General features: G+C 44.6%; 8 protein-coding genes and 5 non-coding genes across 20 annotated transcripts; 8 read left to right on the forward strand and 5 right to left on the reverse strand.

Annotated features, from left to right (window-relative positions):
• Positions 1 to 3,164: 3,164 nt before the first annotated feature.
• Positions 3,165 to 19,578, reverse strand: LOC111860438 (galactose-3-O-sulfotransferase 2-like). Its single transcript, XM_023844168.2, has 4 exons — positions 19,226 to 19,578; positions 6,298 to 6,408; positions 5,450 to 6,086; positions 3,165 to 5,236 (listed from the first exon to the last, which is right to left on the reverse strand). Exons 1-4 carry the CDS (start codon positions 19,297 to 19,299, stop codon positions 4,253 to 4,255), a joined length of 1,806 nt encoding a protein of 601 aa, XP_023699936.2. The 5' UTR covers positions 19,300 to 19,578; the 3' UTR covers positions 3,165 to 4,252.
• Positions 19,579 to 52,432: 32,854 nt separating this feature from the next.
• LOC111861080 (single-pass membrane and coiled-coil domain-containing protein 1) lies at positions 52,433 to 53,769 on the forward strand. Of its 2 annotated transcripts, none has more exons than XM_023845399.2 (3): positions 52,433 to 52,576; positions 52,998 to 53,147; positions 53,252 to 53,769. In XM_023845399.2, exons 1-3 carry the CDS (start codon positions 52,527 to 52,529, stop codon positions 53,664 to 53,666), a joined length of 615 nt encoding a protein of 204 aa, XP_023701167.2. In that variant the 5' UTR covers positions 52,433 to 52,526; the 3' UTR covers positions 53,667 to 53,769. The 2 variants fall into 2 exon arrangements, with proteins under 2 accessions (XP_023701167.2, XP_072557516.1); XM_072701415.1 differs by having other exon boundaries at positions 52,998 to 53,123.
• A 61-nt stretch (positions 53,770 to 53,830) lies between these two features.
• trnai-aau (transfer RNA isoleucine (anticodon AAU)) lies at positions 53,831 to 53,904 on the forward strand. The gene has a single exon. It is a non-coding gene; the product is annotated as a tRNA-Ile (tRNA).
• Positions 53,905 to 54,059: 155 nt separating this feature from the next.
• On the reverse strand, positions 54,060 to 54,131 carry trnap-ugg (transfer RNA proline (anticodon UGG)). Its single transcript has one exon. It is a non-coding gene; the product is annotated as a tRNA-Pro (tRNA).
• Positions 54,132 to 54,337: 206 nt separating this feature from the next.
• Positions 54,338 to 54,409, forward strand: trnaw-cca (transfer RNA tryptophan (anticodon CCA)). The gene has a single exon. It is a non-coding gene; the product is annotated as a tRNA-Trp (tRNA).
• Positions 54,410 to 54,800: 391 nt separating this feature from the next.
• On the reverse strand, positions 54,801 to 54,872 carry trnap-agg (transfer RNA proline (anticodon AGG)). The gene has a single exon. It is a non-coding gene; the product is annotated as a tRNA-Pro (tRNA).
• A 304-nt stretch (positions 54,873 to 55,176) lies between these two features.
• On the forward strand, positions 55,177 to 55,248 carry trnag-ucc (transfer RNA glycine (anticodon UCC)). The gene has a single exon. It is a non-coding gene; the product is annotated as a tRNA-Gly (tRNA).
• A 206-nt stretch (positions 55,249 to 55,454) lies between these two features.
• efhd1 (EF-hand domain family, member D1) lies at positions 55,455 to 61,453 on the forward strand. The gene is made up of 4 exons (XM_023844071.2): positions 55,455 to 55,880; positions 59,348 to 59,495; positions 60,180 to 60,314; positions 60,695 to 61,453. Exons 1-4 carry the CDS (start codon positions 55,585 to 55,587, stop codon positions 60,827 to 60,829), a joined length of 714 nt encoding a protein of 237 aa, XP_023699839.1. The 5' UTR covers positions 55,455 to 55,584; the 3' UTR covers positions 60,830 to 61,453.
• Positions 61,454 to 61,954: 501 nt separating this feature from the next.
• On the forward strand, positions 61,955 to 81,670 carry gigyf2 (GRB10 interacting GYF protein 2). Of its 7 annotated transcripts, none has more exons than XM_023844481.2 (29): positions 61,955 to 62,101; positions 64,264 to 64,325; positions 64,640 to 64,769; positions 64,941 to 65,036; positions 65,896 to 66,004; positions 66,146 to 66,254; positions 66,580 to 66,620; positions 67,536 to 67,568; positions 72,563 to 72,739; positions 73,626 to 73,876; positions 74,209 to 74,356; positions 74,448 to 74,696; positions 74,918 to 75,075; positions 75,387 to 75,543; positions 76,121 to 76,287; positions 76,409 to 76,503; positions 76,871 to 76,996; positions 77,147 to 77,268; positions 77,448 to 77,548; positions 77,733 to 77,828; positions 77,983 to 78,117; positions 78,201 to 78,557; positions 78,780 to 78,902; positions 79,019 to 79,240; positions 79,923 to 80,116; positions 80,273 to 80,424; positions 80,838 to 81,010; positions 81,169 to 81,316; positions 81,448 to 81,670. In XM_023844481.2, the coding sequence occupies exons 2-29, from the start codon at positions 64,288 to 64,290 to the stop codon at positions 81,513 to 81,515; spliced, it is 3,975 nt and encodes a 1,324-aa protein (XP_023700249.2). In that variant the 5' UTR covers positions 61,955 to 62,101; positions 64,264 to 64,287; the 3' UTR covers positions 81,516 to 81,670. The 7 variants fall into 7 exon arrangements, with proteins under 7 accessions (XP_023700249.2, XP_023700257.2, XP_023700284.2 ...); XM_023844489.2 differs by having other exon boundaries at positions 74,212 to 74,356; XM_023844516.2 differs by having other exon boundaries at positions 73,626 to 73,837.
• On the reverse strand, positions 67,579 to 71,251 carry kcnj13 (potassium inwardly rectifying channel subfamily J member 13). Its single transcript, XM_023844552.2, has 5 exons — positions 71,162 to 71,251; positions 70,585 to 70,657; positions 69,918 to 70,035; positions 69,164 to 69,647; positions 67,579 to 68,380 (listed from the first exon to the last, which is right to left on the reverse strand). The coding sequence occupies exons 4-5, from the start codon at positions 69,645 to 69,647 to the stop codon at positions 67,791 to 67,793; spliced, it is 1,074 nt and encodes a 357-aa protein (XP_023700320.1). The 5' UTR covers positions 69,918 to 70,035; positions 70,585 to 70,657; positions 71,162 to 71,251; the 3' UTR covers positions 67,579 to 67,790.
• A 1,796-nt stretch (positions 81,671 to 83,466) lies between the features above and the next one.
• On the forward strand, positions 83,467 to 89,000 carry LOC111861120 (uncharacterized). Its single transcript, XM_023845453.2, has 3 exons — positions 83,467 to 83,910; positions 87,707 to 87,877; positions 88,156 to 89,000. Exons 1-3 carry the CDS (start codon positions 83,838 to 83,840, stop codon positions 88,263 to 88,265), a joined length of 354 nt encoding a protein of 117 aa, XP_023701221.1. The 5' UTR covers positions 83,467 to 83,837; the 3' UTR covers positions 88,266 to 89,000.
• A 307-nt stretch (positions 89,001 to 89,307) lies between these two features.
• ngef (neuronal guanine nucleotide exchange factor) lies at positions 89,308 to 101,267 on the reverse strand. Its single transcript, XM_023845447.2, has 15 exons — positions 100,869 to 101,267; positions 97,996 to 98,107; positions 97,250 to 97,582; positions 96,510 to 96,595; positions 95,536 to 95,783; positions 94,993 to 95,153; positions 94,624 to 94,776; positions 93,503 to 93,632; positions 93,262 to 93,336; positions 92,910 to 92,999; positions 92,294 to 92,457; positions 91,920 to 92,078; positions 91,735 to 91,814; positions 90,491 to 90,595; positions 89,308 to 90,354 (listed from the first exon to the last, which is right to left on the reverse strand). The coding sequence occupies exons 1-15, from the start codon at positions 101,104 to 101,106 to the stop codon at positions 90,122 to 90,124; spliced, it is 2,367 nt and encodes a 788-aa protein (XP_023701215.1). The 5' UTR covers positions 101,107 to 101,267; the 3' UTR covers positions 89,308 to 90,121.
• Positions 101,268 to 115,316: 14,049 nt separating this feature from the next.
• Positions 115,317 to 118,020, forward strand: LOC111860696 (G-protein coupled receptor 55). Its single transcript, XM_023844632.2, has 2 exons — positions 115,317 to 115,851; positions 116,733 to 118,020. The coding sequence occupies exons 1-2, from the start codon at positions 115,742 to 115,744 to the stop codon at positions 117,664 to 117,666; spliced, it is 1,044 nt and encodes a 347-aa protein (XP_023700400.2). The 5' UTR covers positions 115,317 to 115,741; the 3' UTR covers positions 117,667 to 118,020.
• The last annotated feature ends 2,902 nt before the right edge of the window (positions 118,021 to 120,922 follow it).

The raw sequence follows: 120,922 nt of genomic DNA on the forward strand, positions 1-120,922 counted from the left end.
GTCGAAGATGAGTTGGGCTGCCTCCACACAGGATGGGGGCTTGGGTGCAGATACTAAATGGGTTGTCCTAGACAAACGATCGCCGATGGTCAAAACCCGAGTGTTACTGTCCAAATCTAGAAAGCCAGTATCAAAATCCAGGACAAGGTGGGACCATGGTCTCTTGGGAACTGGGAGATGATCAAGAAGACCAGCTAGTGGTCTGTTGCTGCTCTTGCATGGGGAACAAGAGGAGGAGGCCATTATGAAGTACCTGACATCTGAGAGGATGGATGACCACCAAAAAACACCAAGTGATGAAGGCGAAGGAGATACCAGGATATCAGGACAGGTTGGATGAATGGGCCCACTGAAGAACCTGGGAGCAGATAGGGGAGGGATATTACCTGGAGCAGGATCCGATCCTGGCATTTAGGAATCCTGGACCAGGGTCTCAATGTCCTATTGAGTTGTAGCATTCAGGCTTTGGGAGAGTAGGATGGTTCCTGGGTCTGACGGCTCTTCTGCTGGGGCAAACTTTTACCGTTTACTGTTCTTGGAGCATGGACGGTAGGACAAGATGAAATTGAATTGCAAGAAGAACGCCCATTAGGTTTGCCTTGAGTTGAGTCTCTTCACCATCCTTATGTACTTCAGATTCTAGTGATCTGGCCAAAGACCACTAGGGGGCAGCAGAAACTGGAAAAGCAACAAGAGAAATCTGAGGGCCACAGTTACTGGTAAAGGTACCATTGACATGCTTCCATATCTGTCATGACATGTTCTTGACGCTATTGGCCCTAGCCTAGTATCTATTATTAATTGCTCTCTGCACTCTGGCTGTGTTCCTGATTATTTCAAACATGCCGTTTTTCATCCATTGATCCATTGCTGAAAAACCTAATCTTGACCCTTCCATTATAAAAAACTATAGGCCCATCACAAAACTGCCATTCTATTTAAAAATCTTAGAAACGGTTGTTGAGCAACAACAGGCTACCCAACCTTGAGACAAACAAGCTTAGACCCCTTTCAATCATGGTTTTGAAAGAATCATTCCACAGAGACAGCACTACTAAAAGTTTCAAATTACCTACAAATGGCTGCAGATACTGGTAAGTGTACTAGTTTTTCTTGATCTCAGTTCGGCTTTTGACACAGTTGACCATAAAATCCTTTTAGATGGGTTAACCCACTCGGTAGATGGTACTGGATCAGCTTTAGCCTGGTTTTCGTCCTACTTAGCTGACAGGAGTTTTTCAGTTTGTGCGTGTGAGTTGACGTCAGCGAGATATGAAGCATACCTTTCAATCTTTGCATGCCAACTTTTCATTGGACACTCTGCATAACCTTTCTGATTAGGTCTTCCATGAATGCAGTGCACTCTGAAAATTGGCATTTCTGCAGATTTTGGTGGTTAGGCCTATATGCTCAGTGGTTAGTCTAGATGTCACATCCATAACGCTGGAACTGCCCATGTTCACCGTACTTTAGATTCATACCTTAAATGCTGATCTTCACTGAAATTTTTATGACATTAAATACCGCATATCACCATTTAATTTGAGTAATTGTTGAAATAAGGCTTGATTAGATAGATGATTTTTGAGTAAGTGCACATATTATCATCATCCTAGGATATTATTTCAAATTGCCATGCTAAATAACTAACTTAAAACTTTGTTACTGTGTCTCTCTGCATAATTTATCCTCTGCAGCATCATTTTCTTGTTCTTTTGTTCTGTTTCCATATACCTTTTCCAGTCCCTTTTCATGAGAACAGATGCTTTTTTTTCCTCACTAAAACTGTATGGATTCTAATGCGCATTGCACTTGAACTGTGAAATTGGAATTTCCAAGTTCCTAGTCGTAAATTTCAACTGGAAAGGTTGCAGGTTCCTCTACAACCCAGACTTCAGAATTTAATATGGCTGCACCTGTCATAGGCAGAAGTAAAAGCTGTGGTTACGTACTGTTTATTGGCACTTATGCCCTATTTGCGTCTGATTAAATTGGTTGTACACACAGTACTGTCCAACTGCTATCAGAGAGCATGTTGCTACAGTGTTGCATATCACGTAATGCACTGTTATCAACTGGTATTGCAAACAATGACTAACAATGAAACTGGCATTGCTAAATGGCTTCCCAACTTGTACTGGAACATTGTTACCTAAGAAGTAAAGTCAATCCCAGCTCTGACTTCTGACCTCTAAGTACAACACACCATAGTTCCACCATTATATATCTCCTGCATATTAATCAAGATATTTTGATGCAAAACTGATATGAACCTATGCGTACAATATGTCCCATCATAAATAACCTTGAACAAATTAAATATAGACTTGTACTATATACTGCAACTACATGTAAATTCAAGAACTGCAAAACATTCAGGGTACGCTTTAACACAAGGAGACACTTAGCTTCTACACCATTACAATAAATCTAGTGATAACCCGTCCAACATGTGGTGATGTATTAGGTCTGTGTCTTTTGTGCACCTTGTCCCCACAATATGATACAAACCTATTATTTTCCCTTGTTTGGACATTTTTCTGCTCCTCACAAGGGAAAATGCAGTTTTATGAAAATCTGTGACTGTAATCAAAAAACTAAAAATGCCAGAAATCTTGTATTTTGTTTGGTTACTTATGGTTAAGGTTAGGACTGGGTAGGGGTTAAGGCTGTCATGTTGGGATTAGAGTTGTGCCCAAAGAAATGAATGGACGATCCCCTCAAAGATCTGAATACAAACATTTGAGTGTGTGTGTGTGTGTGTGTGTTTGTGTGTGCGGGTATACCTATCCTTATGGGGACACAATGTTCCCATAATGTGATAAATATCCGTTTCTTTTCCCTTTCCCGGTTTCCTGGTCCCCATAAGGGAAAACTCTATTTTATAAAAATCGGTGACTGCTATGAAAAAACTGTCATGGTTGTCATAGTTAGCGTTAGCATTTTTCCCATAGAAATGAATGAGCAGTCCCCATAAGGATATGTTTATCCGATATGTGTGCGTGTGTGTGTGTGTGGACGCACATGTTAGCGGGGGAGTGTATTTTCAGAAATGGTTCATGACTTTTTGGTGTGGTTTCAGGGGGACTGAATGAGAAATGCCAAAAAAAACACTGTCTTTGCTTGCTTCAAGAAAATAATTACATGTATGCTATATTCAAAAAAAGGATTTAGAAAAAAATATTTTAATACAATTTTAATTTCAGGAATTTAAATCAAATCTGAAATGTACCGATGCACACATGAAATTATTAGTGTTACATACTCATGCACCCACAAATAAATTTTTTAGGACTGATGTTTTTTATACATTAACAATAATTCCACAGAATTTTCATTCATAAAACAAATTTCCTGGAATAAAAATCTGATTTACCTTTAGACCGTGAAGTGTGTGCAAAACCTTCCAAAATGTAAAAGTGAATGACAGATTGGTATCCTAGAGAGATTAAATCTCACCTATTTTCAGGTGTTAAGATTCCCAAGAGAAATTATCTTCTGATACAATGTGCGGCAGTGTATCTATTCACACTGCACAGTGTTCTTATTCACACTGCACAGTGTTCTTATTCACACTGCACAGTGTTCTTATTCACACTGCACAGTGTTCTTATTCACACTGCACAGTGTTCTTATTCACACTGCACAGTGTTCTTATTCACACTGCACAGTGTTCTTATTCACAGTATATAGTAAAAGCTTTCAGTCATAGAGAAAGCCCTGATGTCTTAGACATCATCTTAGCCTGAGGTGTGTGTTTCCCGCCTAATATAACTTATAAGTGGATAGACATTTTTGCATAATTTAAATAAACATTTCATTATATACTAGGCCCTTTTGGATTGACACAATCATCGACACAACACACTAGGGAAAAAAAGCCTTTTTCCTTGAAACAGTATAGTACACTGCTGTGATTCTTCACTGAGCTCTTTTGGCCGCTGTGCAGCCCAGCCGTAAGCCTCTCCTTCAGTTTCCAGGGCCGAGCTTCAAGAGTGTGCTTGCCAGCAACACAAACTTATAAGAAAGCATTAAAGTGCTCTTCTATATTACGGGACAGTTAAAAAAAGGCAAGAGACAGTCATTTCTTAAGGATCAAAGTGCATGCCACCTCGGGGCACAGAGAATCACAAGCTTTTAATATTTTGTCCTCAAGGATTGCTGGATTAATTTGATCAGCAGACTATGGCACGGAGTTTGGCACAGCCAAATGCACACCGCCATGGACATGCCTTCTGCCTAGGGTCACTCTTCAAGGCACACTTCGTAGGCTTCTTGTGGGCGGCACTTTGGGGAAGATCTTTTGGTGGCGGATGCTGGGATCCTGTTGCCGCAGACCCCCTTGTGCCAGTCGTTTTTCTGTGGATACCTTGGGGTTCAGGCTTCTTGAGCGACTGATAGTCGCCTTGCGTGAGGCTGGCTGCTTCTGGGACAAGTGCTGGTTGAAGGAAAGCTGGGGGAACTGTTTTTCATAAAGGGCTGCTGTGTACTGTAGCTCAGGGGTGATCAGGTCCAGGCACTGCTTCCTGATTGGTCCCTTCAGTTCAGGATTGAGGTTATAACCCTGGATAACGGCAGCACCATACTGGAAGGGTGATAAATCTTTGTCCTTCACCTGAGAGGGATCCACAGCCCCCCCCTCCAGCAGGCATGTTTTCGTGAGCTGCTCCCTTTTCTGCTTTAGCATGGCCACCTCTTGCTTCATCCTTTCTTGCCCCCCCATCAAGTCCACCGTCCTCCAGAAGGTGGCGTTGAAGTGAAGGTAGATCTTCCAGTCCAACAAATTCCACACTTTGATCTTGTCTATAGTGTCTGGATGCAGCTTCATCCTGGAATCATTATTTCTGCTGTTCAGCTTAAAGGAGACCACATCATCAAGTGTCCAGCAAAGGGCATTCTTCAGCAGGATCATGGACTCGTCAAAATACTCCGATAGAAGAATGAGGTCAAAGTTTTTCTCAATCATGCTGATAGCAAGTTTGGCCTGCGTCTCCTCATCGCTGCCAATGCTTCCATCGCTGAAGCCAAAGTCAAAAGCAAGGAGGTTTTTCGCATAATGGTTATTAGGCAGTGAGGTGTTATAGAACTTCCAGGGATCGGCCAGAAACTCCTCTAGGCTCCTGGTCTTGTGAAACGTAGCTATGCTTTTGTAGTATATGAAAATGGACTCCATCATTGATACGGGATTTCGCAAAATTGAGAAATAGAATGTTTCCTCTGGCATAACCTTCTTTACCTGGTCAGAAAAAAGGATGTTTTAAAAAACAAAAATCAGAATAATTTATTTTTATGCAGTTTTACAAAGGACATAAATATAGAACATTGGGCATGAGAAATGTGTCCTATAAATAAATTTTGTTTTTGTTATCATTGTTGTTGCTGTTATCATTGTTATTATTAATGTTGTTATTATTATTATTATTATTTTTGTTATATAAAATGTACTCACCTCCTCTGGCATGAACCTCATGTGGTTACACATGATGTTATACTCCTTGACAGTCTTTGACTGGAAGCCCTCGACAAAATGAGCTGCGAAGGTCATGGGATAGAAGAGCTGGCTATGCCTGAGGGCGGGCAGAGCAAAAGTCAGGTTCCTGCTGTCCCCATAGCGGTAGAGGATGTTCAGAATGGTGCTGCTGGCAGTCTTGTGAGTTTTCAGAAAGACTATATGGTTCTTCGGCTGGCAGGAGGCCACCCCGTGGCTCACTGGTCTTGTGGTTGCTTGTGGGGGCTGTGGGGGAAGGGTCTGGCCTAAGCTCCGGGTATCCTGAGGTGCTGGCGTCCTCTTTGTAAATGTCTCTGTAGTTTTCTGCCCTCCAGTGCCCTGAGAGTAACTGTGGGATGGTGACTTCTCCCACAGACGTCTACCTGTAATTCCTGCTGAGCCAGCTGGTTGGGTGTCTGCACTGGGGACCGGAGTGGTGGTCTCTGTGATTCCGCCCCCATCTCTATGCTGGCTGTGTCCTGAGAGCAGCGCACTGTCCGACTGCCCTTGAGGTGTGGTGTGTGTTTTCTTAAATTCATGGGTGAACCTCATGCTGAAGAACTTCTTGGTGGCAGACTGCTTCATAATAATGCTGTTTCTAAAAAAAAAAGACAATTTCATGGCAAAAACAAATGACTATGGTGGTGTGGGAGCTCAGCTGTTAGATCTGTCACCTCACACCTTCAAGGTTATGAATTTATTTCTAAGCCCTGGTTGTGTGTGGAGTTTGTATACTCTCCAGGTGTTTCTCAGCCACAAAGTGCAAACGGTGGTCTTAACATTGCCAAAGCATCAGCACTGGCACTTACCTGGACTGCCTGACCACACCCAGGAACTGAATGGCCACACAGAGCAGCGTCAGCAGCATGAGACCCAGCCACACAAAGCGCAGGTGAGTCCACAACCTTCCCTTCAGCCACCTACAGGGGGCAGAAGTGAGTCGAGTGCTCAGTGAGAGTACATACTGTACCTCATCAGCACTTGTTCGTGCACTTTACGAGTTTCTCTCACGTTCCTACACTGTTTGCCATGCACCCGCCCTAATGTTCATACAGTCTGGGTCAATATTTATTACTACTGCACTGTAAATTTATATTTACTGTTTGGTTGTTTACATACTTCCCTCATATTTTAAAGTAACATTTGATGTTAAATATTTCACCAAATCATGTCACCAAATTGTCGCACTCTTTCCCCCACAATAATGAAATTGAAATGAGTGAAATTAAATTGTATTCATGTTTCTAATATTGTTTTCTAAATGACCACTAGATGGTGATACAGCTATACAAACCAAAAGCAAGAGAAGACTAGCTAGTTAAGCATATGTATATCTGAGCCAGGTTGGTGCCCCATCCAGGGTTATTCCCTGTCTTGTGCCCATAGCCCCCGGGATAGGCTCCATACCCCCCCGCCCCGGGATAGGCTCCAGACCCCCACGACCCAGAAACTGGAGGTATGCATGGTATCTGAGCCATTAACTCTTTTGTGCATGTTTGTATTTATGTTTGTATGTATGTTGGTACACATATTATCTTGTGGCTACAAATGACACAAGGTTTTCACTTTTTTCACAATTTCATCTGCTTGTAAAAAACACCAAAAGCGTAGAATCTTGTTTGTGTTTGTCATGAATATCCATTTGATCAAGTGAAACTTCACTACACCTTCTATGAACCTGGTGTGTCACGGGCAATTAAATAACTCTTACCTTTCAGATCTGTTAGTCAGCTCGCTCCAATTAGCAGTTCAACCCTGTCCACTAAAGGGAGGCCTTCTTAGCCTTAATTCACTGTTAGCTTGCATAGACTTTCAGAGCAGCAAAATGTGTAATGCTATCCCAAGCATAGAGAGCATCAGCAAGTTTTTAATTGCAATATGCAGATGTCATGGGTTTTTATAGTGTGAAGTTTATAGAGTGAAGTTTCAGCTGGTTTTGATCTTCTAGAGCAGGGGTGGCCAATCTTATCCGCAAAGGGCTAGTGTGTATGCAGGTTTTTGGGTTAACCTTTAGGTCAGCTCTTCAATCCCAAGTGTGAGGACTCTTCAGCCAATCAGTCCTCTAATTAGTAATCTAATTTATGAGCTCCAGTAAAAACCTGCATACAGAGTGGCCCTTTCTGTATAAGATTGCCCACCTCTGCTCTAGAGCAATGTTTCCCAATCCGATCCTCGGGGACCTACAGCCGGTCCACGTTTTCTGAGCTCCCTGCCAGACAGTCCATGGGACTAAAAGGTTTCTTTTTAATATGTTGCGTTATGCAAATATTAAAACTTCTAAAACTCTAGAGGGGGTATTCTAGTAGGAGATATGCAAGAGGCTGACAGTCAAAATTGGGCTGAGGTTTACACGTTTGTTTAGATCAAGTTAGGCAGCCGAGTATTAAATTCTCTGGAAAATGCCAGTTGCATAACTTTCTATATTACACTATTTTCCCATGGGATGTGGACTGTATGTGGACCCCCGAGGACCAGATTGGGAATCACTGCTCTAGAAATTACAGTCCTCCTCTGTTAGCCAGAGTAAACAGAGACCAGTGCAGAATGTAGAGACAACACGGCTCACATGGTGACCACATGACCACAAGTAGCTACTTCTGAAACAAAACCACTGACTTGCTGAGTGTGCGTACCCATTCCTGTGTGTGTGTGTGTGTGGGGGGGGGGGGGGTCTAGCTCTTACCCTCGAGTGACAAACAGCTGTCCCAGGCTAACCCTAGTATGCTCTACAGTGGTGGCCGATTGTCTTAATGGATGCTGCCTTCTGGGTCTCTGTCCACAAGGGGGAGCCAGAGGGAGAACGCTGACGTCATAAAAAACGTGACCTTACAGATGCCCATGCTGAATTGTGACTTCTCTCTAAGGAACTTTCAAGTGTTCTCTCATGAAGAGTTAAGCGATCTTTGGCACCCAGATCAGTAGAATTTGTAAACATGAGTATGAAGCCAGTTCACCCCCCCTGCCCCCCCACCGTCCCCCAGCAGCTGTCCACCCTGAACATCATTAGCTTATTCATAAAGAAGAACATCATACAGAGCATTACTAGACCCCTGCTGGGTTTACAGTTTCAGCAGATCCCAATATTTTTTGGATCATGTGGATAATTCTAAACAAAAGAAAAGATAGGTCATAAACTTCTGTAACATGAACAGGAGTTCAGGAGCAGCTGACCTGGGGTTGTCATCACAGTAAGGGGGAGTGTCATGCTTTACTGCCTCTCATTGGGTCATATCCGGTGGCGAGGGGTCAGCAGTCCCAAAGCCACATTCATCCCAGTTCTGATATAAAACCTGCATCTTAAAATCACTGTTTTCCCTCAAAAGAACATGTGTGATGTAGTCGATGTTCTTGCTCACACACAGATAAAGTCCACTGAGAGTGGATCAGAAGCAGCTCATGCCACGCCCCTGCTTGGCGATGATGTAACCAATCGCATTCTTCATGTCTGACAAGCAGAGGCCTCCCTGAAGAGTGAAGGAGAGCTATTGAAGGGAGAGGTTCATTAAAATCTCAGCACGCCGCGATTGGACGGCGCTGGCCTCACACTCATTGAATGTGACCAAGCCTTTTGCAGGTTTGTGGCTTCATCTGGGAGCACTTTAGCTGCTGTCTGAGGGACTGAAGTATGAAGGAACGAGGTCAGTAAGCTTGACGTGCAGCAGCAGTTCGCTCAGCCTTACAGGACACTTTCATTATGCAAGGAGAGTTCAGTTACACTGAAGGTTCTGTATCTTTTACTGCTGATTATGTACCTTAGCTATCTGACTAAAAGGGCCTGTATTTAAATGAGACCACTGTGGAATGTTCCCGTTCATCCACATGTTACTTGCATCAGTATTGCTTGTGAATGAAATCAGTGGCAAAATGGTGTTTAGTGGATATTTTTGCTAATTAATTTCAGACAAAGAACAAGTACGATGGGTTTTGATCACACCCTCTATATAGCGACTATTATTTTGGTAAGGTGCGGTTTGATGACTAATTTACACAGTTCAATGGCACAATAATTTCCTAAATTAGGCTGCTAAACACGGTCAAATCACAATTAAAATGAACAGCAAAAGAGACAGAGAAACAATAAATGACATCATGTGAAAAACGTCCACAACACACAAACATTAATGCGGAAATAATGAGCTCTATAAACCTGAAACCTATTCCAAATGATCAGCATTCAGCCATGAGTCCTATTTCTAATATTAGTGTGGAACATAGTGATTAAGTCTCATAAACAGACATACATTCATGTGAAATAAAAGCATTAACACAGATGTAAATGGTCTCTGTATTAAGCTAACAAAGGTCTACCTAAAGTGTTTTATAAGGCTACTTAATACAATTAATTTTAAATCACTTCCTGTTCTGTAAAAGGAATTACAAGAACATTAACCTAGAAAGTTTCAAATGTGAACCCTGCTGGATATCTTCAGTCTTTGATAATGAGTTCTAAGAGCCTTCCTGTGGCATTATGAACCTCCAGTTTAACAACATTGGTCAGGTCTAACTTTGCCTAGGCCTAAGTTTAAGTCGAAGTATTTTACTGTCAACATTGATAGAATAAGAATGCCAGATTTGATACATACAAAATGAAAACATTAAAATCATTGTTTCAATGCTGTTATGTAACAATTCCCCTTTCAATCATGGCATGAACTGTCACAGAGATGTTTAGTGTGATCTGGCTATGACTCATGTATACTTACTTTTGGTGATTGATTGGGTGTCCAGGATTTTTACAAGACTGAGCTGGCCGACCCTTGGTGCTACAGGGCTCAAGTGATTGGCTGTGGCTTTTGGCCTGATAACTATGGATTCATATTTTTCTCACCTTAATGACTTTACTCATGATGCCAGCCCAACACATGCAGCAGCAAGATGCTTGTGATGCTCGTTACAACCTGCCTCACATTTCTGTGATTCTATGTTTTTGTGTTTAATCAATATCATGCATCAGTTCCAAGCCTTCCTTTCACTAGTGATGGGGACAAGACCTATACTGAGTTCAGTTCAAGACCAAGACCTTAAAGGGCAAAGATTGTAAGGGGGGGGGGGTCCATTTTCGAGACCATGGTTTTACTAATACTTTTTTATCATCATCATCCCTGCTGAAATTCAAAAGCAAAACTGTACCATTCAAGCATCGTAATCCTTTGATCTCAAACATTAGTATTTAATATCACAAATGTTGAGTTAGTATTCATTGGTTATGCTTCCTGCTTTTTAAGTGTAAAACAACATATCTAGCAAACACTGTAATTAAGGTCCCAAAGTGGTTAAGCACACACACACACCCTGTCCTTACAGCAGATTTATGCACGACTTCCTTAATGGTGTTAAATATTTGAATCGAAATTTAAGCCTTATTCCAATTTGCTGAGGGGGGTGGGGGATCAACCACACGGTCTGAAAGTATGCTTTAGATGACATCTTGTGTTGGTTCAGGGAGGGTCACAAGGTTTTTTTTTTCACAGTAATATCCAGGAAGAGGAACAACTATATTCAGAATAGAAGAAAACTGAGTATCTTTTCTAAAGGAATTCCCAAAGTAGCATTAAATTCTGGGACCGTCTTTTAAAAAATAAAATAGAACTAGAAACTGCAGGCAGTTACGAACGGGTCCAAAGCTCGGACAAGTAGGACAGGTAGGACAAGTAATAGAGAAATAACGGCGGAAAACTGGAGGACTGTCACTGGTGGCAAAGGTAGTTGAAAGTCAGGCAGAGCAATACTCTCATAACAGGATGGAGATTCAGCATAGGTCTAATGTGATAGTAGATGTAGGACAGAGCAGGACTGGTTTTGGTGAGATTGTCGTAGTAGTAGGTTGAAAATTTGATGAGATGCATTTAGTGTAGGTGTAACAGGTCAGTAGATGTTGGAAAGAATGTAGAACCCTCCGGTGTAGTGCCTATGCCTGTCTTAATGTCTGTTTTAATAATAATAAAAAAGAAGCTTCATTGATCATCGTGGGGAAAATGCCTTTTTTGTCTCCCTGAACTTGTTTTATGGAGAGTAGGCTGTCTCAAGAACCCACCAAAGCTGGGTTCGAGCCAGCTACCCTCTGATTACAGACACACAGGATTAGCCCGCTGCACCACACGCTGCTTTGGGTAAGATGGGTGAGATCAGTAGACACCTTCCTACCTGATCTGGTAACTCATTTTAGCTGAATTAGCCTAGGTTGGTCTTAGACATATATAACCAGTGGCTGTAGCGCTCCTGTTTGACCGATCGACACGAAATTTGGAGGGTCTGTCTGGGTTACAGCCCTACATTAGTGAGATAAATTTGGTAATGATTGGCTGAAGCATGCCTGAGGTATAGCTGTCTGATTGAAATGGACGTGGCACCAGTATGGTCATGGTTTGGCTATTGGCCGTACCTTACTGAAAGTTTAAGTTTTTTTCTCTAAATCTTTAAAAGGACTGTCTCCTGATTTGAATGTCACCAGATTTATGTAGGTGCGGCAAAAATCCTAGGAGGTTAACGAAAAAGCCTGTTTTCAGACAAATATAAATCATGCAAAAACGCAACGATGTATAACCAAGTTCCATATGTGGCTGGGTTTGGCATGACATATTGAATTGGACTGGCAATCAATTTCAACTGTAGGCTTGATAGTTCTGTAGAAATAGGCAGAAATGCAAATGGGGCCACTGTAGCGCCCCCATCTGGCCGAGTGAGTTGTCCTTTACAGGGTTTGCAGAGGGTCAGAGGATGAATGAACCAGCCAAATTTGGGTTTGATTGGTCATCGTTAAGCCTGTCAAATGGCTGCTTGATTTTGATTGGCTAATGGCGGCCAATCTTTTATGATTTATGACTGGCATTGTACGTGTCTGTCCTCAGGCTGGGTCCTAGTATATGTCTGCCAAATTTCAGTTGGATTGGCCAAGGCAGTCAGGAGATATGAGAATTTGGTATTTGTAGCGCCCCCTATTGACGAATTGAGGCCCACTTTGGAGACTGTCCCCACAATAGTGTATAGAGGTAGGATTTAAAATTTGGTCAAGGTAGGCCAAGGCACGGCCAAGTTATGGCAGTCAGACCAAAATGAGCCAAATTTGGATATTGTTTGGGCGTGGCTAATGGCAGTAGGATACACAAATGTCTGAATTTTTTAATAATTCTTGATCAGCTCAGAGTTCTGATTCGTTTGACATCTCATTTGTCTGATTTGGTAGGACAAGCTAAGACTTTAAGGAAAAAGTAGGATTTTCAAATTATGCAAAATAGCAAAAAATCTAAGTAGGCGGAGCTTCATAGTCCAAAGGGCAAGGCTGTCTGTATATGTAGAAAAAAGAATTTCGATTGTAGGACTAACAGGACAGGAGATATCGACTGAAATGTGTTGGGGGGCGCTACGGCTGACAGGCCTGGGTCGGAAAATCTGAGTAGCGGGTAGGAATTGACATCATCTGACCAAGTTTGGTTGGTCTAGCTCTTACGGTTTAGGCTGTACATTCAGTTTTAGGGCAGGAAAATAATAATCCTTAGAAAAAAACAATAATGGTCCATAAGGATTTCATGCTTTGGACCCTTAATAAAATTAAATAATACAGGTAATATAATGAACCAGTGAATAATTGATTAATTTAAATAACAGATTAATTTACATTTGATTAATCAAATTAACATGTAGTACTATTTCAAGAGAAGCAGAAAAAATGAAAAAGTTTATCACTGTGGTAGGGTTGGACAATATGGCAAAATATGTTTATTGCAATAATTTTTTCATATCAGTCGACATTGATAATTATCATGGTACAGACCTAATACACGTCATTAGTCCTTTACTTAAAGGATCCGTTGTTGCTTTAAATTCACTTAGAATTCCTCATAAACAGATTCATAATATGAAAAAAGGACTGAACTGCAAGCTGAAATGTAATTTTAATGAATAGGCTTAAATCATACACTAATTAACTTTTAGTGGGAGGGTGTAGCATTAATAATTATAGCTGGGTTTTTTGTTTAGCTGCCACGTTGGTCTTTCTGGGGGCGGGTTTGACAATGTTGGCAGAGTTGTCACCCAGCCCATATTGAAGGATAAGTGTCCATGTATAGGGTGCTGTGTCCTGTTTTCAACCAGTGTGGAACGCCATTTGTCCCATATTTCTTCAGATTAAAAGTGGAAATATTAATTTGTGGTGTCTATGACTGCAACCGCTTGCATCCTGTATATTCTGCTCGCTGAGCAATGCTTCGAATGGTGAAATAAATTAATTGCAGGCCTATTTCCAGTTTAAGTTGGTGCCAGTTTTTGTTGGAGTTTACAATGCACAGCCCGTCACGCCACCGCCGTCTTTTTACCTTGTTTATCCACAATATCAACATGAAACAATAGTACATGATGTAAAGTTTAATATGACGATAAGTCAATATATAATTTACATCACCCTGCCCCTACACTGCGGTGAAAAAAAAAATCCTGTCTTGCTCTAAAGCTACGATGCAACATACACACTCCAGGGCAAGACAAACTCAAAATCGAGTTCAAATGCACTCAATTCAGAGAAAAGACCAAGTAAGTGAAAAAGTGGTCTAGAGACCAAGACCGGGCTTGTACTACAGCAGTGCCTTTCACAAATAAATGTCCTGCTCATTTCTCAATCCCCCATCTCACATTAGGAAAAGTACTGTTATAATCAGTCAATGGCAGATACTGAGGGGAGATTAAACCTAAACAAATATCAACAGTGTTTGTAATACACAGCACTGCTTAGTTTGGTCATAGTAAAAATTCCTTTACCATACAGTACCATGAGTGTGATACTGTGTTGAAGTGGTTTAAGTCCTACTTGAGTAACCAATATGTTCAAATGTTCAGTAACAGTACCCCATCATCAATGTCACTGGTCAACTTTGGAGTATCACAAGAATCAGTGCTTGGATATATGTTGCCATTAGAAAACATAATAAGAAAGCATTTTTTTTTGGGAACCAACAAGAATTTATGAATGACTTAGACAGGCTTGTTGTTTTTGGGGCCCCACTCAAAAAGTCAGAAGATCATAGCTAGCTAGCTGGTTAGCAGAACATGCTGCTTCAGCATCGCCTAAATAAGGAATGTGTTTATTTGGTGCAGTGACTGTTTGTGGCCAACAGGGGACCCAAACCTCAGCAAATGTGAAAGTGTGGTTCAAGTGGCGGTAAACACCGCTGCTGAGCACAGAACATCACTGAAATACTGAGAAGTTTCTTTTTAATATGAAGGTTATTTTGTGCAAATATTAAAACTTTATCAAACAAAAATCTAGACAGGGTATTCTCATAGTCTGACAGTTAAAATTTTGGCTGAGGTTTACAAGTTTGTTTAGATCAACAGTTAGGCAGCCGAGTATTAAATTCTCTGGAAAATGCCAATTACATAACTCTCCATATTACACTATTTTCACAGCTTTCAGTTTCACTGATCCATGAAAGTTAAAATGCTTAAGGAACTCAGATTCTGAGACCCTGGTACCACAGAAGAAGTGCAGTGACTCACTGTGCGCATACTACAGCAATTGGCACAGAATCTGCCAAGAGTCAGCGGAGAGCAATGATTGGGGCCAATCCCACAAAGTCCTGGAAGAGCCTGAGTGCCTCACGGATTACGGCTTTGGGACGCGGCAGGCGGCTGACTCCAGCTTCAGCCTGTGCTCGTCCTTCAAAGCGCAGCTCACTTTGGCACACAGCTAAAAAACCTTTCTTGTAGGTTTTATTTTTAGCGTTCACTGCTTTATTCCAATTCTTGAGCATGCTCAGGTTTCTCTCTTTCTCCTTTTACCTCTTTATCTGCATTCCATTCCAACCTGGTTTTCTTCCTGTCATCTGTATCTTTTCCTTTTATTTGACATTTGGTAACCGTATGTATTGCTATGCTGCCAATCTACTGGATTCCCCCTGAAGATGATGTCAGTGCAAGAGGATTGTAATTGTATAAAGCACCTGGGCAGGCTTATCTAAGTTGTACATGAGTCTTTTTCTCCATGCCGAAAGGAACTGGAGAGGCAGGCACCGAAACAAGTTGTCCCTACTGTTAAATCTAAGCGGCGTGTGTGTCCTTGTGTGTCTCAGTACATGTGTGTGCACTATGTGATGGACTTGAATGACATGCAAGGTGTGCCCAGACTTGTGCCTTCTGCAGCCTCCAGTCTGGCTCTAGACTTACATTGGACCTCAGTAAGCACTCAGTAATATTGATCATGACTTTCTACAGATATGCTGGGTGGTTGTTCCCAGGACATCTGATTTAAATTCTGGAACCTTTAGCATCTCCTTTGATCAAATTAATGACTGGTAGTCTCAGTGCAAGTCATTATTCTTTGAAGGCCTTTGTTGAAACTGGAACCCCCGAATGAGAATCCACCACCAAACGGGATACCAATGGCACAAGGATCATCTAGCGTCTATACTTAAGGTGCTGCTCCCATTATTTGACGTCACTATAACGTGATGAGCCATAAACAAAGGCCAAATTTATTCAGCACAAAAACCAAGAAAAGCATATAACAATTTAAATCCATTTCACTTGATTTAACAGAGTTTCTGAAAGAATTATTGGTATTAACATGGAGCGTACGCAGTGATTAACACATGCCGCTAACATTCAGATTAAAAATCAGTGGCTAAAATGAGCACTTTGACAATCAGCATAAATTAGTTTATGTTAATTCATAAAACTTGATCAGTCAATCAGTTTCCATTCGTCGAGCGTAAAAGCATCAGAGTAATTAAACACTGAAATGCAATTCAGATTAAATTCAACACAAAAGACCTTTTAGGTAATGAGTCTGGCAGCAGAGGTACCACCTCCAGACAATAAATGCTTAATAGCAGGCTGACAGTACTTAAAAAATAAAATTTGCAAGATCGAAATGGGCAAATCTGTATGAAATTCATTCTCGGTAGGCCTACTTAAAATGCAGGCCGGTTTTGGTGTTTAGCTGTAGGCCTATAAATACTGCCTTTATTTTGTAAAGTTTTTAACTCATATCCAACACTTCTTTTGTTTTATTTTTAAAATGCTGGCGAATGCTTTTTCACACTTTTCAAACACCCATGTTTGTCACCTGCGAAAATTCACCCCTTAGATCTAATAGAAATTTTCACATTTTAAAATAGTCTGTGATGCAAAAAAAATATTAGAAAACTGGTCTTCTGTGTCAGTAGATAAAGTTTTTTTTAAAAATCACCAGAAAATCCAAAATTACTGTGAATTGGCCAAAACGAACATAGAATATTACAAGCTGCAGTGGAAAGATATTAATCACAAAGAGTATTTTCCTGGTAAGCCCCTGCTTTGATTTACAGCATCTTACTACAAGGTACTTCTGTTTTTTTTTTTTTTTTTTTTTTTAAATAATAATAAAACAAAATTTATGAAAAAATATACATCTGTCAAGACGTGGTGCGGTGAAACTACCACAAAAACTCTGATGGGAAAAAAGATACTTTGGAAGGTGTTCCTGCCCCGTGGTCTGTCCGACACCTATATTTTACTGAGCTCAGCATCTTCCTCATCCTCATGATCTTTCCACTATATGTCTTAAAGGAGCCAAGCATTCCTGTCCCACCCCTGACTGCATTAGGCCCAATAAAACCCCAAAACATTGTTTTCCATGATTAAATAGAATAATGTTCTGCTCATTTCTCAATCCCCCATCTCACATTAGAAAAGTACTGTTATAATCAGACAATGGCAGATACTGAAGAGATTAAACCTGTGATGACTGAAGCTCTTGGTTTCATGTCATGGTGACATTTGACCAGATCATGTGAACAGCAGTGTTCCCTCTAATACTGAGCAGTGTGCCCGGGTATATGGTCATAAGCAAAGTTAGCCACGTGTATGCGGGGGTGAAATTTGGGGGGATTCCAAAGCCCCCTTGAGTACCTGGGGCCCTGAAATCTTTGGAACATAATTTGATTGGTCTGGGTTGGGGACTCGGTATGATAAGCTTTCAAAGGGCCCCAAATCCCTAACGGTCCCTTATAGGTGTGGTTCACGAGTTTCTAAATCATTTGCAGATCTGCCAGAAACCCTTCAGCGATGATAGCTGTTTGTCAAAAAGTTATCGATAAGGCATGCAAACCCCTCAGCCCACCCTGTGCTAAAACAGCTCTTCTGCAAACAGACGCTACTTCATGCCTGTGCTCCCTGGACAGGGGCCAGGCTCATGGCTCACCTGCACTGGATAAGCAGTTCAAAGTCAGGCTGATGGAAAATGTAATAGCACATATATGCTGAGCACACAGGGCGAGATACGGGAGAATTTGCTGACCTGCTGTGACGGGAACGTTTATTCCATGTTTATTAATTCGGTAACATTTATTATTTCAGACTTTGGTTGTAAAAAGCTCATTCAGTGACAAAGTCCCAGCTGCAGAAAACCACTCACTTGCCTCTACTGGGTACATCTTTTGAAATGTCAAGTACATTTTTAAGACAATAAAAAATGTTGATTTTGGTTGTGGGTAGTAGAACGATGGTGATTCTGTCATTGTCACATGATCCCATTATCCAAAAAGTGCAAGTCTACAATGATTTTTTAAAACTGTCATGGGCAATAATATTTCTACTACGTTAAAATAACATCCATTATACTAAAACAGGCCTGCTAGTCAAGTTCCAGAACAACCTGTAAGCATCAAGGTTAAGCTGATAAAGTTCGGAAAAAGATTAAGAAAACAAATGTAAAAATAAAATCCCACCACGGTGACTAGAAGTAGTATATTATCAGCAAAAGATAAAGGACACTGATAATGCGATTTTCTTTTGTGCTTTTCCCGTCTTAGCTTCCAGTTAAATGAGGATTAATTTGCCAGCGAAGCAGCGTCATAAAAATGATAAGTTATAAATTAAAATTTATAAACCTCTTTTGACATTTAAATGTTTCCACATGTTTGTGAGGAAAGAATGCTACAAATTAAACAAATCATGAATCATGAAATAAAAACTACAATGGAAAACAGCTGCGTGCAGAAATGTTCTTTAGTAACCTAGAATTGAACGCATCTTTTTGTTGTATTTATGCGCTTCTTGCCTCTAAAGTCTCGAACGATATTCGTAATTAATTTGCTTCTGTTTTGAAAATTCCGCTTGATAATCCTAGTTTTCACAATGACTTGTTGCAGATCTCAGGATCGCGCACTGTGGGAAAGATCCCCTACCCCGCCTAAATGTATCTCATTCAATTTCATTTCATCCACTCTAGTACCCAAAGTCACATTACAATATTATAAGACATGACAAGAGTTTATCTTCATTAGCAAATAATTAAGCCTACGAGTCGCTTAGTTGTTAATGTATTACAGTAAATGTTTCTTTTAGAAACTAGGACACTCTTGGAAAAAGCACTCAGTTAACGCGCAAAGATTATACCTGATTGGTGCTGGAATACGGTGCACCGAGGTGGGAATTTACACGTTATATTTTCCGATTGCTATACTGTCTGTCTTCATCTTAAATTATCTGAAAAGTCTCAATGTAACATGCACTCGCTGTTGTCATGTAATTGGTGTAATTTCACAACAAAACACCTTTATCTTTATTAAGATAATTCCATAATTAAAGAAATGCTGTAAATGTATAACGGGATGATTAAGAAGGCGCTCGTACAAATGGTCCAGGTTAGTTACACGCTTTCTGATGCCTCTTTGTCCCTGGAGTGTAAATCACAGTTAAAACTTGATTTTACAGTAAAAAGCAAGAAACCACGGACTTGCTATATATCTTAATTGGTTTACTTACGCGTTCAAGGGCATGCTCGCGCTCCAGAAAAAGCATACTTGTCCTTTTACTTTTTTACGTTGCGAAGAGATCATGGTGCCCTCAGGAGTCCGGAAACCGCTTAATAATGTAGGCTGTCTTAAGTCGCCTTGGAAGTCAGATCATACCGATCCGCGTTCCGAGACTCTCCACGCTGGACTCGCGCAGCATCAGCTCTCCCCACCCGGCTCGGAACTCCCTCTGCTGCCGCTGAAGGGCGGAGATGTGCGCAGACACAGATACGCAGCGGGCGTTATTCTATCTCCTTATAAATAGAGGACAAAAGCAGGGCTTTTTTTCTCGCTAAGCTTAAACGTGCAGTGCGGCTGCTGTCACTTCTTCGTACATCAACACACTGAGGCAGCGACAACGTGACGCAAAGCCGAGTTTCCAAAGGTGGCATATCCAGCACATTAACCGGCGTAAGTGCACTAAAGCACATTGCAAAACAAACTGCATTATAACAATGAATCAACCAAAAATCTATCGATACGATCACTTATTGTATATTCACTCTTAGTTTAAGACTAAATCCACACGTTTTATTTGCATGCCGCGTTATGGCTCAGACTAGCACATCCATTTTTACATATGTATGCTATGTTGAAGGTGCCCAATTTAATTTTCAAACCTATTTACACTGGCGCTCAGAGGCTCATTAGCGAATACGGTTGTTGTTTTCTGGACTGTTGTTATTCGTAATAAGGGAGACTTGTTTGTGTTCGACAGATTCAGTATGAGGACTATGGAGCTTTTGTACAAATGAAAATAATTCCTGGACCACAAAGGTGTCCTTTGTCTCTAGAACATGGATGTAAAACGAGAGGCTTCGGTCGGGACAGGAGACAGACCAGCAGACCAAAGAAATGATAGGGACTTAACGAGGATGGAGGAAGGGAGAAGTTGGCTAAGGACCACAACCAGTGGAAAAAGTGTCTTTGGCATGTCTGTCTTCCAGAGACATGATGCAGTTTCAACACTAAACTATACACACAGCCCACAGTAACAAAAAGCAGCATGACCCAGAGCTGGATGTGAAATCCTGGGTTGTAGACATACCCATATCGATAACTGGTGCTGGTGTGTTGGCACCAGATATGTCCAGACCAGTGGCAGTTTCTTTAAGACAACAGGTGAAGCTAAGCTTCACAAAAAAGGCACCTCAATGAAGCAGAACATCTTATGCCTCATTAAACTCATAGACTTCAATGTATTTCTCATTGCCTCCTATTTAGCAGTTGGTTGGAAGTTATGTAATATGTCTTATATTTAAACCCACCCAGTGCCACATGTTTTACGTAGGGTGCATCTGAAATCACATACGCATGCTACAAGTAATGGATTTTGTCAGCATACATGAGAACAGCATGCATCCATTCAGACACACTGCGGCCACCATTTTCTGTATTACCTGAACCAGATGTTTATAAATGACGTAGCCTGACCTGCATGAAAGTAAAAACCTATCAATGAAAAAAATACACGTTCAAGTCAACTAATAGTTTCCGATGCCTCTACTATTGTTTTTCTACTTACATTTGTACAAAGACAGCACTTTCACCTCCATCTTGACAAAGGTTTCTGAGCAAGTGACAGTCTTTGTCTCAGTGGCCTTGCGGGATAGCACAGCGATCAACAACTTCACAGAATGTAGTATGTCAGCCAGGTATGGTTCACTTACTATCTCATCCGTACTGAGGATTCAGACATACTGCTCACATATTTCAGACGTATTTCACCTACTACATATGCAGTTTTGGACGAACCTCTAATCTTTCTAAAGGTACGTGATCTTGCACATTCTCAATCCAACAAAGACTGACACACATGTAACCATTCAGAATGTGAGTTCAGCCATCAGGCAAGATAAACTCACTTGTCCGATCCGCCAATATTTCTTGTTGGTTTGTGGACAAGGTATTGGTATGCTCTAAGTGAACTTTGAAGACTTTGAAATACTTCGATTTGTAAATCTGTTCTTATTTATTGCAGCCAGTCCTGTGTATATACTGTAAAAAAAAGAATGGTAATTTTTGTTCAGTTTTTTAATGTGCAAAAGGAAAATGTCAGTACAGTCATTAAATTAATTCTTTTGGGAAATATGAGGATTAGAGTTTGTACATGTGTCATATATTTTGTGATTAAGTAAAATGCTGTCACATTTTGCCCCAATATAGGATGCAATTTGTCTTGTATTTTTGGACCATGCAATCGATCCCCTCTAGTGAGGATTGATAGTTTGATTAACAAACACAAAGATAAATAGAGCAAAACTGTAAAGCTGTTTAGCTTACTCAGATTTTAATGAAGTCACTCCATTAATTTTACGTGTATTTCTACAACGACTGTATTTCAGAAAAGGGTTCACCTCTTGAAAACTGTTAAAAACACTTTTTTTTCTATGGCAGTGTTTACCAGGTTATTAGTTACATAACCGAAGGCTTAGGATTCAGGCTAAATAGGGCTACATTTGATTGAAATCAGCCACCAATGGAAAATGTTTGGTGAAGTGTAATGAATAAGTAAGTAAGTAAGTAAGTAAAATTTATTTATAAAGCACATTTAAACACAGCTATTCCTGACCAAAGTGCTGTACATCAATGATAAAATATTAAAAAGTAAACAAAAAGTAAATAAAAAATAAATGATAATAATAAAATAATAATAATTGCATGTTATAACAAGCTGAACTTATCCCCAGAATAGGCACATTAGGACACCAGAAATAAGAGAATTACGGTTATAGGAAAGCCTGTGAATAGAGGTGAGTTTTTAATCTAGATTTAAAGATGGCAATAGAGGGGGCACATCTAATATCTGTGGGTAGCTGGTTCCAAAGGCGAGGAGCAGCCACAGCAAAGGCCCTATCACCTTTCTGTTTCAGACTATTTAATATTCAAGTATAGTGGGCAACTCTTTCTAAACAGCTGTAGTTTAGCCATATGATGCTGATGGCAAGACACCACTCACCTCTTTAATGGGATGGTGAGCAGGAGTAGACCCTCTGCTCGGCCTCTGCATGATCTTCCCAGTAGGTCAGGTGGCTCTATATGTTTCAGAAAGGTGTCCTTATAATGTCTACTACAGACAATTCCGAGGGCCGTTATCCCGACCGAGAATTATAAAACATTGCAGATACTGATCATCTTCTTAGCACCTCCATGAAAGGTAAAGGTTTTAGAATTGAATTTGAGCATTGGGACGTACGACCACTGTAATCTCATAATAAGTGGTGTGAAATCTCTGAGAGAGACAATTACAGATCACCCAAAAGATCTGCCACCAAGCCATCGCCAATGCACCTCACTACAGTGCATACAATCACGCCTCTTCAGCTGAATCGATGAGACGCCAAGTCACATGGTGCCTGTGAAGGATTTCTCACCCGCCCACCAGTTTTTGGTCCCCGGTGGCTATTGCACAGAGGCTGCATCACAGCAGCCTTGAATGCGTGGACCCTTCCTCCTGTTATTTAAGTACATCTCACAAATCTGGAGAGTGTTTCTGTTAATAGTCTTTCTTTCCCAAGGAAGAAATTGCAGATTTTTTTGAGTTATTGAAGAGAATATCCAAATAAATCAGCAAGTAAATCTTCACCCCCTCCATGAATTGCCTCCTTATCATGGAGGAGGGGCTTGTGTGCCTCCAGGATCCTAGGAGCTATGTTGTCACAGGCAATTGCCCCTGGTAGGGTCTCCCAAAGCAAATTGGTCCTAGGTGAGCGGCCAGACTTAGTGTGATTCAGGGCACCACCATGAAGAAAAATAAAACAATGGATAATGTTACCCCACCCAGATTGGGGAAACCAGGGCCTCGCCCGGGAGCCAGGCCAGGGGCAGGAGCTCGAGGGGGGGCGACCGGTGGCCGGTCCTCCACCCATGGGGTCCGGCCAGCATAGCCTGAAAAAATAACATGGGTCCACTCTCCTGTGGGCGCCCCACCTGCAGGCGGAGCCATGGGGTCGGGAGTGATGTAGATCAAAGGGAGGGGCAGACCGATCATCAGCGGCATTAACTAGCTCTAAGTACATGGCTCCAGGACTTTGAAAGGCATACAACCGTGTCCCTTGAGGGTCCTGGGGGGCGAGGGGGGGGGGGGGGGGCGGCTTCAGGAGTGTGAGGTATAGGGTCCATTTTTGCAAGCCAACAGATCCCTGTACAAACGGAGTGATAGTATGGTTCCAAATGGCAGCAGTTCCTGGTGGGCGGCCCTTTGTCACTGATTCTGTTCACAATTTTTATGGACAGAATTTCTAGACGTAGCCAAGGGGCGGAGGAGGTCTGGTTTGGGGGCCTCAGGGTTGCATCTTTGCTTTTTGCAGATGATGTGGTTCTATTTACGTCATCGGCTAGGACCTGCGGCATGCGCTGGGGCAGTTTGCAGCTGAGTGTGAGGCGACCGGGATGAAGAGGAGATCGACAGATGGATCAGTGTAGCATCAGCAGTAATGAGGACGCTGTACCGTTCTGTTTCGGTGAAGAGGGAGCTGAGCCAGAAGGCTCTCAATTTAGTGACCGAAAGAATGAGATCATGGATATAAGTGGCCTCTGCAAGGTGGCTGGGCTCAGCCTGAGGAGCTCAGACATTCAGAAGGGGCTCACAGTAGAGCTGCTGCTCCTCCGCATGAAAAGGAGCCAGTTGAGGTAGTTCAGGCATCTGTCTAGGATGCCTCCTGGTTGGCTCCCTGGGGAGATGTTTCGGGAGGAGGCCCGGGGTAGACCCAGGACACACTGGAGAGATTACATCGCCTTGAGATTCACCCAGAGGAGGTGGAGGAAAATTGATGGATGGTAAATCTTCACATTCATTAGTCAATCTCTTATTAAATAAATTCACGTGTTTGTTGCCAATCTCCAGCAAGATAGACCTCTGTCCATTACTATAACTCATGGCCATTCCAATAATGATCCTGGAGGTCCGAGCTTTGCCGATTTTTCCTTTACCTGTGAGCCGAGTATGAAGCCTCGGAATTCAAACCTGGTCTCTAAACTCACCACACTTGGTATCAACACCTCACTCTGGACTGTGTCCAGCAGTCCACACTGTCACTGAGCACTGGAGTGTCACAGGGCTGTGTGCTGAGCCCTCTCATCTACTCCCTGTTTACCTACGATTGTGTCCTCAACCCCAGGAAAACTAAGGAGCTCATTGTAGACTTCAGGATAGCAAGAGTCGGCAAACATACCCCCATTCACATCAATAGGACCAGAGGTGTAGTGGTAGGTATATACTTACCTCTAAAAAAATTGATTTACCATGTACCCACCTAAAAACTGGCAGACTTTTTTCTGCCAGAACAGTAGAACTGCATATACATACTTATACAGTAACAGTATACCCTCCTACCAAGACACCTCAACATCACTGAATGGGACTAGGTGGAGCATGTCTCCAGCCTCATGCTCCTGAGAGTGCATATCTCTGAGGATTTCTCCTGGCCTATGAACTCCTCCACCCTGGTCAGGAAGACATAGCAGCATCTTTAATTGTTGATAAGACTAAAGAAAGCCTATCTGTCACCTTAGATCCTAACCAATGTTTATGGTGTACCATCAAGAGCATCTTTCACGGCGTGGTATAACAGTTGCTCTGCCTCCAGCTGGAAGCCCCTACAACAGCTAGTGAAAACGTCCAGTACACCATTGGCACCCAGTTTCCCTCCATCAAGGATCTCCAGCACAAGTCATGCTGGAAAAGGTCACGCAACATCATCAGAGAGTCATCCCACCAAAACCCGAGTCTGCTTACCATTCTCCCATCTGGAAGGAGGTACAGAAGTTTCCACTCCTGACTCAGCAGGCTGAGGAACAGCTTCTTTCCCACATCACCAATAATATCCATCCACTCCCCCCCATAACATGGATTGTACACACTCTCCCACTTCATGATTATTTATGCTGTACATATACAGCCAGGGTGTTAGAACACAACAAAGGGCTTCTTCCTTGCTTTTTGGGACTTCAGTCGTGCTTCTAGGGGCCTGAAATGAATTATCCTAGCAGTGCACTTCACACCTCTACTTAATGTTTCCCATTCCTTTTGAAGGTCACTTGATGTCATCTTTCAATTCATGAGAAACTGTCGGATAACAGTCTCTGCCATTAGAAAGTTGCTTCTGCCTATTGCCTGCCTGATTTTTGCTTGTTCCCAGTGTCTCCTGCTTCACTTTATTCTTGTGTACTGCTGTCTTAGAAATTTGGAACCTTGAAGCAACCTGCAGCTCAGCATAGCCTTCTGCCAGCAGAACCACGATTAAACCAGTATTTAAAAATGCAGATTTGTTTAAAAATATGGAGTGGTCTCTTAATTTTTTCCATGGCTGAATTGATATGCTGCAATGGCTTTATATATTTATTCACACCTCTGTGGATTTTAGAGCAATGACCAGTTGGCCCCCATAATAGATAGAAATACTTTATGGTTCTTTTTCTGTTAGCAGTAATGTCAGGCAGAAGCGTTTTACATGATAAATTGGGATGTGTGTTGATTTAGGAGAATGAATTATCAAAGGGCTCGAATACAGCTGTTTGCAACACTGGTAAACAAAGCAATTGATTAAAAGTCTGAAAAATCCAGAGGGGCATAAAACCTCTAATTTGTTGATCATCCACCCAGGATGTTCAGAACCAATTCACCAGCCTTTTTGCTTCAAAAACCGCAATTTAAAAGGAGCCCTTTTTTCTGTTCCCTCCTGGGAACTTCCATGGTATGTGGAAGAATGCATGCAATCCTCTCAACAATGCCTTAGCGATTCAGCTGTGAAAATGTCAAATTTAACATTTAAGAGTGGAGTCTCATTTGGTTTCCGGTGTAAGCCATATAAATATTCATAACAATGTGCCATTTACACTGCGACCTTGAGGTTTTCCCACTTTCTCACAAACATCTTCAGATCAGAAGCGACTTGGTATGTTCTCAAAATGAATTTAATTGTGGGGCTTTGTTTTCATTCCAGCAGCTGGGGACAAACCATTGCTCATGTCGTTCTTATACAGAGAGCCATGGGAGTGGCACACAAAAGAGTCTGAACTGTAACAACTTGGCGAGGATTATCACCATTCGTGTGTCTCCCAAGGTGGGATTCACTGTGGACACATGATCCCCTCTTTTTTTGTCTTAGTCCAGAGCCAAACATCAGTCTTCCACACACACACACACACACACAACTTTCATGGAGTAGCAAATCTTCTGTTACCCTCCTATGGTAGAGAACATGGAAACAACAGGGATTTTGAAAATGTGAAAACCTTTGCTCAGGAAAGCTCAGCTTTCTGTGTACACCCAGTACATTTACCTCTCCTGCCATATAAAATACTACAATATATAATACACAGGCATTAGATGGACCTTCACAATTTCTTTCTTTGTTCTCATAATAATAATCTCCAATTTTCTGGGGAGTAACCCATCTTAGGCCTGTAGTATCTCCCTAGCAATAAGACTGGGCCATCAGCATTAGCTAACTTACTTTAATGACGCTTAGGATTAGTATCATCTAGAGGAGTGTCCTATTTGCAGCACGGGTGTCCCTTAGTCACCAGCAATTCCAACAGCAACCAGTTTTTTCCAGGCGTCTTGAACCTGAGCCCGACTCTGCTTAGCATCAGATGTCTGGCAAGCAAATACAACCATGTGCCATGGCTGCTGACCAAGGCTTCCTGTTACTCCGCTTTTAACTATTCACATCCTGCTAATACAAACAGCTAACAGGATGTCGAGTGTCATTCTAAGGGACTAACATCTGGATTTATCCTCTGTGCCCTTGTTCTGGCCAGATGTTGCTTGGGCTTTCATGGCTGCTGGGTCTTATTGTCAGGATGAGGAGATGGGGAGTGAGGTCGGGGCAATGAGATTTGATTAGTGTTGAGTGTTGTGGTCCTGCGTTTAGAGGGAAAGTCCTGGACTTCTTTGCTATTTCAAGAAAAGCTTGAGATGCAAACGCAGCTCCAGGAACAGCACAGCGCTGGGGCCAATATAGGATAAATACTCAAGACTGAGGGCATCTTACCACTTAAGTTCTGCTGGTTAAATAAATCACAGTCAGCTATATGTACAGGATCTTGTAGGTCAGAGGTCCCACACCATGCATGGATGCTTTGGAAGACACCTTCATTCAGTGGTTCATTGTGCCATCCCACTCACACACTCTTTTAGAAGAAACCTTCCATCATGGTACCATCTAGGTGGGGTGTCTTTTTGCATGACAGCTCAGTGTCCATCAGTTGTCCCATATCAGATCAGATCTGTTTATCTTCAGTGTGTGACACCTTATCATATTATGATACATTACTCTATTATGAGTCATTGCATAATGTTTTACACTACAAAATCAGAGCCTCTGCATAACATCTTATATAAATACATATGTATTTATTTTACTGGCTTTGTTACTGATAACTGCCTAGACACCATGTGATGTTTTCATTGTTCATCATTCTTCATTTTTCTTGAATGAAACAATATGGATTTTCAACCACATTTATGTGCTTTCTTTTAGCTATAAAACAGGTGGTTTTCCAAACTTAAAAAGATCATCCCACTGCTATGGGCTTGGTAATGTACACATATTGCTCCACTGGTCACTATAGTCATTGATAATGTTATTTCAACCTCAATTGTGGGACCATTGAAGCATCACTGAGCCCAGTCTGCATGGGGTCTGCCTGGCCACTTGTTATCGGATCAACTGAGGGGTCCCTCGACAAACTTTCGGCAATTTCAGCTGCCTGCTGCTTGGCTATGCCTAAACCCTACAAGTCATAAAGGGGCTTTGGGCCCCCTTTGCAGGTTCCACACGAGGAGTTTGTCATTCGTGTAGCCTTTGGTGTTATTTTCATTTTAAGTGGAAGAACTACAGGCAACTGTAAGATGATGTAATAAGGCAGTGCCGGGGATTGGGCATGGAGGATTCGTTAAAAAAAGAGGTGTTTTTGGGCCAGAGAAGAACCGCACTAAATAATTCACATCAGACAGATCTGCATGTTTGACTTTCGATAACAGGACATGGTGTCAGAAATCCTGTAGGGAGGAGTGCATGAACTGATAAGGTATGGGGATGCCCGGAAAGACAACTAAGAAAGAAACTGACGTCGTTTGGTACTCAGGAACATAAAAAGGGGAGAAGTGGAGGTGATACAAAGGCAGATGACAAGGCAGATGGAGGAGCAGTGGATGTTGCACGGAGAGCAACGGGACCAGGCACTACGTACAGCCACTGGAGCCCCTTAGACGTTTCGAAACCGCAAGAGTGGGCAAAATGGATAAGGAGATTCGAAAGATTTCACATGGCCAGTAACTTAAACGCTAGCTCCAATGCTACTCAAATAAATACGCTAATTTACTGTGTGGGTGATGAAGCGGACGATGTTTTGCATGGACTTACTCTAACAGAGGAATAAGCACCAGGACACCAGGACAGATTCAAGTGAAGGAACGCAGAAATTAAACCTCACCATGTCAGCAGCCAATGAGATAAGCCACAATTTACCCAATACAGCAAGGAAAAAAGTAGTCAGTGCCCTAAATGCTCCCCACGTGAAGTGCCACGCGTGCGGTATAATGAGTGAGGGTGTTTAAAGAGATCTTCAGTGACGGAGAAACACCTACCATGCACAGCGCAACTAAGCTGTTGTGGCCAGGGTGGAAACTGTTAGATGTTGTGGGTATTACTGTACCAGCCTGCTGCTGAAAAAGGGTAGTAGGGAAGTGAGAGAAGATGTGTATGTCATACGCCATCTGCCCACCACGTTGCTGTGGAGTCCTGCTATTGGTAAACTGGAACTAGCGGCACATGAAGGCAGCATCACCGTGGAAACGCTAAAAATGAGTGTGTGACAGCCATATGCTATAAAACTGAAGCCAGGGCCTGAACCATCCCCACCGAAGACACCCAGATGGATTCCATTGCCATTAGTGGACAAAGTTAAGCAGGAACTGTCTCAGATGGAAGGCCTTGGGGTGATCAGCAGAGTCGGAGAACCAACAGACTGGTGCTCAGGCTTCGTGGTGGTGCCAAAGACACCAGGGGATGTACACATAAGTGTTGATCTCATGAAGCTAAATGAGTCAGTGCATCGTGAGAAATACATTGTGCCACTGGTGGAGGAAACACTGGGGAGACTGGCGGCAGCCAGAATATTTAGCAAGCAGGATGCTAATATGAGGTTCTGGCAAATACCTCTGACCAAAAATTCAGCTAAACCCACAACCTCCATAACACCCTTTGGCCGTTATTTATTCAGACGTCTGCTGTTGGGGATTGCTTCTGAGCCGGATCACTTTCAAAACAGGACGGTGACTGAGGTCACGAGGGGGTCATCTGCCATGTTGATGGTGTCTTGGTCTACATGCAGTGCTACGAAAGATCCAGAAGGCGGCATCACACACGGCACATTTTTGGGTCATGAGTTTTCTGCCTGTGGCATTAGCCCTGACCCGCAGAAGACTGAGGCCATCGGGTAAATGAAAAGGCCTAAATATCTGACTGAGCTGAGGAGCTTCCTTGGAATGGTCAGTCAGCTTGGGAAGTTCATCTCACAACTTGCTGAGAAAGGCAAGCCTTTGCAAAGTGCTGTCCAAGAAGAACTGCTGACTGTGGGCCAGCAGAGAGCTTTTAACACGTCGAAGAAGCACTGCTTTCATAGCCACGTATGACCTGAACAGAGACTGCAAGGTGTCGGATGCGTCATCATACAGCTTAGGTGGTGTGCTGTTGCAAAAATAGGAGGCAGAGTGGAAGCCAGAACCCTGTGTGTCGTGATTTCTCACACAGACAGGGCCCAGATATGCACAGGTGGAGAATGAGGCATTGGACTTGACCTGGGCCTATGAAGAGGCTCAAGAACTTCCTCACCGGCAAACATTTCCTGTTGGAAACTGATCACAAGCCACTGGTAAGTCTTCTGTGGTCACAAGCATCAGACGCCCTCCCTCCACATATACGGTGCTTTCGCATGCGGCTAATGCGTTACTCATACTCCATTGCTCATGTGCGGGGAAATGTTTGTCGACAACAGTTACGCTGTCATGTGCACCGTTGAAGAGTAACGTGGCACCTGATGAATACGAATTCTTTGAAGAGACAAAGATACAGTATACGTGGAAATGGTCATGGGAAGCCTGTTAGAGAGTGTCACAAACCTGGATGAGCTTTAACAGGATCTAGAGAGAGACAGTGCATGTGCACGCTTACACTGCAACAGTGAGCCAGCGTTCGGGCTGTACTGCAGAACAGGCCTACCTCATGGTTAAAGATAGGCTTCTGCTGAAGGGAACTCGACTTGTCATCCCCTCAGTCATGAGAAATGATGTGCTTGTCAAACTGCACGAGGGTCACCAAGGTGTAGCGAAATGCAGGGAGCGTGCACAACAGTCAGCATGGTGGCCGGGCCTGAATCAGCAGCAAAATGAAATGGTCCTAAACTGCTGAATGTGCAGCAAGGGAAAAACAGAACCAGAGCAGAATACCCAGAATGACCATGGTAGTACCTAGGGGCAGACTTGTTCATGCTGAGGAGCAAGACTTATCCGCACCGAGATATGTGAAGATTGCTCAATTAACTCCCTCATGATCGCCAGATGTTACAGTCCATCAGACACTGATGTTATGTCATCACCGATGACACTGATGACAGAAAATGGGCTACGGTTCTGTGGAGAGGCCTTTGCAGCATTTGTCCGGTCAAACAGCTTCCGCCACGTCACCAGCAGTCCAACATTTCTCCAAAGAAAAGGTGAAGCTGAACACGCAATAAAGACCTCGAAGGATTTCCTCAAAAAGGCAGCTGACCCCTACCTCACTTTGTTAGCATGCAGAGGTACCCCACTGCAAAATGGTTATAGTCGTGCTCAGCTCCTCATGGGGAGGCAGCTTCGCACGACACTGCCAGTGTTTCTGGCATTGCTTGATCCTGCTCTTCACAATGGTGCTGCTGTTGCCCAGAAGGAAAGGGAGAGTAGAATGAGGGACACACAACAGTACAACAGGTGTTATCGCACAAGAGAGCTCAGCAATCTTTCACCAAGGCAATCAGTATGGGTGACAGACCAGAGAACACCTGGAGCAGTGCTCGGTGAACACACCACTCCACGTTCTTACCTCGTGCACGGCCCTCATGGGACGGTGAGACAAAATCACCATCATCTCATTCCTGCGCCAGCATCGCCTGAGCAGAACATCAGTGGTACTGATGTGTCATCCCCAGACTGTGTGCCACTGCAGGCCGAGTACGCCATACACTCCTAGAACCAGGTCTGGGAGGGGTGTGGTGAGGCCGAAGAGGTTGGGAAACGATGTGAATGTGTTCAAAACATGTTAAAAAATATGCCTTAGCGACTGTATGATGAATAGCTACGGAGATGTAATCTTAAGGTAAATAGTTGCTGTTATATGGTTATGTTATATGGAAAACGTTTAATGTATTCAGGTCCAGATAGGAGCAGACCTCCCCGCAGAGGCAGAGTAATCCTTTAAGGTCTGTTGGATCAAAGGTAGTCCACCCATTGTTTCTAGAAAGGGGAAATGTGGTGTTATTGGTATTTTAAACGGTAGCTTTAAAAGAACTACAGGCAACTGTAAGATGATGTCATAAGGGAGCGCCGGGGATCGGGTGTGGAGGATTCTTTAAAAAAAAGAGGCGTGTGTTTTTATGTTGGAGGAAAACCACAATGAATAGTTAACAGATGGACTCGTGTGCATTACTTTCAATAACACAACATACCCTTCCCAGAACTCTATGGTATTTCATCACACCTTCCTCAAGGCCTTCAGAAAATAGATTATTCTGCAGTGCAGGTTTCTGTGGGAATCATCCAGACTGAGTAACGTTTCTCTAGACTGGCTTCTGAGGCTAAGAAAAGTCTTCATACAGATTTTTAACCAGTGGTGGGCACAGCTAACTGAAAAGTTTTGATAACCGCTAATCCGCTAACTCCAAAGTTTAATTCAATAACAGTAAACCAATAAACCAATAAAAAAATAGTTGAAGCTAACAATATCCACTAACTTTTATTACATGAATGTAGCTTTGGTTTATTTTTTTGTCTCTGAAACCCTTAAAACAAGCCCAGATAGCTAAAAATTTTACCCGTGTAATGCTGAAGAGTGACTAAAATCTCAGTTTATTTTTGTTTCTGTTATATTTTGTTTGTGAGATACAAGCATTTGGAAGAGCCCTATTTCGCAAGTAGACCATGCTGACAGTTTGCCCTCAGTGAAGCTGCTTGGGGACTACAAACATGGCGTCATTTACTGGAACTAGGAAGGAGAGTGTCAACTCTTTATTAGTCTATAGCTCTGTCATTCAGAACTTGAAATATACAACCAGAGGCCTTAAATCTGACAAGTTAGCTTCATTATACAGGCTCCTATTCTCCACATAGTTCAGGGTGCCCCCTGATTAAATGTACCATTGTTCACTTACACTTAGCCCAGACTACCGTAAATCCAATGACATGAAACTTAGAGAAAATTACAATGAAAAAATATTATATAATCCAGATTATTCAGATATGGGGAACGGGACAATAGATAAAATAGTAGAAGCTATTCACTAGCCTGGCAATATGGATAAAGGCTCTGAATGGGCTTTGGACCAGAGGGTCGCTGGGTTAAGTCCCACAAGAGGCCCTGGGGTCGTATCCATGGAACTCGACCTGAGGCCTTATTACCTCTCTGGTTTCTTGGTGAAAGAAAAGTCTCTGTGTTTTCATCAGGAGAATGAAGTGAAATGTAACCCTACAGTGCAGCTGCAAGAACAGAGAGTACATGACTGTCACCTGCATCCAGGTCCAATGGTGCATTTTGGGGCCCTAAATCAAGAATCAATCTATCCATCCTTCCACCTTCCATTCATTTATTCTTCAAAGTGAGGCTTGGAGCCGCTCCCAGGGAGCATAGAGCACGAGGAAGAAGTACACCCTGAACAGGAAGCCAGTCAGGTAAATTTAATAATAATGTCATTAGCAACAGATATTGATTGAAATGAAAAGGTCAGTTTAACACAAAATCAAATCAGATAGATCTAAGCTATCCATACTGTGATGAGCGTGAAAGAGAGAACACAACGACACGCTTCAGCAAGGATTCAGACGTGAATGTTTGTCGAGGCGGTTATCTAATGGTGCGTTAGTTTGAGTGACATCACATCCGACAATCTCCCGTTCGAGCTACCACATCTCGGAACAAACATGGCTGCCTCCATGAACACGCTGCTGTGTGTTGTTGCTTTATATTTTAGCAGATTTGGAGTGAGATTATTTTTTCCAAGAGACAAACAAACAAGAAACACGAACTAGTCAAACCACATTAAAAGCTTTATAAAATAGTTTAGCACATTTGTAGCAATATTCTTTTTTTCGAGAGGCAAACAAACTACAAACAAACCAAAGATACTAACAAGTCTGGTAAAAATCTGATATTGCATGATTGGATACTGTTTACGGTCATGATATGGTATTCCCTAAATCGAACACGTGCATTTATAACTATTAATACATTTAACAAAATAAACATTTTTAAAGATTTATAAAATAGAATTACTGTTGAGTGTGTAAGCCGCCATGTTGAAATTACATCACAGGGGCAACTCGGACAACAAAATCTTGTCTGACATCAATGTCATAAAAGAGGCTATTTCCGACGGGAAGTGACGTTTTTCGTGATGTTTTGTGGCGTTTTCATCCGAGTTCCGACTTGGAGAGAAATAATCGAAAGCACTATAAGGTACCCCCAACATACTGAACACACTGTGATGATGACAATTTGTACATGAAACATAGATATTTTCGCTTATATGTTATTTTTGCAGGCTACAATACTGTTTTGATTGCCCTGCTACCCGCCCGTGTGTAATGAATTACCCGCCCGCAAAATTCCAGAACATTAAAATCCGCTCATTTCAGCAACTATCTGCGGGTACCCGACCTGGTCCAGGACTCTTCCTTGAACGTCAACAGACAGTACAGCAGTAAGATTACTCAGCCAAATACAGGTTTTGAACCTCTGACCTACCAGACCCTAGCACAGATCTCAGACCTGTTGAGGTACAGTCAGCCCCAGGCTAACATTCTCATCAAACAAAACCACATAGAGGTGTGTTATTCTGCCAGTTTCAGGGTAGGCATTTCTGACCGTAAAGCTAAGGAGAAAGATGCTATTAACCGAAGAAAGAGACGCCTGGACGTAGAGCATGACCTTTTTTGTATTTTATTTAATATAATGTGGTTACAGCTGTGTTTTCATTGGTCAAATTCAAATCACATGTTTGCGCTACGTACTGTGGAGAGCAGTGGCAGCAGAGAGCTGGGTTCATACAAACAAAGGCATGGTTATTATTTACAACTCGAACACGGGAAGGGAACAAGGTCGTCTTAAACAGAAACACAACAAACCAGAAGGCCCAACAGAAGTAACAGAAGCTCCTGTCACGCTTCTCCTCCAGCTTTCGTCTCACCAGTTTGCCCGACTGACCCTAATCAGAAATCCTGAGAAGGCAATCTGACTAATTGCGGCCCGCTGGATCTCATTACCTGTGAACACGTGGCCGGCGATCTTACGACACACATTACCCCCCCCCCACCCCATTTCAGCAACTGGGCCTCTGTCAAACCTCAGACCTTACCTAGGAGACATGTTGGCTGTTTCCACAGCAGGCATGTCATTAAGAATGGGATAAACATCACCAAGAAGGCATATATGCTTCACATTCTTGTTTAATCGTGACTATGAAACCTTTATGATGGCACAATATAACCGTTAAGTCACAAGCAAACTGAGCATAGTGAGTGGCTCAGTGGGTTAGTGCGTGTGATCCAAAGGTCATCTGTTCAAATCCCGTGGTTGGTGGAATGGCCACATTGACAGTGGGCCTGTGAGCAAGGCTCTCAACCTTCTAAAACTTTCTTCAGGGGCACCAAATAAATGCCTGACCTTAAAGGAGAGCAAGATATGTGCAAACTGGAGAGTTCCGATGTACATGTAACAATTAAGATTCATTTCTAGTGGCATTTTATTCATTGAAAGTATCAGATCATGATACCATCTGGGAAGTTGTGGGCCCTACATGTTCTACAGTCTAGCCGTGTGTTTGCTTCTTTGATTTGCACAGAGGTTGTTTACAGATTAACCTCAGTTGAGTAAGCATGACCATTCAAATATTGTTACATCAACATCTGCTGACTAAGGTACCCAGGTCACGCAATGGACAATGGACAATTGTAGGCATATCCTTGGTTCCCATAATAAAAGCCAACGATGGAAATACCAGCACTGAGCATCTGGACACTGTGCTTTGTTCTAGCCATAAAAAGGGGGCTTGCCAGACTTAAAAGGGATGCATTTCTGGCATGTTTATGAGGTCCAGTGCTGTTCAGCTGCTCATCCGTCAAGACAGTTTACACATCAGGATGCATTGCCACCTGTAACTTTACTGCACTGTGTACATATATTGAGGATTAATGTGTGTTTTCTTAGATGGGGGGGGGGGAGTCTGAATTTACCAAGAGCTAATGGGTAACTGTTAAATAAGGGATGATTTGCTAAGAATTTGATATAGTGCAGTGTTTTGACAAGGTGAAACAGACACTGAATTGTTGGGTGACATATATATATGGGTGAAAAACTCTTATACAGTTACGGAAAAAAAAAATCACAGATTACCATAGACCTTCACAGATTACCATAGGCCTTCACAGTTACCATAGTCTTCAAACACACACACTGCCAAAAAGCCAAACTACATTTAAATTACCTTGAAAAAATAATTGTGTACAGTGTGTATATTAGTGCTTAGAAGCATAAGTCGGCCTTCGAGTGCTGTAACTTTCTCAGAGTGCTGCGGATAGCACTGTTGCCCCATGGGTCCAGGTTCGGGGATTCACACCCTTCCTCCACTCTGAGTGTGTGCACTTTGTCATGCGGCTTTCCTACGGCAGTCCAAAGACATGCAGTTAGGCTAGTTGGCATCTCTAATTTGCCCGTAGTGTGTGCATGTATGTGCCCTGTGATGGACTGGCACCCCATCCAGGTTGTGCCTCAGCCTTGTACCATATGCCACCTAGAATGGGCTCCAGCCCACCCCCCAGGGACAGGACTAGGATAAGCAGTTGGAAAATATATAGAATCTTAATCACCCCTGTGCCTCAGACGTCCAATAGCAATGTGTGCCTCTGATGTGTTGCTTATATATTGTTTATGTGTTAGATGTCTTGTTTTGCCTCAGATCTTTGGTTTCCGCTTCAGTTGATTGGCAGAAGCTTTTCTGGTTTGTCAGGCTGTCGATTTCACACACCCCCACTACCATCCGCTCCCTCTGGCAAAGGCTGCTCTCCCTCACACACTCTCTCTCTCTCTTCAGTTATACGATGTCGAACACATCTTCCCATCATCCTGTGTTGTTATGCCCGCACGCTCTGCTTGACCACGACTCCGACACGGCGGACATGTGGGATCTGCATGGATCTGCATGACATCCTGGCGTGTAGGAAGGGCAGCGTTCACCCTGGGCTCCAGGGAGAAGGTTGCTGTCCTGATTTCACATGAAATTTATATGCAAAATGATTCAGAAAATGAACATTTGGGTATAACCCTCATGACAGGCAAATTGTTCATAGGGGGTACCCAGCATATACAAGAAGGCAAAGCCATGTAGAAATGTCTTTCTGTATCTAGCAATGTTTGTGTGTGTATCTACAACCTCAGTCTCTGCTTGTTCCCCTCCCAGCCGATTAGGAAACACTCCGGTGAACCGATGTTCTGACATATGGTCACAGTGCAAGATCACTATGTTACTTAAGTGGCTGATTTTGTTGCATAGTGATTACAAGGATGAAAAAAGCTAACCACATGGCAGAGTCCTGCACTGGGTCGGGTACCCGCAGATAGTTGCTGAAACGGGGCGGATTTTAATGTTCTGGAATTTTACGGGCGGGTATGCAGACAGGTAATTCATTACACACGGGCGGGTAGTAGGTCAATCAAAATAGTATTGTAGCCTGCAAAAATAACATATAAGCCAAAATATCCATGTATTATACTATCATGTACAAATTGTCATCATCACAGTGTGTTCAGTATGTCGGGGGTACATTAGATAACCGCCTCGACAAACATTCACATACACATCTGTACCGTAACCTTGATTAGACTACATTGCGGCAGACAATGCATTGTAGCGAGCGGCACTACAGGACTTGTGCTCCCATGAGGCGTTACGGTAGGGAGTAATTTGCATGTGGGGAAATTGCGGGTATTTGTTTATGTTTTGGGGAAGATTAGAGGGGGAGTAGTTGTTATAAAATAGAAGTAGGGAATTGTGGGTAATTTTTTTTATAAATAATAAACAGTTGATTTGGGTCCTTCTCGCCAGTCACCCTCCTCCAGAACGTTAGCGAGTGGGGAGATGTTTGAGTGTTTGTGGCGTTGTAGAGTGTTACCAGCACGTACCAGTGGGGGTGCTGTATTCTCTGTGTGCAAAAGTGCTCTTCGAGGCTCGTTGAGCCGAGAAATAAAGAATCCTTGCTGGAGCATGTCGTCGTGTTCTCTCTTTCACGCTCGTCACAGTATGGATAGCTTAGATCTATGATTTGATTTTGTGTTAAACTGACTTCAATTCAAAATTCATGTAGGCCTAGTGGGGCATAGAAAAAATAATTGTGTGTAATTTACCACGGGTACGGGCGGGTAACGGGCGGGTAACGGGTGGAATGTTAACGGGCCCAGGCGGGTGCAGATTTAACTTTGAAATAATCACGGGTACACGGGCAGGTGTGGTGCTGTACTGTGCGGGTGCGGGCGGGTGCAGGTCTCCAAAAGTGGACCCGTGCAGGACTCTGCCACATGGACTCATATTCTGATTCAGAGCTATTACTGGGCCCGTTCTTAATTGGGGTTGTCTCTGGGCATCACATTATTACATTGTAACATGTGACTGGGATCTTGCAGAATTGGCCAAGACACAATCTTTAATCCAAGGTGTCTTTCTGTCCTGCTAATCCGGAGTAGAATATGAATAGCATGGTAGTCACTTCCTATGCACAGCAGGAGTGATGCACGATAATAGCAGATTCTGGATTTTTTGGACAGGGATCTGTCCTGAGTCTCCTGGACAAGTGTCTATCCTGGCTTTTGCGGAACAAGGGTTGATCTTGGCTCTCTTTGATTAGGGTCAGTTATGGTTCTCCTGGATAATGGTTGATCTTGGCTCTCTTTGATTAGGGTCAGTTATGGTTCTCCTGGATAATGGTTGATCTTGGCTCTCTTTGATTAGGGTCAGTTATGGTTCTCCTGGATAATGGTTGATCTTGGCTCTCTTTGATTAGGGTCAGTTATGGTTCTCCTGGATAATGGTTGATCTTGGCTCTCTTTGATTAGGGTCAGTTATGGTTCTCCTGGATAATGGTTGATCTTGGCTCTCTTTGATTAGGGTCAGTTATGGTTCTCCTGGATAATGGTTGATCCTGGCTCTCTTTGATTAGGGTCAGTTATGGTTCTCCTGGATAATGGTTGATCCTGGCTCTCTTAGGCTTCATTGTTATCAGCTCCGGCTGCTATAGACAATAAACCGAAACTCAGTGATGGCCCATGGGGACATATTGTGTCCGAACGGTTTGTAGAGCCTTGATAGCCGTTCCAGGAATGCTGATGCTCCAGTGAAGCACGTACCCCCTCCCCACCGACTGTGCTTCAGTCTCTTTTTCCCTTGGCATAAGGCCACCGCGACATGCTGTCAGGAAAGGAGGCACTCTGAATGCCCGTGGGGCGCCATGGCCGCGCTCCTGAGGCGGCTCCACTTACGGTTACCCGATCCCTAGCTGGCTCATGTGCAGGTATCTCACCTTGCAGCCTGGGAGGTGCCCCCCCTCCTCCCTCAGAGGGATATGTGAGATCACCCATGCAATCTGCACCTGACACTCCAAAGAGGTGTGGTAGCATGCTTTGCCCAGGGTGTGCATATATAAATATTACATACATATTTCAACAGACGCTTTTATCCAATGCAATGCACATTTGAGAATCAGGCTCAGCCAGTCCCTGGAGGTTAAGGGCTATGCTCAAGGGCCCTATGGTGAAATAAGCTTCCAATGTCAAGGACAGCATCCTATCCTACAAAAGGATATCCTGTATAAAGTGTGATAACATCATGTCACGTCCTCAAGTGCAGAGGCAACATGGGAAGTTCTTGTGCTCAACCAGGCTGAAATGTGAAAATACTGTGGACAATGGACATGCAACATTCACACTGGGAAAAGGTAAGGCTTTGTAAATGCTGAGGGGGTTGTTCTATGCATGGGAGTTCTTCCTATGTGAAACACAAACGTGTCACACATTGTGGCTGGTCAGCTTAGGGCCAGCACCAGCCTGAACTGTTAACATTCACTGGTCCTGCAAGCCCTAAGTGAAGTGAAGTTGAAAAATGGGACCAGGTTTCCAGTTTAAGACACCCAGATAATGTGATTGGAAGTCAATTTACTCATGCATGTATGTGTTCAATCAGACTCAAACTGGCCTAGGCACTCTGCACAGATTCCCCCCCCTGGGCTTTGACCCAGAAGTAACAGAAGAAGCTTGGAGCACAGCAAAGGCTGTACAGCACGTACAAAATGCACAGCGCTGTAAGGCTGTCCAATTCACCGCTCAGCTAAAGGGTGCTTTTCCACCGCACCGGGTACCGTACTTTTGGTACTTTAAGAAGGTACCAAAAGCACAGTACTTCAAGGTGTTGGTTTTCCACTGGAGTAAAAACTGGTACCGGTGCCGAATGACGCAAGTATGGATATTATATCACACTGATTTTAGGTTTCGTTAAAACATTTTTACTCTGTCATAGGAAAAAAAAACTTAGCTAGATTTGCAATTGTAATGATCATTCCTTTCCAAGATTATCTAGTATATGTTTAAAAATCAGTTTAAAGTTTACCTCTGCTGCAAGTGCATGAGCACTGCATGCGTTCTCTGAGACAATTATAATCATTTTCATCCTTGCTGTTTAAATCACCCCTAGACGGGTTCATGAGAAATTTATGTTGAACTCCATTTTGTTTCATAAATACCCCAATATTAATTACAACAAAATCACATTGGAATATTTGAAAAATTTCGAGTACCGTGCTGTCATAGTACATTATACAAAATACTTTCTTATGCTATACTGATCTTGTATCTTTTCTTCTGACCAGATTGCAATTAAAGCTTGTGTCACTTCATTTGTCCATGCACCTATTAGAGTAAAACCTTGGATTGTGAGTAATTTGGTTTGCGAGTGTTTTGCAAGACGAGCCAAAATTTTAAATAAATTTTAAGTTGATAAACGAGCAAGGTCTTGCAATACGAGTATTACGTATACGCTTTGTCTGCCTAGAATTACGTGATCACAACTGAGCCGACGGTTCTTCTCTCGCTCTCTCACTGTGGGATTGTGGGTAATCGTCTCTCATGCTCGGTCTCAGTTGGCGTGCCTCACTCGTATAGTCAAAATTTAGTAGAAAAGCACCACCCGAATAAGGGCGTAGCAGTGCGAGCGATGAATCTGTTTAACGACAATGCAATGTCCACATTTCCGCGGAATCGAAAAGGAGGCAGAAGCAGCTGTCATTGGATAGGTTCCCTGTTAAAGTCGCACAAAAAGAAAAAGATTCCAGTGAGCCAACAGATAGCAGTGATTCCGTTAGTTATAGTGAAAGTCGTCCTACAAAATAGCCCTCCTCTTCTCCTCTCTCTCATCTCCCTCACACCATCCACGATTCTTTTCAAAGGTAAAGTGTAGGTTAATTTGTTTTACGTTTTTTTACTTTATATTTTGTATTAATAATTTTTATATGAATAGTTTCCATTATTTCAAATTGGAAAATTCGCTTTGATATACAAGTTCTTTGGATTACAAGCATGTTTCAGGAACAAATTATGCTCGCAATCCGAGGTTTTACTGTATTGTTGATGTTATCATTTTTTTTTACGTCTGTGGCATAATAGGTCGACTGGAAAAAGCCCGATACCAGCAAGCTGAAAGGAGCCATATCACCACCTATTGTAGTAGAGTCAGACATACTTCGCTCAATAAATTGATTCCCCTCCCATGCATGTATACTGGGACAAGGACAGTAATCTGATTAAATGGCGTAGTCGAGCTATAACCATAGCTATAGCTATATCCATTGCTCGACTAAGCTGTGCATGTGAACATAGTGACTGAGCAGGCTGGTTTTCCCTGTACTTTCTTTTTAATTTCATTTTGGCCCCGCCCTGGCTCATCCCCCATGTTGCAGGGTCTCGTTGTCAGAGCAACACCTTTTTGCGAAATCTGAATTCTGCATACCCGCAGCCTACGGCATGTAGGGTGGAGGGCTATGGTGCCCTGGGGGTGTCAGGCATGGATAAAGTCATTCCCACACTCATACGAAACTAACAGCGGACCTTTCGACGTCTCTGCGTGTTTGACTTACACACGCTGTGCCATTTCAGAGTGCACAGCGGCTTGAACAATTATTAACATTTTATCAGATGTGTGAGTCAAGCTGCTTGGATTTCAGTCCTTCACGCTTGGGAAGGAATGCATCGCCATCTCAGCCGACACGCGCGGCCGCGGGGAAGGTGTCGCGTGGGAGGAGCGGGTCGTTCCGAACCCAGATTACAAGGTAGTCTCACCACCATTACAAGAGACACATGTTCCGCCACGAAAGTCGATAATTTACCAGATTACATAATGGCGGTATTCGGTAAATGAGCCTCTCACTCACGATGGCCCTGTGACGAGTTTCATTAGTGCCTACAGAACCCTAATTTCAGGGAGAAAGGGAAAAAAGAGGCTCTAATTCATTTCATCTACACCTCCCGCCTGCACATTAATCTACATAAAAGAGAAAAGGAACCTAACAGCAACCAACAAAGGTAACATTAACGACAGCATGGAGAAGCATGAAATGGGGGAGACCTGTATTTATGACTTGATGTGGGAGTGGTCTTTTTGACTGGTTGCTTTTCAAAAGCATCTTCACTCGAAAGTTAATGCAACCCATTAGCACAAATTCAATGGTATCCTTTCTTCTCAGGCGTCGCACGGAGAGGACAGGGAGGTGGGATCGCCTGATCGGCAGGCTGGCAGTCACTTGGGGTGCGGATTCCGCTTGGATTCGTCGCCACTTCAGGCATCAGCTGGGAAGCTGGGTTTCCAAGACCCACGTGCTGGAAGCTCTCAGAGAATTTCAGAACCAACGTCGGCTTCCCCTGTGGACCAAACTGCAGGCAGATCTCAGTTGCTGAAATCTCCTTTTCATGTACAGGTATAAAGCAGCAACCTACTTTGATGTCATCCGCTCCCAGGCAGCGATGAAAGCTCACTGTGTATTAGCCTTGATTTATGGTTTCTAATTATATTTTTTGCTTATAGGAAATGAAGCCTGAGATAATTAGTAGCCAGAATGGAGGGCCTTGGGTCACAGATTACTGTAAGCTGACAGTAGACAGGTAATTCAGTGCCTCTGAGGCTTTCAGGCCTGGTGCTTGAGTCATGCTCATTTATAACGTTTAAAATATCAGCAGACAAGAAGCAAACACTGTAGCCCTGCTATGAAACATTGATGCTCTGAGACGGAACTCGCTAAAAGTTTGTGGCACCAGCAGCTTAGACGGTACGTGGAGTTTCCTTCAAAGCAGGTTCTGTAGCTGCATCAGCCAGTCACCTGACAAGTCCTCCTTGAATCTGTCTGAATGACCCCCCCCCCCCCCCAAAAAAATAAATAAATTATTAAATAAAAGATGCTGGCACTGCTTTTCAAATGCCTTCCCCCTCCCCCCAGCCAAAGGAACAACGTGCCAATTGTTGAGCAGGTTTTCCGGACAACACAGACCTTCTGTTTTGGCTCGTCCCCATATCTGCGATTGGAGTTCCACTCATCCCTCGTTACTGGGATTAAAAACAGGTGGCTCGTTTTCCTCCCCAGAAATGTCCTGCCATCCTTGTTCCAGCCGGAGACACGTGTGGCGCCATCGCTCGCCTTCCGATTCTCCGGGACCCTCTTAACGCAGCAGAGGTGTGGTTCCTTTTCACATTTTTTTTGTTCTTTCTTCCTGTGCAGACAAACAACAAACATCCGGGCAAGATTTCACTTTCAGTTGCTTTTACATCTAATATGGGTCAAAGTTTAGAGTATGATGTAACGTCTGTTGGTTAATTTGCTGGACCCACTCTGCCTTTCCTGAGCCCTGCTCTGTTTGGACCAGTAATGAAAGAGCAAAAATAAAGAGAAAAAGACTCCAAAGCAAGCTTGAGGTAATAAATGCAGCCCCCTGGTTGCTCCTGTAGACTCCAGACCTGTGCTTTGCTGAGGTGCATTGCAATCCTCACTGCTCTCCACTCCAGAGGCAAAAAACAGCAGCTCTATACAGTGTCTGCACTGACCCCATTGCGGTAGGCAACTTCTCCAGAAAGCAGGGAGAGCTCTTGCTGTAATCAGACCACCCTGGCGGAGTGAAAGACGGTCTGATTGTTCCGCTGAATGGCAGCCTGAGAGCCCCCCCCCCACCAGCCCCCCGGTCTGTGTGACAGAGGGTTGCCATTCAGCATGGGATTCCCAGCGGCTTACCAGGGCTATACTATTGAGCATGATCATGATTACTGGGGAAAGAGACACCCTCAGCCTGCCAAGAACAGGCAGAGGAAAGAAAGAAAGAAGCTATTCAGATGCACGTTTGGTGTTTTACCAGATAACTTTGATTTTGACTCCAGCACATTTCCAGTTGATTGATCTTACAAAAATTAACCTATACTTTTAGATTCACTCAGGCAGGTATCCATATAGTATTGTTAATTACAGTACAAAAAATGAGGAAAATCGAGTCACAAGAAAATAACCAGATATCTTTTTTTATTCAGAAATGTGGTGAAACTTGCCAAGCTTGCTGGCACAGATTAGCGGGATGATGTTACATTGTTTTTACTATGAGGAACATGAAAGATCAATCTCTGGGCCGCATGAAAGGCTGCCGTAAACAGGACTGGCGTCCACCAAACCAACACTGTACGTATATTTTATGCATGTATGACTTATTAAACTTTTTGTGTGTCACCTGCTGGTCTTTGAGTGTTGTCTGCAGCTTTGGCAAAACTCCTAAAAACTCCCAAAAACTTCCCACTTCATTTCTCATGCCGAACATCGCAATGTATCAAAACTGGCATGAGGAAAGACGATTGATTAAATGTGTCACGAGCGGCTAGGCTACTTTGAAACCACTTATAAGTGATAAGTGAGCCAACAAAATCCCCCACCCTTTGACGTGGAAAATGACTGATCACCACCATTATTTCAGTAGCTGTGTCACTAGCTTAAGTGCTGCTAACTTTAAATATGCATAAAATTTAAATGTCGACCAGCAGTATCGGTTTGGTAACTGACATGTCATACATCTCTACATATTGTTTGTTCCATCTTAATATAGACAATATGTGATGAAAAACAATAATAGGATAAAAATATTAACAGGGAAATACAGTGATCCCCCCGCTATATTGCGGATCAGCTATCGCTCCACCGCTATATCGTGGATTTTTCTGCAACGCATCGCAGTTCTCTGCGTTATGGCGTACCTTGCTTGTGGTGTGATTATTGTGAGCAAACTTTTTGTGAACTTTATGTTTAGTTTTAAGCCCTATGATTTAAGGCTTAAACTATTTAAACATGTTTATTTATATGGTCTTTATATATAGCTGATTTTCACCTACCGGTGGTAGGTCTGGAACCTAACTTCCGCAATAGACGGGGGATCACTGTATATTGCTCAAGAATCATGACAGAAAGTCTCAATCTAGATTCTGAGTGATTTATACTTTACCAAGAATTGTGCATCCCTACACAAAGCATTGTGCTGCATGCTGTTTGCAAATAGTTTTATATTTTTAAGTGGGTGAGTAGCGATGATCTTGGGCAGAATGTTTCAGAGTAAAAAATCATTATCGTCATGCTACATGTTTCGACAGGTCAAAAGACATCAACGTGAATGTCAATAAACAGAGCACAAACCAAACCCTCACAGTAACTAAATGTCATTATGGTTAAACAGCTTCACCAGATCACAATTTAAACGTCATCATGCAAACCAAAAAGAGGAATTAATGTTGTTCATTCGAACATTACGGTGCAGGTGGATTGGATCATTCTCCTTCCAGTGTGGACTTCATGACTGAATTAGTGCACTTTTGGGCATAACATGCAACGGCCAAATTATGCCGCTTCATTCAAAAAAGACACACTCTGTACTTGTACATAGCTAATCAGAAAGCTACAATTATCGGCAATAAACAGTTACACATGAAATGCACACAGCGAAAGCTTTTTTACGGCAAACAGGAAAGCGGCACTGATTTCTGCACTTGATGGTAGATGGGGGAGGAAGGTGGACCTCAGCAAGAAAGCAATACTTTGGCCCCTTGATCAACACTTGGTTCCAGACTAGGTGCAGTTTTGCACAATGATGATGAATGCATTCGGGTGTCCAGCACTGGCTGAATGACACTTTTTGAGGACTGTCGCTATCTGTAAGGAGCTTTCAACTCATAGAAATGTAACTATTTTAAGTCCTACTGCAATCTGCCTTCTAAACCTGCTGCTTTTAAGACAGCTAGGCTTTTGAAAAAGCGATGTGTTGCACATCGCTCTGAAGCTTTTCTTAGTAACCAGCCTCAAAATTAAAAAAAGAAACATCTTCCTGTCCTCTGATATGCCCCTGAGACAATGATGAGTCCTAAGGAGTTACCACGGGCTATTTGTCCAATGAGCTTCAGCTCAATGTTGCTCAGCTAACAGAGTCCCCACAATAAATCAGCCAAAGATGCACAAAGCACTTTCAAACACTCATAGGAGCAGAGTGGAGCTGGTGGGGGGGGGGGGGGGGGGGGGGATGGTGAAGTCTGGACCTGGCACCTAATCCACATCGATGCTGGTGTGTGGTTTAGCGTCTTAAGACATGTGTCTGTGAATGTCACTGGTTCACATCCTGTGGGCCTTGTGTGAGATCCCATCCGACCGTGCTTTCTCAGTTGGGTGTCGCTTTGAATAAGCGACCGCTAAATAAAGATGATGATGTAATGCTTTGGAGAACCAGAGAAAGTAAGGTTGTGAGAGGGGAAAATAAAAGAAAAGAGCAAAGATGAATGCGTGTGTTCCCCCTAGGCTGTAGTGCTGCCTGTGGAAGTGGATCAGGCCTCTATGCGATTAGCACTGCGGTGGGGACCCGCCCAGCAAAGCCGGGCACATTTAGGCAGGGCATCATGGGAAATCTCTCCCTTTGCAAAGGGCTCTCCTGAACACAGATGATGACTGAAAGACTCGGGATTACATATGAAGTGCGTAAGCTCTTGGGGTTTTTTTTTAGACTAATATTGTTCATGAGTGTAGTTCTAAGAAACATGAACCCAGTGATAAAAAATTCATGAACATTATGAGGTATAATCAGAACAATAAAGCAGTGAATCGCACAGTTTCTTCTGTTGCAAGTAGACGAAAAGTAACCACTGAAAGGCATGATCACGCATTCCTTTCTGTTTTTCCGTCCTCCCCCTCGATCCTGTCAGCCCCCCCACTCAGATCCTGGTGTTGATGCTTTGCTCCCAGCGTGCATGGCCCACAGTCTCAGCTTCCTGCCAACTTCGTGGTAATGGAGAGCAGTTTTTTTTTTCCTGTGGCCACATTCCAGCGGTATGCACCCGCTTAGGCTTCCGTCTCATTTGGTGCATCTGAGTCGTGGGGGAGGGAAGAAGACTGACCTCAGCCTGACACACAGGATTCGTGAGGAGACAGACACAGGGAGGAGTCTCCCAGCAGACGGTGGATGGGCTCACGATTACCTATGATCCGCTAGGCCCTCCGCCATCCCTGGTTCCCACAGAGGCAGCCGGGGCTGGTCTGTGGGCTCATAAGTGAGCTCATTAGTGAGCTTGTCTGTGGGCTCGTCTGTGAGCTCGTCTGTGGGCTCGTCAGTGGGCTCATCAATGAGCTTGTCGGTAGGCTCGTCAGTGAACTGATCTGTGGGCTCATCAGTGAGTTCATTAGTAAGCTCGTCTCTGGGCTCGTTAGTGAGCTTGTCTGTGGGCTCGTCTGTGGGCTCGTTTGTGAACTCGTCTGTGAGCTCGTCTGTGGGCTCATCAATGAGCTTGTCGGTAGGCTCGTCAGTGAGCTGTTCTATGGGCTCATCAGTGAGTTCATTAGTAAGCTCGTCTGTGGGCTCGTTAGTGAGCTTGTCTGTGGGCTAGTCTGTGGGCTCGTTTGTGAACTCGTCTGTGAGCTCGCCTGTGGGCTCGTCAGTGAGCTCGTCAGTAGGCTCGTCAATGAGCTGATCTGTGGGCTCGTCTGTGAGCTCGTCTGTGGGCTCGTCAATGAGCTGATCTGTGGGCTCGTCTGTGAGCTCGTCTGTGGGCTCGTCTGTGAGCTTGTCTGTGGGCTCGTCTGTGAGCTCATCTGTGGGCTCATCTGTGAACTCGTCTGTGAGCTTGTCTGTGGGCTCGTCTGTGAGCTCGTCTGTGGGCTCCTCTGTGGGCTCATGAGTGGGCTCGCCAGTGAGCTTGTCAGTAGGCTCATAAGTGAGCTTGTCTGTGGGCTCATCAGTAAGCTTATCAGTGGGCTTGTGAGTTCATCATTGAGCTTGTCCTGAGGTTGTCAGTGGCTGTAAACTGCGGACAGAATGAGCCCCACAGGCCCTGACTGTCATTTTGCAGCTGTTTATAACAGCCCCTTTTACCGAGTACCAGCAGCTTTCAGCAGCTGTCGCCAGGAGATGAATCCGCACACTGGCTACACAGACTGGTGAGTCACTCATTCTGGACTGATGATCTCCAGCTGCATGCTGACCACAGCCCGAAAAGAGCATAACTTTAGGTTGAGCATGAGGGGAAACCCGGGACATGTTTTATTCTGTGGATGTCAACAGGTTGAAGCAGTTTCTGAAGAACAAATTTCGTGCAAATATTCAAACTACAGTATATGAATGAGGTCATTTCAAGAAAGAAAAACCCACGCACTTTAATTTCAGGTATGGCTATCTCTGCATGTGTCTTCTGGACACTTGGTACTTCAGCAAATTTGGCAAAAGCATTTGGCACATTTGGCAAAAGTAGCAGTTTAACCACAGAATCAAAAAAGTTCTAAATGGTGGTATTTTAGTCTAAGTCTGTAGGGTCAGGACAGTTTGCCATGAAAGCTATCACCAAACAGCATACACAACGCACTCCAAAAATGAATTTGACCCATGTTGACACACCACATTGCCAAAGCTTTCACAGCACAGTGGCTAAGTTAAGGTGAAGTTCAACAAATCACAATCCGCCTTTATATGACCACTCGCTTCACAGCAGGACGCTAAAACACCGCCAGACACTTATTAGATGGAAATTTCTGCCATCTAGTGGTTGATATTAAAATGACACAGTTTTGTGCGTGTTTCTCCGAAATGAAGGTATTATTTGCCTACCCTGCTCAGAATAAGCGGTTGGAAGATGGATGGATTATTTTCCTAATAAAAATGATTGACATTCCCATGGACTTTGAAGAATCCTTTTGTTCTAATCCAGTAAAGACTTTTTAGCAACACAGTAAAATAATCTATTCCGCAAAAGACATGATGTGATAACATTAAGCTGTATAAGAATTTGTTCTTGTCTGGTATCTTTTAAAAATAGTACAAGAAAAATACCTTAATTATTTGTTAATGCTTAACAGACCATTATATTCAAACAAAAGCATTTAATACAGAAAGGCATTTTTAAAGAGACAGTTGCGGCTTGACTCATCCACAAATCACCACCTTTTCATGGCGGAGTGGTTTGTGTGCCTCAGTGATCTTAGCGGCTATGTCGTTGCTGGAGGGGGGTCTGGAAGTCGTAGGTTAGCGGCGGTGGTCCGGTGCATTGTGGATTGCGTGGCCACCGAAGGCAGGGGCCTTGGCAGACCGATCATCGCTTACAGAAACTGGCTTTGGAACATGGAACATAACCTCACTGGTGGGAAAGGAACCTGAGCTTGTGCAGGAGATATGGTGTAGATATACTCGGGCTCTGGACCCAAACTCCTGAAGAAGAGCTGGACTCTGGAGTTGCCCTGGGTGAAAGGTTCAGGGCAGGTGTAGGTCTAATTAAAGCCCCCAGTTTGGTGCCAGCACATTGGCATTTACCCTGGTGAATAGAAGAGTCGCCTCCCTTTGACTCAGACTGATCAGACTGGCCTTCTTGGAAACCTTGGATGGGGTGCTGGAAGGTGCCCCCCCCCCCCCCCCGGGGACGCAATTGTTCTGCTAGGAGTGAGAGGAACGGCTTAAATAATCTGAACCAGAGTGGTGCTGTGTTATTGGGTCAGCTACACTTTGTCCATAATGAGTAATATTCAAGTCAAGTACAAGGGTGTTCATAAGCAGGGATTGACATAACTGGTACGCAAGTACGCATTCACCTTTAAAAGCGATACATGTGGCAATTGATTGTTGTAGCAGCGTGAAGCAAGAAATTATCATACATTTTAACCTTTATAGGCTAATTAGTACTTCATTTGCAGTATAGAGGTTAAAGTACATGGTAATTTCTTGTCACATCGGCACAAATGCACATAAAATACATACATATTTGCGCTGTTACATTAATCGATTGCTGCACGTATCGTTTTTAAAGGTGAATGCATACTTGCATACCAGTTATGTCAATCCCTGTTCATAAGTGTACTTGGCACCAAAACATCCTAGGCCGTAGATCAATGATCAATTTTGTAGTCGTATCATAAGATCTGTGATCGTAAGTCTTGGATACTTGAGTGAAGAGAGGAGCTGAGCTGACAACTGATCACCTCCTGATGGCGAGTTGGATCAGATAGCAGGTTAGAATGCTGGATAAACCTGGTAGGTCCAAACGTATAGTGTGGGCATGCTTGGAGCATCTGGCAGAGGCCCGCGTCCGGGAGAACTTTAAATAACATCTCCAGCACAACTTGTCTTGTATTCCAAGGAAGGCTGGAGACATTGAGCCTGACTGGGTCATGGTCCATACCTCCCCTGCAGAGGTGGCTGAGCAGTGTTGTTGTAAGTGTGGTGGTAAGGTTGTTGGTGCCCACCACAGTAATCCCCGAATCCAGTGGTGGACAGTAGCAGTAAAGGTAGCCGTCAGGCTGAAGAAGGAGGCCTTCCAAGCTTAGTTAGCTTTTGGCACTCCAGAGGCAGCTGAGAGGAACCAGTAGGCCGTGTGGAAGACATCACTGAGAGATACATCAAAAACTGAAGTGTGGGAGGAGATCAGTCAGGCCACAGTACAGTAGTACCTTGGAACACAAACTTAATTCGTTCCAGAAGGCTGGTAGAGTTCAGATTTGGTCGAGGTCCAAGTCAAATTTCCCCATAAGAAATAATGTAAATGAATTTAATCCGCTCCAGACACATGCATCACCTTCAAGTCTCACTAAGAGTAGATACACGTGCACCGCTTTCAAGTCTCACTAAGAGTAGATACACGTGCACCGCTTTCAAGTCTCACTAAGAGTAGATACACGTGCACCGCTTTCAAGTCTCACTAAGAGTAGATACAATTGCACCGCTTTCAAGTCTCGCTGGGAACAGACACACGTGCACCACCTTCAAGTCTCACTATAATTTCCTTTTTAAGTTCTTCAGTTACTCTCACTACTGTCAGGGTCTGCACCCCTCTGTCAGAGTCTTTCGTGTCTCCTCCCCGTTTGACCAGCAGGTGTCACTGGCCATCCTGTCCTCCTTGTTGTTAAGGTCTTTAGTGTGTCTACCCAGCTTCCCAAGTAGCCTCATGGCTCAATGATTTGAGCATGTGGTTGCTTAACCCTGTAATGTGGTGTTCAAGTCCCACTTTCTCTGTTTTTGTTTCAATTGTATAAGTTTTTCCTAGTTCCTGTGTTTTGTTTTTGCTTTGTGCCCGTCGATTACATGTCTGTTATTCCCCTAGTGTTAGATTCTGTTTCCTAGTATGAGTTTCATGATTTAGTTTATTATTTTCACTGTTGCCCATTTACCAGCCCTTGTTAATTGTTCTCACTTGTCCTACGTTATTCTTGTTATCCCTCCTTATTTTAGTTCATGCCTTAGGTCAGTTCCCTAGTGGGTCATTGTTGTAGGTCCTGTTGTATTCCATGTGCATTCCAGTAGGTGTGTTTGAGTATATTAGAAGTTACGCTGAGTTTTGTTATTTGTACTCTGCCTGCCTGCTCCTTGTTGCCCTGACCTTTTGTAGCTTGTCTTTCTTCTTCCCCTTTTTAGTTTTGGTCCATTGTTTTGCAGTGTTTCTAGTATTTTCAGTTCTGTTAATAAACCCCTTCTGTTCCCGTGAGTCGCAAGTGGATCATTCACCTTCCTTCCTGCCTGCACCATGCCTCGTTCCTGTGCCATCTCTGTCCGAGTCCATGACAACTACTTTCATCTTTGGTTTGCTGCTATCACTGCTCACTTTCTTAGGGGCCATGATTACTGTATCACTTAAAGTACTGTAGATAAAGCAAAAATGCACAGCGAACACAGGAACATAGCTTTTGCAAGTCAAACTCGGTCGAGAGGTACCGTGATTCTGAGAGCTATTCACATACATCAGCATCCCAGTAGGTCCGTTTGCCTTTGTTTCAGCCATCAGAGATGCGTCTCAGTCTGTACACGTTTTAGTATGTCTGTCATGTTTTCTTGTGTTCCAAGTTTTCGGTCAAGTTGCAGTTAGATTTTTCTCGACCAACCCCTGCAAGGTCTGAATCGGTAGAGTTGAATGCATCTCGACCCATACAAGTTTTAGCAGAAATGGCCAAGTTTCAACATTTCGGTTGAAATACAAGTGGGAAAAAAATACAACAGACCAGTTCGATGTCCAAGCTGGTCAAGTTAAGAGGCGTTCGAGTTCCAAGGTTCTACTGTAAATGACTTTTGGTCGGCCTAGAAGAGATTCTGACAAAAACTCATGCAATTCAGGAAGGGGGGAGACAGGGTTTTCCTCATGCCGTTTACAGCAGGGACAAATTATGATTATTTTCTTTTTAGTAACATTTTTCTTGTTTCCAGTCTAATAATATGAGATGTACATTAGAAGTACACACAATGCTCCTCTCTCTACATCATAACCTGTAAACCAACCTGTCGCTGGAGGGTTTATTTGTAACCCTCTGCAACTCGCCTATTTTTGCTGCTGTCTAAAATAGCCCCCAGTCACTATGCCTGGACACGGATCTCCCAAAGTGCTCCTCTGTGCTCCATGGGACCGTCCACGGTGGCTTCTTCAAAAACGCTTTCCAAACACCCCATCAAAACGCTGCTCTCAGAATGGCTACAGACGGCCCCTCGCTTGAGAGCCTGTCCGCCACGCTGAGCAGGTGATCCGCTCTCAGAGGTTCTTTTGACAGCTTCACCCCGTGTAGATTTACAGGCTGGTTGCTTGAATACGGAAAAGCTTTTCTCCATCAAAAGGGACATCTGACACCACTGGGGAAAAGCTGATGAAGAGGCCAGTGTTAAGTATTTTGTTATACTGGTAAAAGGATTTATCTGTTAGCAGCTGAATTGCAAATACCAGCTTCCTAGGGAAGGTTAATACAACAGGCTGAGAACTCTTAAAATAAGAAAGTGAGTCATTTCCTGCCAGTGACAAGTCTATGATCCTTGCTCCATATATTACACTGTACAGTGACTAAAAGAGTTCATGTCAACTGCATGCGTCACGCCATGAAGGTAAGATTTCCACATTCCAGGTTGGTGAAATTTGTTCTGCGGGTTTTTTTGCTCTCTATCTGCCAGAGTGGAGCTGAAGTTTGAGTCAATAAATATTCAGTTTGAGGAGCTGGATGAAACAGCAGCAAGGCTCTCTGACCGGCTGGAGAAACACAGGAACACCTTAGACCAGCAAGTCCACGAGGACCAGGTGTGGGTGTCTCTGCTGGAGGACCAGTAGGTTTGCATGATAGGTTGAGGATCCCTAATCTCCTATTTCTAATGAATGTGGTGCTGTAGATATGCAACAGCAGTTTCTCCAATCTTTCCTGCAATGGTAGGTTAAGCACCTTGGAGACGAACCTCTTCGTGACCTACGCAATGGACACTCTTCGCCGCTGCCACTCAGTGGTCTTGGGGAAGCTTCCAGACCTGGCCCCAAGCCTGCCCACGGTCGCCTCGGTCTTACACAGGAAGGCCAGGAATCGGCAGGTCCGGCTGGCTTGGGAGTCTGCTCTCCAGGACCTGGGGCTGAGCAGCACCGACATCACGGCCTTGTGCACCCTTTTCGTCATGCATGGTTGCCGAGCCGAGTATTTTGGGCCAGCCCAGAGGCAGCATTACGTAGGGAAGGTGGAGGTGCTCATACGGAGAGTAGTGACTAACCCAGCTCTGAGAGACGGTTTGCTGAGGGCAGTGCAGGTGGTGGAGGTGGGAAGTGCTGGCACCGTGATGAGTGAAACTCTCGAGCAATGACACCAAGGCCCCTAATCTCGATAACAGGACGGTGGGAAATGTTCTGGAAAATTTGAGAATAAAACAAAAATAAATATTTAAATGTTGAAATTCTTAATAAAAACAAGGAAATAAAAAAATCTTGTCTTATATGTTTCTGATTTCTTTCGCGAAAATTTTACCCTGGCCGGTTAGCTCAGTTGGTTAGAGCGTGGTGCTAATAACGCCAAGGTCGCGGGTTCGATCCCCGTACGGGCCAGTTACTTTTGTTCACACATTTGCACATAAGATTATTTAGTAATCTTAAATGACGACTGACATGAAATTGCTAGCAAGGACCGGTTAATTGTGACTCGGGCTGAAGAAGTTATTGCTATTATTAATTTCGCAAAGGGAAAAAAGGGAAAAAGCATAGGGCTCGTCCGGGATTTGAACCCGGGACCTCTCGCACCCAAAGCGAGAATCATACCCCTAGACCAACGAGCCGATGCATGCTTTGAGTAGCTGGAAGCTTAAATACGTTCTTAGCTAGTTTTATTGTGTAGTGTTTTAGTTGTATAAGCATGATCATAATTATTCTAATATAAATTTATGTAATACCATACGTCGCTTCCTATATACATCGATAATAAAGTCAAGTTATATATATAGTAGTTTCGTTAAGAACACTTGCGATGATGTCGGCTGAGTAGGACCTCGTGGCGCAACGGTAGCGCGTCTGACTCCAGATCAGAAGGTTGCGTGTTCGAATCACGTCGGGGTCAATTTTTCGTCCCCAGAAATTATAGTAATTTATCGCTAAGTCAATTAAAACATGAAATTATTTTGTATATATCCTACATCCTTCACACTACTCTCATCCACTTGGACATATTTCAGACTGATGTTCGTAGATTTCAGCTCAGCTTTCAATACTACAGCACCCCTTACACGATCTGGATTCTATACCTTGCCTGTGACAAATAAAATCCTTGAATTCAGTTAAATGCCCACCAACCCGGCTTAAATCACATACATTTCAAAATACGTACAGAAAGTTACATTTGCAGCTGGAGTGTGCGCCGCCCATTATCGCTTACCGTATTTTGAAATAGGTTTCCGCTTCAGTTTTAAAAGTTCATGGTTATCTTAATCACAGTAAGGCATGCAAAAGGTGGGCTCGTCCGGGATTTGAACCCGGGACCTCTCGCACCCTAAGCGAGAATCATACCCCTAGACCAACGAGCCACTACGATAAAACGCACTATGCTAGCTTTAAAGAATGTAGGAGATGATCAAATATCTGTAATATGTGATTGTATTCTGATGTTAGAATAGACGTATAGACATTATTTCACATTATCATTTCTGATTTTCATAATGAATGTGTATGCATTGATGAACATTTCTTATGAGATCGCTAACAAAACATATCTTATAAAGTTATACGAAAATGTGTATTACTATGCAACCGCTTAAGTGCTATTAAAACCAGAAATATATAAAATATATTATATATAATCTATATCCTACAGAAAACTTCGGAATGTAAGCGTTGGTGGTATAGTGGTTAGCATAGCTGCCTTCCAAGCAGTTGACCCGGGTTCGATTCCCGGCCAACGCATACTTTTTCTGAGAATTCATGAACTACTAACAGCTTTTTCTTTGGCGAGAAACAACACATCTATGGAATATAATTAAACTAAATTCTCCCTAAAATTAGTGCTTTGTTTTTGTTCCGCATATGGTTTAGTCACGCTGTTTGCTCCGGTTTCTCGCCCCATTCATTAGAAGGGGCGTGTCGACTTTTTGGATGCTACGGATGCTGGAGTGTGCGCCGCCCATTCCTAAACTATGCCCCGACCGGGAGCACTATGCTGTCAGTAGCAGCTGATCGTGATAGAGAAGTACATATAATTACAGAGACGTAGAAAACCCTTTTAAAATTCACCCATCCGAGATGGCATCCGAAGAGCTAGCCAAAAAGCTGCAGCGCAGGTTAGAAGTGGAACAGAGCGCTTCGGCGGACCTGTGCGCCCCCTGTGCCCCGGCCAAACTGAGCCAAGGCGAGGGAGAGGAGAAGCAGCCCGTGGTCAATGGCAGTCCAACTACAGAACTGACGGAGAAACTCAGCCGGAGACTGGACATTAACGAGGGCAACACGGAACCAAAACAAGTCAAGGTGTTTAACCCATACACTGAATTCAAAGAGTTCTCGAGAAAACAGATCAAGGATATGGAGAAAATGTTCAAACGGTGAGGAACCATTGTTTCTTTAGATGCGAATGTGATTGGGGTGGGGGGTTATAAAGCAAGTTTACGTCGGAATTTCCAAAATTTTATATTTTTCATTTTACTTTAAGTAAATAACATTAGTCAACATTCACGCATTCACTTATGTTAACCTTAATCTACCTTCACTCTGCTTTTTAAATAATAAAGCGTGGAAAATACATAGAATAAATGCAAAACACAAATGCAGTATATTGAAGTAAATTCACCTGAAGTATTGTTTTACAATTTGTTGAGCAGTTGGATGTCTCCTTTTCCCCTTAAATCTTTACACTCAAATCCTTCTCTTATTTCTGTGAGAGATTTACTGATAAAGTACTAAGTGTCATGGAAATATTTTGCCTTGTATGCAGAGGTTTTGTGTATATATCATTTGTGCCAGTCACAATGTTTTCTCTTGGGCAGTTTTAGTTGAACTTCAGTTGTGCTACTTTTCTAGGACAAGGCCTACTTTCTTGAGTCCAGTGTCTCAGTGACAGGCTTTCTGTTGGACTCTCCCCCTCCCTCTGTCACAATGCTACCTTTGTACCTCTTAGCAAGCCAGAGCTGGGGGGTGAGCCATAATATCTGTCATCTGTCCACTCTGCAGACCATTTGCTTGTCTATCCACTCCTTCCCCTTCCCCCTCCCACCCCCCAACACACACAAACAAACAAACAAACGATAGGCCAGTCAAGACAGGAGAATTAAAGGTGAACATACGCCTGGGGACATTTCCCAAGAAGGCCTGAAACAGTGGAAGGAATCAGAGTGTGGATTCAGTTTCCCTGAAGGTGTACATGTTGTTTTTGTGTAACTGCCTGGGGGCAAGGCTGCTATTTGCAGTATGTGTTCAAATAAGTAGTGCTTATGGCTGTGAGTGATCCCCCTCCCATAAGCACTGTTCCCTTCAGGCTGCCATGGGATGTGCTCTCTTTTGCCCGCATCTTCAGCAGTCTCTCTCCCTCATTGCCGTCACTGGGATCTCCCAAGTCTTTATTACTGACTTTTGCTGGCTGCACGCTGCCCCCATCCCTGCCGGTCATTAAGGTGGTGGTCACAGCAAAGGCCACATGCCTTTCTTATGGAATCCTTTGAATAATTCATCCTTAACAAAGTACACACTAGTGGCAAAATTGTGGAAACCTGTAGCATTTCTGACATTATGCTTTAAAACTTACTACACAACATGGGCAGTAATGTTTCTAAACAATCAAAGAATGGTATCATGCATTGGACCGCTAAATAAGTAATTGGAGTAGCGGTTGAATAAAGTTCTGTGATCTCCAAAAATTGGAAACGTTTCCAGAATTTTGACCACTAGTAGACATGAAATTGTTGCATGCAAAATCTCCACACACATAAATCACCTTATTTATCCAGGAAAACCTTTTTATGCTGCGAAAATAAAACCATAGTTTGTGTTTGCTATGTAATGAGTGGGCCGTCACAATGAGAGGCTGTGATGGAGCCGCTCTTCTCCGTGACAGGCCTGGCGTGGGTCGTAAGTAGGAACAATGCACATTCTCTGGCCGCCTCCCCCCCCCCCAACCCCCATGCCACGACCTCTGCGCCAGGGCCGGGCTGTGCTGGAATGTGCCAGCTGGGACGAGGGCACAGCCACAGTGACTGGGAAGGCTGCCTCGCCTGACCACGGAGCTGCACTGTTTTGGCTTGATGGCTCCCTGCCAGCTCCATCCAGACCACAGATGGGTTAGATCCATCACACATGATTGTTGGTAGGCCTGAAGATTTCACTCCTGCTTTGTAGAGCATTTGTTTACTGTTGAGAGTTATTTAGAGTAAACCGCTAATTTCTTTCTACCACTAAAGCCACTGAGATTTACCTGTCTAAAAATAGTCATTCAAGCAACAGATACTGTTGAAATACCATAAATAAGTTAATCTTCTAAGTCTTCCTCATATAGTGTCACCTAAAACTGTCAACTACGAAAGAAGTGTAATCTACATTCCAGGTTTGTCAGAGATGTGATATATCACATAGTAATGTGTGAATCATAGCCCATAATAAGCTTCCTTTAGACCTATTTACATTCCTGAAGGAGCAAAACAAAAGCTATTCTGACTATGTAGATGATGTGGGGACGTTCTAGAGGTCCAGTTTAAAGGAAACAGTCAAATTCAGACTGTGTGGATTTATTTCTCTGTAAAGACTCTGCTCTGTAAAGACTCTCTCTGTTCTTTTACTGATCGGTGCTGAAGGGTCACCAGCTGTCTGGACAGATACCGGAACAGAGTGTCACAGGGAGTGAATGGGTATGATTTCATGGGGGCCGCAGGTGAGCTGTGGGCAGCCATGTTCCGGGAGTGGATGGGTTTGGGGGTCAGGCTGTCCCACTCACCAGCCTGAAGCTGCTTGGAGTTCACTGTTCTGCAACCCCACCCATTCAGATACTGTGCCCAACTAATAACTCTGTAAAGAGATCCATTAATAACCACTGGCACACCCTCGGCCCCTCCACCCATCTTGCCTGCGGTCTCCAGCTCCTACTGCAGCTTTTACAGGAAGACATACTACCAACCACCCCACTGGTCACTCCACCTCTGCATTCTCAAGCTTAAATATCAGGTGGGAGGGGTCCTCCTCATCGCCAAGAAATTCTTAAATTATCTGTACTTGGGAGGATACAGGCAGAGCACTGATGCCCCACCCTTTGATATCAACACAAGATGACACTGTATTGGCTACTTAGTGGTCCCCTAAAATAAAATGGGCTGTACACTGTGCTATGTGTTAATTACATTAATGTCTGTGATTCTAATCCTGGAATATGTGCCTCTTCACTGATAAAACACCAAAGCTCTGTCAAATCATTGGTGTCTGTGGTATGTCAGTGCCACACACTTCACAGGCTTTCAGGCAGCCTGGGCCTCTGTGAGTGTAAGCGCCAGATGTGGCCACCTTGTGCCTGCATGGCCTTATCACATCTGTTTCAGTTGGTATTTCTCCCCTTGGGGCTAGCCGACTTACCCCCCCTGCAGAGAGCGATCGCCCTTCAAATACACTTGTGGTACAACGCGATAAAGGAGTCACACAAAGAATGCATTGAGCAGCCAGTACCTGAAGTAAGGAGATTACTACACAAGAAGGGACTGTAGGATTTACTGCCCTGACTTGGTCTGACATTTAAAACAATACTGGCTAATGTGTTAAATCATCTCATACACACTGGTACATGGATGTTTGCCAGCCATTGGCCGGACCAAAAGCAGGGGGCATTGTGTGCTTGTGCCCAAGGGAAAAGTGTGTGCTCACAATTGCTGATAAAATCAGGGTTTTCCCCATTGCTGAAAATACAACAAAAACATCCAAAATCAAACGACAAGCATTTCTTAGCATAATACCGGCCAACTCCTCCGACTGTACCCCCCATGACTGAGAATTCACCATGTGCTTTCAATGGACTGAAGGCTGGGCTCTCTCTCCTCAGGTATGACTCCAGTAAAGATGGCTTTATTGATCTCATGGAGCTAAAGCTGATGATGGAGAAGCTTGGAGCACCGCAGACCCACCTGAGTCTGAAGAACATGATCAAGGAGGTGGACGAGGACTTTGATGGCCAGCTCAGCTACAGAGAGGTGAGGGAGACCAGTGGTGGCCAGTCTGGGGACATGGCTCAGTGCAGTGTCTCATGTTATCTTCTTAATTACAGTTGAAGACCAAAAACAAATAAACGAGTGTCATTTGATTTGCAGTGAAGGTTTTGACGTTACTGTGAAACAAAATGGCACTATGGTGCAAGCAAGCAGAATACCCCACTGGGGCAGGAATGGGGGCTGACAGGTGGGGTCCATCTGTGTCCCTACTGCCCACTTGCAGTCACTCTCTCTGAGAATCTGTTAGCCCCATAGCAACAGGTGACAACTGTAGCCTCATGGGGGCACAAAGGCGTCCTTGTGCTGGTTCAGCCCAGTCCCAGGCTCCCCCCAGTAATATGGTGGGTGGGGGGGTCACTATTAGGGAGAGGGGTGAAATTGATATGTGCACAAGTCAGGGGCAGAAAAGCAGTACTACTAACAGATATTCAGGCTGTTTGGACACAGGACTGGTATGTTTACTAATCATAACTATATATTAAAAATGAATACATTGAAATATGCATTAGATCATCTATAATCTGCATGGGATTAGAGTGAAAGGCAGTATAACTACTAGCGATCAGAGCTGTAAATTGGGAAGGCCATTAACCTCTGACCTTGACCCCTCCTGCCCTCGCACCCCACCACACCACACCCCACCCCACCCCACCCCACCCCACCCAGTTCCTGCTTATCTTCCGAAGGGCCGCGGCTGGTGAGCTCCAGGAGGAGAGCGGGCTGCTGGCTTTGGCACGCCTTTCTGAGATCGATGTCTCCACAGAAGGGGTGCTGGGGGCACGCGACTTCTTTGAGGCCAAGGTACGTGTGAGTAGCTTGTAAGGACTTCCTGCAGCACGCTGCTCCTCTGGGCCACGCTTCCATCACGTTTGCATTTGAAAGGTACATTCCCCTCCAGTGCTGAACAGTGTTGATCAAACAAAAATGCTCTGCATCCTTCTGACAAGACAAATGAGGAACAAGTAAAATGATGCTGCCTTCATACAATATACAGCCTTTGTGTGTATTTCCTGATATGTGTCCATTCCATAGTTTTAAAATTATTTATACTGTGAAGCACAGTGTCCTCTAGTGGACAGATAGAGCTATTCAACAGCAATAGAAGATGCTTAGACTGTATTGTCCCGCTAACTTTGTAGCATGTCTTTTTGCTGTGAACTCCACCATTCTGTTGATCACAGGCACAGGCCCTGGCGGTGGCTAGCAAGTTTGAGGCAGAGATACGGGAGGAGCAGGCAGAAAGGAAACGCCAGGATATGGAGAAAAAACAACGGCGTGCTGCCTTCAGACAGTTGCAGTCGACTTTCTGCCCTTAGAGCCTGATGGAGCCTAAACGTGGACGTCAGATGCGTGCGGTGTCACTGCTCAGAATGAATAATGGGAACACTACTGGGTTAAACGTCTATCTAGAACTAAAATCAAAATTAGGACAAAAGTCTCACACTGGGATTGTTTGGCCTGCTACGTTTGGGGGCTACGTTTTGAATATTCAGATTTTTATATTTTTCAGTTTGTTGCAAATACTTTATTAACTGAACCTAAAATGTTAGAAAACTGTTCAAACTGTTCACTAGTGTTCAGAAAATAGTAACAGAATCAGAAGTATCGGGTGCGGTACACTCAAGTTTTAATTTTAGTTTTTTTTTTTTTTTTTTAATGTTGGTCTTTGGGAGGTGGCACTCATTTATGACTATATTCTTATTCCAGCGTCCTAGATAGACAAAAATAGGACATATTTGTAATATGTAAAAGGTTATGCAGGCTGTCTTGGCTGTCTATGTATTTATATGACTTGTATTTAATTTTTGATATATTTGATTTAATTAGTGCTTGCTTACAATGTTTAACTTGAGTATTTAACTTTAATCAGAAGTACATATCCTTTTTAATGTTTGTGTAGCAAAATGAAATTATTAAAATGTATTTTTCCATGTGTAAAACATTCATTCTAATGTGTGTTTTTAAAATTTATGTTGAGGTACTCGTTATAGTTAGTGACATTAAAAATACCTTAATTCGCTGTATTACGCAGATATCAGGAGTTTGAAGGGCACAGTTCAACATATGAAAATCTAAGACCTCAATACGTAGTACTGGATTCATTGCAATAACAGATGTGCATAATAAAATATTTTCAGACAGTTTAAGGACTGCTGATGAAACTATAGAAGAATTCTAGTTAAAATGTAAACATCTTTATTTGAAAAGACCGTTTCATTTTTATACTGGTTGAATTCAAAACATTAATTCCAGGAGGCAGCATCTTGAAATGTACTCTGTTTAAATGTTATTGTATTTTAAAGTTGCAGATGTGCGATACAACCCCCTTGTAGATACACGGTCAAAAAGCTGGACCGTGCTTTGATATGTTTGTCCTATCGCACTATTAGTTGAGGTACTTTTTAAAAATGAACGTATTACACATTATGGGATTTAGCGACATCTATAGCTGTGGGGTAGAATCACAGGCCATCCGGGTACCTGTTAGGTTATATGTGGTCATGTGACTCTTATTCGGCCATCTTGTTGTGGAAACGAAGAGAGACAGAGAGCTCGTATAGAAACCCTGTGCTGTCAGTAAAGCAGAGGTAAGTTAGAAGAGCGAAAATTGCAGTAAAATACAACTTATAGTTCAGTTATATATGTTTCGAGTCGTGGTGACCCCTGCGTCGGCTCGTCCTGGTAGTGCGGCACGGATATAGATGTCCGCATGGCGCCTTGGCCGAGGGGCTTGGAGGTCTAGTTTGGGACTGGTGCCGTTTAGAGGCCGATGGGAGCCGCGGTGGATAGCCAGGAAAACCTGATGCGGCAGCAGGCTTCACAGGCCTCAGCGACTAGCCCCCAAGCCGAGAATGGAACGGGTGGATTAATTCATGAGAGTTATACATGAGTATAACTGAGAGTGTTTATCGGTTCACTTTGACGTCCTATTCTTTTGCTGTTCTTCATGGGTGGCATATGACATTTGTTGCGGGGCTCCGCTCCCTTATTTCGTAGTGTCAGGTGAAACTGCTGTACGGAGCAAAAGTTGTGACAGCTCTCGCGACGCCTCAAGCTACCTAGCGTGCCACACCGATTTAGCTACTTAGCTAGCTAGCCAAGGAGCCATGGGGTCTAGATGACAGATAATTATTTACGTTCTGGGACTAATTACTAGGTACGTTATCACGTAGTTGGTTAGTTGTGCTCGTACAGGCTGTAGGACGGCTACGCGGTCTCCCGTGGCCCCTGGATTAGCCTGTCGGCTCATGAATGCTATCCGCCGTGATTCGAACTGGCACGCGAGCTATCCGCGAGGGACTGAGTTTGACGGCTGGCGCGAGGGCTTAGTCCGGCAGTGCGGTCGATTGACGGTGGAAATGAGTACTATTGAGTTTATGGTTAAGTCAGGGGTTTAGGGTTAGTTTTAGGCAAGCTGGTGTTTTAGCGCTAGGGTTAGCTGAGCTAGCGTTAGGGGGGTTAGCCGAGCTAGCGTTAGAGTGTAGGGTTAGCCGAACTAGCAACACAAAAGCCGACAGCCGAGCTAACGCCGCTCGTCCGAGGAGATCCGCGACCACATTCTCTTAGTGCTGTGGGCCGATGCTTTGGGCCACTGTTACGTTGAGATTTGTTTTGGGAAATTAATGTCAATCAGTTAAGTTTTTGAAAAAGTTCCCATATGGGTAAGCTAGTCGGCTAACTAATGCTAGCTACCTAGCTGTGTCATTTGATTGGGCGTTCAGAACTTCATACGTGGTGCAAAGTTTTCTATTGTAATTCTGTTTGGATCATAGAACTTAAGTTAGGTTGTGTTGTGGGGCGCATATTATTTTCTTTGCACTCTAATAGCGCACTGAATGACGATAGTAAAATGTTCATCGGTATTGTCGTAATGCTGTGGTTACTGTAAGATGCTGTCTAGTCCTTCAGCTATACGAAATCGTAATTATACTTTAATAATGCCCCAAGGTGTAAAAGATGGTCTTTGTTGTGCCAAGTCGTGTTCAAGTTATGTTGGTTATGCCACCCTTAACGTTAATTAAGCTAATTGACTAAAAATGCTTAGATAAATGCATGGTGTCCAGTTAAGAACAAGGACTGAAATTAATATCCGGTGTGCATAATTAAAATGCACATGAGACATTTGAGTGATCATGCTAGCTTTCTCAAGGTACGGTTGGAGAGGTGGCTGTTCTCTATGTGATTGTGATGTTTGACACCAAACCTGCTCTTGTTCTGTCAGCAAAGGGGATTCCTCTTGTTAATTTTCTTTTTAGGGTAGGTAAAGGGGGTGGACCACAGACCAAAATACACTTCCTAATTGGGAAAGTAGATCCTGATTGCCTAAAATAGACAGACTGAAATCATATCCACTCTATGGAGGGATTGGATTTAACCACTGTTTTGGAACCTTCTGACAGGGAGTTAGTACCAGTGTTGTCTTAGATCATTGCATAAAGGAAGAATTTTATTTAGGACAGACAGTATGGCTTTAGGGTATGTTTTAGACCCATAAAAATACCAGGTCAATTCTATAATTATTCAGTTCATTACCTGACTATTGAGGAGCCCGGAGTATGAAGTCTTGCAAAATGGGTTAATGTTATATTGCAATGGTATGTATTTTGTTAGTTTAGTGTAATGGTGGTTGGTATGTCGGTTCCACTTTCTGTATGACGGTACCTACTTTGCTATTAAGTGAAATGTAGTGATCTTTAAATGCATTATAAAAATAGTTATAGGTTTTGTTACTGATCATGAAGTTTAATAGTTTTTTTCTGTAGAACTTTATAAAATGGCGGAAACCCAGACACTCAACTTTGGACCTGAATGGTGAGTGTGTTAACATGCTAAAGTTTCCCGAATATGTTTCTTGTATTTTTGTGCTGTACTGCAGCTAGTCTGTTCAGTCAGGTCAGGCGTGGCATTTTCATTCCTTTCTGTCTAGTGTAAATAATACCCAAACTTCCCGTCGCTAATGCTGATCCATCAGCTCTTTCACTTACAGTAATCTTGTAGGCTTGTTACCTGTAGTAGGTCTGTTACCTGTAGCTGGCCTATCAGTTGTTGGGGATGAAAACTGGGGGAACACTGGGTGTGTAAAACTTACCCCGCCATTTGTCTGTCTCCTTTCTTTTCCTGTCCAGGCTTCGTGCTCTGTCCGGTGGAGGAAGTGTCACCTCTCCTCCACTCTCACCAGCATTGCCAAAGTATAAACTTGCAGATTACCGCTATGGAAGGGAAGAGATGCTTGCACTTTATGTAAAGGATAATAAGGTAAGCTTATGATCTGGTGAGTGAGTAGCACTGGTTGTCAAAATTGTTACGGATCTTGTGGCCATCAGATGCCACTTTCAGATTCTGTGTTTGCAGTTGCAAAATCGTAGCTCATGGTATACGTCGTATGTGCCGAAAATGAGCGACACCTCTCCCCTCCCATGCTAACAGATTCCTGTAGACTTACAAGATAAAGAATTTCTGCCTATTTTACAAGAGGAGCCCCTGCCGCCACTGGCACTGGTACCTTTTACAGAAGAAGAACAGGTGATGATTGCTTATCCTGTCACTGCTGTGCTCCCTGCAAAAATTATTCAGAATATCTCTCTTATCAGGCGTAACATACTATGAATAATCCACTAGCATGGTGATAGCATTCAGTAGGTTTGACTGTAATAGTTGTGTAAATGTTAGAGGATCTTTTGGCTATCCAATATGGGCTGCAGAAAATAATATGCAACGTTGATGATAAAATAGTTTACAACAAATATTGTTAGTGTTAGGTTGCATTTTTGAGGTTTGCTGTTTGAGTTGCTTGTAATGACATCAACAACCAATGGTTGGTGTGCTAAGCCTGGTTCATACTTCACTTTTCCTTGTGCCATTACAGTCCCCACACTTCTGTGTCCATACTACATTTATCTGTGGATGCAGACGGTCACGGTCGGTGTATGTGTACAGCAGTGATATTACACCAGACCAGCAGAGGGCAGATATTTTTTAACAAATGGAAGTAGTTTAGTGAAATGGGTAAACCATTATTGAACAGTTTTAAAGTTAGTACTAGACTTGTGCAGTTAGTACTAGGATTGTACAAGTAATAGAGTATACCATAGTATTTTGAAATCTTGGTGACAAAATAAGCTGCCTTCATGATCAGCAAAATGCCAGAATAACATTGCCTTAGAAAATGCTGTCAAAATGCTGTATACCACAGTATTAAGTACAATCATTAGAAAGCTAAATATGACAGGAACAGCAGATCTTTACTTCTATGTCTATTACTTTAAATTGAGATTCTCTACACTGTGTAAACGTTTTATTGCAACCGTTACATAATACCTGTGCGGAGGTGTGACCTTTTTATTTATTTATTTATTTATTTATTTAATGTTTGCATCTGCAGAGAAACTTCTCAACGTCTGTAAATAGTGCCGCCGTGCTGCGACTAACAGGGAGAGGAGGAGGAACGGTGGCAGGGGCTCCACGAGGTCGAAGTTCCTCGAGAGGCAGAGGTAAGTCTGGGCATGCCCGCATTCAGCTTGACGGTTCAATTAGCTTACACCAGGGTGTTTCCGGAAGTCCTTTAGAAGAGACTTGAGTGCCAGAGCTGCAGATGTCAGTTTTATGTATGAACACTGTCCGATGTCTCGCAGGTCGGGGCCGCGGTGATGGAGGCTTTTACCAAAGAAGCTTTGATGATGTGGAAGGAGGGTTTGGTCGAGGTGCGCGAGAGATGCATCGTTCTCAGAGCTGGGAAGAGAGGTACCAATCTGGGGTCTGAAGAAGAGCTCTCTATGGGACGCTGCCCATTCTTTGAATATGGACGCTGAATAAACGCTTTGACTTTAATACAGTTAACACTTACAAAGGTGTACCACTTGTTCAGAAGATCTAAATTATTTTAGGGGTATCTAATGTGTGGAAATGCATGCAAAAGCCATTTCTCTACTACATAGTAATTTACAAAATGAACTACTTTCTCTTTAACAAATGGTCTGCATAATTCTGAATTTCCATGGCATTAGACCTTTGGGTGACATTTTAGTTTTGTAGTAACCATCAAACCTTTGTTTTTCTCCTCGTTAAGGGGGGACAGAAGGTTTGAAAAGCCAGGTCGAAAAGAAACAGGTTGGTGTAAATTTATATCTATTCTACTCTACTGTGTGTCTACTTGTCAAATATGTAGTTGGAATACTTTGTTTCATTGTGACAAAATAGTCTGTTTGGTTGCAGTCTAATACGGGTCAAATAATTTGGTCAGTTGTGGCTAGGAATGGCATGATGCCACTTTTTAATGTTTAACAATACCGTTATTGTAAATTTGGATATCTGCTGATACAGATACAAGTCCCATACAGTCTCTCTCTTTTTTTATGAAAGAAAATACAGTTTCGGAAAAAAACTGTGGCCAAATTGGTATGACTGGTTGTGTAGAGTCTGTGATGCTGAGAAGGGTTCGGCTTCTGAGGTCTGAACAATGCGACAATGGAGCATTATGAAGTGGGACAGTGAAATTACTCTCCAGTTTAAAAAAAAATTATTTAATATACAATATACATTTCTGGGGGAAATGTTCTAGTTACAGTTAGATACCGTTTTACAGGCAGTTTTGGACATTCTCAGTTCTAGGTTGCCCAGTTACCTACTGCTTTGAATTGACAGGCTTGCAGAGCATCTCTTGTATAGCTTTCAAAATATTCTGTAATTGCTTTCAAGCTTACTTTTTTACAAGCATAATATAGTACATGAGTGTTCAGTATAGCTTCCATTTAGTACATACAAAATGCATGGTATGAGAAGGTTTAATACTAACCTAATATAGTGGTTATTGCTTAATTTCAACAATTTGACTTGGAAATTACATCACCTTTGACTGCATCTTAACTGCAGAGCAGTTAATGATGGCAATCATTTTGGCACACCTTTACATAATGATTTTCACATTTAATGATTTTCAGGATTCATATCATTGAACTCATTATGTGCTTTGACCAACTTTCGATTGTTGAATGTTTATCTTTCATGTTGCTGTGGACCAATCAGAGGTTTCCCCGGCTCATTTTCAGCTGAATCATAGTAAGTGTGCATTTTGTTTTGCCAGCTGTTAGGATTTTTTTATGCATATCTATTTTATTTTTTGAAAGTGATTGTTTACTACTCCAAGCCTCTCAAAGCGCCCAGTTTGATGTTCTCTTGGGATGAAAGGGCAGGCTTTTGAAGAGAGTCATCTTCTCTTTCATTACCTCTCCTAGGATGTATGCTGAATCCAGCTGAACAGGCACTGTAGTTTTGTTCCTGCTATTCCACCCTTTCACTGCCATCGCCATTGATCTGGACTACATACTCCTTGTCTACTTCCGCTTTGCTGTTTGTGGTGTCAGGCAGGACCTTGGCAAAGTTGCTCATGTCCATTTTGTATTGACCTAGAGTATCCAGCCTCAGCACTGTGGCAAAGTGATGGTCAAATTCTATCTCTCCTTTCAAGTAAGAAGTCCTCTTCTGGCAGCTCTCGCCAGTGTCCTCTTGGGCAGCTGACAGAAAGACGACCAGCTCAAAGTGTGTGGCACTCCCCTCCTGCAGGGCCTGGTACACCGGGCTCTGCCGGTTCAGCTGGTGATAGAATGTTAGAGGGAAGATGAAGAATGGGCAGGGGTTGGCACCAAGATTGTCCAACTGGAACTCCACTTTGGACTGGTATAGCGCTTGGTCTCCATGATCCTGGTAGAGCACAGCATTAATGTTTACGTCCACCAGAGGGCGCTGCAGCATATTGGTAGCACGGAACATTAGGCAGGTTTCTCCCTGGTGCTGCCCCACAACGGCACAGGGGCTGAACTGAATTGCTCCTGCCCGCTTCTTCGGTCTGGCGATCTTAGCCACAAAGGCCCCTGTGAAATGTGCAGAGATCAAATGATCCATCTAGATCAGCAAATGCAAGACATGCAGTGCAGTATCTAGGGTGTAAGGCTAAGGTGCTGAGGCTCCCATCTTCACTGGTTGTGTGTTCTCTCTCAGACAGCTTAACTACAAAAGACAGGGTGCTTTGTTCCTGGTTATAAACGCCTGTGGCCTTTCGTATAAGAGAAAGGTAAGGAGCATGTGATAACGCGTTGCCGTACCCACCGCACGACAAACCACCTAAGGGATGAGAACCTGAGTGCAGCTGTGCATTACCTCAGCATCGCACTACTCCAGATGGAACAGTGTGAGTTTTTTGCCAGTTGCTGGAGTGCCTGTTCTGCCCACCAACCCCCAAATTTTCCCTGTTAGTTGGAGGACCTGCTTGTAGGGCTGGATGTAGATTAACGTCATACCCAGGACGAAGCAATTTCAGGTTAAAGGCCTTGCTCAAGGGCCCAACAGAGTAGGATCACTCTTGACACTCCTGGGATTCAAACCAGCAACCTTCTGATTGCTGGCACAGATCTCTAACCTGAGCCACCACTTCGGCCCTTTTGCATAATTAGACTGTAAATTGGGATTGTAAGTTAATATCAGGCTGTCACTTCTTGAGTTCTTCAGTTCCTGATCTACAAGCAAGCATGCTTTTCTCTGCCCAGGTGTCAAATCACTCAGTTCATCAAATCGTCTTCAGTCTGTATGGAAGTCATATAAAAGACTTCAAAGTGGTGTCATGACATAGTCTTTATGGTGGAGCTTGTGCTTCTTACCTGTAATGAAAGCCTCCAGCATGAGCCCCAATAGCATCTGCACGGCCAGGAGGGCAATGGCACTGGGACAGTCCCCACTGGGGAACATGGTGCCGTAACCGATGGTGAGCTGCGTCTCCAGCGAGAAGGAGAAGGCTGCTGTAAAGCTGGTGATGTACTTGACACATACTGTGTGGTCGGGCGGTGGGGCATCGTGGTCCACCATCAGGTCCCCGTTGAGGTGGGCGAGGAGATACCACAAGCAGGCAAATAGTAGCCAGTGGGCCAAGAAGGAGGTGCAGAATGCCAGAATTACCCACCGCCACCGCAGCGCCACCACTGTTCCCCATACGTCCTGCAGGTATAGGAGCCAAGTGGCAGGAGAGCCGGGGGCTGGGGGAGTGTGTAGAGTGCAGTGCCCGTCCTTAGTCACTAGGCGCTGCCGTCGCTGTGCAGCCGCAGGGGACAGGATCTTGACCTCTACATCATTCTCTTTGGCAGCCATCTGAGGAACAATACAAATGGCTAGGAGTGAGTGACTGAATTAGTGCTTAGAACACATAATCCTACACCATGGAGCATTTTGCCTGCACAGCGGTGAGCAAGGCAGGAATGTCCCCTCACTCTGCTGGAATGGAAAACGGAAAGTTAGCACTCTAAATAAAGCCTCTTAAAGACCTCAGTGAAAATCCCGTGCCATTGTACCCCTTGCCTGTTGAAGTCACACTCCATATGTAAATTATGAAAGCATCAAAAGACTGAAAGCTATCCTTACCTGGAAAATGACTGGATGATGACCTTCTAATAAGGAGTGCCTTGTGAACAGAGAGGTTCAAGCTGACCTCTTCGCTTTGACGTTGAAACTCGTGATTTAATTGAAGAGACTCGCAGCTCTGTTCCCCAAGTACAAATCAGCCATTAGTAAGCGAAAGTAGCCTATGAAACCAGGTTCAATACTTCCACATGTATGGCATGAACCTCTTATGGGTTCTATCACCCCATTCAGTCATTGAAAGGATAATCAACTTTGATTAGTTATTGTGATTGTTGATAGATTTGTTAGCTTGATTGTTTAATCTCCTTCCTAGAGAACTGACAACCTGTCAGAAACATACAGTTTTAAAACTAAAAGGTGGATGTTATCAGGAATACGATAAGGTGCAAGGAGGACCTTTGAACTTCGGATGAAAGAATGACAGATTGTTTCAGGCAAGTGAGTAGAATACTAAATTGATTTAATTGATGCAGCTGAGTACAGTAAATTGATTGAATTTGGGAAGCAATTTGTTTAGCAAAGTTTTCAGAATTTTATCTCTGATTAAGGTTAGGTACTTCTGTAATTGCTCTCTCTTTCTACTGTCTGCTGCCTGGTCTGATAGTTGCCTGTAAACATAAATAAGAAATAGTGAAATAAGGAAATTCCAGTATGTCTTCAGTCTTACCTGTGGCAGTTGTTAGGGAATCTGGTCCTCTAACCCAGTTTGGTTCAGCAAGATGGCAGGGTCCTCTGTTTAGCTGCCGGTGTGAACAGTGTTGTTTAAGTGACCTTAGATCTAAGCACTGAGAACCTGCGGGTGTGAATGACCTTTTTTTTTTTTTTTTTTTTTAACAAAAACAAATGAGATTATAGAGCCTACAGAAAACCTTTAATTACTGTGACTATAGTTGGAACACACATGCTGTTTCTTTTTTCATTACACACTCTTTGGGCTAAAAATTTGTTTCTCCAGCAATAGATCAGTTGCGAGAGACTAGGTGAATCGGAACTAAAATGCTTTTATCAGTCATGAGAGCAGTTTGTTCCATTTGTTCAAGATTGTTTTTCTGGTTTAAAGGAAAATCATTGCTGTCTGGTCCTTCGATCCACATTGAGTCAGAGGCATACTTATAACGTAAAATTAAAACGACCCCTTCTACAGACTTGTTTAAAGCTTGTGTGACTAGTTTTAAAAGCTTAGATTGAAATGGCTTTAATTATTTATCTTCAGAAATTACTTTATCACTCCATTTTCTACTTACGTTCAACTGAGAGACCGAAGGATCAATTTCATGGCAGTGTAGCTTGATGCTGAGTGCGAATGCTTTAGTTTGCCAAGGGTGTTCAGAAGCACTGCTTTGGCTCTGAATCGGGCTAATGACTTTGAATTGTCTTAAATATCCTACGTTCCATCACATGAGAGGCATGTGCTGCTGCTTGCTTGAAGCGTTCATGGGTCAGACTTGGGATGCTCTTTGTGTAAGGGGGGGAGCGCTCCTGGGTACCGTCAGAAGGGCTGTGTGTCTTCAACAATGCTAGCACTATGTGTCTTCAGTCCAGGAGGCCTCTTTTAAGCATTTAGCCAAATGTGCTCTTACATTCTGAGTTTTTCTGTAGATAAGTTTGTGTGTGTCTTTAGATTAGCACTTCAAGAGATAAAACTATTTTTAAAACCTAAACCTTGTTACCCATGTTAATATTCCAGATTGGATTCCGCCAGCACAAGCTTTGTTCTGATGTATACTTTTAATTCATTATGTAGCCATAACTTGAATGTTTCAAAGCAATGTGAAACTTAACTGTCTTTTAACAAACTTACACATTAGTGTAAAAACTGGTTATAGTATATAGTTAATTTGTTAGATTAATGCCCAGTACAGTTTAGCATAGTTTCACCAATTTTTTTTGGTGAACTGCAGTTTTATTGCCTTACTACTACTTTACTGCAACTCTTCTTGTAAAACCTATGACTTTTTAATGAAGTTGTACAAAAATCTTGAGCTACCAAAGCATTGTGAAACAATGGTTACTCACCAAATGTTGTGGTTTTAGGATGGGGGTTACCCTCAATGGAGATGTTCTGTCAGAAGTGATTGGTGGGTGGGTAGAGTTAGGTCCAGTGAAAGGAGGGGGGCGGAGGAAATGAATAAAAATCCAGGGATGGTAGAAACAGCCTGTAAATCCCAAGGGTGTCTCGAAGAAGTGACAGTCCAGCCGCTCAGTCTGTTTGAGCCCACCGCGCTCTCCTTCCGATCTGCAGCCCCTGGCCGAAGCTAATTCGATTGGTCACATTGCTCTGCATGTGGCCAATTACTGCTCCCGGAAGGAGTTGGGAGGGGGGATGTGGGGGGTACCTTGTCAGAGTCCACCGAGAGAACCAGTTGTTGCTTGGAAACCTGGGTTTCTCAACTTGTGGGCAATGGGGACAAAGTGAGTTACTCATGTTTACCTGATGGGAAAAGAGCTTTCGAATGGAGTAGGGTGATTAGTAGGCTGCCTTTTCTTTGCAGGGCCTCTCTGTTTGGCCAACTTTATTGTAACTGAGCAAAAAATGTTTGCTGATTGGTGTGTTGGAAAAATAAGGCGAGGACATCTGAGACAGTGCTGTTTTGGCTAAGGTTGACGCACTTAAATAGCCCCCACCGCTGTGTTCCATCTTGCAGTAAGGTCCAACTATGAGGATGGTGGGACAGGCACAAACCGGAAGCACGACTTCACACGTTCCGAGAGTGAGAACTGGCGCACGTCCCGAGAGGAGCAGAACGGTGAGGAGGATGAGGGGGGCTGGCGGCTAGCAGGCCCACGGCGAGATCCTGACCGGTGGCGCCCTCACAGCCCAGGTGTGCCACCTGTGCCCCCCTCAAATGCAGTCTCTGTGTCTTCGAGTATATGCTTCTCTGTCAGCTTTGATTCCTGCTTTCACTGACGCTGCACGTGTAGACCAGAGTGAGACTTATTTGTGTGTATGGCTGTGGTATGTAGGCCCCCCAGAAGAAGTAGACTGTAAGATGTGCTCACTGTCCCACATGAGTCACCTACAAGGACAAATCCCTGTTTAGGAAGCTCATGTTTAGCTTTGTCTTCCTAAGACATGCCTTGCCAGCCAAAATCCCACTTTGCATCTGTAGATTTGAGTATTTAATATGAACATCTTACCGTCCCTTTTCGAATCTCCACTACCTCCATGTTTATCTATGTAACCGTTTGCCCTGCTAAGTGAAAAGCTGTAATGCCCTAAGAACATTTTCTTTGTTTTCCATTGGCAAGATTAGTCTCCTGCAAGCCCCTGATTACCGTAGTAACCTGTAATCTATTTGGCAAAAGCTGGTATTCATAGCAAGTAGAGACGGGCTTAAAAAACTCTGGTAGATTTAGTCTTTTCAGAATGACTGCCCTCTACTGACTTATTAAGCTGAGAGGATTTTAAAGTTGTTTTGCTGATCATGCAGTATAAAAGCAAACATGTCGCCACTCTCTCACCAGAGACACACAGTCCTGGTTTCACCTGGTTTATATTCCACTAAATTTAAAGTTTGCTTAGCAGACCTGCGGTGTAAACGGGCTAAATGTGTTTGTGCTGCAAATGGGTTTTATTCCTGCTTTAGTAATGGTACAGGCTGTTACCCTTCGGATTGCGGTGAAAGACGGCAGGTGGAGTCGCTGGGCGGCTGTGCTTCTCTGCGTGCTGATTGGCCATCAGCTGTCCTCCTTCCTGTGCCTGTGCAGATGGGCTCCGGTCATCGGGATGGCGGGAGCATCCAGACCAGCGCAGGCGCTTCCCCTTTGACTCCCGGGACGAGGACCGAGGGTATCGACGGACACGTCTCGGCAGTGGTAGTCAGGATGACGAACGGGACAGCCTTCCTGAGTGGTGCTTGGATGATGCTGATGAAGAGATGGGCACCTTTGACTCCTCCGGGGCCTTTCTCTCTCTCAAGGTGAGGGGCACTGAGCTCTCCAACCTCCCATCACGCAAGGTAAGTGAGCACTATGCTTTTCATCTATGACAAGGAGGGGCTTCCTCATGCATGCTCATCAAGTTTTGCTGCTTATAGGATAATGCCTCAGGTTAATTTGCCTTGCATTTTGCAGCATATTTGCATTAATTGTGTGAATTAGATATTGATGTATCGTTTGTATGCTGCATTTATTAACCGCATCTTTAATTGTCTTTTATATGAGATGTTCTTGAGTGAATTTTATCATGTGGAGGTTGTCAGGCATGTCGGTCAGTGTGAAGAGCAGGCTGAATGTCTGTGGTCTAATGAGAGTCCCTATCTCCCTGCTGTCTCCCATACGCTCTTCACAGAAGGCTCCCAAAGAGCCCATTCCAGAGGAGGCAGAGCTAGATTTCAGGCCGTCGGAGGAGTGCGAAGAGCGGGGGCGGTTAGAGAAGGAGGAGAGTGAGCCGGAAGAGGCCAAAGAGCTGGACAGAGCAGGCTGTGATGAGGAGGGCGGTAAGCGTGCTAGGGCTAGTTTGGGCTCACACTCTCCCTGAGCTCTCTGCTAGTTGCCGGAGTGCCTCACACCTTCTCTGTCCATCTGCAGATTCGGGAAGGCCCCAGGACGAGGCAGCGCCCTCGCAGTCTCCTCCAGCCCCGTCACAGGCTGAGCCCCCAGCTGACCTGCCCTCGCCTCCCAGCCAGCCCGAGAAGACGGATTCCCCCCCTGAAAGGAACGAGAGAGCCGCCCTTCCGAACGTGCAGCCAGAACTCAACCATGCGGCTTGCCCGGCCGGGGCAACCAGCAGCCTGGTGGAAGCCACCACTCTCCACCATGCCCCCCCTGTGCTTCCAGGCAAGTGCTTAAGGGGGCACTGTTCTTTCAGCGAGTGGTCACATGACAGCAGTCAGGGTTTCCCTTTTGTGAGAGATGTGTGCACAGACTTTACACGCATGGTTTGCCTAAAGGCTGTAGCATCTGTCTATTGTTCTTCCTTGATTAGCATGTTCTCCATACCTTTGGATAATTGTAACCTAATTTTTATTAATTAATTCTAAATTTTCTTCCCTTTCCAGAAATCTCAGCCCCACTCCCCATAACACAGCAGAAGTCCCCAGAGATGCCTTCAACACTCCCAGCCCCACTACCTTTCCCAGAAGCCTCTGCTCCAGTAGCAGGACCCATGAATCAAATGGACATTGATGATGATGAGGGTCTGAAGCACTTTGAGCAGGTGGGTAGTTGAGTGCCATTTTTCCTGACATTTTGAGCGACATGGGAGCAATTCCTCAAAGCCGATATGTTTTCCAGTTAGTTTAGTTGGAGGCCTTGTTATTTTTGTAATGCTTTGACAGAAACTGTATATAACTGTAGGAAACTCATCCGTTTTTTTTCCTGTGGTTATTTGGCGTTCAAAAATGTTCCACTTTTTGCAACTTGAGCTTTTTTTAACACTCAATTTTCCTCCCTCACCTCAAGTTTTATTAGATCATGTAGAATTGTCACTTCACGCTGCCATTATGATTTCATTGCCATTCTCTGCAGGAGGCTGAGAAGATGGTAGCATATCTCCAGGACAATGCTGTGGACGACGACCGGTTGGCAGCTAAAATGGTGGATCGGAAAAAGCTCACGGCCCTCCCGTTGACACACGAAGGGGCACTCAAATGGTTCTACAAGGACCCACAGGGAGAGATACAAGGTAGGAGGAGGATTTCTGTTGGGGCATTAATGTTTGTTGGTGGAAGGTCCACCTTCAGAAGGTCTGCTTGTTTTGTGCATGCTGTGATAATTTGCTTAGGTTTCTCAATTTTGTATAAATTACCCTTAAATGCTGCTTTGCTAATTATAGTTCTCAAAGTTGTGACCATTTTGCCATTCGGTTTATTTTTTGGGCTGCTGGAGAACTATTCCTGAAACTGCATGAGACTTTTTTTGAATGTAAAGTTTACACACCTTTTAGTCAACATTACATACTTTCCAAAACTGACTTGCGTTTATCACAGAGGACTAACAAATTTTGAATGAGTCCCTCTTAATATATTATTAAAGTTGCCTCTTTTTAAGTCAGCCTCAGTAAAAAACTAAAGTACTTTGAAAGCAGCAATTGCTCTGCTGCCTGATCTGAAGCGCCTTGACCGACACTGTCCTTGTGCGTCAAATGCTTGTATGGCATCTCTGTTCCCGTCATGGCCGCCTCTGAATAGCTACTGCCATCGCTGTACAGTTTGAGTGATAAATCACTGCTGGACTATAACCCTGCACTTTTCCTCTCCCAGGGCCTTTCTCAAACCAGGAGATGATGGAGTGGTTTCAGGCCGGCTATTTCACCGTGTCCTTGCTGGTGAAAAGGGGCTGTGATGAACTCTTCCAACCCCTGGGTGAGATAATGAAGATGTGGGGGCGGGTCCCCTTTACACCAGGCCACTCACCGCCTCCATTCCTGGTAAGGGCCACCAACATCCAGAACCGACCACATCACACTAGATACACATATAAGAATTCTGGAAGAAAGAATTAAGTCTTAATTAGCGGTGCAAGTTTCAAATATCTGTGACTTCCTCCAGGGTGACGTGGACCAGGAGAGGCTGAAGAGGCAACGCGAGCTGACGGCGCTCAACCTGTATCAGCTGCAGCAGCTGCAGTATCAGTACCTTCTCAGGTAGGAGCCAGGCAGGAGTGTGGGGATGTGATATCAGGGGTATTATAGGTAGTAGTGCCTGGTAGAGCACGGTACGGCAGGGTTACATAGGTTCAGAGGTAGAGATTTCAGGTCCAGAGAGTACAAATCCAAAACAAGATTTTGTTTCAACCAACCAGTTGAGTACTCTGTGACAGTGACTCTTTATACTCAACTGGTTGGTTGAAACAAAATCTTGTTTTGGATTTGTCCTCTCTGGGCCTGAAATCTCCACCTCTGCATAGGATACACTCTATAGTCTTTGTGTTGCATCCCTGCCGCTCTGATTCCCTGTAGCACCTTTTTCTGGTAGCCATGCTGGAGTTATGTAACCCCTCTTCCCCCACAGGCAGCAGTATGCCCAGGCTCTGGCCCAGCAGCAGAAGGCCGTTGCCCTCGGTTCCCCACAGCAGCAGCAGCAGCCGGCACCACAGATCAGCCACTTGCTCCCACCATACCAGGCTGTGAAGTTAAGGTGGGTGATAGTGGAGACGCAGCGTGCATCAGCCAAGGGAATACGGGTGGCTCTGTGTTGTGGAGATGGACATGGAGAGGCGTGTTGGGAAATACTTCATCTTATCCTGTGTTTTCAGCCCTTCATATTTCTTTTGCTCTCTCCTTGTAGAACATCAGAACCACCTGTGACTCGTTCCATGTCTGTTCCTGACTCTGGTTCTGTGTGGGAGTTGCAAAACCAGACATCACAACCCTCTGGGGCAGCTAGCGTCCAGCATGTAGCTCACAGTGGTAGGTGTCATGTCCAGCACTCTTTGAGATGGCACAGAGCTGGCACTGCTCCTGAGCATAGCGGGGCTCCTACAGATTGCTGGGCTGTAGGTCTGAGCAGCACTCTGAGCTCCAGGGCTGCTTATGCAGGGTGCAGAATCCTAGGGAGTAGCTGCATTGATGTGTCTGTCTTTGTTCAGCCTGGGAAAGCGGAAGCGTGTGGGACCTGCCCATAGAACCTATGGCTGCACCACCAACAATGGAGCAGATGCAGCAGTTGGAAAAAGTAAAGGCTGCCCAGGTAGGCCCTGCTTTCCGTGTCTGAGAGCGGCCGTGGTGCGCAACACCGAGCGGCATGTCTCCGGCACATTCCATTCGATATCAGAACCCTAAACGCCCGTCGTCCCGCTACGTTCCAGCAAACTGCAAATTTTGCCTATTAAGTGTGTAACAAATTTGCGTATGCATCTGTTCTGGCCTCCCAGATGGAGCAGGACAGACGGGAGGCGGAGCTCCAGGCAAAGAGGGAAGAGGAGGAGCGGAAGCGCAGGGAGGAAGAGGAGCTGGCGAGACGTTCCAAGGTTAGGAGATCCCTAGAGATGTCCCAGGCCTTCTAAGGCTAGCTGGGATTTTAGGTCTATTCCATTGATTTAATTTAAACGATGTAAAGTTCCTGTTTGGAGGTAGCCATGATTTGAGGATACAGCGCTGGCAACCCTTTACATGTGTGAACAGGAGGAGGCGCTAAGACGGCAACGGGAGCAAGAGGCAGCACTACGCAGGCAGAAGGAGGAGGAGGAGAGGCAGGCGCAAGAGAGGAGGAGGGAAGAGGAGGAGAGAAGGCAAAGGGAAGAAATGCTCCGCAAGCAGGTGGGCCTGCCGGGGATGGAAGGAAAACGCCCGGCCGTCCAAGCCATTAGCATGAAAGTTACCCCCTCTTTATCCGGTGTCAGGAGGAGGAGCTGCGGAACCAGGAGGAGCTCCGCAGGCGGGAGGAGGAGAAGCGTTTGGCTGAAGAGGCAGCAGTTCGGCAGCGGCTACAGGAGGACCAGAAGAAGAAGGAACAGGAACAGCGAAAGAAGGAGCAGGAGCTCCAGAGGCAGCAGGAGCTCCAGAGGCAGCAGGAGCTCCAGAGGCAGCAGGAGCTCCAGAGGCAGCAGGAGCTCCAGAGGCAGCAGGAACTTCAGAAGCAGCAGGAGCTCCAACGACAACAGGAGTTGCAAAGGCAGCAGGAGCTGCAGAGGCAAAGACAGCAGCAGCAGGAGGCGCTCCGTCGACTGCAGCAGCAGCAGCAGCTGGCGCAGATGAAGGTCAGTGGCACTGGGAGGGTTTTGGGAGGCAAAGTAATTGGTGCCTGAAAGGGTGTCAGCAAGGCAGTTGAGAGCTGAGGCTTGGAGGAAATTGGCACACCCACCCCGGTAAACCACACGTACCGCACTCCTGTTAGACGTCCGTCACTCCCAGTTTAATGTGCCATTTACTCATCTGTCTGCAGTCCCACAACCATTTGTCCTTCTCTCTAACCTCTGCAGCTTCCATCGTCCTCCAAGTGGGGCCAGCAGTCCAGCTCCCTGCCATCCCAGACACAGACCGCCTTATCCCTTGCGGAGATCCAGAAGGTGGAGGAGGAGAGGGAGCGCCTGGCCCGAGAAGAGGTTGGTTCACCCAGCGACTGGCACAAGCTGATGGCGTTTGCAGCTTTTCGGGTGGGAAAGCATAGTTGGCACCCGGGTGGACTGACAAGGAATTCATTACATTCCGCACGCCACAGAAGCGACAGCAGCAGCAGCAGCTAATGAAAGTCCTCCAGCTGCAGCAACAGCAGCAACAGCAGCAGGCCAAGCTCTCGGGCTGGGGTAGCGTGGCGAAGCAGCCACCAGCCGCCAAGTCCCTGCTGGAGATACAGCAAGAGGAGGCCCAGCAGATGAAGCAGCAGCAGAAGAAGGAGCAGCAGATGGGCAGCAGCCAGCAGAGCCGGGCTCAGACGCGAGTGGTGAGTCTGCACCCACTTTTGTTTGTTTTGTTGCAGCTCAGATTTTTCGTTGGTCTAGACATGGGTAAAACGGAACATTCGTATTGGTACTGCTGTTTTTTCCATCCACAGCTGAATCTGGCATTTTAGCTCTCTGAGGTGTAATTTCTGGAAGCTAAAACATGCACATCTGCACAGGACACCCCCCCCACCCCCACCGTTCTCTGTACACTCATTTTGCCCAATTAAGGCTGAAGGGAGACTGTGGCTGTTGCCTGCTAACTGAAACAGCAGCCCCCAACCCCCCATACTTGTTACTTCCCAAAAAGTCGTCACTGTTCCTGTAATTCCGCTTTTCCCATAGTTTCAAGTCTGTGAGCTTGTTTGTCATCATATCTTAATTTTGTGCTTGGCCCGGTGGTTTTACCAGAATATACCTTCCATAATTTTATGATCTTTCTCCAAGACAGCTTCTGCTGTCGCACTTACTACAGTCTGATTCTAGGGTGATCGGTCACTTTGGAGATTTTGTCCTTCACCCAGTTTGCTACAACTTTGTCATGTATCCCATCCACTCTCCTCAGCTTGACCTAAATTGGGTATATTTTTATTGACATTTCAGGTGTGTGTCTGCTCTTTTTTTTTTTTTTCTCAGACTGAGTCCCCTTGTTCTCAATGTTCCTCACCTTTTCCCCATCTGCAGAACAATATGAGTAACTCAGTGTGGGGGTCCATCAGTAGCAGCTCCCCCCAGTGGAGCAGCTCGGAACTGGGCAGCAGCATCTGGGGCAGCCCTGATACTAAGAACTCCAACCTGGGCTTTTGGGATGAAGCCGTGAAGGAGGCCACAGTTCCCTCAAAGCGAAACTCCAAGAACAAGAACAATGCCAACTTTGGGTAGGGCACCTTCCCTGGCTGCCGCCTTCACCTTGCCGTCCCTTGGATAGTGCAGCCAACTGATAGCGCTTATCAGTTGATAGTTTTGCTGGAGCGTGACTCACGAATCTAATGCAGACTGGCCAAGGTCAGCGGTGTTTGTCTGCCTGTGCACAGGAACTCACTGAGTGGCCGGGGAAATAAGAAGGTAGAGGAAGAGGAGCAGAAGTTGCTGAAGCTCTTCCAGGGGGTCACCAACAGCCAGGATGGCTTCACGCAGTGGTGTGAGCAGACCCTGCATGCCCTCAACACCGCCAACAACCTGGACGGTGAGTGAGCCCTTCTCTGCTCCTCACCCCTGCTGCTGTTGGTGTTCATTTGCAACGGTCACTCTAGCTTAATCAGCATGCCACTGACTAGCCTAATGAGGCAGACGGGGCACCGGACATGCGGGAGTTAGCACCAACAATGTGGCACCGATTAATGATGATGATAATCAGTTATCAGGTTGTCATCTCTACATTCTTCAGTGAAATATGTTCTCTAAAGGTGGGGCAGAATAGCTCAAGTGCTGTTAGCAGCGGTGCTAATTTTATGTGGGTGCCTGTTTTTTGAGTTCCTGTTTGCCTGTGGATTCTCACTGCTTAGCATTGCAGTGCTGGATTGGGGAAGCCTGATTGCGGCATGCATCTGTACATGACTGAGCATACCCCGATTCACTCTCTGCCTGTCTCCCTTGCAGTTCCTACGTTTGCCTCTTTCCTGAAGGAGGTGGATTCCCCCTATGAGGTCCACGACTATGTAAGAGCCTACCTAGGAGATACACCCGAGGCGAAGGACTTTGCCAAGCACTTTCTGGAGCGTCGTGCCAAACAGAAACCCATGCAGCAGCAGCAGCTGCCACAGCCACAGCAGGTGAGCTGAAGATCCTCTGCTGTCTGAATGAACACCCCCTATTTTCCCTGCATCAGCTAGTGAAGTCAGAACAAACTGCAGAAATTGTGGTGGTGGTGTTGTAATGTCAGGTTTTACAAAACCTGCATTTGATGCTCCTTTTTCTTTTTCTTTAAAAGGAATCTGTCTGGGGAGTTAACCAGACTGGATTACAGTCTATCTTCCAGTCGAATCATGCAAGTATGCAGCAGTCCAGCTTTGAGACCGTGCAGTCTGGGAAGAAGAAGAAGAAACAAAAGATGGTACGAGCTGACCCCAGCCTCTTAGGTGAGTGTCCGGAGACCCGGGGCTTTGGGCCTGGCCTGGCAAGCCAGTTTGATTTTGATGTATCATTCTTTATTGAATGTGTGAAACTGAGGGTCTCTGCTGTTCTGAATTCACTCTCTTGCCTCCCCCAGGTTTTTCTGTGAATGCGGCATCTGAGCGGCTGAATATGGGGGAGATTGAGACAGTGGAGGACTTTTGAAAAAGCCTTCGGACTTCTGCCGACTCTGAACATTTCCATTCTCCGCAAATACAGTTTTACCCTATCAGCATTTAAACAAAAAAAAGAAAAATAGCTACAGCCCCCTTTTTAAGTTGAATTTCAAATGGGAACTACCTCCCCCCAGCCCCCCTCCCCCCCCCCCCCCCCCCCCAATGTTGAAAAGGAGGGACTGTCGCCACTTTTCTGTCACCGTATTTCACTAAGTGGCTCAGCAGTTAGTTCAGGCTAAAAGCTTCATCTCTTGATTTCAGGTTGGGGGGGGAGGGGTGGCGTGAAGTTAGGGAGTCATGAGAGCTAAATGCCTTGGCCCCCAGAGCCCGATCTCATGCTCCCTCTGACTTTCTGAACCCACAGACCCACAAGTGGATGTGTTTCCTCCCCCCAAAAAATTTGTCACTCACTACTGGTGCTTATATCTGCAAACTGACGTAACCAGAGGGTGAAATTCCGCCGTCACATTTGGAGGACGAGCAGACAGAATGGGAAAATGCATAATCTCTTGTATTTATTTAAAGCTTTTCCATTTTCTTTTTTTATTTTCTTCCCTTATCTGCCAGTTGTTCGTGGGACAAGAAATATGACTCTGGAGGATGTCCTGTTTTAAGGGCGTGTTCAAACAGTTCTGAGTAGTTACCAATTTCTTGTAAAATACTAGCCTGTTAAAAAAATAAACTTTAAATTCTGCAACTGTATTATAAAATATTGGAGTGATGGGTTGTCCTCTTCATCCCCCTTCCCCTTTTTGTGGCCATGGGTTTGACCAATTGTTTTGTTCATTTTTTTTCCTCATATTCATTTTCCAAAACGGAATAAACTTTTCTTTTGGAATTTGGTGTCCCTCCCCCCCCCCAGCTAAGGTCCCGTATTCCCTGCCCATGTGTCATGTACAATAAAGTTCCATGTTCTTCTACGCCCGGCATTGACCTGGCACTTTTAAAAATGTACTTGAATATATGTATACTACATTAAGGTTTGCTGACTTCAAACATCCTGTTTAATCAGCCCTCAGTACAAGAAGAAATACAAGCTTCCATGTCTCGCATTCCTCAAAAACACTTTTTGCTAAGTATGTTTTGCACTGGCGTTCAGAAGCTCATCTTTCAGCACTTAACCCGTGGACCCGCACTGTGCATCCCCCTGGTTGGGTGGCAACTGTATCGCTCTTCCAGCTAATATTCCAGCAGAGGTGGGGATTTCAGGTTGAGTACAAATCCAGACCAAGATACTGTTTCAACCAACCAGTTGAGTATAAAGAGTCACAGTCACAGAGTACTCAACTGGTTGGTTGAAACAGTATCTTGGTCTTGATTTGTACTCTCTGGACCTGAAATCTCCACCTCTGTAGTCCAGTAGGGTTTTCTCATAGCGAGCCATAGTTGCATAAGAACAGCAAGCCTACGCTGCTAATGGGGAGAATTTGAATGCTGCTGGCGGCTCTAAATGGAATGACCCTCCTGCGGTTGTTTCATGTTGCCCCGAAAGCTCCCTGCGGCATTGTTGTGGTTGGCAGCCACGCAACTAGGAAGCATTTCACTGCCATCTGGGAAACTTGCTATTATTGCTTGTACCACGACGGGGGAAATTATATTTTAAAACCTGTCTTGTGTCGGGTCCGTGAGCGTGCCTGCCGCGTGTTCCTGGTGGTGATGATGAGATCAGGAGCATGTGTGGAGCTCACGTTTTGTTCTGCAGATTTTAGATTAACTGTAGGTGGGAATATACCTGGATTCTCATATTCCTCAGTTACGTCCACTGCATTCTTAGCTCTCTGCCACATGTGATGGCAGTAAGTACCGCTGATGAAACTGCGGTGTGGAAGATGACAATGCCCTTAAAGACCTTTTTTAAGTAGCAACCAGCTGCTTGTCTGTGTGTAATATTCATGTACTGTGCTTGGCATTCCAGATAATTCCGTTATTTCCACTTGTTTAGTAAGAGTGAGAAGATGGGGCACGGTTGGGGGTGGGTGTCTGCCCAGCGTCCTGAACCGAGCTGGTGCGCGTCCCTGCCAAAGGCACTGAGCGCTTTCCTCTCTCAGCATCCGCTTTGCTGGGTGGGGACATGGTGAGAAGTTTGGCTGGATGGTCTGACTCGCCCAGGAATGAACGAAAGCACCACTGCGTGTGTCTCTGGGTGCGAGGTGCTGAGCTGACAAGGTCCTTATTGTACAGAGGTGCCCCCACTGCCCTCCCTTCCCCCCACCTTTTTTTCGGTTTACTTTGAGGGCATGTCGCTGGGCAGCCTTCTTTAAGCCATGCCTCGGGAGCAGCAGAGGACCCTCGCAGAAGTCGCACAGGAAGCATGGCTGCAGGCTGCATCTCCACACTCCTCTGGCTGACCGTCCTGAGCCTTTGCCTGGCCACTGCCCGCTCAGGTATGGATCCGCAGTGTTTACGCCTGACTTGCCGATGTGTGTTAGTGTGTGTGCATGCATGCTCTCTGCGTCCTTGCCAGAGAACTTACCTTAGGTTACCCTCTAAGTAAATGAGAACAGAATGAAAGGTTTTGTATACATCTCCATGATGTTGAAATGTCTGTCTTATATGGGAATATTAGTAAGGAATAAAGTTTTCTATCAAAATTGGCTCTCTGTACAGTAAATACTGAGGTTTGTGTTTTTGTATTTGCTGCGCTTCCCCTGAGGTGTTCAGTTGGTCTGTACTGCCTTGTTTTTTTTTGTTGCACTCTGGTGAGTTTGATGCCCAGTGCTTGAAGCTTCAGTCCCACCATTGGCTCATTCTTATTTTAGTTTAATGAATGATTGGACTTGAAAGGCTCAGTGGCTTGAAGCAAGCTGGAGTTCTTTTCCTTAGCTTCAAGTGACTCTTCACATCCATCACACCATTTTGCAAAGGCTTGGCTAGGGAGATGGGTGAGAGTCAAGGACTGGACAAAGCTGGGGTTTGTCCGGGGGTCTGTACCTTGAGAAATGACGACACGGACTAGGGAGGACAACATACTGTGTATTTTCACAGCACTTTCTCTGAGAATCCCAGTTCAAGGAATGCTACAGACTTAACAGGGTCATTTGCAGAACACTGTTGGTGACCTTAAAAGCTGGTTTTGCAAGCCTCACTGGGACCATACTGGGAGGACATATTCAGTAAATGGGAAAGCTGCTTACCTAGTAACTTTATACTGGGTGGTGGAATAAAGAATGCATTTGTGATCCAGGGACCGAATCCTATGGACAGAATGAGTCATGGAAGCTGACTTTAGTCCTGCCTGTTCATTCTCCTGGGTAAATATTACACCCACTCTGCCTAGGAGAATCTATCAGCCATGTAGTAACAACGCTACTTAGTAAGCAGACAGAATTATCTCTGAAATATCTCGAACTTTCTCACAGGAAGGAGGTGTTCTTACAAGGGTGTGATTCTCGGAGTGATGTCAGGATGTCAGTGGCTTGGATGTGTGACCCCTTCCAACCCCACATCTGGACTGTGATGCAACACAAATATTTACGGCAGTAAAGCCTTGTAGACCCTGGACCTGGTAGGGTTTTATTTTGGGACTAGATTCTACTGTGTTTATCATGATAAATCCAAAATGGGGGGGGGGGGGTGACCTTTACCTCAGTATCTCCTCCACATTAGAACATGATGTCGAGGTTCTGATCATTCTCCTCCCCAACAAATAATACAGAAGCTATTCAGTGATATGCTATCAGCAAAATATCCAAGGTATATCTCATGACTGATGCCAAGGGCCAAAGTGCTACGACATGAGATGAATAGGGTTTTACTTCAGTGTAGTCGTATGTTTTCTGACCAGATTCCCTGCAGGATCCCAGTTCTTCTTCGTACAGGATGGAAACAGCTTATACTGATTACGAGCAGAAGCTTTGTGGACAGTCTGCTGGCTGGGCTGCTCTTGCAGCTAAGACTTTCTGTATCGAAAGCCAAACAGTGTTGTTTGGACAGGTGAGACTAGGACACTGGGTGTCTGGTCTGGGGAAAGGATACTGCTGCTCTTGTGTGGGAACCTCTGTCTAATTGTTAGATATATGCCATTGACAGCCATCTATCTTGGTGACCTGAGATCATGTTGGTTGACCCTCTTACCAGAATGGATGCCTGAGAAACTTTATTCACTGTCTGCAGAGGTGGGTATTTCAGGTCCAAAGAGTACAAATCCAGACCAAGATTTCGTTTCAACCAACCAGTTGAGTACTCTGTGACTGTGACTCTTTATACTCAACTGGTTAGTTGAAACAAAAACTTGGTCTGGATTTGTCGTCTCTGGACCTGAAATCTCCGCCACTGTTCCACAGCATTGTTTGCTGTTCTTGCCGTAAAATGATAAAAACAAGGATATCTGGACTTCTGGCAGTGTATTAACAGTATGGTCACCAGCAGTATTCCTTCTGGGGAAGCACATTAAACATGCAAACTGATTGATGCGTCGTGTGTTTCGTTCGGGAATGCAGTGTCGCGCTCAGCCTCCCTGTTTCTCCCAGAATCCTCACTATACGAGAAGCTCAGCGGCCAGACATTTCACAGGCTCTGCCTACCGCCAAAGAACACTGCGTTCTCGACGTGTCGATTGTCCCTCGTCATCAGCGAGGCCATGTGAAGCTGGCGGGATGAACTTAAGCCCCCAGATCGTGGGGAGCTTTAGCCTGACGAGCTTCTGCTGTGCCATAGGCATGGTTTTCGAGACGTTCCACATTGCAGCAGAAGTGCTAAAGCGAGTGGGAGGTAGAAGCCACTTTCAAACGCTGCCTGGAAAGATGAATATAGACACAAACCGTTTCTCTGTGCCAGCGAGATGGGGGGGCACTTTTCCCTTATTTGCGTGTCTCTCTTCTACGTTTCCCCTTTTCCCTCCTTTTAAAATATTTTTTTCACAAGAAGAACTTTTTCCACAGCTTTTTGGTAAATAAGTTTGTTTAACATCCTGCACCATCGTGGAGTATTCGCCCACTCCCGGTTTTTAGGAACTCTCTATGCCCAGGCCGCACAAGCAGCTTTTGTGCCCAGCCGAAAAGACCCCATTGATGGGGAGGGCTGGCACCCTCCCAGGACGCTGTACCTATAGCATGTTCCAGCGCCGACAGGGCGGAGCTGCTCTGTGGCCAGTAATCAGACAGCGAATCACTACACTCTAAAAATACTGCTACCTGACAGTGAGGCGGCCAGGCTAAATGCGGGAAGAAGTCTCCTTTTCATGAAGCCTGTGATCCAAAAATCGAAGGGCCCCCCTATCGCCCTGGCAGACAGAGAGAGATGTTTGTCCCTCCTGATGTTAGTGAAGTAGGAGCTACACTGGGACTTTGAGAACAGGAACAGGAATCCCATGTGTAATCCCATCAACGGTCATCAAGGACACTGCATAGATACAATAAGCGCTTCAAATGGCTAGTCTTCCAAACCCGGGGAGTGTGTGTCTGGGGGGGGGGGTAGGCTGCCACATATGTGTGAAACATTGGACAGTGTCAGGCTGCCCGGGCCTGTGGAATGTGAGCAGGAGATGCGAGAGGCCTGGGGCAGAGGTGACCTGAAAACAGCACAAATGCCCCATGCTCCCAAATGCCCCATTATCAACACAAAGAATCGCTTTCACCAGAAGCCCTTTGGCTGTGGATGTGGGTTTTGAAGAAGACAGTGGCAGAACATCAAAGGCCCTGACTCAAAAGCTTGATGGAGCATATCTGACCATTGCTGGTATCAGTGGTGCAGACCTTCTCTGCAGGCCTTAGACTGGCTTTCTGAAAAAATCTCATAGTTGCCTTTTTTATCATGGTTTTTACTCAAGATAAAAAAAAAAAATCTGCACATCATGTTTAGAATAGAATAGAATAGAATAGTTACTTTATTGTCATTCAGAGATACACGGGTTAGTGCACAACAGAACGAAATTGCGTTGCATTTATTTTGCTCGACATCAGCCTGGCAGAGTGTGTAATAAAATATATATAAAAAGATGTATATATAAATATATAAATAGGAGCAGAGTGCAAGTACCACAATTTAGCAGCAAAACACACAGTGTACATCACCACAAGACATAGTGCAAGACAGTAGACCGTGCAAGACACAGTGCAAGTTCTTTGAAAAGTGACATGTGCATGGATGGAGAGACACGGAGTGTGGGGGAGAGGTGTGTAGGGGAGGGGCTGTTATGAGTTCAGGAGTCTGATGGCTTGAGGAATGAAACTGTTTCTGCAGAGACCGGGGCCAATGCTGCCCCCACGGTACCACAAGATGACCCCGAGATATCATCCGGCGGTGGGGCGCATGACATCACCACCAAAGGTCCCTTACATAAACACCCGGAAACCACCTTCACATTCGACTATGAGGACACGACTCGTACCCAGGATGGACATGGAGAAGCAGGTGGAACATGGAGAAATTTTACTCAGAAGATGGAGGTTTCGTGCGTTGATGTTGATGTCGTGGTGCTGTAAGCAAAATGGCTACAACAAGCCTTAGAATCAGAATTTTCTATTGTCATTGCATAATTGTACAAACTTGGCTCATATCAGCATTACTAAACAACAGCAAACACACATGGTAAAAGCCAGCTACAGGAACAGCACATATAAATACGGAGTGAACTCCAGAGGCATGGCAACATGGTGCTGTAGTAATGATGTGTGTGTGTCCCTCTCTAGGCATCCTCAGCCCTGGTGCCATCACTGCCATCGTCATCGCTGTGATCCTGGGAGCCTCTGTGCTCATCGCCCTCATCGTCATCACGCTGAAGAAGTTCACCGCTGCCTAGAGCTGCCACGGCCGCCTCCTCCCTGCCGTAACCCCCTCCATCTCCCCGGTGCTGCCAACCGGGGTCCATTAAGCCCCACCTCTGCTCCGCCATATGACTGGGGATGGGTGACATGAGAGTACTAGGTGGTGTACTCTGGGGTGGAGATCCACAGCGCCACCTAATGTCTTTGCAATGTCATGTACTTGCCATGTGTATATTGAGATACTCTTTTCCATCCCATTTGAGCAGAATTTTTGGATACCTTAAAATACATTATTTGTTTATGTTTGCAGCTTTGCTGTCCTCTTCCAGTTAAATTTTTTTTTTTGAAGAGAAATATTGAGTGTTGCCTGCCTTTACATATTATGGCCACATGGGGGTGTTTTGAGGTAACATAATTTACCCCAAGCACCTTGTTCTCACTGTAGCAAAAAGCTAATGCCAACCAAATTGATACCCTCATAACCCCAAGAAAGAGAAATTACACTATGCGGGGAGTGTATTCAAAGTAACCCCCCCCCAACAGGTTTAAGGTCACTGCGTGGATGATACTGTTGTACATAATGGGAGTCAGTTTGAGCCAAACACAATTACTGTGATTTTGCTTCAGTTTAGGGGGGAGATTTTTGACATGAAAGTATAGATTTTTATGCTTGGCTGATACTGTTGATCCAGTAGGTAAAATGTAAACTGATTTCTGTAGTCAATCTAGTGCTGTATAGATCTGTAAATAAATACTTAGTTTTACGTTAATACGGTAGTTTTTTTTAGTGCAGGTGTTTGAGTACACAGTGTGGTTCTGTGGGCAGCGAGTCATGTGTGCGTTTCTCACGGGACACAGAAATATGTGAAGTTACATGCGTCTCCTTTCCTGAAAGCAAGTCATTGATTCTGCAGCAAGAGCACCCATGACCAAAGTGGATACAATTTAAAATGAAGTGTAATGATTTCAGGAGTCACATGATAAGCAGCTGTATACCCTCCAGCCCCCACATTGACCTCTGCAACACATTTGGCTTTTAATGGTTTTCCGTAGAATAGAAAAAAGCCAGAAAAGGTATTGTCTTGTGTTTCTGAATTATTTTTTATTAACAATAAATTAAATCTTACAAAATGATATGACAATTTCCTCACTTATCTCCACACACAAAGCAAATTTACACATACATGCACACATGTGTGCTGTGCACATACATACACACATAGATGGGGAGGCCAACCTGCCCACACTCTCTTCTCTCAAACAACTTCAAAGTTCTGGCAGATTCCATCGAAATTCTTTGGGCACAAGATGTCAGACTGGTTCTGCAGGAAGTTCCTGGTTGCAGGCTACGCCCCCCCCCCTCCATATCTCCGAATTATTATATGACATGTTGCTTGTGCAGTGATTTTGCAATATTTTCTTTCTTCATTGAGTTACAGATCGAACAACAATAACAGCAAGTGAAACAACACTGTCAGCTGATCTCATAGCTCTATATTGTTGTATTTGCTTAATTCAAGCTTCGTTTGTAAAGATTACAGCATGTTGTGGTGCAGCGGTAAATCCAGGAAGATGGACATGCTGTTGGCTCTTCACCAAGAGGAAAAACACCTCTTCGATCCTCCCTCCTCATCCTCACACGGAAAGGTTCACGGTGAGGTGCATTCTGGGTCCTGGTCCCGGAAGACTACGCCGCTCCAAGGATTAAAGAAAGCATGTAATGTATGCTAATGCAAATGCTAACGTTGAGGTGCGCAGACGGAATGATCAGCAGCAGGAAGGTGGTTCCTTTCAGGAAAGGTCATGACGTTTTTGACCCCTAGACGCCCTCAAAGGTAACGGCTTAACACAAAATAACAGGGAAGTGGGAGGGACATGCCATACCAACTCTCTAGTCCTGTATTGATTGGTGGGGTCGTAGCCAATCGGGGCTGACAACTTTCTGCGGACCTCTGGCCCGGGAACCGGCCAGCGAACGGCCAACGGCGCCCCCCTTGGCCTGCTGTATCCTCTGGCACTCACGCAGGTTCTGCGCCCGCAGCTCCTGGTTCTTGATCTCCTCCACCACCCGGATGGGGAACCAACCCTTCTCGCCATCGTGAAGCCTCTCACCCATTATCCAGCCTGGAGTGATCAAGGTCATTAATTTAGGTTTTAAATTCTACAGGCGTACAAAATGCATATAGAAAAAATGCCTCTGTGGTGTAGAATCAAACTACGATGAGGCTGCATTCAGTCCGGGAAGGTGAATTCCACTCACCGTCGTCAGTCCTCTCCAGGATGTTGAGAACGTCAGCCATCTCGATGGAAAGTTCATCGGGTTCTTGTGATGAATAGGACTGTATGCACTGCACTTGGGGTGAGTCTGAGAAACAGTCCATGGTTATCATCATTATCACGGTACACATCTCCCCGCCGGGCAGAAAGAGAGCCTGCTGCTCACATTTACATTTTTAGCATTCTGTTTATTTAACAGATGCTTTAATCCAAAGTGACATAGAATTGAGGAGGCAGTCAATGTGTCCCTGGAGCAATTTGGGGTTAAGGGGCCAGCTTAAGGGCCCAGCGGTGAATCCGCAGTCAACCCCGTGATTTAAACCACTGACCATCCACTGACAGTCCCGGCATCCTAACCAGCTGAGCAACATACCGCACGCCTAATCCCACGACTCGGGTGGGACTCGAACCCAAACTTAACTTGCTACCTACTTAGCCACAAGAAGGGTATCATCCTACAGCACAGCCAGCCGGACCTAGAGCTTAACGAGGCTGTTTTTCATGATGGCAGCACAGCTCTGGGTGTTGAAAACAGTAAAGGGAGTGATACAGCAGTGAGATCACAGTCCCACAGTCAACAGCTGCAGCAGAAGGTGGGACGGAGGACAGGGGGTCCGTATTGGGGGGTGTATGTAAATGGCATCACCATCCTTTGACTGGCAGCCCAGCAGCAGATGCAAGGCAGAGCCACAAGCACAAAAAAGCCTGATTTCCCCTGTGTCCCCATCCACTAATTTTCCCCACAGGCAACGCAGGCCACTGTAATCCCCAGAGGAATGCGACGCTGCTCTGGAATCGGCGCTAATTACTGTGCAGAGAAACGGGACACTACAGAGCTCTCCACACTAATCCGACATGCCGGCGGCTGTCTGAACTGGGGGGAGGGGGTGCACGCTCTCCACCCTCATCTGACATGCAGAAGGCGGGGGGCGTACCTTGGAGATGGGTTATGGGCCGTGCTCACAAATCCAATATGTTTATACATCTGCCCCCCCCCTCCAGCCGCTAATGCTCCAGTGGGTCACAAATCCACATTGGCGACTTAGCCGGCTTGCTAAATCAGAGCCCCCTCAGTAAATGACACCCTAGGTGGCCACCTGTGTTGCCTAATGGGTTATGGTGTTGGCATTGAATAGGACACTACATACTGTAAAAAGCACCATCCGCCTCTGCTGATGGATCATTCACCGTATCTCCTAATATACTCAACGTTGTAGCGAGACTCACCTGGCTGGTGGGCGCTGGTGGAGAGGAAACGCGTGCGCCGGTTGGGGGTGAGGGAGCAGATCCATCGCAGCTTTTCACTCCTGCAGGGGGCAGCAGTGCATCGCAGCACCAAAGCAGAGTATCAGACGGTGGAGAAAAGCATGACAAACCTGCAGCACAGTGTCGATTCGGGGTTAGAAGCTCACACGCTGGAGGTCTTGAGCAAGTAGGTGACCTGCCGATCTTCCTGGTTCTCCAGAAGGCTGAGGGTGAAGACGTTGGCCAGCATCTGGCCCTGGTCCTCCATGTCCTCCGTCCTCAACATGGCCCGAGTACAGGAGTCCAAAACCTGATACTTTTCCCCACTAACCCAAAATAAGTCCAAATGGATCACATTAATTTAGTTTCATTTCTGTTCTCAATTTTTTTTTATTCAAAAATGATTTTATGCAGCGATAATTATTAGAATAAACAGGATCAATGTCCTTGCAATTGACCTTAGTTATAGTGTCACTGCTACCTCAAAGTTCACCGTAACCTGTAAGTATTCTGCCACACCTGATGGTGGCGATAGACTCACTTTGAGCTTTTCTTGGTAATGAGCAGCAGATTGTTGAAGAGGAAGAGGTAGAGGGGCTGGTACAGCTTGCGGCTGCGCATGGTCCTGGTGTTCTTGGGTCCGTTCATCTGCTGGAGCTCGCCCTTCTTCAGCAGCCAGCGGGAGTGCGAGATCACTGGCACCGACTGGGGGGACACGGGCATGGGGGGGGGGGGGGAGGCAGGGTCAGCTTCATGGAAATGGTGAGGCAGTCATTTGATGCCTTTTTTTTAGTACTTATGTAAGATGATACCCAGGGGGGAATTTTTTCACATAGCAGCAAAGTACAGGAAGTACACAGATAGCAACACAATAGCAAAGTGCAAAGTGCAGAGAGAGCACACACTGGGCAAACAATATTGTTCAGGTAATAAATCAATAGTCCTACGCTGAGAAAACTCCGCAAGTATTCGGTATGCATCATGCTACCTGCCGCTAAGGCACATCCAGGACCAGTTACCATGATGCATTTTCACAGGAACCTGTTTGGCTGTCAGCCCCTGAGAAGCCGATGTGTCATACGTGGCCCATCCCAGCCCTCCTGGCCCATCCCAGCCCTCCTCCTGCCCAGCTCGGCCAGCTTCATCAGCAACACTACCTTGCATTTGAACTCCAGCATCTTCTCGATGCTGATGAGCTCCTCCGTCCTGCTCATCTTCCTCACGCCCTCATTGCACTCCTTCACTATCTGTAAGAGGCACAGGCACGTGATGCAGACACCAGCACACCTCCCCTGGCATTTGGGCATCTAAGGCAGGGGTGTGAAACTGCAGGCCTGGGGGGGCCGGAGTCCTGTGTAGCTTAGTTCTTTCCCCGTTCCACCACAAATGATTCAGCTCAAGAGCTGTGTGGTAATTAGCACAAGTAGTTGAATCTGGTGTGTTAAACGAGGGGAAACCCAAAAATGTGCAGGGCTCCACCCGTGATCTAAGGTAAGGTTTAAAACGCACCCTCTCCAACTCCTCATGGGCCTTGACAGTGTTGGACTCTCTCTCTGAATTCTCCTCAGCCTTTTTCAGGATGTTCTGTGTCAAGAAACAAGGCAATCGGGAAATGTGATTTGTTGAGTGGGACCCCCGTCTGCCCGTTATCTTGCTCTTGGCCAATCAGCTGCGGTTTTCATTCAGGACATGTTTGGAGGCACAACAGTAGGCTGCCTCTACAGCTCATGCATCGGGTGTCCCAACTAACCTGAACCAGCAGCTTGAGTCGCGTGATCCTCTGAAAGGGGAGGATGAGGAAGGAAGTGAAGGACAGGCCCCGGACTTTGGGCTGGTTCTCCAGCTTGGCCATTGTCTCCCGGAAAGGTGCGTTTCCCTGTCTGGGACAAAGCACACAGCTGCTTGACCGAGAGCACCATAGATCTCGCCTCCTCCCATCACAGGTCTGAAGAGGAAATCAGCTTTCTGTTCCAATGCAAATGCAATTCATGAATTTGACCAATAGAGGGCACTTTCCTGAGTCTGTATACTGATATCTAGTATCTGATCCTTTTATCTGGCAAGTTAAAGTGTTACCAGTTTATACAATCAGGTGAGTTAGCACCACATGTTCTAATTCCTTGCTGTGCAGTGATAGATTAAAGCAACAAGGGCAGGTATCACATTTAAGCCGTCCAAAAGTTATGGTGAAAGTAAAATTGCCTGTCTGTAAACCTGCATACAGCTGCAGTCACACACTTGAGCGGCAATCATGAAAAGGAAGCTTCTGGCTTCTTGAGTGTCCTCGTCACTCAAACGTCAAACTGTGAGCCTTGTGCGCGCTTGCATTGCTACACCCACTCCAAGGTGTAAAGCTACGCTTCACGGCGGACATGCGCTCACGTCACTCCTCCGCTGCCGCAGATAAGAAAACACCGAGTGACTGCTCCCCATCCGCTCTCATTTTCCTAACTCCATCGCCATGGAGACCGTGTTTTTAATAGATTTTCGCTTAATCATTCCAAGCGTGTGGGAACGGCAGCATGCGCTATGCTAGGCATGAGGCAGTGAGAATGGGGTCCGCGTTAAGAGCCACACCCATATGAGGATGGAGCGCACAAAAAGCATGACACAAAGCCGTGAGTCAGCTGGCGCTCGGCCAGCGTCAAATCATTACAAAGTGTTGTGTATTAGTAGTATTGTGTTAGCATTATGTGTTAGCAGTGTTTTGTCAGTGAGTGCTGCTACGATTGGCTTATCTAATCCAGGTTCTACAAAGGCTAACCCTACCGTAACAGCAGACTCGCTAATGTACGAAATAATTTCTCTCTCTTTCTCTCTTTCCTACTTGCTGTCTTGCAGCACTACTCCGCTAACCCTCGCTGTACCCACAATATTCGTCGGTAGTGTTTCTCCTGGTAGCCCTGGTTGATCACGTAGTTGATGAAGACGTGGAAGTGCTGCACGGCGTGCTCGTAAACGATGTCGCACACGTCCGAGATCTGGATGGACTGCTCCACTCGGTTTTCCAGGTCCATCAGAAACCTGCACAGCAAAGTCCACATCAGTGGGGGACAGGTGACCTTAAACAGGCAAGTAAGCAAACACAACGTGAAAGCTCATCACTCTGTCTCAAACACAAATCCAAATTCATCACCCAGTAAGTAGTTCAGGCATCAGAGAAGAAATGAGGTGGAAATGGGAGATAAATACCACACAACTTATTAACACAAATACTTTGAATCCTGTGTTGGGGGTTACCTCTCGCTGGCCTTCATGACCTCCTCGATGTTGGAGAAGAGGAAATGCATGTCCGTTTGGCCGAGAGTGTTGACCAGCACCGGGTTCTTAAGGAAGTGGGTCTCCAGTAGCTCAAGGCTCTTATAATACGATGCCTCTGAGGTCACCAGCTCAAACATGGCCTTCAGAAGAAAGTGACACAGGACAGGCCACATCACGTATGAGGAAGAGGGGCATCCTTTCCCAATGCAGCCCTATGCTCCTCTGTAAAAACACCCCAGTGCCTTCTCCATCCCTGAAGCTACCACACCACAATCTCACCTGTAGGACCAGGTGGGCCATCTGTTGATAACACTATATTATCCCTAGCAGGGTGGGTTTATTTCAGCCCCCCTCACCCCCCTAGTGTAGTGACTGCTTGTGGCCAGAGGGGGCTCTCCAAATTTTGGGGGCCCCATGCACATGTGTGATTTGAGCGGTGGTAAACACTGCTGCTGATCCTTAGCCCCCCCCCCACCCGAGCTACGTGCCACACCCCCATCGGCCAAGCTCTTCCCCTCTCACCTCCTGCATAATGATCTCCTTCTGTGGCAGGGTTGACAGGAGGCCACTCTGCCGGACCACGTCCAGGTTCTGCCACAGGCTGAGGGACTGCGAATCATTCCTCAGCTGAAGCTGCAAGGTGGGCGGGGCCACACCCACAGATCCGGCTCCGCCCACTGCCTCGCCTCCCAGCTGTAGGGTATCCAGCTGCCTCCGCTGCTCGATCTCCTGCTGCTCTGATGTGTCCCTGTACTCCTGGTACAGGAAGGCTGTGGGGCAGAGAGCGGAGGTCTCTAATGGGGAAGCATTCAGCTCATGCTCAGCGCTGACAGAGACCGCAGCTTCAGCACCGCAGCAGGCGGGGGGGCAGGGTAACGCAGCACATCAAACAAGAAGTTATGAAATTGTGAATTTTGCCATCTGGCCGACTTCCACGCGATTCTGAGAAGCACTGACATTTGGAGCTGTCACGCTATTGTACGTTTTTTTTTTTTTTTTTGCAAAATAAGTGATTGCGATGATTTCATAACCGAGTAAACTTTTTCCCTGGCGTGGGGTGCTGGTGTAAGTGCTCCCCGGACGCACAGCACTGCTGTGTGGGAATGTCTTCTTTAAATGCGAGATACAACAGAGACACTGAGAACCTGTTACATAATGACCTTAAATGCTATTTGCGCACGTACGGAGGTGGGCATGAAGCGCTGGCGGTTACATAACGCTAGCCCATGCGTCTCCCAAACACGTCTGATCTACACAACCCCCTCCACACCCCCCCAGGCCTAAAGTTCCTAACGGGAGGCAGAAAACAGTTTCTGAACAACAGGGGGCAGCGAATCGAAATAGCTTTTTTGTGAGGATGATTAATCGTAATTGTGCAGTCTCTTGTGCATTCCTGTCATCGCAGGAGCTGCATGGCGAGCTGCAGACGCAACATCAAATATGGCCTGGACTGGTTGGTCGCATGGGGGGGGGGGGGGGTAGACGAGTGGACTCACGGATGTTCTTGATGATCTTGATGCTGTGGCAGATGGGAGACCTGGGGCCATCCCACTTGTCCGGGGGCTCGTCATTTTTCACCAGTCTGTGATGATGAGGTGGGGGGGAGAGAGAGAGACTCGCGTTATAGTGGACTGATGCTCGGCTGGGCTCCAGCATCACTGAGAAATCCTGTGGACATTCACCCTCATGTTTTCCCTTCAAATTCCTCACTGGAGATTCTTCCACAATGCAAACGCGCCCCCCCGCCATGAGCACATCCACCCAGTGCGCAGTGATGACTTCAAGTTCTTACTAATTAACGAGCATCCACTTCTTGTACAGAACCCTGCGTGTGTGAAGTCCTGGAGCCCAGGAGCCTCACCTCACTTAGACAGACCCTCTGTCGGCACACAGCTATGCTGCCCCACCTGTCATGACAAATCCCTCCCTTTTATCAAGCCCTCTTTGTGATTTTTTCCCAGGAAAATGTGAACGTGCCCTTGATCAAAACAGCATTGAAGAACAAGATTTATAATCCGTTTCAGCCCACGGGCGGAAAATGGCAGCACCGGCTCCCATGTCTGACCGAAAAGCAGGATCTTTTCTTAAATTTTCCTTATACAGGAGATGGAGGAAAGAACTTGGCATTTCTGTGCATGTGTCAGATCGATCAAAAGTGTGAACCGGGAATGTCACACTCACACTGAAGGTGACCCGCATGCACTACCCGCTGCCACGGCGACCCTCCCGCTCTTACCTCAGTTTTACCGCGTCCGGGTCCGCCGCCCCCCCAGGCTCCAGGCCACCCGGACAGGTGCCATCACCCAGCTCCCGCACCAAGCAGTCAGCCATCGGCGCCACGAGGCTCTCCATGATGCCGTCACGCCGCGGACTCCTGGAGACGTGCGATCCTGCAGCACAGTCGGCGCGCTGTCCGTTGCGGGGGGGCAGGTCCGGCCCTCGCAGCCCCCTTCTCGGCACCGCCTCTGCGGGGGACGCCGGCGCCGCCGCTCCACTCTCCAACACACGTGGGCTTCTGGGCTCCTGGTTGCTCAGCAACACAGTCGGATATTCAGAGGCTGAGGTAGGACTAAACGATAGAGAGAAAAACAGCAGGATGAGGGGGAATCGCGGGGTGACAACAGCGGCCCCTGGAGGCAGGGATTTGGGCTGAACAAGCTATTTAAAACTCAAGACCTACTTCACTAATGGTCTATAAATACTTTAAATAGAAACCGTTTTGTCCTAAATTCAGCTGCTGTTTCAGCCCAGATTCTGCCCCTTAATTGGTCATGATAGATAATAATTGGAAATTCACCTTAGTAAGGAGTGAGAGCTGTGGGTCAGTGCTGTCTGAGGCTCACAAAATCTCCAGGATCTCACCATAAGCGTGCATGTGTGTGTGTGTGTGTGTGTGTGTGTGTGTGCGTGTGTGTGTGTGTGTGCGTGTGTTTCTGTGTGTGCATGCGCTGTGCCAGTTGGGGAGCCCCCAGTCGACCTCACCGATGTGCCCAGAGAGCCGTCCTGTGGCCGTCAAGCATTCCGGTGGTCGATTGGTTACTGGTCCGACTTTTATAGGCCACGTCAGAAGTCGGTCTCGTCGAGCCATCTGGATCTGTCAGAAACACGACAAAGGGAGGGGCGCTGATACGGAGACCCAGGACCCCCCCCCCCCCCCACATGCACCCGACAACCCCAGAGGCAAGCTGCAGCTTTATGATGGCTTGGAAACCTTGGGAAATGTAATCTGTTGCCACAGGCCTCCAGTGCAGCCTGAAACGCTAACTCTCCCCACGCAGTTACCCATGGAAGTCAGACCAGCCGGCACAGCCTGTCTCTCCCAGGCGCCTGGCGCATACCACAGCGCCCCCTAGGGGGGCATCACCGGTGGCACCCTGAGTGTGGAGAAGACAGGGCAGTATTCCGATCCTCTGCAGCAGGCTCATTCGCACACATCAAAATGCGCCCCCCCCCCCTCCCCATCCAGAACAGTGCCCGGGGGGACGGGGAAATGCCCGCCTGAACCCAGCCCCCGGCACTGCCTTTCACTGCAGGACCACTGGCAACACACCGCACCAGGTGCATGACAGCACTGTCATACAAAGCTCTTAATTTGCACTGATCCAGCAAATAACACGGCAGCGTTTTCAGATACGCGACATTTCTGCGTCCTACATCTGGGTCATATAGTCACATTAACAAACAATAAAATGAAAGTGTCGCCAAAAGTCAGCACAAAGTCCGATCTTGTTTTACAATGTGTGCAGACACATAAAACACTGCCTCGCTGACAATCCAATGAGATAAACTATACCAGTAACTCAGCTAGCTAGCTGGCTACCAGCAATGTAGCCAGCTAAACTGTAACAGCAAAGCAGCTACCTAAAATATGACAACAATGTGGCTGGCTGGACTATACCAGCCATACTAGCAGGAAAACTAAAAGGTGAGAGGAGGTTGTGTTCCCCTGACTGGATTAACTCCTTCCAAATAGTTAATTAGTGAACAGTTAATTACTGTAGCCAAAGTAAAAAAAATCCCATCAGAGATGTGATGTCAAACTATCATATTTTCTTTTCCTCTAAGTATTAGTAGTGAGACAAAATCAGGCCACACACCTTCATTCTATAATCAGAAACATATGCCTGGATTTTTCATGTGCCTTATTAATGCAGTTGATTTATATTGTAATGATATATATTTATACATTCTATTACAAAGAATTATAAGGTACGTCTGGGAGCAGCAAGATAAACAAATCAGTGCAGCTCTGTCCTCCCATGTCTGAGCTCTTATATGAGAGCAGCGGCACTTGGGGAAGATCTGAAGATCCCTTCTGGCAAGAATTCAGCACAGAAATGTAACTGAGCATCCAGCACGGAAGCGTGGTGTAACATGAGAAGGTGAAATAAATTTCCAGAGATTGACAGAACACTTTGATAAGATAAAGTTTATCAAGGGGGGAATGTTTCGTGAAATTGAACCACTTCCTTACACATCGTTTTCATGTTTTCCTGCGATCTGTAAACACCCAGCTGCCAGTAGAACTGCCCTTTGATGGCACGGGTTCTCATGCTAGCGATAAACCGTGTTCCTGTTTGACTGGGACCGCCCGCCATTGTCAGCCAGAACTGGTCCAGCCACACGGAATGTAAACACTCACGTGGGTCACATGCTTCAGTTTCTGCTTGGACACGCTGAGCAGAGGGTGGCCAGCTGGCCATTGTGCTCCCAGCTGGGAGGGCGCATTGTCCTATCAATGAACGCGTGGCGTCTTTCGTGTCCCTCGGCACAATGACGGCGATTCATTCAGAAACAATGAATCATGTAGACGTCTGCACACGCACACACCGCTCAGGCCCCAGCATGGACCCGGTCTTCCAGCCTCGTGAAGAAGCACAGGTGGAAGGTTCAGGGTCAGAAAGTAAAAATCTAGATCAAGATTTTGTTCCAACCAACCAGTTGAGTACTCTGTGAATGTGATATTTATACTCAACTGGTTGGTTGGAACAAAATCTTGGTCTGGATTCGTACTTTCTGACCCCAAACTTAACACTTCTGGGAAAAAGCACCCACACAGAACAGCTTTGCTCATTTTCACCTGTGCATCGGTTCTTGCTTTTCACTTTAAAAAATTGCTTTCAAACTTCTATATTCACTGCAATTAAAAAAACAAGAAAAAACAAAGCTGCAAAATCCTTAAGTAGCACATGAAAAACAGCCCTAACGGCAGAGAAGCTGCAGGAATCATTGGTCTGAAAGAAACAGAAGCCGCGTCTCCCCATGTCTGGGACAAACGGCGGCGTGGCGGAATGTGTATGAAAATGTGTCACAGGAAGTACAGCGACCAGAGCGTCCAGTTTCTCGGGTTCCCGAGCCATTGGCCGTCATTCCAGTTCTGCTACCTGTGTGACACAGAGACAAACCCAACGCGGCTGTGGATCGAGGCTTTCTCTTTTGCAGCTGATTAAGAGAAAGGGTGTTCCCCTACCAGCGCAGCACAGCTCACACTGTGTCTGCATTAACATACCTCCACGGTGTCTATTTACATATATACAGTATACAGTATAAATATATATAAACACCCGTATCACCTGCATACTATTCAGACCCTCTCTCCATATTCCATGCCTGCCCTTTTTCCTCAGGATTATTAAATATCCTGCTATACTCACAAGCAGCACTAAGCACAGCTATTCACAAGAGGATCCAAGCCGTAGCACACTGCTGCGGCTCTCATGAACTACGTGAACCTCAGATCCCTACAGGAACCGGACAAAACACTGAAGCTTCCCACCTGCAGTTCACTGAGACGATAGACAGACAGACAGACAGACAGACAGACTGGCTGGTGGGGGCATGGGAGGTGTTCTCACTTTCAGTTGGCTGCTCGGAAGTGCCAGTCTCCTGGGAAATTCTCTTCTTCCTCATGGAACGGTAGAACCTAGAGTTTCTGCGAATGGGTCCTCTACCGGATCCCTCGTCGGCAGAACCGGGGTCCTCGTTCCCATCGTCCTCTTCCTGGCACAGCTGCGTGGCACCCGAGACCCGCTTGTCAGGGGGATCCTGCGTCTTCTGCCACCATCGGCCTCTGAAGAGGGCCGCCATCACCATGGTAACGCACTCTAGAACCCGCTCAGCCGGAAGTGGCTCCCATTACTCCAGAACCCAATTGTAGCAGCACAGAATCCCTGCAGGAGTCAAAGTCGCAGCCCCTCAGATGAGCTGTCCATGTCCCCCTCCGCAGCCCCGCTGAGGCTCAGCTCACCAGCCCCTCCCCTCTACCCCCTACTTGATACGACCCCCCCCACACACACCTGCGCAGACCCCAGAGCTAGAACAGCAACGTAAGACTCACGAAGACGGTGTGTCCTCAGTGCGGCGCAGAGAGGGCGCCTGTGTCCACGTCGTGTAGCCCCACCCAGCTCTGCTCCATGCGTCAGGGCATTCCAGAGGGCAGACCAGCCTGGCTCCCCCCCCCGCCCCACCACGAGCCCTTCCCTTAACCAAGCAGAAACAAGAAAAGCCACTCACCTCGCCAGCAAATTCTTCACCTTCCTACAGGTCCTTGTTAATACCCTTCTGCCCTGCCCCCCCCCCCCAGCTCAGAGGTTTCCAGCTCAGCCTGAGTGTGTGTGTGTGTGTGTGTGTGTGTGTGTGTGGGGGGGGGGGGGGGGGTGTCACATGCGGAAGGGGGATCATGCCTCTTATCAGCCAATGGCCAAAGTCCGCCCTCTGTGGCCCACTGTGCCTAATTACAGCCACAGTTCGGGACCCACCATTCTTATCGAGCAAAGTTCACGATCTGCCTCTGTCTGATGCTACCATCCACACACCCAAAGACATAGCCTTTGCACCCTGGAAGGTGTGGCCTCAGGAAGCGGTGGATGGGTGTAAGCGCTCTGGGCGTCAGTGTAGTGGTGGTTCTGTAGGGGGGGCACTGCTGCCATCCCAACAAGCATGCCTCCCCCGCCCCCCTAAACGCATAGGTTACTTGGGTCTGAAATAATTGTATGTGGGATAAACTTTTTTCTCCACTGGGAACAAGCAAAACAAAACTCTTAACTCTTAAGGAAGAGCAAGCAGCTAGAAGGTAAATGCCCCCCACCTCTCCCAGCTGAAATGGTCTAGACCCGGCCCTGCGTCAGTCATCTGTCGAACTGATCATAGATCATGACTCAAAGCAAAGGGTCAAACTTTTTTTTGTCCAGCACATCAGGTGACACAATATCCTGGTGATCTGAACGACAAATAGAGTCCTTTGTGATTTAAAGACTAACTCAGCCACATTTGAAACTTTAAATTGTCTTTGTGTTTTATAAATACACCCGTATACATCACAGTGGTATTTTCTAATTGCACGGTCGTCAGCAGTACATTCTTGCAGTGAATACCTGAAACGCCATCCAGAACCAAAACCAGCTTAAGAAGCACGTGAGGGGAAGTGCTGATGTGTTCCGCTTTTGGACGGCTTTGGAAGTTTTGGTCACACAAGGAAGGGTGCGCGGTGTCTGTGAGTGATAACAGGAGACTGGGCTGGGTCCGGCGATGGAATGTGACTCGCTTGATTCAACTTCTCTGATACTACCTGTGGTACTAATTCCCTGCTCTGGGAAGTCACTGGGTACTCAAAGAACAATACAAACTAGCTAAAGACACATAGTGAGACAATAATTGCACATGCAACATAAACTCCATCCAATGTCACTGATATTTATTATATTCCTGTCACTCTCATGGAAAATTTCTGCACAGAGTATAAAAATTTTGCAACTGCAGTGTTATTTATAAAGTTGACCTCCTATTACTGGTTCCAGGTCACACTTTACTTGAGGGGGCATAAATAATGTAGTATATGCTTACTTAATGCATTAATTAACCAGTAACTAAGTGTTAGTTACATATTGATCCCATACTTGTATATCATTAATAAATCATGACAGTTCATGTATTCCATTCACGCACTAAATTAGTTAACAGTTAACTAATTACATAATAATGGTAAGACCACTTGAGGCAAAAATAAACTCATTTACTACTCAATAACAAATCATGAACTAATATAGGTTTCCCCATGAAATACATGAACTGTCATAATTGATTAAGGATGAACAAGCATGGGATCAGTACATAAACACTTAGTTATTGGTTAATTACTGCATTAAGTAAGCATGCACTACTACATTTTCCATGACCTCTTAAGTAACATGTTACCAAGAGCATGATTATGTAAAACATTACAAAGGAGATTTCCAGTCAAGTCAGACTCATTTCAACATATGAGCTTGTCCGACACTAACATCAGCTTTACACAGAACAAGTTAGACACACAAGACAATCTTGGATAAAATAAGCTGTACATAGTGCAACTTTCAACTTGGGCTGTGCGCTAGGTTTATACTCAAATGCTTTTTTTAATTATTATTGTCATTTCAACAACATTCTGTACAGTGATACAGTACGTAGTGAAACGAGACGATGTTCCTCCAGGACCATGGTGCTATATATAACACTACATCAACACAGGACTACATAAAGTGCAAGTGTGCAAAAAGTGCAAACGTTGCAAAGAAAGTGCATCACGAGTCTGGTGGGTAAATAGAAGAGATGATAATGTGTGACAGGCTAATTCTAAAGTGTAAATTGCAACAGTGCAATGGGTTGTGCAAACCATTCTTGAGGTAGTGGGGTGTATAAAGGTGTGTGTGTGTGTGTGTGTGTGTGTGTGTGTGTGTGTGTGTGTGTGTGTGTGTTTGTATGTCTCAGTCCAGTCTCTGATTGTTCAGGAGTCTGACGGCTTGAGGGAAGAAGCTGTTGCACAGTCTGGCAGTGAGGGTCCAAATGCTCCGGTACCTCTTGCCAGAAGGCAGGAGGGTGAAGAGTGTGTGTGAGGGGTGTGTGGGGTCCTGCACAATGCTGGTGGCTTTGTGGATGCAGCAGATGTCTGTGATGGAGGGAAGAGAGGCTCCAATGATCTTCTCAGCTGTTCACACTCTCCGCTGAAGGGTACATTATCTCAGTTTAGAAATGTATGTGTGAACGGCATTTAGTGCAGGAACAGTGGGTGCATACAGTGAAGTGCAGTGTAATGCAGGTCCTCCGTTGTTCTGTGCATCTGATGCAGAAAGCATGCAGCGCAGGCAGCTGGTAAACAGTTATGAATTTAAGTTGTTCAGTGGAATTCTAAACACGGTGCCGAAGCACAAGAGAACTTAGGAGTCCGATGGAAAGAAGCTGCTACAGGATGGAATGGAGCTGGTCCAAATGCCCCAGAGATGGCAGCTAGATGTTTAGGTCACGGGTGACATGTGAAGGGTCATTGAGGATGCCAGGCCGTCTGGATGCAGTACTTATCAAAGATGTCTTGGATAGATAGCAAATCTTACAAAATACCTAAAATAATGGTCAATTAATAATGGTGAGTCCAAAAAGAACCTTATTTCTGAAGTATATTTTATAAATGTACATAGTTTTAAAGGACATGCAAAAGGCAGTACAGTACACACAGTTGGTGACAGCATTCTTAAAATGAAGGCCATATTTGATCACTTCCACCAGATGGCGCACTCTCCATTCCACACCACATAACGTACTCTATTGATTCAAAATAATGGAAGTCAAATGATTCTCATTAATTGCAGAGTTCTGCAAAATTACAAATTTATGAATTGTGCCGCATTCCACTCATGAACTGGAATTTGAATTGGAATGACGGGAAGAAGAATTTATTTCAATTCAAAGAAATTCAGTGTGATCACACAACACAAGGACATTTAATCTAGCAAATAACATAATAAACTTTCTAGATGGCATATGTATATACTGAACTTTACTGAAAAAAGGAGTGACAATCTCCTTGCAGCTTGGTGAAAAAAATGTGTTTATTAACAAAATAGAACACAACGAGGAAGACACAAAAGAAAAGGACCACAAGGGGTCAAAACAAAACAGGAAAAATAAGAACATAACAAGAAGCGAATACACTGGGGAACTGAGCAACACAGGGAACAGGACTGAGCACCAGAACAGCTCAATAAACACACAAACTAACCACAACCGCATACAACTACAATGAACCATGAAAGAGCAGAACTAGAACAGACACTTAGATACACACAGAAACACAGAGCAAACAGGGGACAGGAATAAATCGTAATCAAATGAACCAATCTCAAAAGGAGCAGTGGAACAATTAATAAGTGCAGAACTAGGGAATACTACAAACACTAAAACTAGAAAACACTAACCAACACTCTGGGAATACAGTAGGATGACAGAACCAATTAATACAAAGAACAGAAGTGAACAGGAAAACAGAACAGAAAACAAGAAACACGGGGGAACAAGACTTATATTAATAAAATGGTGAGGCTTGTTGTTAGTTAGTTCTGAACCCATGACTAGCAGGTTCTCACTCTAAACAACATACGCAGCCCACTGAGCTATGTGGCAGTTTAGGGAGCAGAGAGAGTACATAGGAGCTGAAGGGTGAATGACAGGGAGGAAGACAGGATGACCAGCGACACCTGCTGGCCAAAACGGGGAGGAGACACGAAGAGCAGGGTTGCACCGGTGCCATGGGCACATATTTATTGTTTTTATGTATTTAACTGTTTATGTGTGTTAGCATTTGTGAGGAGTCTCAATACCGAGTCTCAATACCGTAGCTTTCCTTGTGAGTGTCATTGGGTTGCCAGATGAATAGGGCCTTGATAGGGTTGCTTGTTTGACTGTTACCCCACATGCCTGTAGTGTTTGAGTCAACTGTCAGATGTATTATATTTTTGTTACTGTATACTGTTTAACATTTTTTAACATTAAAAGCAAATGAAAGAATATATGTTGCTCTTATATTCTGCACGTAGAACAATACTTCTCGTCTTTCAGTTAAACCTTAACACTATAGCAAAAAGCAAAGCATCATGGGAAATGCAATTGTGCTTTACTCCAAAATGTATGAGTCATTGTTCAGTATTGTTATATTTATTCAGCAAAAGATGAAAAATTTTCCGTCTACACTGAAGATTCTGTCAGCAGTTGTAGTGAAACCGGCTCTAGTGAGGAATTTGCAGGCAAGTTGTGCTAACTCAGAAAATCTGGTTTGGTTTCCTTTCCAGTAAAAGCCAAATAGTTGCCGTCGTCTGCTAAATATGGCTGACTCAGGTACAGTCCTGTGAAAAAGAAAGTACACCAGCACATCAGCAAGGGTGACCATCTCTTTAAAAGCAGAAGTTTTGGAAGTTTGCCAGTCTGGAGCATTCAGGTGTATGTTAACACAATGCCAAGGAGGAAACACATCAGCAATGATCTTAGAGAAGCAAATGTTGCTGCCCATGAATCTGGGAAGGGTTATAAGGCCATTTACAAACAACTGGAAGTACATCATTCTCCAGTGAGAAAGATCATTCACAAGTGGAAAACATTCAAGACAGTTGCCAATATTTCCACGAGTGGGAGACTCTACAGACCGAAGTTAGCATGTTAAACTTCATGACAGTACAATTAGAAAAGACTAAAGAAATATGGCTTGTTTGGAAGGGTTACCAGGAGAGAGAACCTCTTTTCTGTAAAAAAAGAACATGGCATCACAGCTTAGGTTTGCAAAGTGTTATCTGAACAAACCACAAGACTTCTGGAACAACGTCCTTTGGATAGACGAGACCAAAGTGGAGATGTTTGGCCGTAATGCACAGCACCACATTTGGCGAAAACCAAACACAACAGATCAGCACAAGCACCTCATACTAACTGTCAAACACAGTGGTGGAGGGGTGATGATTCAGGCTTGTTTTTGCAGCCACAGGACCAGGGCACCTTGCAGTCACTGAGTCGACCATGAACTCCTCTGTATACCAAAGTAACAGAGAGTCAAATGTGAGGCCCTTCTGTCCGAGAGCTAAAGCTTGGTTCAAATCTACAACCAAATGGCTGAAAAAGAAAAGAATAAAGGTGTTACAATGGCCCAGTCAAAGTCCAGACCTCAACCCAATTGAAGTGCTGTGATGGGACAGGACCTTAATAACGCTGTGCATAAATGAATGCCTGCAAACCTCAATGAAGTGAAGCAACATTATATAATCCTCCACAATGATGTGAGAGATTCATAGTCATACTGTAATTGATACAAGCTATTGAATCATGGGGTGTGCTTAGTTATTCACACATAGCTTCTCCGTTTTGGTTTCATTTTTGTTAAATAATGACAAAGTGGAATCTGTTGTATGTTGTTGTGTGTTGTTTTACAGGATAGATTTAAATAATTTGTAAAGACCAGATGGTTTTGTATTAAGACCTGATATGTGAAATCACAGAAGTGAAGAGGGTGTATTTTCTTTTTCACAAGACTGTGTATGATGACATCATGTGGCGCTTTGGTCATGGGTGAGTGACTAATATAACTTTCCATGTAAGAAGAGAGTGGGATGTTTCTTGGGTTGGGCACTTGGCCAGCACTGAGTCTTGGAGGTATACATAACATTTTAATTATTAACTATTAGTTAAATTATTAGTTAAATAATTTATTCTACAGGTGACACTTCACCACATGGATAAGCCAGAAAGATATTAGAAGAATCTTCTGTGGACAGAGGAGTCCAATGTAGACCTTTTTAGCTTGAATGAAAAGCATTATATTTGGTATCATTGAGCAGGAGAAAAGGAAGGCAATCAGGTCCGTAACTGAAGCCGCAGAGAAAGCCAGAAGAGGGCAGAACCGTGGATAAACGCCGCTGGGACACAGGTTGGGGCCTGATCAAATCTGGCTGGGTCCCTGGCTGACGGTGTATGATGTTGAAAGACCCAAAACACCCACTGACCCCAGGACACATCACTGATGATGTGTCCCAGGGCATCTGTATGATGTATCTTGAACACACAGTCAAAAAGCAAACATTGCATTCTAGTATATGAATGTTATTACATGTGTCAAACATGGCAATGGAAGTATCATGATCTGGGCCCGCTTTGCTGCCATCTTAGGTGGAACTATGAATTATAAATTATACCAGCAAATTCTACAGGAAGATATCAGGATACCATCCCTGAAGTAAAAGCTCAAGAGAAAATGGGTCACGCAGACCGTAAATACACAAGTCATTCTACCAAAAAATGGTAAAAGTATAAGAAACTTAATATTATGGAATGGCCAAATCAAAATCCCCAACTTTAACCCTAAAAAAGTGTTGTGGAAGGACCTGAAGCATGCCGTTCATGTGCGGAAGCTCACCAGCATCCCTGAGTTGCAGTTGTTCTGTGGAATTGAATTCTACTTTCTTATATAATTCCTTGGTAAGACCCCACCTTGAATACTGTGTGCAGGTTTGGTCACCATACCTCAAGAAGGACATTGCTGCCTTAGAAAAGGTGCAACGAAGAGCTATGAGAATGATTCCTGGTCTTAGAGGAATGTCTTATGAGGAGAGGTTAGCAGAACTGAATCTGTTTAGCCTTGAGCAAAGGAGACTAAGGGGGGATATGATTCAGGTCTATAAGATTCTAACGGGTCTGGATGCTGTTCAGCCAAATGACTATTTCAATATTAGTCTAAATACTAGAACTCGTGGCCATAAGTGGAAATTAGCGGGAGAACATTTTAAAACAAATTTGAGGAAGCACTTCTTTACACAGCGTGTAGTTACAGTATGGAATAGTCTTCCTGCTAGTGTAGCGGAAGCTAAAACCATGGGTTCCTTTAAATCAGAGCTAGATAACATTTTAACAACTCTGAGCTATTAGTTAAGTTCTCCCCAAACGAACTTGATGGGCCGAATGGCCTCCTCTCGTTTGTAAATTTCTTATGTTCTTATGTTCTTTAAATTCAAATTCTAATTGCAATTCTGCATCCTGCCTCCAATCGTAATTCAATTTCATGAATTGAATTGGAATTTCACAGCCATTCTCAATTCAGTTCTAAATGGTGCATAGGTCTGACTAATTGACCATTCACAGTAAATGATAAACACCAACAGCACATGCGATGTGAAAACCTTTTAAGAACATAAATTAATGGATGTATTTAAGAATAATAATTGTGTGTATAAAATACTGAAACACTTAAAAGCACTCTGAGCATTGAATAAATGACATAAGGTCTGAGGCAGTGAGTCACTCCCTACCGAAGTCAAACCCTCCACCACCAAAGTAAAAGTGATAAGTTGGTTTGCTCCTACCTCATGATATTTCCGTGTTGCTGCCACTGTGATTAATATGGGTTAATGCAAACATTCAGGGCTACACTCGATATAGGAGATCTCTGCTCTGTTTCTTAACAGGAAGTAAATTACTGAAAGTAAAAAAATCCATAAATTTTAATTCAACTGATCCTGGCGAACCTGAAGCCTGTCACGCGAAACAGAGGGCATGAAGCAGGGCACACCCTGGCAAAGGATGGCGTCCATCACAGGGCACACCCTGGGAAAGGATGGCGTCCATCGCTGGGCACACACGGCCAGTGACACACAGCACAGCAAACTGATTCCTCTAAGCTACATGCGTTTGCACTGTACGAGAAAACCAAGGTTCGTGTAAGAATCTAGACAAAGGCAAAATGAAGGGTGGAAATGCAAAGATATGGGAGCAGGAGTCAAATCCACTGCCCTGGAGGTATGACATCACAGTGCTACCCACCTAGCTACGAGACAACCCCGGTTCATTACTGTAATGTAAATGTACAATTAAATATGAATCATCAAACTAATTACTAACCTCAAGTTTTTGTGTTATTGCAATTTGCATTACAACTGCAACATCACCTTGAAAAGTCATTAACATCAGATGAAAATCGCGGCATAGGCCCAGGCTGCACATCACCCTTGAAGGCCCCAACACATGCAGACGGCACCCTAAGCACAAACTTCCCGTTATGCTGACACATGCACCTCTGACACAGAGAACACCAGCACCCTAATGCTCTGCCTATACATAGGCTTTTATCTGTGTGTATATATCCTGTGCAGCCACATTGTCATGCGCGGTGTTTGGTACCTCGCCGCCACAGAGACATAGCCTGCACAAAAGTGCTGATAATGCTGTGGTAGCAGGTACCGCACTCATGTAGATAACATTTATCTGCAAGAGCCAAAAATGCGACTCCAGTGTGGAAACTATGGTAGATACAGTAACGGCAAGCATTCCAGTGAAAACTATCAGTAAATGGTAAGAAGGAAATCAGATTTCAACCGAAATTAAAACATTTCATTGCGTAGGCTCCAAGCTCAACAACAGAAAACAGAAAGTGACCCGGCAACTAACAGCATAGATGTGTCATTTTAAGTTTATGGCCTTTGTTAGACCAGGATGCCCTTTAGAGTGCTGATATCCTTTGCATAAATTGGGGGGGGGGGGGGGGGGGCACTATTGTCCCAATAATTAAGAAATACTTCAATGTATCTATGAATATACTTCAATGTATCTATGAATATAATGTGCTAGTCCTTCTGAAAATTATGAAGTGTCTCTGTTCACAGACAAAACCAGAAGCCTTTTCACATGTTTTTTTGAACCTGGCATGAAACTCGTGATTCCCTAAATGTGATGACGATGACGAGCCACTTCCACACTCAAGACAACAGGCGACTAGGCAGCTCGTTAACGGAGACAATCGACTATAACCACATTTGCCAGACTTGCCCTTCCCTAAGAGGAAGTCGCCTTTTTATCTCATACGACAATCTTAGCACTATGCCAGACATGCTGCCGTTCTTAACGTTAAACCCCAAAAACCCAGTTAGAGGTGCTTTGATCCCCCAGTTGTTACCGGCGTGTCACACTCCAAGAATACGCCGTGCTTCATCTGACACACTACATATTCAGCACGAGACGCAAAGCAGCTGTGCAAAGTAGTGCAGGATCTCTGTTGATTTTTATCAGCCAACATGCATTGTGAACCATTTCTGCAAAATGTGAGTTTATAACCAACACGGCATTATACCGGGAGATAGTTATGTTTTAAAGCTGAATCTTGCATTGAATTGCCCATAATGATGTGTCTTTTGAAAACACTGTGAACTACCTTTACATCAGGCAGGAAGAGGCCTGCACAGCTGTCTGATAAGCAGGAAATCTGCGGTTTTATGTGTAAGACATCTGGGTTAGGACTAGACTTCTGTTTCAGCTCAGAATTGTATTTGGTGCCACTGTCCTACTGACTGCAGCACCTAGTTAGGGATGAGTAAGACCAAGGGCTGTCCACCACATCATGGGAGAGAGTTAGAACATAGGAACATAAGAACATAAGAACTATACAAACGAGAGGAGGCCATTCGGCCCATCGAGCTCGCTTGGGGAGAACTTAACTAATAGCTCAGAGTTGTTCAAATCTTATCTAGCTCTGATTTAAAAGAACCCAAGGATTCAGCTTGCACTACGTTATCAGGAAGACTATTCCATACTCTGACTACACGCTGTGTAAAGAAGTGCTTCCTTAATTCCAGTTTGAAATGTCCTCCCGCTAATTTCCACCTATGGCCACGAGTTCTTGTATTTGAACTAATGCTGAAGTAACTATTCGGTTGAACAGCATCCAAACCTGTTAGAATCTTATAGACCTGGATCATGTCCCCCCTCAGTCTCCTTTGCTTGAGGCTGAACAGATTTAGCTCAAATAACCTTTCCTCGTATGACATTCCTCTAAGACCAGGAATCATTCTTGTGGCCCTACGCTGCACCTTTTCTAAGGCCGCAATGTCCTTTTTAAGATACGGTGACCAAACCTGCACACAATATTCTAGGTGAGGTCTCACCAAGGAATTGTATAATCTTAGCATTACCTCCCTTGACTTAAACTCCACACACCTGGAGATATACCCCAACATCCTATTGGCCTTTTTATTGCTTCCCCCAGTTGATATGGGGGAGGGGGGCACAACGTAATAATCTAAATGCTATGGTCTATTTATTGGGGGAGCATGAATGAATCCAAATTAAATATTGGGGGATATATGTCCTGCACCTTCACCCTCTGGCTGTTTGTTGTTACTGCATGATCCAGTCAGGTTTTTTATTTAGCTATTTTACGATTAATTACTCGCATTGATTTTTAACTTTTTCTTTGAATTGATATGCAGAATTTGCTTATTGCGAACTTATTACTGTGGAACGAGAAGGTGATGGCAGATTCACAATTCTCAATACTGAGATACTTCAGCACTGACTCTGAAGAGGACATGAGTAGGTAGACAGGGAGACAAGCATACGATGAATTCAAGTCTGCAATACTTACTATGTTTGTTCACTGAGTGATTAAAATCCTACTTTGCCCACACCACCTGCCACAAGGCCTAATTTGGTGAATTTGGGCTTAAACTTTTAATTGCATTTACAACATTGGAAATGTGGCTAACTGGGTCATCAAAGGCCACAACAGGAATCTGCTTATTGGGTCATGAACTGCCTCAGCAAAGCAGAAGAAGTTCTAGCATCCAAGCAGCGTGTCTCAGGTATGTGATTAAGTGAACTGGCTTATTGATCAGAAATCAAGGAGACAAAATCAGACAAAAACCAGTACTGCAAGAACGCAGCATTTCATTAGGCCTGCATAGTTTATTCTTATCCAGAGAGATTGGTTACAAATAAGTGTATTTACAGTTTACACACATAAATTGTTTCTAGATGTTGTTCACTTCACATTTGCCCTAGAATACTGGATCAGTTTCCTTGCTGGGAGTTGAACATGGGTTCTAGAGAAACCCTACAGCAAACCACTACTGCGTCTTTATTTCTGCATGTCAGCGGTGGGGTCTTCCCAAAACACCGCATTTTCTGATGCTCAAAAAAAGACACTTGCAATCCTACACTTTCAAAGTTCTGGGCTCCAGCAACTTCGACTGTCTAGACTACAAGCGAAACAGCCTGATACTTGCTACACAGCTGGCTACAAGGCTGTTTCAGAAAGCTTTTAAGAAGAGGAAGAGAAACGGGCAATTTAACGCAAAGGAAAATCAGGTGGTACAGAAGAGGCGCACATCAGACGCGTGATACTATCACACGAACACGCGAAGAACCACAAACTCCTTCTTTCGATTTCATTTCATTATAGCCCAAATGCTACACTTAAGGTATAAACAATATTTTAAAATGCCGTGCAGAATTAATTATTATTGAAATTTGTAAAAACACTGGAATAATCAATATGCATGGTTCTTTAGTTTGTCAGTTATCAAACACATGGGGAGAGGCGATGTGGCAGACTTTCCAAGTTCTTCGTACGAGCGGGGACTTGGAAATGTTCCGATAAGGAAGGTGTAATAGAAAGATGTATGTAGGTCATCTTAGTGAGCGGCTCTTTTTTGTCATTGGGGTGTCATTACCCGTCTTTTTAAACCCTTCACTGTACACATATTTCGTTGTAATTGTGAGCGTTCATAATGACCGACTACTCATTCAGAAACTACTGAAGCTTTACATCCACTTTGAGTCTAGACGGGAACAAAAGACTAGCATTTGCGCAGACACAAAAATAAGGCACTCTCCATTGCACAATGTATATCGTACTTGCACAACGAAAAGCAAGTACCCAACTGTTTCTTGTCCCCCCGTCTCTGCGCACGCATGCTCTTCCCACTTAATCGGGTCTCCCACACACTACTGATGATCAGCTGAGAAAAGCAGAGACTAGCGCACGCAGTCATATACCCTCGCGACTTACGCAAGCCAGGTTTCAGACCGCTGAGCTCTGAATTCCCCACCAGCATAAAACACCCCGAATCTCCCCAATTCGAAGGACAGATCGTTTCCTTTCCATTGAATGCAGAGCTGGTGATAGCGTTGTACCAGTATTTTAAATTGTCTAATATTGAAATCCAAACCCCACTTTCCGTGTTTAGCCACACTTGCATATAAAGACGGTGGGGGAAAAGGAAGGGAAAAAACGAAATAAGATACACATCATAAACAAGCATTTTCTCATGTCCTTCATTTAAATCGCGGCCAGTATCTTACTGTTAAGTTTCCATCGAAATATAAGCCTTTGCTCCGGCATAATCAAAATAATCAAGATTTTTAAAAGGTTTAAGAGTAGCCTAAAGTGTTAGCAGATTATAGACATGTTCAGATCCGAGTCATTACCCACACAATTTACATATAACGGAGATCCGGCCTTAAACCATTGTGTAATTTTGTTTTTCTTGTAATTGTACATTTTCTGATAGAGATCAATTAAAAATAAAATCATAATCTTGCGTGCATCAAAAATATTTCTGTAAGTTACGTTTGTATGTAGCCCTATGTTAAATATGTATTCAACAATCCAAAAAGCTTGACTATAGTGTATACACTGTATCTCATTGTAGCTTGCAGCAATTCTTTTAGCGGTGAAGTTGATTTATATAATGATTCTAACTGGTAGGTTGCGGGTGTGGTATTTGGCAGCATCATTTTTTAGACATTGGACTTGTATGGTAAGGACCCAAAACGAATCGGTAACGAATCGGTGTTATGTAAGGTAATATTTCAGTCACTGATTTTTGGTCACACTGTTCTTGAGGGGACATGAATAATGTAGTAGTACACGCTTACTTAATGCATTAATTAACCAGTAACTAAGTGTTTGTTACGTACTGATCCCATGTTTCATGTATTTCATGGAGAAACCTATATTAGTTCATTATTTGTTTTTAAGTAGTAAATGAGTGAATAAGTAATTTTTGACCCCTCGTGGTCTATAGTCTGATTTTAACCAATTAGTTAACTGTTAATTAATATAGTGCCTGAATGGAATACATGAACTGTCATGATTGATTAATCGTGAACAAGCATGAGATCAGTACGTAACTAACACTTAACAACTAACCAAATATCACTGAATGCATTAAGCAATGACGCTTAGCAAACCACGGCTTTACCTCAAACGCCTGCGTAAAATGTTGTAGCCTACACGATTTTCAAAGGAATCTTGACATCTTAAAATGGCTGTACAGTGAAGCTATAATAACATTTATTTATTATTTTTTTAAAATCCAAATTCTTTAATCCACTGGTAGACATCAGTCTATTTGGAGGTAGATTACAACAAAAAAAAAACGACTTCGCGTGCCTTCAGCAGTGAAAAGACGTCTAGTCATTTAAAGTGTGTCAACACCAACGTTAAAAAAACCAAGCAGAGGGAAACACAGTTCTCTGTGTCTCTAAAGAACATTTCACACAACCGCAGCTGAGACTAAGTGCTGTACAATCAACATGGTAAAAACCCGAACACTTAAAAACATAAAAGAAGATAGACAACTCCTATACCGAGTTAAAAGCTAAAGAATAAAAAAGCGAAAAGCGCTGTTGCCCGACGAATATGGCAGAACCAATGGCATAACATTGGGTTGAGCTTTTGGGGGGGCTGCTGTCTCCACCCATTTAAGGGAGTTCATGGGGTTGTATTGCCATTCGTTAATTAAACATTATCAAAAATTATTTAGCAATGCCTCAGCGTCACATGCAGGCCTATATAGGCTACTTAACTTTCTAAAATAATATACGACAACAGCGTGATACCACTTTGTTCGAAAATGCTAAAATAAACAAACGTTGCAATGCTTAAAATGCATGACATATAGAACCAAAATGTAGATAACCGCACAAATCAACCGAGGAACATCTGTGGGATTTAACTGTCCCAAGCGTACAATTCATAAATAATTTGAAATAACCCAGAATTATACATGTAAACAACACTTCTTGCCCGAGGCAACCGGTTGTCAAACACGTAAGGTTGGTCTCTCACTTTTTCTCTGTCAGGGGAAGTGGTTACGGTAATAGCATAGGAATGCTCTGTACAGAAAGAAGAAGCGCATCAACATTTAAAAAGCGACCAGTCCAGCTCAGAGAAGATATGGCGAGCACCATGGCAGTCACTGCGCTGAGTCCCTTGGTCAGGTAAGACCGTTTACCTGTACAGGTGCCTCCATTTGTCATCGTTTAGGGGACGATTCCTGTTGTAGCCTGCGTCTCACTGCTTAGGTGAGTTAGACAGGTATGCAACACGGAAAGCATTTACTGACATGAGTAAGCACGAATACGTTTCGCTAATTCCTACACTTGCAGGTGCTTTGGTGGCCGAAGCAGTCACGCAGAGCCGAGTTGTACTGGGGGTGAGACAGGAATAAACCCGTACTTAGTGAATCGTGAAAATTGTTCTTAAAATTTTCTGATGCCCAGTATGAAAAGTGAGATTGCTCTCGGAATATTCCGTTCTATTTGTTTGCCTCGCCCCCAATTCAAATCAAAGTTTCCATTCTGCAGAAAGAAGACGGCTTTCATTCCGTTTGATGTCATTGTACACGATTTTGCAATACGCAAAGTAATAACCAGTGTAATTTCTTTTTAGTATGGAAAAAAAACATGCAACAGTGACTTGCTTAACATCACGTTTATTAAATCCAGCTTTAAAAATCTGGGTAACCAATTTATCGATTTCATGTAGAGTGCGGAGACGGGAGTTCACATTCATACATTTTTTTTGTCAAAAGACTGCGTTTGTAAGAGGTCGGGCTTAGCATGTGTTGTAAATGTTTTCTTAAACTTTTTTTTAAAATACTGAAACTGACTTAGGTTAGTTAGCGGGCTTCTGACAGGAAGTTGTACTGGTTATCATGGGACTGGACCTCAGACACATGGACAACAAGTGAAGTAAACATGAGCTCTGTACTAGGAAGATATTCGTGAAACAACAGCTTTATATAGGCACATATTTTAGATTAAAAAAATATACATAATAATTATACGCAGACCCAATACTGACCATATTCCTTTTACAGTGATGGCAATGAGACTGACTGTGACTTCGCTAAGGTGGATGGACTGATGAAATCTCTTCAACTGGTCATCTACATTCCCATCTTTGTATTCGGACTCATGCTGAACACCACAGCCTTGGTGGTATTCTATGTCCTGCTGAAGAAGTGGACTGAGACGACTATCTACATGACCAACCTAGCCTTGATGGACCTGTTGCTGCTCTTCTCGCTGCCTTTTAAGATGCATGCCACCACCCATAAATGGGCTGTCAACGTGAAGCTCTTCTGCTCCTTCCTGGAGAGCCTGCACTTCGTCACCATGTATGGCAGCATCTACACCATCATGTGCATCAGCATCGACCGCTACATCAGCATTAAGCTGCCCATCCAGGCCCGGACGCTGCGCTCCCCGCGTATGGCCCGGATGGTATGCCTGCTCATATGGGTGCTGGTCCTATCCGCCACCGTGCCCGTATACAAGTTCCACAACACCGACGAGAAGCAATTCCGCTGCTTCCACGAGTTCTCCAATGACGGCTGGAACCCGGTGCTCATCGCCTGCGTGGAGGTGTTCGGTTTTCTGCTGCCGGCGCTGGTGCTGGTGGTATGCTCAGTCCAGATCATCCACACCCTGAAGAAGTCGCAGGAGTGCAGTGCTAAGAGTCTGGCCTGCGCTCGAATCATCTACAGCAGCCTGTTCGCCTTCCTGGTGCCCTTCACACCCAGCCATTTAGGAATCTTCCTGCAGTTTCTGGTACACCAGGGTACCATCACTGACTGCACGGCAAAGACCCAGATCAGTCTGTATATGCAGGTGACCATGTGCCTTGCCAACATCACCTGCTGCCTGGATGCTGTCTGCTATTACTTTATGACTAGGGAGATCCGTTCTTCCAAAGACATTCTCACCAGGTCCATCAGTTACCGGAGGCCGACCAGCACGTCAGAAGTGTGAGACATGGTTCAACTTTGCATTTGCAACACCAGCGCGTCGGAAATGTGAGACATGGTTCAACTTTGCATTTGCATCTTGCGTGGAGCGGCCATGCAAGGGGGAAGGCCATGACTGTGCAGGGTGATCCTAATCCTCTCAGGCAGTCAGGAGTTTCAGGAGTATGAAACATGCAGTGACACAAGATACTGGAATGAGGAGCTTTCAGTGTCTCTGGTGTATGGAAAAAGCCTTTGTTCTGTTGTCACTGTCAATTTTTTTATGAATATAACTATGCAATACATATGCTGTACGCTATGCGGACATAAGCATACGTGTCAAATCATGGTGACGGAATAAAGGAACATGGTGACAGTGATGACATTTTCACTTGTGTTAGGCCAGTGAAGTCACTGCCGCTGATTAATATGTAGAGCCTGACTTCCTGGAGAGAACTTGATTTGTTTTGCTAATGGATGGTTGATATGTTTGATATTATTTGCCTTTCATATGGCACCCAAAAATCACACAGGCACACACACACACACACACACACACACACACACACACACACACAGTTGTGCTTTTCATAAACCGTTTACAGTAGCTGGAATTCTTACATCCACGTCTGTTTGTCCTTTTGTATGTAACATACAGACCTTTGTCAATATTTTATTCACAATACTGGAAAACACACTGCAGTAAATCACAGGTGTAGAAAGTGACATTAAATTAAGTGATTGCACTAGTGTCCAAATCATTTGTCGAACTACTAAACTTCTTTGGATACTGATGCCTTTTACCAGCATAGACACTTTACTGAAGTCACTGTGAGTCACTGCAACCACACAGAAACCAGTGGTTTGGCGTGCAGATGACTCTGAAAATGAATGCATTCACGAACACATGTGCAAATAACATACTCCCACACACATGCAGTCAGGCACATGCAGACATGCATGCGCAGACACACACAGAGGAGTCACGCTGCATGGCAGCAGTATGTCCACCTTTTAGGCCCCATAAAGTGGCTGCTTTGTTAGCCCCCCCCCCCCCCTCGTTAATGCAAACGACACTTCCTGTGGCTGCAGCTCTCAGTACCAACAGTAAACAGTCAGGCTCAGGAGTTTCACTGTAAGATGGCTAATCTACAAATCTACATGATTGTAAATGTGGTGCGATTGTTGGTGTTCCAGCATCTCAGAAACAGCCGGATTTTCAACCCAATTCCCTGCCCCTCCTCAGGTACCAAGTCCAGGCAGCGTACACTGTCAAACCGAGGAAGTGGTCAGCTGGCTGGAGTGAGGTTTTCAATTCAAGTCTGCACACGCATTTAAAAAACTTACATGTATGTAAGTTTTATTGCTTTGTAAATAGTCAGTAGGGTTTGCAGACTACTCCAACGCTTTTGATGTAGCTAATTTTAGGTTTATAGTGGAATAATATAGATTTCTTGCGTGAGCGTGAGAGTCTGAAAGAGTACGTGTCACGCCCTGGTACTAATGGCAATGGGCTATGACCGGCACTTATACAGCTTAGAGTTTACATGAAATGGTCAGTGGCAGAGAGGCCAGAGGAGGATCAACGGTCTTGTTAAAACTAGCAGGAAGGTCTATTCTCAAAGCTGTTCTAGAGATAACTATTTACTGGTAATTGCCAGGAGCACCAAATAAAGCAGCCACAGTGTATATGATCACAAAATAGACATTTTGTTGTAAAAAGAAAAATATATATATTATAATAATAATGCTGGTAAATAAAAAGGAAAATTAAGTAATATATAATAAAGAATGGGAGAAAAGTTCTGAAAAAGGACCCAGCTGAATCCAGTGTGAATAAACGGACTCCGACCCAACGAGTTCTGAAGCCTCGTTTCCGCCGTCAGTACTTACGATTCTCTTCCACCATCTAGTGGTGAAAGTGAGGAAATGCAAGATGTCAGCTTATGTGAGGCTTTTACTGGGGAAACATATCAGACTGTCCCAGACTTACGACTGGGTTCCGTTCTTACAGACAGGTTGTACGTCGAAATGGATGTATGTCGGAACTGGATAACCGCACTGATATTTAGATGTGAGAATGAGACTGGGAGATGCGTGAGAGGCAGGGATAGTCGCGCTGCCATGCAAGTACAGTGCTACCTCTTGGCAACCATCGTGCGGCGCACAGCGTGCACTAGGTAGCATAGTGCTGCTGGGCGCACGGCCACGCGAAATGTAAATATTTAATTTTACTTACGCAGTGGTTAGCGCTGCTGCCTCACAGCAAGAAGGTCCTGTGTTCAGTCCCCGGGTCGGGCGTATGACCTTTCTGTGTGGAGTTCGCACGCTCTCCCCATATTTACGTGGGTTACCGCTGGGGGCTTCGGTTTCCTCCCACAGTCCAAAAGTGTGCATGATAGGTTAATTGGCGACTCTAAGTTCACCCCGTAATTGTGTGAGTGTGCGCCCTGCGGTGTGTTGAACCAAGGGCAACAGGGTTGGTTCCTGCCTGTGCCCGTTGTTCCCTGGATAGCCCCCCCGCGACCACGGTTGGGATTAAGCGGTTACGGTGATGGATGGATTTTACATACATTTACATAATGAAAACACTTCTGTCGTTTGTGCGAGTCGTCGTAAGTCACATGTCACAAATTACCCAGAGTGTCCTAGAGCACCCTCTCAGATTTCCCTGAAAAATTTCACAGGTGCTCCTACAGTATACCAACCGTATGGAGAAATTCCAAATATTAGACTTGTATCTCTAATAGTTTTGAAACTGTAGTCCTTTGAAATTTCAATTGATTGTATACATTGTGCCGAAGAAGCCCTCCTTTCCAACTTCTGACATCCATAGCTCCTTTAATAGAACATGTACAGCTTTGAAACTTTGGGAGCAGGGATAACTTTTTTCTGTATAATTCAGACATGTGATTAGATCAGTTTTATCAAGTACTTTGTCTCCTACAAGGCTCTGAAAATGGCCGAAAATTTCAAAAGGTAACAAAACGACGACCCTTTTGAGAGCTTCTCACTCAAACTTTCCTTAAACAATATCCTAGATAAAGCATTTTTTTCTCTGTCATTTATCAATTCTTAGGCTATATGTGTGCAGAAATACCATATTTATTACTGTGTCAGAATGATGTTTTGAAATGTGATTGGGAAATTTCCTTAAAATTGCATGTTATCACGTCCTCATTTGACAATGTGGGCAGTTAACCATCATTTTCACATTTTCCAATGTATTCTTATATATTCTTATATATCTGAGTATGATCTGATAAAAATTTGGTGTTGTT

The sequence above is a fragment of the Paramormyrops kingsleyae genome, chromosome 17, assembly GCF_048594095.1.
Source record: "Paramormyrops kingsleyae isolate MSU_618 chromosome 17, PKINGS_0.4, whole genome shotgun sequence".
Lineage (NCBI taxonomy): Eukaryota > Metazoa > Chordata > Actinopteri > Osteoglossiformes > Mormyridae > Paramormyrops > Paramormyrops kingsleyae.

Coding starts and splice junctions, on each gene's coding strand:
- gigyf2 (XM_023844481.2), top strand. CDS start 64,288: ATGGCGGAAACCCAGACACTCAACTTTGGACCTGAATG. Junction 76,504..76,870: donor CAGTATCAGTACCTTCTCAG/GTAGGAGCCAGG, acceptor CTTCCCCCACAG/GCAGCAGTATGCCCAGGCTC. Junction 78,118..78,200: donor AAGAAATGCTCCGCAAGCAG/GTGGGCCTGCCG, acceptor ATCCGGTGTCAG/GAGGAGGAGCTGCGGAACCA.
- kcnj13 (XM_023844552.2), bottom strand. CDS start 69,647: ATGGCTGCCAAAGAGAATGATGTAGAGGTCAAGATCCTGTCCCCTGCG. Junction 68,381..69,163: donor GCTGGAGGCTTTCATTACAG/GTAAGAAGCACA, acceptor CACATTTCACAG/GGGCCTTTGTGGCTAAGATC.
- efhd1 (XM_023844071.2), top strand. CDS start 55,585: ATGGCATCCGAAGAGCTAGCCAAAAAGCTGCAGCGCAGGTTAGAAGTG. Junction 55,881..59,347: donor ATGGAGAAAATGTTCAAACG/GTGAGGAACCAT, acceptor CTCTCTCCTCAG/GTATGACTCCAGTAAAGATG. Junction 59,496..60,179: donor GCCAGCTCAGCTACAGAGAG/GTGAGGGAGACC, acceptor CACCCCACCCAG/TTCCTGCTTATCTTCCGAAG.
- LOC111860696 (XM_023844632.2), top strand. CDS start 115,742: ATGCTCTGTACAGAAAGAAGAAGCGCATCAACATTTAAAAAGCGACCA. Junction 115,852..116,732: donor GCGCTGAGTCCCTTGGTCAG/GTAAGACCGTTT, acceptor TTCCTTTTACAG/TGATGGCAATGAGACTGACT.
- LOC111860438 (XM_023844168.2), bottom strand. CDS start 19,299: ATGATCTCTTCGCAACGTAAAAAAGTAAAAGGACAAGTATGCTTTTTC. Junction 6,087..6,297: donor GGTGTGGTCAGGCAGTCCAG/GTAAGTGCCAGT, acceptor TTTTTTTTTTAG/AAACAGCATTATTATGAAGC. Junction 5,237..5,449: donor TGAGGTTCATGCCAGAGGAG/GTGAGTACATTT, acceptor TTTTCTGACCAG/GTAAAGAAGGTTATGCCAGA.
- LOC111861120 (XM_023845453.2), top strand. CDS start 83,838: ATGGCTGCAGGCTGCATCTCCACACTCCTCTGGCTGACCGTCCTGAGC. Junction 83,911..87,706: donor CCTGGCCACTGCCCGCTCAG/GTATGGATCCGC, acceptor CTGTTTCTGCAG/AGACCGGGGCCAATGCTGCC. Junction 87,878..88,155: donor GGATGGACATGGAGAAGCAG/GTGGAACATGGA, acceptor GTCCCTCTCTAG/GCATCCTCAGCCCTGGTGCC.
- ngef (XM_023845447.2), bottom strand. CDS start 101,106: ATGGTGATGGCGGCCCTCTTCAGAGGCCGATGGTGGCAGAAGACGCAG. Junction 97,583..97,995: donor ACGGCTCTCTGGGCACATCG/GTGAGGTCGACT, acceptor TCTATCGTTTAG/TCCTACCTCAGCCTCTGAAT. Junction 92,458..92,909: donor TGCTGGAGTTCAAATGCAAG/GTAGTGTTGCTG, acceptor GTGTCCCCCCAG/TCGGTGCCAGTGATCTCGCA.
- LOC111861080 (XM_023845399.2), top strand. CDS start 52,527: ATGGCTACAGACGGCCCCTCGCTTGAGAGCCTGTCCGCCACGCTGAGC. Junction 52,577..52,997: donor CTGTCCGCCACGCTGAGCAG/GTGATCCGCTCT, acceptor TCTATCTGCCAG/AGTGGAGCTGAAGTTTGAGT. Junction 53,148..53,251: donor GTGTCTCTGCTGGAGGACCA/GTAGGTTTGCAT, acceptor CTGCAATGGTAG/GTTAAGCACCTTGGAGACGA.